The following is a 143,831-nucleotide window of genomic DNA, read 5'->3' as shown; positions in this document are numbered from 1 at the left end:
AGTGAAACCCAGAACTACATGTCAGTGAAAACAATAGCTGCATTATCTTATGCAGATGGAATGCATCTGGAAACTTGCTGTGATGGTTTATGAAGCTTCTACTGGACAAAGAAACTGAGTTATACATAAAGCTTACAACATGGGTGAACTTAATTTTTCATGAATATTGGAAGAACGCATTCCAGCCTGAAGGCTGTTCCTGGGCCAAATCTCAGATCCTTAGCCTTATGTGTGAGTACTGAAATGTTTCACATCTTGGCAACCTTTCTCCTCTTAGTAAAGCTTTTCCAGGGAATGAGTCTAGAAGAAAAGACACAGATTTATTCTGTGCTGAATTATTCAGAAAAATCTATCATGAGGCAAGTATGCGTTCATTTGCAGCTCAAATACATGGTGGTGTTTCTACAATGGGATGTGTCAAGTTGCCTCTGTAGTAGTATAGTCACTATCTTTGCCTACTTTGAAAGAAAAACATTGACTGGGGTGTGGAGATGTTTAGTTCTCAACTCTGAACTAAACTTCTTTGTTTAGATCATGTATAGGCGCTAACCAGCCATCATTTTATTGTGAATCCTAACTGACTTATTTACCTCTTTGGGAGTCTAAACCTCATTAGGTGAACTTTGTAAGTGTCCTTTCTATTACCCTCCTTCTAACACAGAGGTGTCTGGGGAAGTTTTTAGTTGTGCCAGAGTTGTCAAAATGGCATGTAGTGCTCTGATTCCAGTATATACAGTAGCATACATGGAGATGGCATGGAGAACTTCTGTAATGATACAATACTTAGTGGAGTCATTGAAGCCCATCCCATCATCTCAAAAGTACTGGTGGCCTGTGTAGCTGGGACATTAATGCATCATCCAGCAGCCATTTTCCATTGCGGTAGAGTTGCAATGGTTGAGGTGGGCACACAGGTCTGGCTGGACTGGGGGGCTTCACAGGAGCAGCCCTGAAAGTCTCTGTCATCAAAGAAAGTGATCTGCAATAAAACAAAAGTAACTCTGTCACACTGGAAAGTATTTGAAAGCTGGGTTTTTTTGCATAGATTGTACATCCAAAGAGCTGAAAGATCCATAGGGACACTTGTACCAGGCCCAAAGACTAGCAAAGCCTTTATGTTCATTTTCTATAGGATAAACATTCAGTGGTGTTTTCATTTGTCTGTTACTACAAATGACAGGTGGATATCCCTTTGGGACTCTGGGCAGTGGGGGGCATCTCTCATCATGATGATATCATGCTGGAAATAGCCTGTCAGCAGTTTCATGACAAGTTTTTGAAGCATTTGGAGAAAATGAAACCCAAATTCCTCTTTGACTGAAAGCTTCATGGATGACTTCTGTGTATCACACAGTCATTTGACTTTTGCCCATCTCCTGCACCCTGTCCTGGGCTCCTAGAAATCTTCTGTAATGTAGAATGCAGACAAAGGAAGAAATAATTTTACCACAGCTGAATTACGCTGAAACTTTCACCTCTCTTAATGATACAGGAACAAAACAAGACTGTTATGCATAACCCGAGTTAATCATTGAGCACTCTGTGTCCTGTTGGGCAGCTGTATCTTAACAACAATAAAACTGAGTAAGAAATACTTAAATTCAGTGGCATTGTTTGGTGATATTTGTTATATTTTGGGGGATAGAGTACTTAAAACTTATTTTCCTGTACATCTTAGTCTAAGATTATATGAATTTTAGGTCTCTTTCAGCAGCTGACAAACTCAAAGAAACTAGAAAGACAGAAAAATAAAACCAAAATATTTCTTATGTGTAAATGTTTTGGCATTTGAAAGTTTCCAAGTACAATATAGGCTTTCTTTAGGAAACTTATCAAAGACCTAGATAATAAAACCACCACTTGAGGTTTCCCCACTGCTAATTTGTTGGTAGATCACCAAGCTATGTTTGCAAACATACTTGCCTATAAGGAACTATGCAGGTGCTAGGTTGATTGCCCTTGCTTAATGAGGTGTAGTGCAATTCTCATTCAATCAAAACACTGTAGTTGTCTTTAGAAGCCTGGGCAATAGGTAGCCTCAAAGTCAGAGCTGGTCTGAAATTATTCGAAGGGCAGGCTGAAGCTGATGTACTCTGGGGCTATGTAGGTAAAATTATTCTGCTGATGGCCATCTTTGTGTTCTAGCAGGAACTTTTTTCTCTGTCTCATTTGAGTAATGGGAGGTAACCCAAGTAAAAGTGTGTTTTCATATTTCCTGTTCATACTGCATGGAGCAACAGTAGATCTTTTTGTCTCACTGGCTTCTTGTTCAAACAAAAAGCAACATGGTTGTACCTTCTTGCCTGAGTCTTTCATGATGAGTCTTGTATGGTGATTTCATGAAGCTACAAAACTTTAGAGGTGAATCTTTAACTGGTTTGGTTTTGCACAGCTCTAGTTGTGCTCCTAATGGGTGTTGTAAATGGTATCACTCCTGCCAGCCTCTCTCTTGGAGGTGCTTCCTCAGCCAGGAAATTGTAGCCTTTAACACTGGAAGCAGAATGAGGGAAGAGTGTGAATTAAAGTCTGACAGTTGCTTTTGAATACCTCCGTGCTTTCTTTGGAGCAAAAATAACTTCTTCCTGATGGTTAATGCTAAGCAAATTGAATTAACTTACAGGAACAACTATGTGCAGGCCTGTGCTTGCATTTCTCACAGGTCTTTGACAGGCTCAGAAGTGTTAGGTTCTTTTGGTTCTTTCTATGGTCATGCCTGCTTTGTGGAGTCAGTTTCCTTTTGGGTCCTGAATGGTCCTTCATAGTTAATACAGTGGGCACAGGGCTTGGTGATGAAGTCTGGAGTTTGAGAGACCAGAGTAGGGCAGTGATACATGAATTCCTTATTATAGCTACAAATGTAGAGCAGCCATCATGAGTCAGATCAGTGGTTCAGCTAATCAAATAACTTGGCAGCAACTGTGACCATGAGTAGGCATCGTGGGAAGGGTAGATATAAAGCAAATACATATGATACTTTTTTCAAACTTCAAGACCACAGTAATTTTAGCTCAAGAGGTTTCCTGGTCATGAGGTTACTTCTTTCTGGTTAATAATCCTCAGTGGATTTGTCTTACAAGTACTCATCTAGCTTCTCCATGAATCCTGTAGACTTTTGCCTTCCAGGACCCTATGACACAGATGGGCTGGACACTGCAGGAAGGGCTGCTGATTGATTTTAAACTCTAGAGCCAAAATATCTTGTTAGCCAAATGGTATCCATGATCTGAGGGGTCAGGTTATTCACACCTGTTTCAACTGCTCTCAACTAGGATGCTGCTAGAACAGCTGCTTTTACATGGAGATTGCCTGATTTTGCATCTCAGAAAAGCTCAAGAGATTGCCTGATTTTGCAGCACCTCAGAAAAGCTCAAGCATAGGGATACTCTGTAAATAGCAGTGAGTATGTAGAGAAACCTACCCTGCATGTCAGCAACTGGAGTGCCTGCTACCAACCATAAAACCATCCACAGAAACCTGGAAGACATGTTAGCAGAAACTTGGATGCTCTCTGTGGATTTCCAGTGTTCCTCTCCTCTGGCACCCTTGTGCTTACTATATGTTTGAGGTTCCCTGGGCATTTGCAAGCAAAAGCAACTAAAACATTCTGGTGTTCCTTGAAAACTAGGAATTCCCAACATTCCTGTCTCAGGTGGAGAAATTTGGAGAGGTTTGGCCATTCCCAAACTCTGATGCAGCAGGGACAAGAATCCAGACATCCTAAATATTGCTCTGATCACTGTAGTATACTTCTGTTCATTCTTGCCTTTGACCAAAGGAATGCCAGCATATAACCTACACATCAGTACTCAATTGCACTAATTGAACTAGCTACTTTGTTGAAGTACATGTGCATATGTTAATTGCTGTCTGGGGACTGGTCTGTTTTTTCTTGCTGAAGGCAAATGAAATATTTTGGTTCCCTGTTCTAAGCAGGCAAGTAGATACTGCACTTGAAGTGCTGTGTTATTTTGCAAACTTGGGTTAGCACCCTAACCTAAGCATACTAACACACATATTACTTATACTATGCAGTTCCTATAAATGCAAATATTAAGCATTTGTGAACAAGAGGAAACATGCTTTTTCACACCTCTCCCTTGAGAGCTGAATTGTTCATGCTCCATTTCTCTCTGGCTGAAGCATGGTGTTCTTATGCACACCAGACATTTGCAGCAGTTCAACAACCTACTTTGTGCAGTAAAGCAGAGGCAGGAGGGCACAGAGTGTCCCATGTACAAAAGAAAGGATAAGAAGGCCAAAGAAGGGTTCTATTTTCCTCTCCAGTGTTGTCAGGGAAAGGCTGGAGAGGATCACTAATAGGCTATTATTGATGGGTCATGTGAGCACGAAATAATGGCTAAATGAGGTCTCTGATATTAGCAAGTAGAGATGTTGAATTTTAAGAAGTCTAGCTCACTGCCACAGAAGTTGCTGGGTTTCATTCTAGGACTCCATTATCAGGATGTTTACTAGGCAAAACCAAATCACAGCCTAACATTTAAAGCTCAGATGGAAGGACTTAAAATTAAACATACACTAGATAAGGTTGCAGAGTGTTTAGTATTTCTATGCTCTCTGTACTGCTTTCTCTTTCCAAGAGTCTCCAGCACCTTGCTGAAGAGCAGTAGTAAATTTGCCTAACTATGCCTGGGAAAAAAATTCTAGACTCCACTACCTAAATGAGATCTATGTTAAGATGTGAGATCCTTTAACTGTTTTGTATTTTATTACGGTTCTCATTCATTATTGCACAGAGTGCCTGCTGGCACAGGATTCAGTGATGATTAGTAGGCATATACATAATTACTTCAATGATAATTAATGCTGCAATAGGCTTTTTTGAGCACAAGATGTTGTCCTGTTTCTAATCCGCACTGGTGTGCATTAATTCCTTTTGCATGCAGAATAGCCTGGCAATTGAGGGATTTGGTTCAATCTCCTGCTGCAGCAATTCAGTGCAGCTCTGAAGTTAGTAGGGGCAGGGCGACTGACACCGGCTAAACATTTAGTTCATGAAGTAGAGATTCACTAAAACATGCTATATAAAGGTGGTGTGACTTAAGGATCTGGAAAAAGTATTTCTGGAGGAATCAGCTGGGATAAGACTGGAAAGTTTTGCTGGAACGGTAGTAGCATGGAGCAGCTTATTTGCATGAAGAATTTGATGCCAAATGCAGCATTCACCTTGTTCTGAATTCCTCTGCATCTTTCTGTCCTTTTCCTCCTCAGTCAGTACTTTGCTGGATATAACTACTAATGGAACTTATTTTCCTATTCCACAGTACATGATAATTTAAATAACTGTTAAAGGTCCAACTGCATATTGTTAACCTGATAAGTGCAGAACTGTAATTTATTCCTAGATCAAAACCTGTAAAACCGGAGAAAACTTTGATGAAAGGATCAGACCTCCTCCTACACTTTCCAGGATTAGAAATATGCAGCTGGACCTTTAACAGTTATTTAAATTATCATGTAACTGTGCAACAGCTGGATAAATGTGAATATTTTTTTAAAGTATATCCTGTCTCCCCCTAAAGTGTGAGAGAAATTGGATTTATCTCTGGACTGCACAGCTTTAATTTGTAGAACTGAAGGAAGATTCATTTGAACAAGGATTTTGGAATGAGTTTACTATTTGTTTAGTGTGGGAGCAAAAACTCACTGCAAGTCAGCCAGCCTCTGCAAAGAGACAATTTTGGTGTTTACTGCACCCTGGTCAAGCAATCTTTTGTATTCCCTGGGCTTCAGTAAACACTATTGGCTCGTGAGGTTGGGCATTTCATACAAGATCCAAGAACCACCTAAAATATTGAGAGCAGATCTGCCTGGGACTGATGGGCAATCATCAGTGAGCTCCAACTTTTGGCCTTGCAGCTTCTCTCTTTCATAGAGCTGAATCCTGTAGGAAACAGACTTCTGCAGTGCCAAGCACAGTAAAAATATAGGAAAGACAGAAACTTAACTGATTCTGACATTACTGAAGAAGACATACATTAAGAGCTGCTAGGAGCATTTCTGAGAAATTGTGTTCTGGAGATGGGATTGTGAAGAGGTTCACTCTTTCGAAGCTCTCACCCACGTGGAGGAGCTCAGGTGTGCCAGCAAATAGGTATGATCACATGTGTGGTAGGAAGTAAATGGAGGATGCTTTATGATATATAGATTTTATAAGGACCCTATTTTGTGGCAATAGGAGCAAATGTATCCAGGTGACTTTGAGATGATCTGTGGTGCTTACTCATGACCAGTCTTGAATATTGTGGCCTTTTCAGAATTATGCTATTAAAAAGCATTTACCATGTTATTCCATATGCTCTGATTATACACTGGTGCACAGGCAATTGCCATGTGGCAAACTGCTAAGCAGTGTGAAGCATGGGAGTGTTTCTGCTGCTATGGCTTACACAGTCTGGTATACCTTACTAACCAGAGAAGTATTTCAGCAAGTATTAGTTCTCTGCCTGACTTTAACCAACACAGCTTTTGTGTCAGGAAAGCTGTATCCATTGCAAACCTGATTTAATATGTTCTTGTGTCACTGAATCGTAACATAGTATGGTCATGAGCAAGTTGCATACATCAGTTTACAGCAGAACTTTATCAGCTGGCCCTGCTAGACCTTCCCTGTGTAATGTCAAAACCTTCTCTACCTAGAAATAGTCACTCAGCTTTCTTTTAGCATCTCCAAGTTATAAACAGGCCCTGGAAATATCACTGATATTAAATAGATTATTTCCTTCATTTCCAGTGAAACTTTGTATTGCCTTGCCGAACTTTGCCTGTTTCTCAAGTTATTTGAAGAGACACTATACCTATATTCTTAAAGGATAAATTATACTAAACTTCTTAAACTGTGATACACTGTAAAAAAAGAAATTTGTAGGATTACATGGCAAGACCTGATGGAGTCATAGATAATGAACCACTTATCGAAGTTAGTACAGTCATTCCTTTTTAGACAGTACTGGTGTTCTCAGTAATTGGGGTTCTCAGAAATCATTCAACTGCCTTTTTGTACCTGAATGAAATTGTATTGTTTCACATAGGACCACAGATCAAGGTGGTCACTGCCACATTCATAGCAGTGACCCTAGAAGCTCTTGTCTTCATAATCTCCAATATAAACATTTGCAAAGATTCATAATCCATCCCAATGTCTGTGTCAGAACAGGGTACTGGCATACTGGGGCTTCTACTTACCCTTCCCATTTTTGGCAGTTTGCTGAGGTGAAAGCTGAGAGCTGTGAGCAAACACTGTAGTTGCTTTTATATACCATAGTCCTAATGCTGCACCTGCAAAAAGTAAGACAAAAAGGTACATTGTAAGCTGTGTGGAGATCTCATGTTTTGTCTTTGTTGTAGTTAAGGCATTATTTGCATTTAGCATGTGAGATTCTTATTTTTCTGGGGTTTGGGCTGCATTGCTGGTGCTATGTGCAGGTGAATTACTGTGCAGCTGTGGAGTGGACTATATTTTCAGCTGGTATCAGCAGTTCCATGTGGTGCACCTGACCCAGTGGTGGATATATGTGTAAGCACAGTTCTTTACACAACCTCCTTTGCCTGAAAGCTCTCAAACTCAGCAGACCTGGGCAGTTTCTGGCATAGGTCTCTTCCTCCCCCACTGTGTTGATCACCTCTTACCTAATTTTGCCCTATAGTAATATTTCGTTTTGTGAGAGCAGATGAACTTTGCTTTGGTTTCAACACTTTGTCACCAGCTTTATCCCGGAAACAGGAAAAATCTCCCTCTCATGTGGTATTGTTAGCTTTTGCTTACTAATCCTCTCTATTTTAACACAGACATGATAGGGGAGGAAACAGTGATTTAAAGTTTGTCTTTTCCTGGTGTGTGGTTAACTATTGCATTCCTGAAGGCTAAAAATATCGCAATCAAGTGATTCTTTATTAGATGTTTATCAGTGTATCCAAATTACTGGCTAACATTGTGAATCAGTCAACTGATTTTAAACCAACTGACATTGGTTTAATTCTCTCTTTGAAAGTTTATTTTAAAAAGTCAAAGGGACCAAGCAGAACTTAACTTAATTTACTCTCTATCTGAAGCAGGGAAGGATTGGTTTTTAGTAAAGTAGAGTACTTTAATACTAAAGCCCAGCTAGCAGGTTATGGAAAACTGTGTTCCTCTGTTTTGGAACTTTTCGTCTGTTATTTTTCCCTTTTTTGGTGCAGGACTGGAACAAACTGTGACTTGTTCTATTCTGATTATAATTTTCTCACACCTAAATCTTAGGCTTTTAAAAACAAAGTGCTTCATGGAATTTGCAAAGCTGGTTATACAAACATCTTATATTGCCAGTAGGTGAGGCTTCAGATCAAAAGAAATTACGGCACTCCAAAACAGATTTATAATCTTCTGTATTTGGGGAAACTCTTTCAAGCATGTAAAGACCTTGTCAATATGATTCATCAGTTAACTTGGCATGCAGCTGAACACCTTTGCAGATCTAATTTATTTCAAAGTTCTCTATTTGCGTCTACACAGACTCCACCTTCAGTGGAACAAATGAGTGTTTGTGACATAAGAAGGGAGAGCAGAGCAAGGTTTGGGAGACTTAGTGAAGCACAGCTTTGTTTACAAGATTTCTGGCCAAAGAAAAGGGCTTTCAGTGCTGTAGCAGGAAAGTAAAGACAAGAGTGTCTTTCAGGGAAATGGATAGGGAGAATATGAAACCTCTGCCTTCATGTCCTTCCACCACAAGCCACTTCACTAATGCTGTTTCTAACCGTATGCTTATTAGATGACAGAGGCTAATGTGTGCTCACCATTTCCAAACAGATACTCTCCTCTTTATATTCAGCCCCTTTCTTCCAGGCTTTCTTGGTTACCTCAGACCACTTGCGTTCATCCCGATGGATTTGCTTTTCATGATGTTTGCTTAACTGTTGTACTTGATTTATTTTTGCTGTTACTGTAAGTACACTCCTCAGGGCTTTAGTTTTGTTTGCTGGATGGGTTGCTGAGCTGGACTTGGTGGAACTGGCAACAAGCAGTGTGAGCATGCAAGAAATACCTAATACTGAAAATTAGTGCAAAGTTGTCACAGTGCTCTAGTGTCACATCTGCCTCTACTTCAAAGTGTAAACCCTCGTGTATAGAATAATCTAGGTTGGAAAAGACCCTTATGATTGAGTCCAGCCATATGACAAACTGATGGTGGATCTTTGGGATATTGAATGGTCTAGAGAAATGGTTATGTGCTGCATAGATTGCACACGAGTTCTTTGAACAACAGATGTTAATGCAAATCCCCATGAAAGGCCATGAAGTCTAGCCCTGGATGTCTTTGGCAACACCACCACATACTTGCTTCACATAAATGGACTATGTGTTTGGCTCTGGCAGTGCAAATACCTGTGTGCAAGAACCTGGCAGATCACTTCCATAACAGCACCCAACTTGGTGACAGTCTGTGCAAGATTTGGCAGTTGGTGCTCTCTCTGACTCAGCCTTGCTGCAAACAAACTCCTTTTTGGAGCCAGCCTGGGCTAGTTCCTGCTCTGAGCACCTGAAACCATTCTAAGTTGTAGAAAATGCAGCAGAGATGCTTGATCTTTGTCCTGGGTTCAGCAGTAGCAGTCATTTTTTTTTCCTCCTTCTTAGTAGCTGGTGCAGTGCTGTGTTTTTGACTTTTGGCCGGGGAACAGTGCTGATAACACCGATGTTTTTAGTTACTGCTCAAATGTTTAGTCTGACCAAGGACTTTCTGACTCTCATGCTCTGCCAGAGAGGAGGGGAAGCTGGGAAGAAGCACAGACAGGACACCTGACCCAAACTAACCAAAGAGGTATTCCATACCACAGCACATCATGCCTGGGATGTAACTGGGAGTTACCCGGAAGGTAACTGGAAGGTTCACTGCTCAGTTGGGCTGGTTTTCGACGGGTGGTATTGTATTCTCTTCCCTTGTTATTTCCCTTATCATTATTATTATTGGTGGCAGCAGTAGTGATTTGTGTTATACCTTAGTTACTGGACTGTTCTTATCTCAATCCGCAGGAGTTACATTCTTCCGATTTTCCTCCCTGTCCCTCTGGGGTGGGGGTGGGGGGGGAGGAAGAAAGGGTGGTGGTGGGGGGTAGACTGTGTGGTTTGGATTTACAGCCTGGGCTTAAACCACGACAATCTTAAATCAGAACACCCCTCATGGAGCCAGCATCCTTTACATTGTTTTAGAGAGACTGAGTAAAAGTGAATTTCTCATTTTGTTGACTGGTATTTGCGCTTGCTGCTGGCTGCCTCTTGAAGATATATAGTCCAATGAACTTAATAAATTAAGTCTTATGACAATTAGATTCCATCCTGACAAAATTGATTATTTTCCTAACAGTTTGGTTATATTTTTGTCCTACAGATAAACTGATCTCTTGCACACAAGGGGTGTTTTGCCATTCCAAGATGGATGCTAAATGTTTCCACCTGACATTTGCCTAGGAAGAAGCTCTTCACCAAAATGAGTGAGAATTTCAGGAATAGCTAGAGAATCAGTAGTGATGTGTATAAAGTCAGGATTACTGTAGCAGAAATAGGGGAAATTGGGGCTTGCTTGTATCACAGTGCTCTAATAACTCTAGCTAAGGTCTAGAAACTGAATCATAAGCTTGTGTGGGGCAGTTTAAGAAGTTAGCACCTCTGGTCCTTCAGGCAGCACATCTGTGCCTCAGCTACTGTGTTGCTCACAGTCGAGAGCATTAGCTGAAACTCTCTGATTTCAGTGTCATAAACTGGGCTGCAAATTGCAGCACCAAGTTGCCACCATGAGTTCTGCTACTGGAGTCAGTCTCTGGGGTACAATGGGCAGCTCTTAAATTGCCAGGGAAAGTGGATGATATGATGCCCTGTTCAGTTCCCCACTTGATGCACAAGACCTCAGTACCATGATTTTAGGCACTTGGAAAGAATAGACCCAAAATGATCTCCTTTCTTTCCTACTGTGGATAGTATTACAGTGCAGTGGTGGGCACCAACTGTATGCATGTGACAGCTGATAAGTGTGCACATATAATCAGAGGTCTCTTCTGGGTCCTGTAGAACAAATTAATGACTCGGCATCTCATCTGAGCTCTGAACTACGTACACTGCTTTTTTGCATAGCTGAGAAGAGAGTCTGAAGTGTCCTGGCTAATTGGGCTGGTCACAGCAAAGCCTTTCCTCAGGAAAGGAGGAAACTTCAGACAAGGTGACAGAAGGCTATCAATCTCACTGTGCACGCATCTGAAGCACCTTTCAGGTCCCTGATTTTGGCTGTCTGAAAATGTGAACAGCAAACTACCTGATTTGCTGGGCTTGACACAAGCCAGCCAGCAGGAGAGAGAGTAGCAAAAGGGGAGGTATATGCACCCTGAAAACTAAACACTGTTTTTGTGCTTATTAGCACAGCAACATTTCAGTTGCTTACTTGTCTTAACTCTACCAGCCTTATCTAAAATCCAGGAAGTATTAGCCAATGAAAAGTGAAGACCATGGCAGCACTGTAATAGCAAAGGCAGCATTGGAGTAACACGGCTAATCACCTATTTGTTAGAGTCTTACGGTTTATTTTATTGCCGGTCAGTGAACAAAAAGCAGTCATGAGATGTTAATCTCTCTAGCTGTTTAATCTTAACCACCCCCTCACCATTGTTCTCCTCATGTGCTTAGCAGCAATAACACCTCTTCCCCTCTTGTAATGACCTCCTTTCAAAGTACAGTTTCTCTCTGCTTTGGCTTTTAAGAGGTCAGACTGATGCTGTTTGAGTTGGAATTAAATTTGGTCAAGTCCTGCCACTGTTTTACTGAATTTGTTTGCAAGAAGAGAAGACTGTTTAAAACTGATGGATGGTCTAAGCTCTAGGAATGAGCCTGTGCTGACTGTGACACAGGCCCTGGAAGGAGAGGTAAGAGCTGCTAAATGGGATTTGATAGTGTGTTGCAGCAATCCTGCTCCTGCAAAGTGAACTAACCAGGGCAAAACAGGTGATCCTGAAGAAATCCATGGCTAAAAAGTTCCTGTGTAAGAGTGATGTTGCTGTTGATCTTAAGATCCCTCTAGCCTTCTCATCTGACACCCTTGAGCCTTCAACTTTGGCTCACATGGCTTGAAAGGCAAGTGGTGGATGCACTGTATGGCCAAGAAGCCCCATCAATATCAGCACAAAGACTCACCAGTTAATCTATAATTTTTGGAATGTACCAATATGTGGATTCCAATTAGTTTGGAATGTACCAATAATAGGTCTTTCCCCATAGGGAGCTCAGAATTGAAAGGCCAAGTGTTTACAGCAACTACATTTTATTTTAGACTGATTCTAAACAGGAAATGTGTGATATGTTAAAATAAATAGCTGTGAATATGGTAAGCTGAAAACAAGCTTTGAGTCCATGATGACTCCTAAAAGACCCTTTGAATCACTAACCATAACCATTCCTAGGCTTTCTTGTGTAGTGCTGTCTTTTGGCATCTCCATATATAGGCTCAGTGACTGACTAAGAATCAACAGGCAGAAAAAGAAAAATAGTATTGCTTCACAAGTGTTTATTGTCTTTTTTTTCTCTTAAGCAGATATTTTGCATTAGAGTACAGGACCATCTTCAAGGCATGGGTTAATGCAGCTGTACAATGAGATAGTACTTTGGATGGATATCTATTCCATGGCTAGAAGTAGCTGGGAATCTTAATTTCTATCATTTTCATACGTAAAGATATCTAATAGAGTTAAACACAGTTCTCAGCAGTGAACACTTCTACTACCCCACTGAGCCCTGAAACTTGTATGGAATTAAGTAGAAAGAATCCTATAGAAACATTCCATGCTGTGTGCCTAAGCTTCCAGGCAGAGGAAGGGAGGGATGTGGAAGCAGAACTGCATGCACCCAACTCGTAACCCAAGGTAGGATTAGTACAAGGATGAGGGTTGTGACAGCCCATCTAGGAAACTGGGAGTGTTCTTGGGCAACACAGCATGAGCATGGCAGAGGTAAACTCTTAGAGACCAGCAAGCAAGGAATGGAAGACAGGCTTCAGTGGTACACTGGCACTACAGGGAGAGGCTTTTTCTTTAGCTGAGGCCTCTAAGAGAATAAGAAAGGGTGATTAGAGAACAGCTGAAGAAAATGGGATCATCCTGAGAGGCACAACTCCTGTGTCACATGCAGGGAAGCTCATTCCTGCCTCACTCTGGATCATACGTGGGAGCTGCACAGCACTGTGGACAAGGGGAAGTGTGTACTCCCTGTCTCTGAAGAGCTGTATCCTTTCTTTGGCTCCATAAAGGTAGCATGGATACATAAAGGAAGCAGTAGGGATGTATTGGGAAAATGTAAGCTCTCAACACACTGGCAGGGAAGCAGAAAAGAGGTGGCTAAGGGAAGAGGAGTGAATGTCAGTCTTGGATATAAGAGGTGGGAAGGAAGGAATGACTGTTAAAATTTAAATACAAAACAAAACGAGTTGCAAATGTATTACCAAAGCTAAGGCAGCAGACATCCATTAGCTCACCTACAGCTAAGTGAGGTACATGAAATCTGGGTCTTTATGTCTTTGCTTCCTTTGCATTCCTTGCTTTTGAATCAGTTCCAGGCTTCTCCAGAGGGATTCCTTGTTTTGCTTCTGTAACTCCCTTCTGGATGCCAATGTTAATAAATGCAAGCACAACGTGCATGGCTGAATCCATCAGGAGAGATGAGGACTGCATGTCAGATCAGCTTCCCCCCTGCTGTGCAACATGTGATGCACATTGAACTCAGGGTTGTGGGGGAGCCCCTTTACTTGGTAAAATCCAGCCCTGCTGCTGGAATGTTTTCTTAGCATTCTAGCTCAGGGAAAACTGCAGCAAACAATAGACTTTAGCAGATCATGGACAAAGGGAAAGGCAGAGCCCAATTCATGTACATGTTAGGCTCATCTGACATTATTTGCTTCTTTATGGAATCGTTTTTTGTTATTTAAAGAAAATATAGTTTCAACTTTTTGTTTGTGTGGGTTTTTTGTTGTTGTTGTTGTGGGTTTTTTTTGTTGTTGTTGTTTTTGTTTTTGTTTTTTCTTTTAAACCTTAAACTGATAGCAGTGAATGTGTTTTGCAGGGACATAAGCCAGAAGAGTGGCTTCCATGTCTTTTTTTAATATTACTGGAATTGACTTTCCTGCTCATGAGTGACACCTCCTGACAAGTTGTTACACAGTTGCCATTAAAGTCCAATTTAGGATTAACAGTTACAAATTAGTACTAGTATGAAATGGCTGCACTTCTCAGCATGTTTTAGCATGAGACAAAAAAGGTTTTGTGAGCTCTGGGTGGCCTGAGGTGTGCTCTAGCTGTGACAGTCAGCGCTAGCATTGCAAAAATAGTTTCACTTGCTTGCGTGAATTCTTCAGACCTGCTTTGCCGACCTGTTATTTTCCTTTGGTCAGTGAGTCCAGTTGCTTGCTGTCCTTTTTAGCTCTCCTTGAACCAGGGTTGGTCTTTTGATACGCTGCTGCTGTCTGGAACTTGGTGCCTTGGGGGAGAGAGAGAGAGTCTTGCATCACCTTCAGCTTATACAATACCACCAGACTGGTTTACAAACCTACTGTATGGGATCAGTTGCAATATATGGTTGGAGGTAAGAGGTACCAGCTTCAAGTTCTCTAATGCTCCTGAAGTTATTCTCATTTTTGCTGCACTTGGAAATGAAGCAGGGAAGGGGAAGGTGACTCTTTCACTGGCCAGTAACATAACTGACCTTTGCAAAAGTCTTGCTATTAATTGAAGCTTAAGAATAAACAAGTGACTGTCAGACATAAAGGCTGACTCTACTAGAAACATATAATCTTACTGTTTACCTCAACTTGAGGAAAATGCTCCCTCTGCAACTGTCATAAACTTGAGAGGCCTGAGCTAGACACTATTTCTAGGCTATAATGAGTACCTCCCCTCCTTGCAAGAGAATAAGCACAGACCAAGGTTTATGCTATCCTTTCCACATGCAGCTGTTGGAGTTCAGCAGGCTGTGACTTGGTGGCTCTGCTGGGCCAGGCACTGCTGCCCCACATCCCCCTGACCTGGCCTTCTGGGAGTTGGGGTAAAATGTGCTCACTTTGCTTGCAGGCATACTGCGCAGCTTCAGGGGCAGTCAGCATGGCAAATGGATGCAGGGAGAGCTTGAAAGGTTGAATCCAGTGTTTCTGGAAGGACAAGAGTTCATGGATTAGTATGTCTGCAGAAACTATGTGCCTAGCCAAATGGGCAGTCTCTGTTGTGGTCAGCAGAAAGCAAAATAACTGCTTAAGAGGTCCTGGTAGATAAATAAGGACAGTTTTGCCAACAGTTTGTGTCCTGACTGCTTGATCCACCCAGCTTCTTTAAGTGCCCATCCTCTCTGGCCAGGCATTTCAGTTATACACATAGTAGCTGAACTGCTGCATTTTATAGCCGTGTGTGTACTGGTGCAGCCTGAGGATTGTGGTCTACCATAGCACCCTGGCAGCAGCCTGCAGCTCCTGAGCTGTTCATATGGCAGCTCCTGAAATAGCCAGACAACAGAGTAGGAAATTGAGAAGTGGCAGTCAGTCAGGATAGCAACCATTACATCCATCTCAGGCCAGGATGTCCCTTCTTATGAATCAGAATCCCACTAGAATGTGACTTAGCTCCCTAAGTATCTATATATCTTTGTGTAGCTAGTGCTTCATTTTCAAGGAGAGCTAAGCCAAGGCTTCAGAATTGGTGGAGGATAACAAGATTCTCCACCAATTTACTTTGGTGGGAAACAGGGAACCAAAAAAAGATAACCAGAGGTTCACAGAAACTGAATTTTGAGATGGGCTGTATTACAGCTCTTTGAGTCTAGGACTCTAAGAGTCACAAACTGTGCTCCAAGAGTTACAGTTAATGAAAACAGTAGATTTAACCTCTTAAACTAATTAAGGCTTTGCAAAATAAATTACCCCCAGTTCCCAAATTCAGCAAAGCATTTCCGTTCCTTTCCCAAAGTGGAAATGATCTTATGCCCATGATTAAAACTAAGCAGGGCTGTTGTCTGAAACAGAAACTGGAGATCCTGATAGCAATGGTTTATCTTCCTCTTTAGAAAATTTTGTAAATCTGCTATTGTCATGGTTTAAGTCCAGCTGGTAGCAAAGTACCCCAGAGCTGTTCACTCACTCCCTTCCTTTTCCCCTGCTTCAGGCGCGATGGGGAGAACCAAAAGAATGCAAATACCATGGGTTGGGATAAGAACAGTCCAATAACTAAAGCACAATATAATACTACTACCACCTATAATGATAAGGGAAATAACAAGAGGAGAGAATACAAGTGCTCACCACCTGCCGACTGATACCTAGCTGGATCTGAGCAGCAATCTGGGCCTTCCCTGTAACTCCCTCCAGTGTATATTGTTGGCATGATGTGCTGTGGTATGGAATACCCCTTTGGCTAGGCTGGGTCAGGTGTCTTGTCTCTGCTTTCTCCCAGCTTCCCATGCCTCACTGGCAGAGCATGAGACTGAAAAGTCCTTGATCAGAGTAAGCACTTTTTAGCAACAACTAAAACATCGGTGTGTTATCAGCATTGTTCTCAGGCTAAAGCTGAAACACAGCACTGCACCAGCTGCTATAGGAAGCAGGAAAAAACCTGCTACAGCTGAACCCAGGACAGCTATCTCCTGAACAGCAAGGAAGTATCCACAAGTCCAACGGGATCTAGGCAAGTGCACAGTAATACGAGATGAACAGAAAGACTGTTTCTCTACTTCCTTTGTCTCTGACTGTATAACATCAAAATATAAATGAAAGGTAAACACCCCACTACCTCCTGCCCCCCCAAAATAAAATTGAAAACCTCAAGCAACAACAAAAAAACACAAGAAACCCCACACAAAATCCCCCCAAAACCAAACCAAAACCACAAAAAACCCAAACCAACCCCACAAACCACCATGGGAAGCAGCATGTGTAGGTGGATGACTTTCAAGAGAACACCACTCCTCTCTACTGTATGCCGTGCACTCAACATGGAGGTTTCAAAAAATATCCTGGGTTGGGAATTCCTAGAGAAAAGGATTCTTGCCCATAAGAAGCGTGACAATAAAAATGCACAATGTAATGTCCACAGCAAAAGAGGGAGAGCTCATCCACCCACTTATCTCCGGAGCAGAGTGGAAGATTCCTCCTTCAACCTAACATGAAATGCCCCTACATGGCATCTAGTGGCATTTCTAATTCTTGACATGGGAAAATTCAGCTAAGAGGTTACGGCCAAGGCTGTTCTGATGCATGTAACTGTGAGCTGGAGTGAGCTCTAGCCCTTTCTGGACATTGGATGGCAGTCTGTCATTAATATTATGGCTAAACATGACTAAGGTAAACAAAAAATAAACTAAGCACACCAGAACCACTGTGAATTACATGTGAATAATCTTTTGTACTCTGATTACAATTCCACAGCAACTTTTAATGGTTGCTTGGGAAACATCAATAAAGTCTGTGTTACTGAAAATGAAATCTATATATTCTGGCTACAAATGCTCTTTCATTAAATAGCTGGGCCATATAGAATACTTTCTTTTGATCTGAGTCATGAATTAAAGAGTATAATACCTCCCCTGTTTTTTTTGAAGGGCAATTACACTCACATGACTAAAGATCTTCTGCTAGAGAAACTTGATCTGAACACACGCAAAGTCATTGTGAAGCAGGCTATATCTCCTTGAATCTGCATAGCCTCTTCCTCCATTCCACATTAGTGGTAATCACAGCATGCTAGTGGGAATGCTGCTCTGTAAAGCACTATGCCAAAGGCCCAGGAGCTGGGTTACATCTTAGTGTGTTTGTGAGTAATTAGGCTGCCCTTTTCTTGCCTGGCACACTGTGACGTAGAGGAGGAGGTTAATAGTTCAGCTTTTTGCTCTGTTCAAAGAGAGAAATCTGGAGCCTAGTTTGTTTTTACTAATAGGGCAAAAGGGGCAAATGACTTAAAATGTAACATTTTTTAAAAGGCACAAGATATGATAGGATCCAAATGCATTATGCCTTTATGCAGCAGGAGATTCCTTCCACTTCATTGCTTGCAGCGCACCAGTCTAGGCAGTAGGCTGGTGGGAAAAGAAACCAAAAGCGTATCATTGCTATGGCCAAAGCTAAGAGTCACTAGTATCACCGAATGTGTGGACCTAAAGGGCAGAAGATGTCAAAAAGCGTGGGATAGATTCTGCAATGTGTTTGACACTAGCAATGATGAAAGCCTTTTAAGTATGTCTGGGAATGGGATACCACTTGAAGGCTGGGGCTAAGTTAAGAATTGGTTCCAGGGCAGGGTAGAATTGAAAAGTTTTAACTGGTGAAATTTCTGCAGGGCTAAGATGAGACCTGATTAGTAAGGCTGGACAAAGTATCTCCTTTTTGTCTACTGAAGGCCTTTTTTTGTATCCATCTGATTGCTCAGTTACATTTTTCTGCTGTATCCAGTTTTACATGGACCAAATACAGTTTCTTTTTCTGGTAGCCTGGGGATAATTTCCAGCAGAGGTCCAAAAGTGGAACAGTAAAACAGCCTCTGCTCTTTGAAAAACATCTCCCTGAAGGTCAGCTACCAAAGACAAAGCTTTTATGTGCCTGCCTTCCCTGCACTACCACTTTGTTTGCTTGGGCTGGCAAAGTCCCATATCAGTGTGCAGGCCAGAAAAGAACCAAGAAGTGTCGGCAGTCAGCCAGGCATTTAAGCCAAAAGAAGCATGCCAATAAAAAGTCTTCATAAACCTCTAAAGCCAGAAGGACATCATTCAAATATTCTAGCATGCAAGGTGTGACTTTTAGACTAATGATGAAGCTGGGATTTTAGAAGTAGCCCTTATGCTGCTAGAGATTTCTGATCCTAGTGGTGGTGTAAAGAAGAAAGCATCAAGAGGTCAAACTCCAGAAGTTAAAACATAGTAAGCACCTTTCCTTCCCTGCCTAGTTTCAACTTCCCTTTTTTTCATGGTTACATTCAGCCTGACCCAATTCCTTCTGTGAAGTGATGAGTGGCAAAGGAGGATGGGCTTGTGACTGTTTTCTGTCTGGTGTTTCTCTGTACTTCTTACTTTTCCTATGCGCTTTTTTCCCTGCAGGCCTTGGCATGGAGCGGATGCCTCCTTCCAAGAGCATGTGTCTCTTAATAGTCACCCCACACGTCTCCTTACGCGTGTCCTCATATCTCCTTCCCTAGCAGCTGCTACTCTTTCTTAAATGTTTGCATAGAGGTGCCATGTGCTCCTCTGGCTAAAGTTCTGGCTCATGCCTGGCACAGACAAAGTACATCTTTGGCAGCCAGATGACAATCCCAAAGGAAAGCGCAAACTTCAGGTAAAGTTCACACTGTCATACCTAGATTGTGGTCTTGAATGCTACCTGAATTCTTGTATTCTGCTGTAACAAGGAGATGTGTGAGTATTGTACTGATGTTGCCAGCTATCATGCACATATCCTCAACCACTGCTGGTCTAACAATAGTGATTGTTTTTCACAGAATGAAGTCCCTTGCTTTATTAGTATGGGAGAGCTGGAATAAACAGGAGCTATAATACACTCACACACAATAAGATCTGCAAGCAATTAAGAAGTGTGGTGCACTCCGCAGCTTTGACACACACTCTCAAGACTAGCAGCAGGAATGAAGTACTCCATGGATAACTACAACTGCACATGTAGGCTTTATACCTTGTTATGATGCTAAAAGACCACCCACAAGGCTCTAAGCTATTGTGACATGTGAGAAGGAAATAATAGTTCAACCATGTTTACTCTAAATGAGATGAAATAATCCATATGTGGATCACATTCTCAGAATGCCAGCCTAATGCATTACATATTGGACCAGTCCACACAGGTAAGAGAGATCTTCACTCAAATCCATCTTAGAGATGAGGAAAAACTGATAAATCACTCACCTTTGCAGAGCTTTGACAGTGTGTTGCTGAGGGCCTGTAAATCTCAAAGATCTCTTCAACAGGAATGCTGTTCTGTGAAGGCAGGTAAGGAGGCTCAGCTCTTAGAAGTAGCATTCTTTAAAGTGAATGTATGAAATCCAGCTCATATCCCTTTCATTTCATCTCCTTCATGTGAGCTCCTAGTATTGTTTCATGCTGCTAGTACAAACCTATTGAGATCTGGTTCTGAATCTTGCTCACTGTTTTGCACTTGGGTGAGACAAGGTAAATAGCCTATATGCACACATAGATCACCTACCAAAACTGCCTATTTCTTCTTTTTTCTAAGGCTGAGCAAAACTTCATGACTACCTGATAAAAATGAGACAGATTTGTAATATTTGCACTGTCTGTATACTGTGCTTTCAATGAACTCAGTCATTCAGGATACAAAGAGTGTTCCTAAAGAGATGGCATACAGCAAAAGGTATTTATATCTTTCTTGCCTTCTTACCATTAATATTCCAGCATATGAAGATAATATCATAGCTTCTCTCTCAATTCGGTTAGGATATGCATATCGGTTGTGAGCTGCAAAATTCCTGTATGGTGTTTTAAACAAGAAGATTATTAGCCTGGTGTTATACATGCAAAAAATAGTTCTGAGCCTGATTCACTGCTGCTTTTACTCCATTTTCACACTGGTGTCACCCACTGCAACAGCGGGACCTTAGCTTTGCAATACTCACATATTCTCTCTTGTCAGTGCAGTCTGAACACCCAAGTCACGTAGCCACAGCAAAGCAATGCTGAGGGCTAAGTTGTAATGGACCTGGAAAGACAGAATAACCTTATGTGTTTTGTTTTACTGGAATTGCTTAACTGAGGGATGACAGAAAGACCAGAGAAATGCAGGGAAATGTGAGCTGGAGCCCAGTGTCGTCTCAACTACACTGTACACCTCACCAGTTGTAAGACACTAGCTGAAGTTTGAGGGGTTTTAAACATACCAGAAAGGCTTTCTCAGCTTAGCTGAAAGACATTTGGTTATACATAGACAGCTTTAGTTTAAGAATTCCCTTTGGTTAGTTGACTTGAATGAGGATAAGCTTAGCCTTGCTGAAAAATCAGCAAAAGCTTGTATTGGATACATTACACCTGGATGCTATTCACAGCCAGTCTCTTTTGATACTCATTTCAGTGACAGGCTTTTACTGATGATTGTAGGAACAGATTATTTAGCTGTACCAAACAGCCATCCTTCAGAGTTCTCAGTAGCCATGCAGTTAAAAAGGACAGGAAGTAAGAAGTCTGGTGATTACCATGTCATCTAGAAAAGTGCGCTGCCTTTGTCCTCTTGGATCAAATTCATTTTCTTGTAGTCTGATGCCAACATAATCTCCCCTTAAAGCAAGAAAATAACTCCAAATTACAACTGGTTCTAAGCAATCCAGTGCATAAGAAATGCAATAGATTAAAGCTAGTGCAAGAATGGGGCTAAATTTGCTATGATTCAGGGCTAGGAATCTGCTGCAGGATTTCTCACAGACACCTCCCAAGTAGGAAAGCTGTTAATTTTCTGCATCACTGCTAATATTAACTTCACTCAACCACACTGCTGTCTTCCAAAAGGCTCCAAAGTACAGGAATAAGTACAAATATGAATTAAGTATTTAAAGTCTGGGGACTCACAGAAGGACTTCACTATATGGCAAAGAGACTGAAAGAGATGCTTCACTGGTGCTTGTTTTTCTCATTCAGCGGAGGTCTGATTCTTAATCTCAATTAATCTCAATTTTTCCTCAGACTAAATACTACTCATCCATCCAATCAGTCCTAGAGAAGATGGGCACAGGACTTGTATGGAATAATGGGACATTGCTTTCATCCTCTAGGAGTTGTCTGCTGGATGCTTCTGAATTGAGAGCATGAGATCCTGATGCGTGAACTAGGAGACACCTTACAGCAGCTGCACTGGCTGCATGGCAAGGAAGGAACTCTGCACCTCCCTCGTCACTCCCACTGACACAGAGCAAGTTCTAGGCTGTGACATCTCTACTGTCACGTATGCAGCCGTCACACTGCAGACTGCATTTGAGAAAATGAAAAACATCTCAAAGGAAGTCTGTTCCTACCTCCCAGCAAGAAAAGACTAAGGTTTTAGAGTTGTCATCCAGCTAGGTCATGCAACACTTTGAAACAAAAACAAGTCCATCTCAAATGCAATGAAGGCAGTTGCGGGCAGTTGCTACTTACAGGAGTTTCTCGACCTCTTTCTTGAGGCGTTTTCTTTCCATATTCTAGCTCCTGTAACAGATGCTCAATGGGATCTAGGAGAGAGAAAAGTGTATCCTACCAAAATACTTCTGTCAGTAAGCAAACAGGAATCATAGATAAAGAGTATGGGACACTTGGAGACCCCCTACAAAAATCCAGTTAAACCCATTTCCCAGGTTGGATTACAACAGAGGCTGAGAAAAATCTAGTCAAGAAAGAGAAGACAACATGCAAAACACTGAAACTAAGGGTAAGGAATTTGGTAATGGGAAATGGGCAGAGTGAGCCCCTTTAAAATAAGCATTGATCCGAGTGTCAGTGTGCAGGTTGCTTGCATCCCCATGACAGTCATATATATTCTCACATATAATGCAGTCTATTAATCTGCTGCTGCTTCTGAGTTTCTTAGCACATGGCTTGCTCTTGATGATTTATGTGTATTAATGAGATCTATGTGGTAAAAAGAAGGGATGAACCAGGAAGAGGGAAGAGTGGAAGAGATAACAGTCGGCCTGACAGGACACAGCAAAGAGAGAAGCCGTCACCTGACCCATCAATTTATTGTAGTATTAAAATGCAGGCTTCACCCCTTTGCTCCATTATGCACAAAGTAATAACATGTCTAGTAAGATCTCTGTGTTACTGGATATTGTCCCCCTATTTTCTCTCTCATACATGTATACAAGAAATCACACACTACCTGTGTCAACTCTTGGAAAAGGCCTCAGGATTTGGGTTTGGAGCCTCTGACTTCAGGTATCTACGAGGAGGAATTCCCTCTTGATGTTGCTGTTCCTTTCTTGCCTCTGCCACTCAGTTTGCATGCCAGGGTAATTACACTATGGCTTCACACCGTACTGTAGATTTCTCCTGTTGCTTAGAAACAATGCTGCTGAGCTGAGCCAAATTAAAAGAGAAACAAAAACCAACAAACAAACAACAACACAGAAAAGGTTAAACCTGCACTGGATTATTGTTTCAAGCTAAATGATCCTTTTATGCTGCTAGGCATTGAGTTTCACTGCTGAGTGGCTAGCTGGAAACAGAAGACTTGCTAACAGGGGAGGCAGAGACTATTCACTGTGCTTTCTGATGGATCTAATTGCTTGTAAAAGACACTGTCACCTTTCACTGTTCTAGCATTCCACTGTACAGAACAAAAAAAATAGACCTGATACCTCCCAAGACCCCATATGGGGTTTCATTTGCAGTGTTTATATAATTTCACAAGGATCCTGCTACTTTTTCTTTCATCAATGTTATGTTTTTGCTTACAGCATTAGAAGAAATTCTAACAGGCAAGAAATTCCAACATGACTTATTAAATCCTGCTGTTGGCCTTCCAATGGATGTGGGGCACATTTTGCACAGGACTGCTGGTAGCCAATGCATCATGATGCCTAACAAGTTGGTGAGAAGCAATTGGATCTTGTAGATCAGGAAGGTGTGCAGACTGTACTTCTGAATGGAAAGAGGTGTCCACCTCCTTGGGAATGTACTTCTCATGTTATTAACTGATTACCTAATAAACAATAGAAATGGGTTTATGAGACATTATCATAATATTGCCTTTGTGATGGTTTAAGAAAACAAAAGTAAATGCACTATCGTAAGACACAAGATGTTTTCCAGGAAAAAGCCTCATTGGTATTTACAGAATCTGTACTGTGCTTTCCCAGCTCAGATTTACAGAGTTAGTGTTGTGCATGTGCCTAGGAAGGTGCAAGAGGTAAAGGTGGCAGACATGGTTCTGCCACCTACTGTGTCTTTGCCATAGCAGTGGAAAGCCTGGTGGGTGGCCACTGAGGGAGAGCTGGAATTTGGGAATTACCCCTCCTTGTGGCATTTGATGCTTATGGTCATTCTCATTAATTCTATGGCAAAATGAGCACCAAGTTTAGCACTACTCCCCCCTTTCATTCCAGCTGCAGGGTTTATAATAAAGTTGGATTTGATTTCTTAGGGCACCTGCTTGGCAAGCTTCATAGCAACCCTGCGGCTCCGGTAGAGCTAATGCTTGTTTGCGATGAGAAATGCAGATCTACTGCCTGCCTTTCCTCCAGTTACACCTGCTCAGGGCTTACCTGCTGGTATGGCCAGGTGAGTATGAAAAGTGATCTTCACAAAGCGAACACAGCCATGCCAGGACTCCCCCAAAGTCCTGCTAACAGAACCCCTCTCCTATTATGTGGCAAGGGTGATACCCTGATGAAGACAGGGACTTTCCTGTCCAGAGCCCTGGGTGTGAACTGCCCTCTGCTATTTCCCACAAAGCAAGAAATGCTTCTATATCATCGCATGGCAAGGAGCAGGGTGGTGGCGCTGTGTTTGCGCTTTTCCGACGGCGGGGAATAGCAGCCACTAGTGGATACCTGCGGAAGAGATGAAGAGCTGCGCCAGTAGGCATCAAACTTTCAGTCCTTCCCCATTCTCCACTGATTTGCAGCTCAGGACCTTCTTAAGCAAAAAGTATTGTTCTTGGCAGTCAACAGCCCTTCATTGGTTTTTACTTCCACAAACCTGCCCAATCACTTTTTAAAACCCGAGTAATTGACATCTGCAAAGATCTCCAGTGCCAAAAGGACTGTGTGGGAAAGTCCCTGGTTTTAAGAAGTTCACTGTTAATTTAATTTGCTGGCCATTGTGTTTCATAAACTTAGTAAACTTAGCAAGCTTAGGCCCCTCAAACTGTGGAATTTGTCATTCACAGAGCACAGAATACATATTAGAGAAGGATATTAAGTCTTTCCCCCACACCATAGCACATTTAATGAGTCACAGGTTCCCAGAGAAGAAATAAAGCAACACACATGCATGTCTGCTGCGTTGTTATCCACTGCAGGGCCAATCTTCAGGGCTGGTATAGGGGGTGTTTTGTCAACCTGCTATTAAATTGGAAGGAATACATTTAATTATTTGCATTATTTAATGCTCATCACCAAATGTATCAATAAATACCACATAAAATAGGATTATAACTTAAGACTCCTGCAAAAGGCTACCATCCACATGCCTGTGGCAGCAGGTAGAAGTGCTTTTACCACCCTTATTTGTACTGCAAAATCCCTCTGCACCTCTATTGTAAATTACTGTTCTTCAAACTATTTGGCTTTTTCCTTACATGTAATTTCCTTAACACGGTTAACATCATCACATCTGCACATACAATGTCAACTTCCTGAGGACAAATTCAAAGGTGTCTGGAAAGCAAAGCATTAACTTGAGCTGAAATGTAAATTACTTAAGAAAAATAATCCTTTTAATAGACTGTAAAATGCCACCTTCTCACAGGTGAAAGCTGCAAGCCAGCTGCTGAATCCTGCTAGCGAGCAAACTGTAACTTTTGGGTGAGATTTGTCCATCTCAACAACCTTAGGGCTTTCCGGAGGCGTTTCAGCTCCGCTCGCCCGGTCTAAGGTGGCGGCAGCAGCGCCTCACGAGCACGGCCTCGAAGTCAGGCGCTTCCAGCCAGACCGCAGCTGGGCGCTGTTTGCGCAGGCGGCATTTCGCGACCCCTCTGGCAGGGCGGAGAGCTCCCCCTCAGCGGCCGCGGCCCGGCCCAAAATGGCGGCAGGGCCTTGCCGGGAAGCGCGAGCGCCACGAGCTCTCCGCACACGCCGGCCACCCCGCGCCTCGAGGGACGGGGGTTAGCATCGTTCCGCCCCCCGCCGCAACCGGCTCTAGGGATGGAGAGTGTGTGCGCGGCAGGTCCCGTCCCTCCTTTCCGCGGCGGGACAGCTGGCAGACATAAACACCCGCGACCCCGCCGCCATGCCGCAGGGCGGGGCGAAGCGAGGGGCGGGCCGTCGGCCATAGCGGTTGCATTCAAAAATCGCTTGGCGGGGAGATTGGCTTCTTCCCTCTTTCTCCTGTTCCGACCGCGTGAGGGGCAGGCGCCCGCCGCTCGGCGGGGCTCGCCGCGCCAGCCCGCAGGTGAGTCGGGGAGTCCGCTTGCACCGCTTCGCTCCCTGCCAGTGCTGAGGGGACGGTCGGCGAAGGGGGCTGCTGCCGTGCCCAGCAACGGCTGGTTTGGGGCGAGGTGCGGCGCGGCGCCGTGTGGCTGCGGCCTCAGTCCGCCCTGCAGCGGGAGGTGGGCCGAGGCCGTAGGTGTTTCTCAGGGACAGTGTGAGTCGTGGCCGGCAAGTGCTTGCTGAAGGGGCGAATGCGGGTGCTAACCTTGTTCGGTGTCGCTCTCTGCAGCTATGGCATCTCGAGAGGCTTCCGAAACATTCTTCAGCCTGAGTGGTGTAAGAGAGCGCATGCGGGAGAAGAAAAAGGGTGCCTTGAAGACGGCGAAATTGAACGCCTCGATTGCATCAAAAATAAAAACCAAAATCATTAGTGAGTGTATTTTACCTTGCTGGCAGCTATGTCAGTTTATAACTATGCCTTTGGCTGTAGCTTTTATCCAGGGTTTAACAGCTGCTTCTTTGCCTGTGGGTTTCTAGTGAATTGGGTACCCTGCAAATGAGTGTCAAGTACCACCTGAGGTGCCCAAAGGTGTCTGAAGTATTTCTGACTGATATGTTTAACACAAAACCTTTGGAGAAGCAGTTGGGGCCATTGCCGGCTGCTTGGCAGCATCTCAGATGGCATTGGGCAGCTGTGCTTGGGTAACTGAGTCCTCAGGATCCAAACAGCAGAAATAAGAAGTGTGGAAAGTATTTTAGAGTGTCTGCAATCCTGTGCAGAGCCCAGGCCAACTTTGATTTGGTTTTAGGGGGGAAACAATGCAATGATATTGAATGAGATAATTTGGACTACCTTGAAAAAGCTAGGCATTTCTGTTACTTATTTTGAAATTAGGAAGTATGGGTCTAAATCTGCTTAAGGGCTACTGTGAAGGAAAGTGGGGATTTTTTTATCCCTCTTTTTGGATGGAGATGAGGACTCAGAACTACAGGGACTTGTTCAAAGTCAAAAGCACATGAACCACACCATCTTTTATTAAGAATTGAAGCAGTAGCTTGCTGAGCATGACCCACTCAAGATGGAGTGTCTGTCTGAAGTGTTGCAGGTTATTATTAAGCTTTTACTGCTGTTATCTGGGGACTTCTGTTGCTGGAAGGAATTATAATGCTGACTTTGTGTGCGGCTGTTGAGTTGTAGGGATCTAAGCCTGACAGAAGCTATTCTGGGAAGGGGAAGAAGTATGATAACGGAGGAGGCAGGGATGAGACCTTGGATGCTGATTCTGTGTGATACTTCTCTGTCCCTCACAGACAACTCCTCCACTATTAAAGTCTCCTTAAAGCACAACAATAAAGCACTGGCCCTAGCCCTCAATGGGATGAAAGCCAATGTACAACAGCTCACCCAGGAGAAGACCATCTTACAGAAGGAGGTGGAGGAGTGCCACTTCCAGAATGCGGTCCTGCGGCACAAGCTCTCCTTCATGGTATGGCACTAACAGTGTGGTTGGCATTGGGAGGGGTGGTAAGCAAAGTATGCAGTACTATCATCTCAACCTTGGGAGGAGGAGTGAGCTGTCCCTGATTGTTCTTGCTCTGCGTATGAAAAATGTCACCATTTATTTGCTTACTTTTCTTCTCTCTCCAGAACATGGCTTGCTCTGGTTGCCAGCATCCTTGTTGTAACAGATGTTTTGATTTAATGTCTTTGGTTGGTTTTTTTTTTCACTCTTTATTACCTCAACATAGGATAATGCCATGAAAGAACTTGAAAGCATTATGGCTGCAGTTAAGACTGCCCGGCTGTCTGAGGTAAACCATGGGAAATGTGAGCACTCTGCTCTGGGAAGGGATCTGGGTTTGTCTCTGGCTTTTGCTTTATCTTGCCTGCTTCTTCAGTGTTTGATGCTTCAACTGTTTTCTCGGCTTGCTTGAATTGTGCTGGTTACATCCTTGTTTTTAGCTTGGTGTTAATGGTTTCCAGCGTAACTTTTGTAGGAAAGACTACAGCACATTCCTATCCCAAGTTGTCTTCCTTGAGGTCATTGGCTGTATTTGGCTAGTAGGCTCTTCTGCTATGACAGGTTGTGATTTCTATTTATTTTTTTTAAGTGTTGCCATGGCAACTCAGGATAGGGCATAGGACACTTTCCATATGTCCTGTCTCATGGGTGGGTGGGAGGGAAAATATTCCTGCTTCCTATTCTCGGATTATCTGACCTAGTTTAACTTCATCCTTAAGCCTGCAGAGAGAGAATCTGACTCTGCTGCAATTTTTTCTGTAATTTGTGCCATTTAAGATGGGAGAGGGTCCCCAGCAATATTTGACATGCTTTCCAGGGTGAAACTGAGCTTCTGCTGGTTCTGTGCAGGAACTTGCTGTGGAATTGCAAGAGCTTTAAACCATTTTTCTGTTTCTCATTTTTCAGTTCCATACAAGTTCTGCACCCCTGTGGAACGGCCAGAAGAGCAGCATAACTGAAGATAGCTGGGCCAATGATATGGCAGATGTTCAGCTTGTGAGGTGGGCCTTAAAATGATATCACCAAATTTGTCTTGAATTTCAAAATGCTAAACTTCCCATTTTGTTTTATGTGCCCAGTTGTCTGTTTTACATGAGAGGTCTTCTCTACCACCACTGCTTGATCTTTTCCCTTACTTTGTGCCTTTCTGTTGTCATTCTTTGTCTTATTTGTCCTAACGCCAGGTCTGAGCATAAACTGGTCCTTTTTCACTCCTTTTTTTGGAAGCACATTGCTTTTAGGCGGTTTTTACTTTGTACCTGGTAAGCAGTGCAAGATCTTGAGTGAGTGCCATAGCTGGCTGCTTTGGTCTGTGTTACATACAAAAGATTAATAGTCTTCTGCTTGTATGATGTAAACTTGCGTTTTGGAAAGAATGTCAGAGCAGGATGTCTTAAAATGTATTTGAAATTCCTCCTCTGTCTCATCCCCCTTCTGAACACTGGGGAGCCCTTGGAGCTGCCCACATACACGTATCTCCAAGCAGCCTTGTTGGTGTTCCGCAGTGAGGTGAACCTGTGGTTGCAACCTGTGCACTGAAAGGCCTTCCTTGTTGCCTCAGTGTACTTTTCTCCTGGTTCTGGGTCTGCAGCAGCGTGCCTTCCTTATGAGTTGTGCGTACACAAAAATGGGAAATCTGTCCTGGCTGGGCAGTGTGTGTTCTGCAGCACTTGAAGCCTTCAGAAATGTATTTCAGTAACTCTTGAAAGCTGTAGCTATTCTGCTGGATTCTGGGGTGTCATGGGAATGGAACATCTCTGTTACTGTTCTTCCTTCTCACCAGGGCTACAGGGATGCCAATGAGGGTGCCCCTTTCCACGCCATGTGATGGTTGCACTTCCACAGCAGTACTGACATCCTCACTAGATTTTCCGAGTCATGCTTCTAATGTGCCCCTCGAAGTTGTGCCTATTGCCTCCAAAGACACTTCGCCACCACAGCCTGCTGAGAAGCCTCAGTCCCCCCAGGAAATGAATGAGAAGATCACTAAAGCAGTGGAAGCACAGGAGGTTTTTCTTGGCTCTTGCATCTTTGGAGGTAAACCTGCATCTTCTGCTGTTCTTCTGATATGACTTTGTGTGTTCGTGTTTAGAAATGAACATGGTGCCATAGCTCCAGTTAACTCCTAACTATCACTCCAGCAGCTCCTAATGACTGTTAGGAACTACATACTTCAGTGATGCTGCTATCACTATAATTACATGTATCCCAGAATAGGATGTCTTGCTTGGTGGGGATATTTTGGCATATTTGCAGTTGCTCGAGATCGCTCATAGCCTAGCATCAGCTAGGTTGGAAAAGACCTTCAGGCCTATTTCTGAGTAATAGGCACTGAGCTTACATAAGATTTTCATAAATCTCTGAAGGTACAGTCTAACTAGACGCACATCTTCTGTTCCTTGTGGATTTGCCATATAAATAACTCTTGTGCAGATGATGAGCATTCCTAAATATCAGGACTGGTTCAGGGATCTTGCTTCCAGCTGCCTTTCTGTTCTGAGGGGAGCCAGCTGAGCAATTCTGTTGCACAGTAAGTTTGGGAAGTCCCTGTAGACACAGAATCATGCTTTTTCTATGCTCTGGGTTTGTGGCAGTGTATGGGGCATGGCATTTAGTGGTATGGGAAAGCTGGTATTTGCCTGCTGCATTACTTAGTTTTAGCAATGAATTTTGTCTTTCCAACAGAGGCCTTTTGCACCACCAAAAAAAATCCCAACAGTTTGCCAGCACTTCCCTTGGAAAGTCATTCTCTTTCACATGAGGGCAATGAGATAGCAAAACATTTGTTGGATCGTCTCTCACAAGGCTACGTTACTCAGAGAAGAAAGTATCACAGCCTGATTACAAGCAGCACTCCATCTTCTGGTGTGGATGTCTTCTCACCTGTCAGTTCCACTCAGGCAGCTGAATGCTGTATCACAAAGGATAGCAGCAGCTCCGGGAAGAGCAACACAGAGCCACAGCTGAAATCTCCGAGCTCTGTGTTTTCACCTACTCAAACCACTGTTACTCCTGATAGAATGTCTTTGAGCAAAGAGATTTTTTGTGATCAGCCACAGGATAAAGAAACTGGGTGTGGTGTTGAAATGGACCCCACATATAGCAGAGTCCCTGAGTTTGTTCCTGTGAAGGCTAAAAACAAAGGTAATTCTAAAACTGGTGAGAAAAAGCCTGGTAAGAAAGCAAGTATGGGAAAAACCAAAACAAATGCAATTAAAAAGAAGGGAGAAAGTAGTCCTGATAGACCTCAAGGTGAAGAGAGTGCTCGAAATACGAAGAAGCTTCTTCAGCCAAAAGTTGCAACATGTCCTAGTGAGTCTGAAGTTTCTGAGATGAGGCAAAAGGGTTGCATGGAGGCTTTTGACAGGAACAACACAGGCTGTGGTACAGAGCAACATTCCCGCTTTCCTGCTGAAGTCTTCCTTTCCAGAAGAACATATGTGGTGAATCCAGCACAGCTGCACAGTCCTGAAAGTAGTGACTTACTCCAACAGGTTAAGAAGGACACTACCTTTGAGATCCAGCATATGGAGAGCTTGCCAGGAAGCCCAGTTTGTACCTTCTCAAGTCTTCAAGTTTCCCCAGATGATTCCAGTCTACAAAATTCACTTTTCTTGAGGAAAGAGACCTCAAATGCCTGTGCTTTGCAAGAGGACTCAAGTGTGAGCACAAAGAGCACCCGACAGAAAACCAAGAGAAAAACTAGAATTATTAGGCAAAGGGGTGACTCTGAGGAAGAGAATCTGCCAAACAGTGTGAAAACAGCAGAGGCCAAAGCTGAAGAACAGCCTAAAAGAAGCCAAACAAGCAGGAGGAAGACTGTCAGGAAAGGCAGTTGTCATGATCAGGGAAATGAAGTCGATGTTTTTGGCCTGGGTATAGATGTTCAAGGAGTAACTGAGGAGAGCAAAAAGGATTTACAAGGTAATCTTAAACGTAGCAGGAAAACTTACATTGTCAGTCCTTTGGATCTTGCAGAAAACTTGGGTTGTGTCCAGACAGGTTTTGAAGACAGTGACATTGTACCTCCCAGATCTGTTCCTGGGAGCAAAGCTAGCAAAATCCCCAGAGCTCAGAGGATGGTAGCTGCTGAGAACAAGACAAAGGGCTTTCACAAAAAGGGGCGGGCTAAAGATGACAACAACATGAACACTTCAGAAGAAGGATCCTGTCCCAAATCAAAGCTTCAGAGGGAGAACACCGCCTATAGACCTCTAGAGACTGATTCCCTGGCCAGACGAAGTGGTGGTCCCAAAGTGCTCATTGGAAGTTCAGCAGAACTTGCATCCAAGCAAACTGTCTTGACAGGGCAGATTTCCTGCATTGCAGATCTGCCTGATCCAGATGCCTATCTGGAGGAGCAGATGGCAAATACGGACCTTTCACACAGTCTTAAATCCTCCCATATGACCTGTTCTGCAGCTTTGTCTGTCAGCTCCTGGCTTACAGATGCACCAGTTTCCAAGAGCTTAAGTACTGAGGGCAACAGAATGCCAGAGAAATCCTCTGTTTGGCTGGAAAGCTTCCTGATATCTAAAGAAAAGACTGCAGAGGAAATACCTGAGGAAAAAAGCCAGGTGAAGCCAAGTTCTCAGAACTCACCTTTACAGGAACCTGGTAGGTACCAGGCTCGGGAGGGGACCTGTGTTTGAGATGAGTGCCAAAAGTCTGTGCAGCAAGTGCTTGTATTTTTCTTCCCCTCCACTTTTTTGTGAGTTAAGGATCAGTGACCAATACACTTCCACTTGTGCTGACCAGTTATTTCTGTGGCTGCATTTGCCTCTAGTTTATCAGCATTCTGTAAGAATTTCTGGTAATTTATTCATGTGTGGATATTGGGGAAAAAACTAGGAGCACATGCTGCGAGTTGTTTCACCACTCTTGTTATCTACAGGGCATGTCTGTCAAGTTAGAAAATCAATTACTCAAGCAGTTGAAAAGTATAATTTGATACTCTCCCTGCCTACTAGAGTCTGTGTTACTGAGGCATGGAACATGATGAATATGGCAGGTTTTCCATCCAGAATGGTTAGTGCTGCAAAGTCTCAGTCTGAATACCTCTGGGTGGTATTTTTAAATAGAAATTCATTATCAGAAGTTACCTAAATTCTCTTGGTGTTGGGTTTTGTGTGTGTGTGTGTTGGTTTGGAGGTTGTTTTTTTGTTTTTCCCTTGTTTTGGTTTTGTGTTGTGTGGTTTGGTGGTTGTTTATTTAAAAAGAAAGGATTTGGAGGGTGTCCCCATTGGCTGGCAATACAGTAGTTAAGCTGAGCCTTTTTGGGAGATTGCTGTTATTGGATACTCTGTATAGAGTTGCTTTGTGAGGTTTTTCCTTCATGTAACTGTTGACAAACGGGCCTTTTATAGCTAGAGTGAGCTGCACTTTGTAGAGAGGGAGGAAGTTTATTCTTCTGCCCTCCCCCTTTTGGCAAACTTCACTTTGAAAGCTGAACACTTGCATGGCCCTGTGTCTTGATGGCAGTCTCATTGTTTGGGTGCCATAAGCTTGCTTTCTCCTCCAGGCTGTAAACTTCTGGGCATTAGAACTATCCTTTCTGTATATTTTTAAGACTATGCCAGGGCACAATGATACTATCAATATTAGTGACCTGTATTTCTACAGTGAGGAACCTAATCTGACTTTTGAGGAGCAGGTCTGGGATTTCTAGACAAAAATGGTCTCCTGGGTTTAGAGGGAACATGACCGGATTCAGGATTGCATAGTATTCAGAGAAGCGTTGTAATGCAGCACTTCTCTGTTTGGCAACTGTATTTCTTAGGATATCTGGAGATTATTTGGAAACATTTTGATCAACACCTGTGTGAATGTCTTCCTTTGCAGCGACCAGGCCACTGCAGGACTTGACCAATGCCGGCACTTTGTCTTCCCCTAGCTCGGGAGGAGTGACAGGGCGCTCATCTAAGAGGAAACGGGAACCAGGCTGCTACAAAGAGCCAAAACTGAACAGGTTGGGCTTTAAAGTATTTCTTCCCATGACTGTTCCCATACTACAACTCCTGCTCTGCTGTCATGTGCTTGCTATCTAGGGCTGGACCATCTGTCACTTTGTCTTTAAGTTCTTCTTACCTTTCATGTTTCTGTGATCCTCCTCTTCTACCACAGTGTGGTTAAGCCAAATACAACATTAGCACACATGCATGTGCAGGCTTCTGATATCAAGCTATCAAAGATGCTGTTTCCTTCACTGAAATAAGCACATGTTTTGGCATAATGCATCTGTGGTATTCCAGTAGTAATGAGGATAAAATACAGCCTAAATAAAGACAGCTAAACAAAAGCCCTGTTTCACTTGCCATTCTATGATATCTAATGTTTTAGACAACTAAGTAATATTTATATCTTAATGTTTGGATTGCATTTCAGTGAAGGAAATGCTAGGCTTTGAGGAAGATTTTCCCCTGTGAACAGGCTGTATCTCTATTTGCTTTTTCTGGCAGATACAAGTACCTAAACAAGTAGCTGCATCTCTTCCTTAAGAAACTGTAGATTCAGTACATCCAATGGCTACTGTACAGAACCATTTAACTCCTAAAATGATGACTTTGTTGTCATGCTACCGGGTAATACCATGTTTTTTCCCTGAAAAGTGGCACCGTTTGAACTTGCTATGAGGAGCTGGTTATACTGGGTCAGAAGATACTCTATACTGGTACAGCTGTTCCTGTACAGGACAGTGAACAAACTGTACTGCTCAGTCATCTTATAGTGGAAGCATTTCATTAAAATCAGAAGCCTTAGAGACCAAAATCATACACTTGTTCAAGAAATATGTTGATGGTTCATTCTAACCCTTTTGGTTCTGCAGCAAACTGAGGCAGGGTGACCCATTTACAAACACAGAGTTCCTCAACAACCTTTCCAGCAAAACCAAAAAGAAAAAAACTGCAAAAGCCAAGGAAATTACCAAGAAGATCAAAAAAGAAAAAGACTAGTTTCTTGAAGGAAGTGCCAAGGCAGCCAAGCTAATAACAATGGGAGGAGACATGGAGCCAGAAGTAAAAGTTTTGGTTGGACAGGCAGCCCTCAAGCTCCTAGGTGTGCTGCATGTCTTTGCTATTGTATAGCTTATTTTTTATTCTAATTAATACTACTAATAAAGTATAAATAAAGTGTCCTGTCCTATGGGGGTAGTATAAAAGCTTTGTGATGTTTATTCCCCATCTTCCACCTTTAAATGCTTGGATGCTTGTCAGCAAAGTCTTTGTGTGCCAAGTGCTTGTGCCACCACAGACAGCTAACAGGCTCTGCACAAACCTGGGGCGCATACATCTTGAAGGCCTGATCTTCTAGCATTGTGGATACCTACAAGGGCTTCTTAAAGGAGGGTATGAAAGGGTTGCAGCAGCCCAGGCTTGGATGGCCTAGGTTCCAGGTAGAGCAGTCCAGTGGAAAGTCAGGTTTAGGGTTGACTACTGAAGCCTTGGACAGCCCTGGATTAGTAGTAAAGAGAAAGGGAATGTGCCTCTTTGAAAGCAGGAAAGGTGTTCCTTCTTTCTCCATGGCAGAGAGAGGGGCGCTCTGTTCTTATGACTAACTACACTTACTGCTTCTCCCAGTACAGAGACAAGTGTTCCTTTCTCTCCTCTTACTTCAGAAACATCCATCAGTTCATCAGGATAAATTGGGTCTTGCTGTGCTCTGTAGGTAGAGTCCTCCAGAAGATGGAAACTTTGTTAGTACAGAGGGAAAATAGTGGCATCTGCAGTCAGGTAAATGCTACTACATTGTTTACACTTTAGCTGTATTGTTAAGTCATTAAAACAAACAAACAAAAAGTATAAATGTAAAAATACCCTCCTTTGTTTATTTATTCAGTTTCCTGAAACGTACTAAGCCTTCTCTAGTACTCTGTCACTCTGAAATGGTAAATAACAGAATTTGTCAGAGCTGCTGTTCTAGTATGATCTGCCTGAGTGTGGCACAAAAAGTAATAGCTCAGACCTTTGAACTACTGATGTCAGAAGCCAGAGAATGGGAGCACAGATCTCCACCTATTCCTGCTGATTGTTTCCACTGCTGTTATGGGTCAGCAATGGGACTTTTTTCAGCTGCTCTTCTTATACTCTTTTGTTAACAACAGAACAGCAAACTACTGTGCTCATTCATACCAAATAGCTGCTACTCTAAGAAGGGAAAAATGATTTTGTATTGATATTGCATCCCAACCATCTGTCCCAGCATGTGCTGGACTGTGCTGAAAGGTACTGGAATCTCTGAGGCAGAATTTTCCCATATCTGCTAATTGCACGAAGGAAGAAGAGACACAGAGTGTTAGCTGGCTTTTATTTTAGTCTCAACTAAAATACTCTTTAAAAAAAACCAAAACAAACCCCAGATAAAACCATGGATGGAATAGTCTTTCACAGTCATAATCTGACGTGCTGTATCACAACAGAAAGGATAATAGCTGGAGAAAAGTTTTGCACCTTTATGAGTTGTGGGGTGGGAGAAGAGGTAAAAATTCCTATGCTTCACATCCAGTCAGTTGGAGTATAACTAAATGCATGGCCTGCATTTAGACACTGCAGCATGGAGTTATTAGGCTTTTAGCCTATAGGGCTCTTTTCCAGCATGTTTAAGTGCTTCTTTCTCAAATGTTACAGTCCTGGCTGTAGCAATAGGAGGAAATCCCTTAGTATCAGGATACAATGTTCTAATTGGCACAAAAAGATAAGTAAAAGCGGGGCTGCAGTAGGCCTTGCAGAGCCCTGTGAGCTCACTTCATACTCAGCAGACAGTACTGGAGAGATCAGGATAGTTCTGATTTCTGAGGTCTATTGGACAGTAAGTCACCACTGGTTTGACCAGAGCTGTGACACAGACTGGCTTTCAGTCTGAGAGAATGAAGGAGAACAATAACATCACAGAGAGAAACCTCAGGTCTCCTATAAATGACACTAGGAATCCAGACCCACACTGACCTTGAATACTATCACATTCAGCTGCTTAGCAAAAGTAAGGCCTAGCCCAGCAGGTCCTCAAGGGGTTTAAGAAAACATGAACTTTTAAACATTTAAAAAATTGTACATGTTTCTTTTGTCTAGTATTTGAAATGTTACAGAACAGAGCATGATACACTGCCACTTACACTCTGGTATAAATGGGAGATGCTCTGTTAGAAGAGCTTGAGTAGAACCTGTGCCTTAAAGTTTAGGCAGAGAGGCCAGCTTTCCCTTCAGGTTTTCAGCAAGCTTGTCCATGAACTCAAAGGTGTTCAGGTAATCAGAGCGTGTGACACTGAGGGAGAGAAACAAAACAAAACCAAACCAGGCAGACATCAGTTATAAAGCCACTCAAATGCTCAAAGCACAAATCTTGCCTCTAAAAACAAGAGTCCTACACAACAGGCTGATGAGTTTTGGTTGTTGGTGAGGTTTTCCCCCAGAAGGCTCCAGAGAGAGGTAGCCAGGTGGTATTTTACAGTTAAGTAGGTCTCCATCCTAATAAATGGACAGGGCAGGATCTGGCAAGTATAACTGTCCTGTCATAACAGAAGTCTTTGCAGTTCTTTATTTCCTCTTCCCCCCATGCATTTGGTACAATAGCAAAGACAGAGCAACCAACACTGAGCTGCTTGGGGCAGGGAGTGTCTCATGTTCTGTTGTACAGCACTGGGCACAGACAAGCCCTGTTCTGTGACAAGACTTCAGCAATTCTTCACCATATTAAAATAATGTTCCAGTAAATGCTGTTCAGAAATACTACGTAAAACATCCTCTAAGCACAGCTGATTACTTCACACTTACTTAGGGAGGCCTTTGATACAGGCAGCAAGGTCCTTTGTCATGAAGCCAGATTCAATGGTCTCAATGCAGACTTCTTCCAAGGCAACTGCAAAGTTCTTGAGGCTAGTGTTGTTGTCCAGCTTAGCCCTGTGAGCGAGTCCTCTTGTCCATGCAAAGATGGAGGCTGAGAGAGAACACATTAGGTTACTTGGTCCGTCTAAAACTCCTTGGACATTGTTCTAAGTTGTCGTGTAGAGTGGTAGTAATTTTTTAATAATAAAACTGAAAACAGATATAAAATCTGGTATGGGAAGGAGAACACTTATCTTCCTCCAGGCATCCTTCGTATTGTACAGCAATAAAGAAAAGCAAACCCCAAAACCTACTCACTGCCTCAGCAATCTGTGTGTGTGCCATTTTACCTTAATTTTGTTCCTGCCCAAATCAGAAAGAATGATTGGTGGTAGGACTCCAGTTACACATAAAGTTGCCCTTATGAAAGGAGGGTGCAGTCTTCTTCTTTTGAAGAATCATGAAGGGGAGTAAAATAAAAAAAAACCAACCTAAACCTTAAGGCTGTTGTGGCTACAAACCCATCATTTGCTGAAAAGTGAGAGTACATCTCAAAGGCTAGGTTAGGTCTAGCTTATTGCTCATACTCCATTCCAGCCTGGTTTTGCTCCAGGCTGCAGATGTCTTCACAGAAGAAAAGCATGTTATGAACTACCAGTTCCACCACTCAGTAGTGCAATTCTCTGCAGAAAAGACAGATGTGCATACTCCAAACCTGTTCTTTCAGGTGTGGAGATTGTGGAGGGGCAGTGAAAAGCAGCTCACCAATAGGGTTAGTGGAGGTTTCCTGGCCTTTCTGATGCATGCGGTAATGACGAGTAACTGTGCCATGAGCAGCTTCTGCTTCAACAGTCTTGCCATCAGGGCAGATCAGTACGCTGGTCATCATCCCCAGAGAGCCATAGCCTACAGAATACAAGTTTAAAAAGTTCAGTGTCTCCTTTGGATAGCCCCCTTAATTCTGCCATCCTACAATATTTTTACATCCTCCCAACCTTGATGTGAGTATTCCTGAACAGCAGTGATGCTGATGCTGCTGCAACTAACTGGCTAGTCCTGACACATCAAAATAGCATCTCATCGGAACAGAAAGTGCTGCTGAACCATGAAATACAGATATGCAAACATTTTGCACCATTTCAAGAAAGTTAATATTCTCACCTAACTTGCTGGACATATTTTTACTGTGAAGATATAGCATGAGAACAAAAAGTCCTAAATAACTAGTGTTGGGCTGCAAATCAGTATCTTCCCCACAGGATGATAGGGAACAAACCTGCTTCATATCAAGAGCTTCTGCTCTAGTGAAAGGAACCATAAGCTGGCAAAACTGGACATTCATATAAATTCTAACCCTGTATGTTTCAAAGATCTATGTCTTTGAAAGCTTCTTTGTTCAGCTGTCCAACACACATCCTTGTTCTGTGGGAGGCACTAGTTTAGAAAGAGCACATTACATAAAGTCATACATCTTGTCCTGCATCCATATTTGTTTTGGCACCATGCAGCATGGTTATGTAGGATTTTGATCAAGCACTACAAGTCTGTAAAATTAACCATATCAATCTTTCTCTTTACATCTGACAGGTAGCTTTAGGTCCTGGAGGTTTCCTTACTTAACTACAGGGCACCTGCCAATATGCTCACCACCAGCCAGCTTAACTCAAACTGTCTAGATAGGCTTTCCATTTTCATGGAAGATATCAGCTATGACATTGGTAGGAGCTGCCATCTGTTAAAGAACTACACAGTCTACATTCAATAGATTTATTGTAAAAGTGAAATCAGAAATTCTTTGCCTGCCTGATATCTCCATGACAGGTTTAAAATGTATGTTCTGAACCCTCCTGGGCCATTACATCGGATATGACACATGGTCACAAGAGACTGCTACTGAGCCTAGCAGTAGCAGTCGGTGTACAACAGGGAACATCTCATACCTTGTGCAACAGAGTCAGACTGCACGTCCCCATCATAGTTCTTGCAGGCCCAGACAAAGCCTCCTTCAGATTTCAGGGCCTGAGCAACCATGTCATCAATGAGCCTGTGCTCATACCAGATCTTTTTGGCTTCAAACTGGGACTTGTATTCTCTGGAAAACAAAAACCAGAACACCTTGTCATATAAACAGGGATTGCACAATTTGTGCAAGTAACTGTGCACAGTGAGATGAAGAATTCTGCATAGAGATAAGAGTAAAAAGAAAAAAAAACCCAAATAACTCCAAACAAAAGCTTTAAAAGAAATGTACTCATTTGTTTTTCCTTGCTTGCTTTGCTAGGCCACTCCAAGGCTGCTTCAGAAACACAGAGGAGCACATAGGGAATCTGTGGCTCTTTGTTAGGAGAGATATACACCTCAGACACATTTACCTGAGCTTTAAGCATTGAGTATACTGTGTCCTGCAGGACAAGGGAGACGGACACAGAAGGTGCACAGCCTATCCAAAGTGCTGCTGAGTGCCTGAAAATGCTGAATTAACTGTAGCAGCTCACAAAGCTGGGGAGGATGTTCCTGCTGCAGACTTGTACACTGCAGTAGGAAGTACAAAACTACCCTAGATACCTGTCATAGATCTCTTGGAAGATGTCTTTAAAGCGGCCATCGTATCTCTTCAAGATGGTGTTCTTGGTGCTCATGTAGAGCGGCCAGCCTTTAGACAGTGCCATTTGGAAGGAACTGTGGGCAAAATCCTTGATAGACTGGTCAAGATTGTACATTCCCATGGCTACGCCACCACAGCCTGTTAGTGGAGAAAGAAGATAGGAATCAACTAATTTGGTGTTGGTTAAGGATTTGACAGTCTCCCCATAGCATATTCTAGCAGGCAGGCTTGAGTTATCCCCAGCTGTCTTGATACAGTTCTCAGTTTAAGGCTGGTTCTTTCAGTTGACTCATTTTGCATGATCAGCTCAAAGCTCCAGCAGTCCTGTGGCACATGGACAGGAGGGTGGGATTTTTCACACCTAGGTGTATCTTAATACTGTGATACTACCCACAAGCAGCTTCTTCCTAATCCAGCTGTCAAAACTAGCACACCAGACTAAGCAGCAAAGCTATGATGAGTCAGTGTGCTTCAGCCCCTACTAGCCATAGGTAATAGAGAGTATTTTCTATCAAATCAGCAGATAGCAGTTTGGATCAGGAGTCTCAGTCAAGCTAGAAATGGGTTTGCTTCCATGTTAAAGTAGCTTGTACTTTCAGGCTTTGACTGCACCACAGAACTAACTCCAGCAGTCAGAGGCTGCTTTGCCTAGCTCAGATAAACAAGTCACCACGTGCATTCCTGCATTTTCTCAGCACATGTTTAGCCTACCCTACAGCATTGTTTCACCTGCTCAGGCTAACTTCCAGCAAGTTGTCGAAAGAATATGCCAGTCATCTGGGTGCAAGGGAAAGTCCTGAGAAGGCTCTGAGAAACTATCAACACTCACATGACTTGGACTGTGTAACACAGATGTGTTAGCAGCCTGAATGGAAGTGCCTTAAACTTACAGCCCAGCTCACAAAGAGCTTTGTCATCTTTAGAGCCCAGCTTCTTGGTTTTTGTGTGAAAAGTAGATACTGTGTACTTAATTTTAAGCACCTAATTACTGCCACCACCTCCTCTCTCTAGTTTATTGTACAGTGCCTTTATCATGGACCTGTGTTCTGGAAACACCCCAGATTTTTTAATTATTGTTATTTTCGAAGCACCCCTTCCTAATATCCATTTTTCCTGACCTCCAGATGTTGGTTGCGTGGACATACATGCAGAATGAAGTGGACAAGCCAGAGGAGGTTTATCTGCTTGCCAAGATAGCAAGGTCATTTAAAGTTGATGTTGGCAGGGAATGAAATTCCTGTTGTTACCAGTGAAAATAGGTGTTGTCCCCTCTGCCTCCATTATGAGTCAAGGACAGAACAGGTTCTGATCAGTTACAGAGACTGTGCCATCTGAAGCCATGATTTCATTGTTACTGGATGACAACTATTACATTTTATTCAAATACTTATTCGCATATAGGTAAAAAACCCCAAAACAATCCTCATGGCAATCATATAATCCTACTGCCTACTAAAATATCTTGATTCAGTGTCAAGACTGAACATATTAATACAGCAATAGGACAAGCTTCCCTTATGCATGGTGGAGATAACTGTTGTGCCAGTATATCTATGGGGAGGGGAGTTCCCCCAGAACAGCAGCAGTAATCTGCCATCTTTGCACTTCCATGCTTTCTTCTCACTGATGCAATGCAGAGCAGTGAATCAGACAGGCAGCTGGAACTGCCAGACATCTCCACTACAGGTTCACCAGTCACCTATCAAATGAAAACAGATTAAGACTGGCAGTGAAGCAGGTAAACTCCAGATGAAAGGCTGTGCAACGACAGACAGTAGAGATTTAGGCTTCTGTGAGCAAGAGTGCCAGTGAAATCCAAGTATTACAGAAGAGAGGGTCATATGACAGTCTCTGTACTTGTTTGCCAAGCCAACTGCATTCAAACAAGGATTCTGTGGTTTATATAGTTTTATAACTAGAAACAAAACTTTGCACACTCACGTAGGTCACCAGACAGGTTCAAATCCTGAACCCTTTTGACAGACAAGGGAGAGGACTTGTATGATGTTTTCCTGAATCCTGCCCTTAGAGAAATACCCTGGGTTCTAGCAATGTGTGTGTAATTGTTTCCATACAACAAAGCCCAGCAATGTCAGGACTCTTCCTCCTGGGCCTAGCAATATCTACAACCAGCACAGCAGTATTGCTAGGAGGGACACCAATACCTTTGGGACTGCATCTGTTTAAAAAGCTAGAGCCTACAAAGTCAGGAGCATCCTTGTTGTAGCTCCTTTCAGCCTTGCACAGTAAGTGTCAGTTCTCATTTCTATTGAAATTAAAAACTGTTTAATAAAGAAGGCTACAAGCTGCAAAGATATATAAAGCCCATAAGACAAACTAAACCCAGAAAGTTTCAAGTGTATCTCCCCTTAGGTCAAGCCCTGTATATATAGCCAGTCCCCCTCTGATCAGAGAGAAAAACTTACATATCTCTACCAGAGTCATCATACAAGAAGCAGTACAGGTGGCCAGTTTAGTACAATTGTGTGGTTGATATACCTCTTCAACCCCAAGAAGATCTCAAGTAACTTTCAGTACTTCCCAGATGAATTAAGAAGTCCCAGACCTTCTCCTCCACTCTACCTCAAAGTCATATTTTACCAATCAAACAGATCTGATTTGAATTAAACCAAAAATACCAGTTTTAATCACAACTTAGAGATAATACCTACTTTCAAAGTTGTGGACCAGATATGTGACTGGTTTGCCTCCACCTTCTGGAGTGTAGACCATCTCTACTTTTCCAGGCCCAGGTACCACAAAATCAGTTGCTCTGTACTGTTAAAACCAAAAGTAGCCATGATGATTTTATCTATCAGAAGTACAGAAGCATAAAAAACAACCCGCATTTGGAAGGACACAAGCGATTGTACCAAACCCTCCCCACTGAACAGGCTCTCTTTACTCAGCCATGTGGTCATCAGATTATTTTATCTGATATTAGAAGGACAAGTCTGCCTGCTTCAGAAACAATCTTCCTCTTTAAGGGAAAAAGCTTACAGATTCTTGGGACCCATCGATTGGCAGGGTGTATGTGTCCTACCAGATGTACTAGGTGTACAAGTTTTAGAATGAAAAGTATCCAGTGTTGTGTGGTCTGTGAGTAGAATGGCTTCCCTCCCTGCCTCAAAAAAAGCCATTCATATCACAACTGCTGATCTTATGAATACAGTGGCATCATACAGCACCATACTAAATGCCATTATTTCTATCCATCATATGATATTTGACAGGCCAGTATGTAGTAAGAGTTCTTTGAATTCTTTAAATGATACACATTTTTCTCTTCTGAGCTACAGACTCAGAAGAGCCAACATGTACTTTTGGTTTTTTAAATGATGTTTCTTGAAGTTTACATGTTGCCTCATCTTCATAGCTGTTTAAACAGTACTATTTAAGGTTACATTTCCTTTAAATTCATCTCCTTCACAGTTTCCCTCCTATTGATGGAATTGGTTCCCTGAGCTGTTCTGAAGTTACAGAAGAATCTTGCTTATATGTCCTTCACATGCTCTTATATTATTCCTTTCACTTTAATCTCATACTTTGGCAGGGTTTCAATCCTACCTCCTTAATCCACTGTTTCCTAGTATTATTTTAACCTTCTTGATTATTCAGTACTGTTAAGGATGTTGAACCCCATTCTCTTCTACCGTCAGGGCACTGCAATTATTTACTCTTGGAAATTATTTTATCTTCCCATCCTGGCCAGTCTTATGACTTACCTTCAGTTTGTGGGTTTACCCATCTACTTAAGCACTTGGCCATTACCCATGGAGAACATTACAGTTGATTCTTGTCCTCTGGGCTGCTCGAAGACCACTACACTAAGTCCCATGCTAAGGCTTTTCATGGTCTTGTACTAATTCTCTCAGGAGAGCTCTGATAAAAGATGTTTCCCTACTTTGGATGTGCCCAGTATGAATACCAACCCTGCAGGAGTGCTGTGCAAGTTTAAGCCTATCACATTTAAAAACAAAACCAAGAAAAGAATACAGGCAACCAAAAAACCACAATGAAACCACAACCACATGGCAACTCTTGACTACTTCTAAAAATCACACAGATCCACTTTTGCTGTGAGCAATATTTGCCACCAGAAAGTCCCTCTGAGAAGTAAGATGAACAGTGTAAAGGGTATTTTCTAAAGACATTGATATATAGGGAGGAGGGTTCTGCAGAGGCAAAGGATAACATAGAGGAGTTATATCATGTGTATACAGCAACACTGCCTAAGGAAGATGTAGGAATCAGGCTCTCCCACACTTTACCAGGTGCTGTACAAATTGCTAGCAATGACCCGCTCCTGAGTGGAGTGCAAGGGATAAAGCAGCAGCATAGCAATGTCTAAGTCTTTGTAGCTCTACATCAATCAGGACTAAGCCTAACTTACGTAAAATAAGGAGTAAGTAAGCACTGAAGTGACTCACTTGATCCCCGTAAGCATGACGGCCAATGACAATGGGTTTCACCCATCCAGACACCAGCCGGGGAATGTTCTTGCAGATAATAGCCTCCCTGAAGACAGTGCCTCCTAGAATGTTTCTAATTGTCCCATTGGGAGACTTCCACATCTGCTTCAAATTGAACTCCTCCACTCTCTTCTCATCAGGAGTGATGGTTGCACACTTTATGCCAACGTTGTATTTCTTTATGGCTTCAGCAGCTTCCACAGTTACTTTATCATTTGTAGCATCACGATGTTCAATGCCCAAATCATAGCTGTAATAAACACACAAAGATGGTCAGAACTGCACAGGACATTCATCTGTATCCAAGAGGAAAGAAACCAGACTGTGTATCTGTGTTTGAGTGTAGTTCCAGCACTGCCATAACTGAAGTTATCCCTCTTCCAGTGTAAATGTTGCTGTACTGAAAGAAAACATAGGCTCACATACTGATACTTCTGCAGATGTTGGGAGGTTGGAAAAAGGACAGTTTCAGGTTATGGCTGAGGCTCTTTGCCAGCATGGGACATAGCCAGTATCTCCTTTGCCTTTCCTTCTAAGCTTCCTGCAATGGAAGCTTTTGGTCTGGGATTCTAACTGTATGGAGCAGCACAATCCTCAGATGATCATGGGCCTTTATTTCAAGCCTCTTGCGCTGAAGAGTTCTGATTTCCTTCATGTACTGAGCAAATCAAGCTACACTAGGCTTAAATATTGCTTTGACAATGGACCCACAATCCTGCTCTGGCAGCAAAACTGCCAGTATTGCCCTCAAACAGTCAGAGGAAGCACATTTCCCACATTTACTGTTTTAATAGTTTTGGAGAACAACGGCTACCCAGTGTGGGATAGCCCTGAAGCACAGCCAACTGTACATGAATCTAGCTATTGTGCTGCCCCAGCCAGGGGTCCACTTTCCCTCCTCCCACCCTTATTTGAAAAGGGATGTTCTCCAGACTCCATGCATGTATTATGCTGCTGGGTTCCTGTTTGCTTGGTTCTCAACACCAGCAAGAAACAAGCCTGATGTAGGTGGCATACAAATGACTCCACAAGCAGGGGAAGAGGTCAGACTTGTGGATTTAGTAACGGCAAATACCACTGAAAGCCTCTGTCTACATGGCTAGGAGCAATGCAACTGGATACTTCTCTAATAATTACAGGTCAGTGGCTAGCAACGGAAGAGATTATTTGCTCTCTTTGACCAGATGCTGTAGACAGCATGTCCCTTTTGCCTTACCAGCTGTCAGTATTGGTTTGGTGGGGGTTTTTTTTGTTTGTTTGTTTGGTTTTTTGTTTGTTTGTTTGTTTTTCTCCTCAGAAAGGAGTATAGGAGCACAGCCTAGGCTCAGGGAATAATTGCAACACTTAGCTCTTACCATCAGCAGCAAAGCTCAAGCCTACAGACATGAGGGCAGAGTCTATGTCCTGTTGTCACCCTTTTGCCCTCTGGGCAGATCTTCAAATAGATATGGTAGATATGGCAAGAAGCCATAAATCTACTCGGAGTCCACAGATGCTAGGCTTTAAGTCAGGGAGTAGCTAAACCACCCCATGTTTCTAATTGTTTAGGCTGCAGAAAGCCACACAGGCTGCTCAGGTGCTGGAAAGCTAAGACATAGGAGATAAAAACATAGACCATATCTGTGAGAGACCTTCTTAGAGGCACAGTATAGAGAAAAAGCTAACTCACAATTAAACATTGACTGCCTACTATTGTGAGGAACTCCAAAGGGGCTGCCAGACTGACAAAATACCTTCACCATGAGCCCATGCTTTCCAGAGTACTTACTGAGGTTGGCCCTTAAGTTAACCAGAGGACTCTGCTGGGAACTTCACCAGTATCAAAAGGGCTAATTAGTCTCTCTGCACTAATGCAGGAGGAGCTATAAGGCTCTCAGTGCTAAGTGGAACACAATTAATGCCTAATGACACATGCAAATTGCAGTACAAAGCGGCTGTGTGTCATTAAAAGCCATTACCTGTGCAAATCCAGATCTACATAAGGAAAAATCAGCTTTTCTTTAATCAGTTCCCAGATGACCCGCGTCATCTCATCTCCTTGCATCTCCACAACAGAGCCTCCATGGATTTTTTTAGACATCTTGAACTGTAATAGACAAAGAAAACCAACTTAAGTTAAAAACTGACAACACTCATGAGTGATTTACACATATTCTGCATTTTTACAACACAACTAGGAGAGGTACCAACATAGCATACAGGATCTCTCCTAGAAGTCTTGAAAATAAGTACAGTTTATCCTTAGTTTCATGCTAACTGGTATTTTTCTGAAAGCCCCAGCTCCTAGGGAGATCTACCTGAAGGTAAAAATAAAGATTAATATCTGAAATTTAAGGGTATGTGTTCAAAGGGCACGAGCTTTAATTACGGTTGTACAAAGGAACTTGAAAGCATGACTAAACTCTTTCTCCAAATTCCACAGAATTAACAAGCACTGTTTATTTTTAGAGTTCCTTAGTTCTAGTTCAGTTGCCTGTTTCTGCCCCTTTTTCTGAAAAAGATGGGTTAATGGACATGATTTTAATGAAGGCTCATATTGCTGGCACTACTAAGATTAATACATTGTCAGCTTCTTCATTAGCTTCCTTCTCCAGGAAATCCAAGGGCCACATCAAGAGCACTTTCTAATAGCAAAGCTTTATTTCTGCTGTTAAAATAAATACTGAACAAACTTGTTTTCTGTATGGAAAAGAGATTTCCCCAAGATATTTGTTCACAAAGCCTCAAAAAATAAACCTGAACTCTGCCTGTGTGTTTGTACTCTGTTCCTTGACAAAATCCAGCCTCACAAGCCACTGAACTGCTGTAACACAGTGCCCCGCTTTGTAACAGCCACTGTTCCTCACTTCTCAGCTCTGATTATGCAAGAGCTGTGATTTGGCAAGTTCCTCCTTCAAGGCAGTCCCATTCTTGCATGCAGCTGTTAGGGATACTACCATGAAATACCAAGCCTTTGTGCCTGAGGTTGCAGCCTCACAGATACCAAAGTCCATGAATGGCTTTATCCAAAATCAGGGGTCCTACTGTACAGTCTATTCATTGAGATGAAGTTATTCAGAGGTGTGAGGTTTGCAATGCAAAGCCCTGAGGTCACCAGCATATGTGGAGATTGCTTCTGATTCATTAAAAACCCCTGACTTTTGCTGTGTTTCCAAAATCCAATCCATTAAACATTTTTAGCCTGTGAAGACAGCAAACTTCCCAAGCTATGTTCTAGCTACTGCATCAAGCTTTTCCAAAGCTTTTAAAGTGCAAAATTAAAACCAAAACAAAATAAAAAAAGGCAAAATGAGATTGTGAGTAACTGAGCCTCTATTTACTATGAGCACATAAATTTGAAAAAATACCTACTCCAAGACATTCCTATCTCAAAGAAAGATAACATCTTGGCTTATATTAGGCTTCTCTAGTCCTCATGGAAAACTTTAACTTCATACAACCATACTCTGATCTCAATTTATTTATGCAAGTATTTTGGGCCAATTTTCAATTGTGACTATCTAAATAAGACTGTATCACGTTCCCACGGCCTAGGCACAGGATTACTACTCAGGAGACTTCAGGTTTGCTTTTGAAACTTGCACAGACTGAGAAACAAATTATTCATTTAAGCCAAAATGTACACAGACACCCACCCACTATCGTTTGTTTTGTTGTTTGGCCCCTACTTCAATAAGTAAAATCAGACTGTCAGTCACAGCAACAGGTTTCGAAAAGCTGTTTCAGATTTGTACAGTGCTGCTATCACAAGGAAAACACAGAGGTACACAAGACACACCTCTACTGACACACATCTCCACCAATATGTGGAAACAGCAGCTTCTTAAACAACTTTGACAATCCTACATGTTTACCCAATCAAGGCCCCTGTACCTCCCCCCTTAAACATTGATATCCCCAGTTTCTTTACGTACAAGGGCAGCACTGCAGCAGCATCACTCTTCTGCACAGAGCGCACACATTCCCTAGAGTTCAACTCTTCCTGTTGATTTTATACTCTCCAGAACTGCCAGATGTCAGCAAGTCTTTCTCTCACAGCAACCCTTCTTCAAGTACACTTAACCCAGGGATTGAGCCAAGGCAGCTTAGCAGAAAACTCGTGAATTTCCAAATACTCCTCAGCCCTCAGGGCCTAGTCAATAATTAACTATCGCAACAACTCACTAGCTCAGGTTTACAAACTATCCTCTTCAGATCAGGCATGATCGCAGGTAGCAGTGCAGATCCTTGTCGCTCACCGGGATCTTGCCCACGTTAGCTTTATAGCTGCACTGCCCTCCATTTACCGCGGGCAGGCTAGCTCGCTCTTCGGGCACTGCACTACCAGGCCGCGAGCGGCAGCTTGTGTTACAACCGACACCGAAACCCATGCACCAGCACCACCCGAACAAGGTGCTGCCAGGCCCGGCCAACGCGGCGGTGACCGGGGACGCTCCCCTACGATACGCGCGGAGCGCTAAACACAACCGGCAGTAGGTGACACCATCGACCATCGAGAGATACCAGGATTGCGAGGGGAGAAAGCCCAGGCCCGAGCTAGGGAGGCCGAGCACCCCTCAGCGCCCAGGGCGCCTCTCAGCGACGACCGCCGCGGGAGATGGTGTTGGGCGGACAGCCCACCGCGGAGCTCCCAAAAGAAAAACCCCCTTGAAACACAGCACCACCGCTGCGGCCCCTCTGCGGGGCGGGGACCGCTGAGCCCAGCAGAAAGAGAAGGACAAAGGGCGCTGTACGGGGCGCCCAGGCCCGCTACCTGAGCGCTGCGTCCGCCTGTCCGTCCGTCCGTCCCTCAGAGGCGATGCAGGGCCAAGCCGCGCTCGGGGCCTTTTATGGGGCCGCGCCCCCGCCACCGCCCAGCCCCTCAGCCGCGGCACTCCCTGCCGGCCCCGCCCCTCCTCCCGGTGGTGGGGCTGGGTGGCGGCTGTTTGGTCCAGACCTGCGGGCCCGGTCCTGCCTTTGCTCTGCTCGGGCCCCTGGGTTTGCGTGCCCATGCCTCCTCCTGAGGAGGCCGCGGCAGCACATAACGCGCCGTGGCGCTTTCGCCGGGCCAGGCACCCCGCAGCGCGGCAGCCGGCCCGCCGAGCCGAGCCTTTTCCGCGCTCTCCCGAGACAGCCGCAGTAAGTGGCCTGCGTCTCCACAGGGAAGCTGAAGGCACTGGCGAGCACGGAGGCCTGGGCGCCGAGGGGCCGCGGGCGTGCCCTGGCTGCTGGAGCGGGCCCCTGGGAGAGCGCGGGAGGCCAGGCTGCCCTTAGCGCTGTACTGGCAGGCCTCGGCGGAACCGCCTCACGGTGCAGCCCGGGGGATACGCGTACACACGGGCGGGCACGGACACGTTTATCGGCCCGGAGCTGGCCGTGCCGGCACTATAGCCCCCCTGAACAGTGGGGCGAGGCCGGGAGTGAGAACTGGGAGGAAGCCCAGCGGGAAACACCCGCCTCACCGTGTCTCCCGCTGTGGCAGCCCGGAACTGCCCCGCTCGGGAGGAGCCTCTCCGCAGCACCGAGCAGGGGAAGCGCCCCAGAGCGCTGGGGCGGAGAGGCGAGATGGGGCGATGCGGCCGCAGGGCGGGCTGTGCGGGGGACACCGCCCCAGCGGCACCACCCCAACGGCTGCCGCCGGCGGGTGGATTGGCGCGGAGCCTCGATTGGCCATGCCTCGGCAAGGAGCGGCGCCGTAGGCGGGCGATTAGGCAGGGCTGGCGGCAGCGCGGCGCGTTGCTAGGGGCGGGGCGGGGCAGCGGGCCTGCCCGGAGCTGCGCGGGAGGGGGTGAAAAGAGGCGGTGCTGCGCTGGGCCTAAGCGCCAGCACCCTGCACCGGTCCCGTAAGAGCAGGTGAGCACAGCCTCCGGGGTCCGGCGGTCCTGCCTGGTCTCGCGGTGGTGGTTGTTGCGGTGTGTGAGCTCTTTGTGTGGGGCCCGGCCTGGTCCCTGATAGCGGCGGGTGGCAGCGCTCCTAGGTTGGTGTGGGGGTCCCTGCGTGGCAGCTGCGTGTGGACAGTAGTCCGCCGCTTCTTTCCCTCCCGGTCGCAGGTCATCTTCCGGTCTGCCGTTCGTGGTGGGTGGCACTGCGTGTGCGTGGCGGGGGGTGTGTCCCCTTTGCACGGTGGGAAGCGAGGCAGTCAGCGTGGCTCCGGCGCGGAGGTTGGCAGTAAAATGTGTGCGTGTGTGTAACATAGTTATGTTTAAGTTACGATAGTTTAGCTTTTATATCCGGGGTGTGTTAAGCAGGTGCCTGGGGATTAGATGCAGGTAACAAGGAGTGCATGGACCCTTGTGTCTCTGAGCAGTTGTTGTCAGTTTTGTGGGGTGCAGGGTGTCATGGAGCCACTCTGGATGTAGCTGAGGAAGATGTAATCTGGTTTTGTGCCTGTTGGTTGATATGTGCACTTTCTGATTTCCATTAACATATAAGGAAGTGACTCTTTCCCTGTTTCCTTGAGGGAGGAGGGAAGAAGTGTTTTCCTTTTAGTGGGAGAACTAAAGCACTTTAAGAAAGGATGGTGCATGTCATAGCTTATGTGTTGTATGGCACAGAAAATCCAAGTATTTGTGGAGCTAATGCCAAGTACAGTGGTTTTTTTTTCAATGTGTTTTAATTAGACTAGTATTGCTGTCACAGAAGTAATTACTGTGTGTTTTTTTCCCTTGAAGCCCAAGTTTATTTTTCCAGAATCCTGTGTCCGATATATGCAAGTTCAGAGACTTCCTTGATTCTTTTTATCTTGCCAGGTTATAGCTGGTTGCTGAGAGATGAACACAATTTCCTATAAGACTTTTGGTTGACTTCATAAAGGCATTTTAAATGTGGTAGTGTGTGTGTGAGCATAACCCTGTTGTACATTAAACATTGTCTCAAGTATTAAGGAAACAAGTCCAAATTTACCTGAAGATAAGATTTGAAGGCATTTTCCATGCACTGTGGTGCCTAAGCATGTTCAAATCATCTGTTGTTTGAATAATACAGCTGAAATGAAGAACAGCAAAAAATGTGATGAATTGTGGAAAATGGGGTAAAAGGGATGTGGGGAAAGGGATGTGGAAACATTCCAGACTAAGACTCAAGAACCTGATTGAAGTTTCTCTTGAAATGATTGATGCCTTTTTTGCTTTCTTTCTTGAAGATATGTGAATGTCAGGAGAAACTCAGAGCTGAAGGTGCTTACTATAGAGAGCAACAAGCAGAAGTCCACTGACAAGTCATATGATAGACGTGCAGATACCATCTTTTGCCCATTTGTCATGGGAGTGGTCAAACTTTGCTGCATACAGCTTGTTAGCACTTCCAGTATCACTTGTCAACCATGTGGATTTTCTCTGGACTTCATAGATTTTTAGCATGGCTTCTTAAGACTTGGAAGAAAGTATTTTAGTCAGTAAAATATTCCTGTAGATTCTAGGGAGCAGTTGTGAAAACTGGGAATTAGTATTTCATGAAGGAGCATGTATCAGCTACTAGGCAGGAAGTAGATTTCATACAGGATTTTGATGCTTGGCATGGGTAAAAGTCAGTTGTCATCATAGGTTCCATTGCTCCCCGTGTTCCAGCTCTGTCAAACATTTCACTAAGTCTTGCTTAAACAAAGGTGATGGTAGTAAGCACCTTAGCAGGCCAGAAGTGCAGGCTTAGTGAGGTGGAGTGGAAGAAATCAGGTGCGTATTGAGGTTAAAGAATATGGGCTGTAGGGATATATGACTGTTGCCCATATGAAAGTTTTGGTACACAGCAAATACGCTTAACAAGTATGGCTTCCTCTAATGTAGAATGTTTTTTGACTTTGTTTTTCTTTATGTAGCTACTCTTGAAAACAAGGAAGTTTAGAGGTGTAAGATATGACAACAAAAAAAACCACAGTTTGGGTTGCCTCCCTGCTAACTTACACAAGGCCCTGTATTGTAGTGCAGTGGGAAAGGAAGGGGAAGGAAACAGTGTGCCATAAAACTTAATCTTTAAGTCCTGCTTTTGTTTGCAGTTCGTTCTTTCTCATTCTGGAGTTAACCTGGCCAAACAATGAGTGTGTCTTGTGCTTGCTCAGGCCTGTCTTCAGTTGTCTTATTACAAGGGCTGCAGAAGTCACAGCATTGACAGGAGATTAAAGATGAAAAGATTTTTATTAAAAGATTTTTTATTAAAAAGATGAAAAGAATTTTATTAAAAATCTATTAAAGAGAAAACTTCCTTGTGATTGGGATGCAGAGTCTCCATTTGAAAACTTCAGGTTTCCGTAAAACAGCAACCAGAGTGTGTTGGCAGACAGTGTAGTGGCTGTTTACTTTGATTGCTCTGGATGTTTAACTAGGAGCTCTGAATTGCTTGCTGCAGAAATGCTGATCTCTTTCCAATGAGTAAGGCAGGGGACATAGGCTTCTAACTGGCACTCTTGGCATGTGCTAATAACAGATATCTGGGGTAGGTGGGATGAGTGCCCCCCCTTCCCCTTGCACCTAATGAGACACCTCCTCTTCCGTTCACTGAAGATATTCCATTTCGCCACCCTGTGTATAATGCATGTTGCTGAACTCTTTCCAGGGCACGTGAAATGGCCGCAGATGACAAACGATCTCCAACATTGGACTCTTCCAGTGATCTACCTCACACTCCTAGTAGTCCGTCTCATCTCACTCACTTCAAACCCCTGACTCCTGACCAGGATGAGCCTCCTTTTAAATCAGCTTACAGCTCTTTTGTAAATCTCTTCCGTTTCAGTAAAGGTAAGTTGGGAATGTATGTGCGTGGCTTGTGTGTGCTGTCTGTTTTATTGATGTCCTCTGCTGCCACATAAACTTGTAAAAATGCTTCTGAATATTAGAGCATAATGTCAGATGGCTGGCCAGATGGATTGTGAGTCAGTCCTTTTGTGAGGGGTGTTGCATCTTGCTTTTTGGGTGACATTAGTAGAGCTTTGCTGTGGGAGAAGATAGCCAGCATGTTGCAGCTAGAAATCCGTGTCTGCTCATAAAGGTCACAGACAAGCCAGTTAACAGTTAGTATTGTATAGCTTCTTAGCTGGGCATCTGGATTTCCTTTGCCTTTATGAAGTTTTTGAGGCTAAAAGCAGGATTAACCTTCTGCCAGCCTATATAAGCAAAATGCGTGCTTGTCCTTCCAATGTAAGTTCTTACTACAGACTTCTTCCATTCCTCACCTTCCTGTGCATCTTGTACCTTCAGGTGGGTGGCAGCTGAGCTGCAATAAAGCAGTGCATATACAGTAAGTCTACCCTTAATTTGCATGGCTTAAGTATCAAGAGGCCTGAAGTGTTGTGAAAGTTTTGTGTATTAAAAGTACTACTTGATTTTGGCCTTTGTGCTGCATGTATTATGAAACACTTAAAGTCTCAGTAGGCAAGCTCTTAGACAGCTATGAGTTTTTTGTCTCAAAGAAATATACTGCAAAGAGTGGTGAATGTGTGCACCTTGGTTGTGTACAAAAACTGTATCTGTTTGCTGGAGATGGCAAACTGTTCAGCTGCTTTTATTTAGTCTGTTCATTATCCAGCTCTGCTAAGCATACTTCTGCAATGTTTTGCCTAGGGAAAAAGGGTCAAGGTAGCTTTTTGTGTAAGCAGACTGATCTGTGTAGCTTCCTCTTGTGCAGAATGAAAAATAATTACTTGGTATGACTGCTATTAATTTGCATAGTGCAATATCACTTGTCATTATTAATTCATTGAAAGCATCATAAGATACGGTCAATATTGGCTTCACTTGTTTGTTTCTGAAAAATGTAGCTGGGATCAGCTAAGTGTTGTGTTGAAAGAATGGGAAAATAACTTTGAAACAGCCCATCAAATGGGCATGTTAATCAATGATAACCTGTCCATACTTGATCCTCTGATGGAAAAGTGTGGTGTATGAAAGGCTGCGGTAACTTTAATTACCTCAGTGCTGTCTTTTAACAAACCTGAAAAACTTTTCAGGGCAGAAGCTGATAATCAAGCATAGCTATTCAATATAGCAAGAATAATTCATGCTTGCCTGTTTGTTTCTTGTACACTTTTCATGTTAGGGGTATTTCTGAAATAGCCTGAGCCTTGACAGACAAGTTCTAATGTATAAACATGATCCAAATAAGCTATTTATGGGAGTTGTTTGCTTGTAGTTTTGCATGCACTACTGGTTTTCTTAATCGTGTTTGAGTAGTTGGTTTTTTTCTTTTTGCCAACTCCAGATGATGGCAGACCTTCATCCACAGCAGAGAGAGCAGAAGCAGGACAGAGTGATCCACAAGCATTGAGTGGTGGCTGGTCCAGACCTCAGCATCCCAGGACTCACTCTCAGAGCTCACCAGTTCCTTACAAAAAACAGCTGACTGGTGAGCTGCAAAGAAGATCTTCTACAACTCTGGGTAATTTCAGATCTTATTCTACAAGGAAATGTTGTACTAGCCAGTCTAGGATGCTTCAGAGTGAGGTGGAAGGAGGTGAAGAAAGGTTTGTCAACTGTCTAGGTTGAAAGCAGAATTTGATATCAGGCTGCTTGATATATTTGATATCACACTGCTTTTGTTGGTGAGGTTGCACTTTGACCTCAGAAGCATGTTCCCTCCACCCTTCTAATGTTCTAGCAAGACACTGTTGCTGGGGCTCTGCTATTTCAATTACAAAGCAGTCTGGAAAAAGAGGCTGCCAAAACACAGCCAGTGTCTTAAAGTTACTTGAACCTTGATCCTGAAAATTTCTGCTTTGTCGTGAGAGACTTTAGTTTCCTAGCTTCAGTTTCTTAACAGCCACATACAAGCTGTAACTTCAGGGCTCAGTTTGGATGGGGTTTTGATGTGTGTGTTTTCAAGGCAGTTATAAATGCAGGGTTTTTGCTTGTAGCTGTTTTGAGAAGAATTGAATAGAAACTTGTGTCTAAACCTTTTTTATTCTTAACCTTGGAACTGTTGCCAGATGCCATACTGAATCTCTCTTAGCTGCAATGAGAACTGAATGTGATTTCAAAGCTGCTACTGTGTAATGGCTTTATGAAGATGTGGAAGAGCTAGTAAGTAGGTTGCAGGGGTCCCTCTTGAGATCTGCCTGGTTAATATTGGCTGCTTGTGATAGCCTTGATCAAACTGCTAAGCTGAGTAAAAATCCTATGCAAGATAGTATTTCCAAGAATATAGTATCTAGTGTAAACAAATTGGATCTTAAATGCTGCGTATGTGTATGGGAGTTTTAGAAAGATGTGTAGTTTTGATAACTAGGCAAAAGTCCAGAACAGATAACTAGCATTTGCATCTCTGTGAGTCATTTGCATGCTGCTTTAGTGGAACACATTCATTGTCTTCCTTCTTGCCGTCTAGTACTGTTTGTGCTCTTCAGTTTTACCTGTCACAACAAACCAGTTAAGTTTTGTTGTTTGTTTTGTTTTGCTTTTTAAAGGTTTTTCTCAAATGCTCAAAGTACAGCAGTGTGCTCTTGGCTGACTTGTCAATTTACTTCCTTCTTAGTTACCACTTGGAAATTATCTGGGGATTACAGGTTAGAAACCTTTAAGTGAGGTAGGTTGATTGGTGCTCAGGATGCAGAAGTAATCTTGCTGTTTGACTTCCACTGGGATTAGGCAGCCAGAGAAATAAGACTTGATGTACTGAATAGGTAATCACAGCTGGAATAGTATTGCAGGTTCCTTCTCAGTGATCAGAGTTCAGGTGGGGAGAGTAGGAAAAAGAGGAGAAAAACATATAGTATTTCAGAGGATATGCAGGTTTTTCCAAGGATCAGCAGCCATAAATACATATAGGAAGGATGAGGGTTACTGTTGAGATATGAGAACTTTTTTCTTTAGCTGCAGGAGTTAATTTTTAGCGTAAGAAGGATAAATAGGTTAAACTGGGAAATCTAGATGGGGCTCCTTTGGTACATTGAGGTTTGGTTTAGTGAACATATAGACTGGAAAGTAATGCATAGGAAAACCACAGTTACTGTATAAACTGGTAGTCCTGAAAAGATAAAGGGCTGAGATCTGGCTGGCTTTTGTTTGTTAAATGCAAGATGGTATCAAGTAAAAAATAACTGTGTTGTATGAGTGTTTGGCTAGGGAAGAAGAGTAAATGGATGAAGATACAGTGGAGTTGTGGACTGAGGAAGTATAAGGACTCTGTATATCAAAATTATGAGGAAGCTGTCTTCACTTCCTGCAGGTGTTTTTTGTCCTGGGTGGAGAATGTCAAACAGAAGTTTGTGGAGCTAATCTGGTTGCCAAACAGATGAAATAACACTTAAATAAAATTTAATTTTATTTTAAAAACGTAATTTATTGTGTGAAATTTTAATTGTGTCTGTTGGGGTGTGGGTTGTGGGGTGTTTTTTTGGGGTGTGTGACTTTGTGTGGTTTTTGTTTTGGGTTGGTTTGTTTTGGTAGCATATAATGAGTCTGACACTTCAGGAACAGTTAAAAAACCTGACCACTCCTTAAATGTGTAAGTGTGGTCAAATAAAAAGATATGAAAACTCTTCAGAAGTGCAACTAGTAGCAATTGGGATGATACTGTGGCAAAGCAAGAAAAATATGCTTACAGTTTCTGTGTTTGTGGAAGGGAACATGAGTTTTGCAGGTTTAATGGTGAAATAAGGAAGTATAGTTACTATGCTGAAAGCATACTTCTGGAAATCGTGTGTGCATTGATTGAGAAAGTGACTGGTATTTATAGTAACAGAATTTGGATTGAGAGTAAGAGTTAACCAAAGATTGATACATGTGAATTCTTTTATAGGGACGGAGTGTTAGACACAGTGTGCCCTGTACTGCAGGAATGATAATTTCTTACATTCTTGCTATACAATGTATTTTCTCCCAGAAAGGGAGAAATGACATGATTGCAACGGGCAAAAGCCAACTGAATTTTAATGTGAGAATCAGTCAGCTTTTCTAGTATAAAGAGGTTAGCCATGTGCTCCAACTGCTGATGGCATGCTTTTCCTAATGTATATCACATCCTTTTGACTTTGTTGTTTTTTTTTTTTTTTTTCTTTTCCTTATGTAACACACAAAGGGGCATTTAACTAGCAAGAGAACCAGTGTGGAGTTATCTGTGGCATTTCCTCAGTGCTATGTATGTTCATACTTTGGGCATCACTTGCCTCAGACTTGTAGCTAGTTAGGCAGGAGGCCTGGTAGTGGGTTTTTTTGGGGGGGGTGTGTTTGGTTTTTTTGGGGTTTTTTTTTGGTTGGAAGCAACATTCCTGGAAAGAAGATATTCTGGAATTTGAAAGTTGCAGCAGGAAAGTCCAGGCAGTAAACTCAACATAAATCTTTTGATAGAAGTAAGGAGAAGCCATAGTTTTCCATAGTATTATCAATGTTTTCTTGAGACGTTACAATGCTGAAAGCGCACATCTGTAAATCATGTTGGGGATTGGAGCTAAATGATCTTAAGGTCCTTTCCAACCATAACTATTCTATGATTCTATGTGTGCATTGACTGAGAAAATGACTGATATTTATAGTAATGGAATTTGGATTAGGAGTAAGAGTTAACCTAAGACTGATAAATGTGGTTTGCTTTTTTTTTTTTTTTTTTTTTTTTAATAGGGATGGTGTCTTTAATCACCCTAAAATACTCAGCCTGATGCTGTCCAAGAGTATTTTTGTTGCTGTTTTTCGTTCTGTTTTAATAAATAAATTCCAAGTGGCTGGCCACTTAACTGGGTTTAAGCACCCCAGAATCTCTTTAAAAAGATCTGTTGTGGCTTCTTTGTTGTATACAAGTTATTAAGCAGCTATATGTGGGCTGATTAAAAATATCTACTAAGATATCTACTGAAGAAGAGGCATGGAATCCCACAGTTTTAATCTCTTTACTCTAAGGGTTTTGATCTGCACACAAAGGAATAGCCTACCTATTACTGCATGCCAATAGTTAACATGCTTGTGCTGGTGCTGTCAGCGTTCCCGCTGACATCAGTGGTATCTAAAGCAGTAAACAGAAAGCAGCCATGACTGTTCTTTTTGTGCTAGGGGGAATCAAAATAAAATGCTAGTCAGATGGAAAGCAACGGAGCTGGTAAGAAACTTTAAACTATTCAGAAAACTTTTTATGTAGAAAAGTGACTCTGAAAATGTTTAAATATTCAGGTAAATACAGCACTGGGTTTGCAGATCCTTCTGGAGAGAAAGATCCTATTTGTAACTTGTTCAGCAATGCTTCAAAGTAATCTAGCATTTCATAGGAAAGAAATTAACTGCATTACATTTTTATAGAGGAGTGTCTTTGCTATAGTTAATCAAGAATGACTGTACAAGTTCTCAACAACTTGGCTTTTAACTTTTAAAAAAAAATTACAAATCAAAAAACCCCCAAAAATGTGAACTTCTGGATGCATTTTATTCTGAATTACTGTTTTTAATAGAAACTGAGCAATTAAGTCCTGAGACTTGCTGTAGCAATTTATAAATAAGTTTGGGTTAAGACATTGGCTTACACTAGTCCTAGAATGAGTGTAAATATTGTTGTAATTATTTTGTACATATTAATATCCTAAAGGGCATTCTAAAATGAGACTTCAGTGCTTCCTAAAAGACTATTATTACAAGGTTTGTGTGGTAAGTTGAAAATAGCTTTATTTCTTTAAAAGATGCTTTCATTCTCAGACAATTAAATCGGTTCTTGTAAAGGCAGGGGATGGTATTTAAAATGTCAGTCAAAATAGGCTATCTGGCATCAGAAGCTCCTTTTGGGGAAGAAAAGTCCAAGGGCTAGAAGTGATACAGGCTGTGACTTTGTAAAGTGTATAATACATATGTGAACATTTTTCCCTCTAGTGGGGTTTTGTGTAGTGATGTGAATGTTGATGTATCACAGGAGAAATGAATACTACTCTCCCTTCCCTTCCAGACAATCGAAGGAAAGTAGAGCCACCTCTTGGAGGTCATGATCCTCGAACAGCAGTTCAGTTAAGAAGCCTCAGCACTGTTTTAAAGCGCCTCAAAGAAATCATGGAGGGGAAGAGCCAGGTACTACTTCTTAGGGATTTGTAGGTCAAACTGTATAGAAACTGAATTTTTTACTGGGCTTCTCTGAGCTTCGTATTTTAGCTACATCACAGGGATTTTTCAGAAGTTTGAAGGATGAGTGAATAAAAATTGTGAGTGCAGAGGAAACAGTGATGTTTACTTGTGGCATGTCAAACATCTGTCATATTGTAGAAGTGAAATATTGCCCTCAGCTTTCTGAACTTGAATAAGGTGCTTTCATTTTAAACTCCTTCCCACTTCTGTGTTACCTAATCTAGTATTACCTGATGGTTTTTATAGTCAAAGGTTAACCATGGGCATTTGAAACACATTGACTGTCACAAATAACAACGATAATTCTGAGGATGATTAAATCTGTTTGCTGTGGTAATGATTGGTGAGCAATATTTGCTTGAAAGGCTTGTTCTGGTAATCTGTTTTGATTCAGCTGGTTAAGGATCTGGTGGTTGCTACTGACTTGCTGATTTCACCTCCTTCTGCTGTGTTGAGCCATGCCTTTAAGAGGAGGGTCCAGTTGAGAAAAGCCACAACTATTTATAAATGATGATATAAATAGCTGTGTCTGGGAGCAAGGCATGAACAGGCAGAAGTACATTTAATTAAACTGAATGAAGAAAAAAAGAGTTTTGGCTTGGTAGCTTTTACAGGTAGACTTTGAGCAAACTCACTTAGCTTCCAGTGCTATTCTGCTTGTAAGAGTAACTTTGCTGTGGTAGAAAGGATTATATTTTTGAGGTTAAAGCAAAAACCTTTCATTGCAGTAAGCAGGGCACTGAGTGTGGCTCCTACTAATGTTTCAGTTTGTGGCAGCTTCTGAAGGCCCTGGAGACTTTCAGACATCTTTGAAGCTATTGGAGAAGTGCTCAGTTAGGATGCAGCAGTAAATGTGTATGTCTAGATCTTTCTCTGAAACTGTTATGTTAGTTGTCAGCATGCTGACTTCTGTAGAGATAGTAATGCATCACTGCCCTTGACTGCAGCCATGTCTTGCTTGAGTCACTCCAGGCAGCAATTTCTTTCTACTGTCTGACTCTACAGGAGACCACTTTACTGTTGTAGATAGCATGACAGATCCTGGTAGGTGCCCCTCTAATCAACCTGTACTGCTAATGGGGGCCAGGCTTCTGTTCTAAACCTTTCTTTGCAGTCTGTTCTTGTCATGCGTGTTGGCTCTGACTTGAAAAAGGAAGAGATCTGGAAGGTGTCAGCAGCAGTGGTTATGTTTCTAAAAATCCAGCTATGTGCAAGTGGTGCAGAGGCAAAGAGGGAGAGATGATGAACAAAGGCACTGCTGCTTGAAACAGCCACTCATGTGGCAGAACCAGAGACTTGGCTTATCCTGCAGAGCTGCAGCAAAACCTGGTAATTGGCGTCCCCTGCAGCTTTGCAACAGTTTCTTGGGAAGTTCTTCATTGTATCTTTCCCTGCTTGAAGCTTAGTGTTCATCTTGAGGATTTCAAGGCTCTTTTGAACACTGGACTGCCTTGAGCGGTCTTTGACCTCTTTCTGTACAAGCTTTCTTGGGTGAGTACAGCATGAATTTGTTGTCTTGTTGATCATAGCTCGTTTGGTCTCAAAATTGGTCTAGCAACTATGTCAAACTTCACTTTGTAAACATCAAAAAAGCGCCCCAATTCAGCTATGCTTTTCTTGTATTTTGTAATGTGAAAATTGGAGGATGGATCACTTTTCTCTGCAGTTACTCTCTTCCTGGGTTGCTTTGAGAAAATTCTTGCAGTAGTTTCTCTTCCAAAGAAAATCCCAGAGTATTCAGTCCCTCTGAAAAGGCTTATTGCTAGAACTGAACTCTAGCAAAGAGTGTTTTCACAGTCAGAGCTGTCATGTGGCCATTAGTGGTTGTCTCCATCCACTGTAATTGTAGCTCGTGTGCTCAGAATCATAATTGAGATTTGTCTTCCTCTGTTTATAGCTACAACACCAAACAGAAGTTTTAACTCTTTGTTGTCAAGTCTTAAGACACAAATTCCTGTGGCTTCACCCATGCTGTACATCAGTATATGTTGTTGTCTGCTAAGTGTGTACTCCACAGTTGTCTTCATGTAGTAGTTAACCTGGAGTTTTGGAGCAATGTCAATCTGGGCTAGAGGCTTTTACAACTGTTTATTGAAGAATTTGATTATTTATTTTATTTTTATTTTATTATTATTTATTTTTGAAGAATTTGATCACATAACAAAATTTTTACATGTATGTATAAATCCTTTCAAAGTACATCCCAGTATTACGTGTTAAAATGGTCTTTTGAAATAGTTGGGTTTTTTTGTTGTTTTTTTTTTTTTTTTTTAACTGTGCTAGTTGAGGGCCTGTCATGTGCTAGGTGTAAATGAGAGGGAACTGCAAACAGTACTTCATGTTTCTTCTTGACCTTTATCTACAGCTCATGATAACTTTTATCTGCTTTGCCTCCATCTTGGATCAAGAAGGCAAAGGCTTGCTAGATTTATTCTCACAGTTAAGAGCTCTCTCAGTCTTCTGACTCACTACAAAACCATGTGAAAAATCTTTTCTGTGCTTATACACAAGAGTGTGCACACACACGAATATATGAAATTGCCCTTTTCATGTGCACAGTCTACAAAGCAATCATAGGTCCGAACGTGCTTTTTTGTTTGCATAAAAAATTTTCTCTGCTGCCTTCCCTTGTAGGACAGTGACTTGAAGCAGTACTGGATGCCTGACAGCCAGTGCAAGGAATGCTATGACTGCAGTGAGAAATTCACCACCTTCCGACGGAGGCACCACTGTCGACTCTGTGGGCAGATCTTCTGTAGTCGATGCTGCAATCAGGAAATCCCTGGAAAATTCATGGGCTATACAGGTAGGGTTTATCTGTTGAAAAGCAGAACATTCTCTGTGTGCTCAGCTCATGACTACTGTGTTTTAGATTCTGGCACCTGCTAGGAAATGCTGTACAGGTCTCTAGTGGGCTTAGAAATATGCAAAAGGAATCACAGGACTTAATTCTACCAGTTTCTTCATGCACAATGTCAGATTACGCCTGCTTGTTTTTACCATTACTATGTCCATGATGACAAAACAAATATAGCTATTTTACTATACACTATTTAACAAGGATGTTCACTACAAAAAGTGTGCTCAAGTAGAAGCTGCTCCTTGTAATGGTAATTTTAAAATATAGTGAGCCACATGGTCTAATTGAAGGTGAGGGAAACTCTTTCAAATACCACTTACCAAACTGAAGGCATCTGATGGAGGTGATGATTCCCAGACATCAGCTGATGTGTCATATCGGACTGGCTGTTGTTGTACCTTCATTTCCGTGTGCCTATGTGCTATCTTCCTCTCCCCACAACCTATCTCTCTCTTACTGATAATGTTATGCATCATTTGACTTGGAGAAATTCACTGAGTGTATAATTATCTGGCGTTTTGCTTTTTAAGGAAATAAGAGAAGTAGACTTAAACACACAAAGAGGATTTGAAACAGCAAATCCTTTTTCCACCACTGTATACCTCTGATCCTGTAGAAACAGAGTAGTATTTGTTCCTGTTCACTTACACGCTCTGATTCCCCTTTCCATAGGGGATCTCCGAGCCTGCACTTACTGCCGCAAAATAGCCTTAAGCTACGCGCACTCCACAGACAGCAATTCTATTGGAGAAGACTTAAATGCTCTGTCAGATTCTGCATGTTCTGTATCAGTGCTGGATCCTGGTGAGCCACGCACACCAGTTGGGAGCCGTAAAGCTAGCCGCAACATCTTCCTGGAGGAGGATCTAACCTGGCAAAGGTAAAGTGAATGGTTTTGTGCTGAGATGCAGAATCTTAATTGTGTTTTCAGGCTCACACCTGCCTAGATGAAAGCTGGTGGTTTCCATCTAGGAAACTTAGAAGTATGTCTCATGTAAAAAGAATCTAATCCTGTGCTTGCTTCTAATATTCTTCTCTTTGTGTTGAAATTTAGAAACTTGTCTATTGGAGCTTTAAATTATTTGCAGTCCTTCCTTTAACCTAGTGAATCAGTGATTCTATACCAGTGGCAGAGCAGGTTTTTAGACAAATCAAAAAAACATCCCTTTTAACCACCAATGTATCAAGAAACAAATCTGGTGCTTTACTTGTCAGGTTTTGGGTTGGGCAAGAGAATATAAGAGATGCTGTCTGTGGAAATAGGAGAGAAATGGTGGAAGTAACCATCTGTTTTAATGGAAGTGGGATTTAAAGGACAGCTATAAATGTTCTCTTATACTTTTTTCAAAGTATATTTCTTCCAGTGCTCTTCAATAAGGGGGTCTTTATTTTTGGAAGATGAATAAAAGAACACTGTACTCCTTCTCAAGTGGTGTGCAAGTTGATTTCTGAGGACTGTGATTTAACTCAGTGGGGGGAGAGGAAGAAAAAAACAGATGTGGTGCTTGTTTTCCTAAAAACAGAAGTACAGGCAGGTATGAAACTACCGAGGAATTCTTGAGTCAGAGCGTGTCTTTTCAGTATGTTCTTTAAAAGTAAAGGAGTAGGGTACTCTCTGCAAGTACAGCCACTCAGACAAGGTTGTACTGCAAACATTTTCTCACAAAGAGCATCTGTCACACTAGTAACAAGTCTATATCCCAGAGCATAGACAGTACAGCTGTATCAGTTGGTCTGCAGTGGCTTATCTCTCATGTTTTATCCAGTAGGGATTTACACTGGTGCTGTATGAACATCTACTGTCTGTCCTTCCTTCTGGACTGGAAGGAAAAGGAATGCAAAGTTAATAGTGATCAGGTTAAACAATTACAGAAGGTTGTCAGGCTATCTGAGTAAAAGCTGTCTAACAATATCAATAGATAGCACTGTTTTGATTGCAAAAATGGTATGTTGGCGATACAGGGGCAATGCCTCTGCCTCCAAAGCAAGGAATAGCAGCCTGTAAGGAAGGAGATGTGTAAACAAAAAGGGACAGAGGGAAAGCGGGCAGGAAGGCAGGATAATGCAAGAAGTGGCAAGAGGCTGTGTTATTTAAGACTTGAGTCTAAAGTGAGAAGACTTGAGCACTATCCTCCAGATATCATTTATCTACATATGAGGAAAGATTTCTCTGTTCCCTTGTTGATTTAACGATCATGGGTGTGAATGAGAGGTAACATTGGAATTAACTGTATTTTAATTCCAGCTGTTTTGACACTGCTGCATGAGGCAAATCTCAAACATCTGTAATGTGCTCCTTTTCCTTGCAGCTTGATTCACCCAGACTCTTCAACTCCCACGCTGTCTGCACGCCTTGGGACTGTCCAGGAGGATGCAGGGAAGTCACCAGCTAGGAATAGGTAAACTAATCACATATGAGTACTTTCTGTTCTGGATGCACTCCTAGCATACATTTCACTGTAAAGCCTGTATTTTGGGGCTTGTTTCTAAAGAGCATGCTGTTTCATGTTCAAAATGGAGCACCCTATTACCCATATGTAGTGGTAAGGAAAGGCCATTTTTCTAATTAATATACTACTTTTGAGGAACCTGTAGTTTGCTGCTGGATCAGTCAAATAAAGGTGGTGGTGAAGAGGACAGAAAGGGAAAGAAGTGTCTAAGACAGGTAGAGTTATGAGGAAGCCAAGAAAAAGGACTAACAGATGCTTGTTAATGAGAGGTAAAGACTGAGATCATGGAGGAGCTTTTGTTTGATTTTGTTTAGTGTAGCTTTTGTTGGTTTTGTGTGTTGTTACTCCCTTTTTCTCCCTCTTCCCCCTTCCCAGTCTGCTCCTTCTGCTCTTTTATTAAATATAATCTTGTTTGAGGTTGTCAGGCTTCCTTAGGCTAAAATCCTATCATAGGCCTTTATGCAAGAGTGCTGGAATGAACTTGGAAATGTTCAGCAGAGCTTTAGTACAAGTTGTGAATGCTTGAGCCTAATCCCACTAAATAGGGTGACATTAGAAGAAGAAGTAATTTCCGCTTCACAGTGCTTCTGCTATGGTTCTGGTTACATACTTTCATTATGGTTAAATTGGGAAATAAAGGTGAGGCAAGGGTATAAGGAACAGATTGAAGGTAATCCAGATTTCAGTGTTGGAGTCAGGAGACATTCAGAGACTTCTTTGCACTGGTATTACAGGCATGCAGAATGTTAAGCAATTTGGAGGGATCTGGCAGGACCAGCAAAGACAAGGGAACTTCTGTTGAGAAGGATGCTGGGTGTGCCTTTCAGGGAGCACACTGCTTCGAGTCTTTATCTTCTCTGTGATGGGAACGGTTAGGAGGAGATCCATACTGACTGTACAGCTGAGAAATAAAGATCTCGCCTGGGGGGGGTAAACCACTGAATAAACTAGAACCAAAAATCAATTCTGGGCAAATATGGCAAGGAGTCCAGAGTTGAAAGTTCAATGCTAAATAACTGCAGTGATGTCAGGAAATGTCTGAAACCTTGAGGATGCTCTCCTTCTGTTTGAATGGATGTTTTCTGTTTTAAAAGGCCTTTGCTGTTTGCTGACACATGCAGTAATAGAAAGGTTCTAAGCTGGACCTGGCAAGCCCAAACTGCTCATTCAAGTTAGAATTCATGGCCTCCCTGCAGTAACTTACCTGCCTGGACTCATGTTTGAGAAGCAATGATGAGAAATAATCAAATTCTGAACCTGTGGAAACAACTATTTGTTTTGGGTTAAGCAATGCTACCATTTAGATTGTCTCAGCCACTGTAGATGTTTCTTTGAGAGAAGCTAGACCATTTCTCTTTCTAGATGAGATGAAGCAAAAAAAGATGCAGATTGAGTGCATTTAGTTGCAGGTAGCAGAAGTTAATTAGTATTATTTGTTTTCCATGTGCATTGGGTATCTGTGTTGAGTTTGTCTTGTTTTTCTCAGACTATTTATGGGGGGAAAAAACCCAGCACAACAGTCAAATGTTGCAAGTGCAGACATTTGAATTCCTCCTTTGCAGGTCTTCTGAAGGGTAAGGATTTTTTTCATTGCAAAACCTCCCCTCTGCTTTTAGAAAAGATAAATACTATGAAGTAATGGATGTAGCTGGTGATGATAAAGACACAGATATGAAATCTGACTGTTCTAAGTCTTGCTTAATGGCCTTTTACACAAATATCCCTGCTGCTTACAGGTAGGTGGCATAGTTAAAGTGGTTGTTGTGAAACAACCGGGAGGAGTGCTTGATGATGGACTTTGATGTCAGTCTCATGTTCTGCATCAATAATGCTTTTTGTTAAGCTGCAAAACTCTGCCCATTCTAACTTTATCTTGAGGGCATCTGAACAGTAGAAAACTGGCAGAGTTTCAGCCTGCCTTGAATGCCTGACTAGGACAGAAAGTTTTTGCTTATCACTCCTAGATATATATGGATGTAGTACCAATAATTTCCTTTGATTCTGCATAGATTACTAAAAAGGACCTAACTAAACCCCTTTGTCAGCCCTGTATTCTTGTGAAGAGACAGAGGAGGAAAAAGCTGTGATTTTTGAGACTATTGTACCATTAGTGCCTACTTCCTTGTAGAAAAAAGAATTTGAAAGAAGGTCTCAGTGCTTTTTCATGCCTAGGCTCATCGACATCATCTGTTGTGAATTCTTCGGAATAATTAGTGTCTGTTTGCCAATTATCAAGTTCTGTGAAGTTGTCCAAGTTTCATTCCAGAGACTGGAGACTGGCAACAGGTCTCATCACTCAAACTGCTGCAAGCTTCTGGAGGCAGTTCAGCACTGGCATTTTAAGCTTCCTTTTTGCTGTATGCAGAAGTGTTTTCCATTCTCACTCCTCAGGGTGCTGTTAGCATTAATAGCTTGCACTGCATGCTTTTTGCTGCTGGGTTGCAGAAGTTGCACTCTGGTTCTTGAGAGGCTTAGTCTAATTGTGGGATACTGAAGCAGTGGGTATCTGGAACTTCATTTGCATTTTTAGCTTTGCAATGATAATTGCAAAATGGTGTGTTTGTAGTGGAGTGCATAGCCAAGATTTCCCAGCGGCTGTGCTGATGTCAGGTGGGTGCTCCATATTGGAAGATTGCCAGCTGGAGTAACCTCCATCTTCAGCAGACAGTTTAGCCACCCTAGAGAGCAAGTCCTCAAATTCCTAGACTCTGTAAGCTGTCAGCCATTTTGGAGAGCTGAGAAGGAGGAATTTTAATGGGTTAAGGAGAGGGGGAATCTCGTTGGCCTCTTACAGGTATCCTGGGTGTTGGCTGCCCTTGCCGGGATCTGTCTTGCCTCCAAGCTGCTGGAGTTTCTAATTACCCAGCGTCCCATCTCTTCCCCAGTCTTGTCAAATGTAGACATGTATGAATTGCTGTGGCTAAACTTAGTTCTAACTCCTTCCTACAAAGAGCTTTACAAAAGCTTAGGTTTAACTTTGATGTTCCAAAGCAATACACTTGATTCCTAGGAATTCTTTTTCCTATTTTGATGGGGGACAAGGCTTTAAGCAGTAAGTCTGCTCTAAGGAGAATGAACAGTGTCATGAGTTTAAGTTCCTTTTTAGCATGATACAAGATCAATGCCTGCTCTGTTGGAGCACTGCACAATGAACTTTAATCCTCTTCCACTACAGGTCAGCCAGCATCACTAACCTGTCACTGGATCGATCAGGTTCACCGATGGTGCCTGCCTATGAGACATCTGTCAGCCCCCAGGCCAGTCGCACACATACGAAGGCAGAGACCAATGAGGATGAGCGCAAGATCCTTCTGGTACCTTAACCAGGCTTCCGTTTGTCCTGCTCTGTGAAGGCGATGAAGTTTGCCTTTCTTGTATTGTGCAGCAGGAGTATCTTGCTACATATAAATGCTCTTGTCTGAGCACTCTTACTTGTACCACTCCTCCAGGTAGTGTAGGGATGGGTAATATTGGTGCTGCTTTGGGCAGTTCCATCTTCCTGAAACAAATTGTAGTTTCATATGGTGTTTGCATAAAAAGTGTTTACAGTTTTTGTTAGGAAAGTGTGTTATGTGGCATGGAGTTGGTGTATGGTGGCTCCTTGTGGGTTAAACTTGTAGCACAATGACCTGATTTTGTATTTCTTTACGTTTAGATTTTCCCTTTCATAAGGCATATGATTGAAAACTTTAAATGGCTGTGTCAAAACGGTTACACCAAAATGAATAAGTTAAAGCTGTTACAGTTTATTGGGGCAAAACCTAACTTGGTCCTTCCCTCTGTTTGCAGAATAAATACCACAATTTGTGGAAGGTTGTAGTGACGCACTTCTTAAAAAAAAAAAAAAAAAATCAACGTGCAGCAGTGTTCTGCATAATCTTGTTATCACCTCCCCACAGAGGCAGTGTTGTAGGTGGCAGTTACTGTACAATCTTCAGTAGAAAACAGTGTTTCTTTGAGGGAGAGGAAGTGTTTCCAACAGAGGGGGCAAAAAAGATGCAGAAAAGGGAAGGGAGTGTCTTTCATGCATTAAAAGATTCAAGATTGCTCCATGTTGCCATTTTGAGATCAGGAAGGCTCATTTCTGTGTTTTCAGGTGTTTGCCTGCTGTCAGCAGAATGCATACAAGCATTCCTGAGGGTGTAGAAACACTAGTTCCTGTTCAGTTGCATAACTCTTTTCATGGGCGCTCTGTAAATAGATAACCACGTGAGGGAGGAACATTAAGACATGTCTGTACACCGTCCTGCCTGTGCATGTATGTTAATGCAGGAAAAATGAAATATAAAGTGCTATGAACACAACTTGGACCAAGATGATCAAGTCCCAGTGCACTTCAGCTTCACATTGTTTAATTTTTGTCTCTTTCCTTTCTTGGGGGAGAAAAGGATTAGTAGTATTGCTTCTGTTCGTGTAAGATCAGAAGATGCAGTGTCAAGTAATGTAAGATTTTCTGTGAATTCCCACTGTTTGTTTAATGCACTTAGCACATGGAGCTGACTCTATATCAGAAGGTAATTTAAAGCTTAATGTAGTCCATTCAGAAGACTCATGAACTTTGCTCATCAAATAAAAGCTAGGGGATGATGTAAATACACTGGGATAAGCAAATTTGATGTCAAGCAGAGGTCAAAATCCTGGAGTTGAAAGGATTTGCTGTGTTCTGCCAGTTTGTGCAGTTTAATGAATTCAACATGTGAGTTAAGGGTAAACTATAAAGCAGCTGAACCATGGAAACAGTGATTGCATCGAATCTTGTGATCCTATGATGTGTTTCATTACTGATCGTTTGACTCTATACCTGGTATGGAAGGGGAGCTGATGACATGGATTTTAGGATAACAACCAGGACAGCCACTGCTGGAAATAAAAGCAGAAAGCCAGTCCAGTAACAGAAGTGGAGGAAAACTCTTGGATCTCAGGGCATTCTTGGGAAAGTGCAATAATGTGGGTCTAGCAGTTAACTGGAGAGCTGAAACCAGTTAAAATTTAAGCTTGCCCCTCTCCTCTCTCCACCCTTACACAATACACTTGAGCCATTTGAGAAAGTGAGGTGCAGTGTCTCTTTTCCACCTCTTGGGGTGCTCTCTTGCTCTCAAAATAATCCCAAATCCCAGTTTCCACTCTGCAACAATGGGACTGTGCTGTGCCAAGCCAGGGCATATGCTGGAAAGCAAAAAGGCCCAGGTGCAGAGAGACAGCTCAGTTTGGATGGAGCATAGCCTAAGCAGGAGTTGGTGTATGGTACGTGCTTAACAGGCCTGAAAATGAGTTTTCAGCTGAAGTATACCAAGTGGTGAAGGGTACTGATCCACAGAGTCAAAAATGGTTAATTGAGTTGGGAGAGATAAACACCTCTTTTGCTTAGTGGCCATGCCAACAGTGTCTAAAAGAAGACTTGTTACTGAACAATATAAAAAGGGATCCCCAATAAGAAATGGTGTCCTAGAACTTGAACATAGCAGTGTGCATTGCTGTGTCAATTGCTCTGTATCTGAGGCTTGCTAATGGACTTGTATGCTTCACAAAGCCTAGGTTAAGAATAGTGTATATAGAAAAACTCTCTTCCAGATGATGTTTTTGTCTCACACTTCATTTACACACACCACCTGAGACTGAGAATAGGGTGCAAAAGGGGAGTAATAAGGACATAAGTATCTTCTAGGCAGTACAAAATCTTGCCACATTAAAAAAAAACACCAAACAAACTTAACTCTGAGGGTATCCTCTTTATGTCTTCCTTGTTCTCAACTTTATATAAGAGTAAGGATACAAGGAGCTGGTCTCATGTATGTTTGCTGTTTCTGTTTGTACCTTTGTACCTTCACATAAGTGTGCAGAATGGTGTAGATTTTGTCTATGGAGGGCTCTTGATCTAGAAGCTGATCTGAGAGCCCAGGCTAACGCCCTTGAAACCAGTGCTAAGGTCAGACTAGTAAGTAACTTGCACATTTCCTTGTCCAGGACTCAGTCCAACTGAAAGATCTGTGGAAGAAAATCTGCCATCACAACAGTGGGATGGAGTTTCAAGACCATCGCTACTGGCTGCGGACACATCCCAACTGCATTGTGGGAAAAGAGCTGGTCAACTGGCTCATCAGAAATGGGCACATAACGACAAGGTAACCCTGATGCTTTAGGACAGCAGGTGTCATCTGTCTCTGTCACAGCAGGTTCTGAGTTTTAGCTGAGATAGGTGTCTTAGACTGCAGAGGTAGACCCCTTTGCAGGGAGATGAGAAAGAAAGAAAATGCGGATCTCTTCTTTGCTGCCTACCAGCACAGGTAGGGTTCTCGCTCTGTGTGGTCCAAACCAACAGGGTTCAGGAGGCTGTCTGGTTTGGGAGTCGGTGGGGGAGGTAGCTTATTGGACAAGTATCACTCAAACAGTTGGAGAACAGTGAATGTGTTACAAAGACTGTCCAAAAATGTTTGCTTATACTCAAAAGGCCAAGTCTGCCCCTAGGTTCAGAGATCACTAATAGTGTTCGATAGCTAAATTTTTGCTGGTGCTGGCAGGCTCTTAACCTTGTGAGTATAAAGAATCTGGTGTATTTAGCTGTGCGAGAGGGGGATAAAACTGAGATGGTTCTTAAGCATAGAGCAAGTCCTCACTCAGAGATGCTTAGTGTATGTATAACTCAAGCTGCCAATATTGAAGGAGCACAAACAATGTCTTGAACATCTTTTGGACACCTCAGCCGAGTTGAGAGTACTAGCAGTCTCCTCATCCAGCTCCATACTTGAATCAGTACATTCCACTCCCTTTCCACTGTATTTTAAATAGCGTCTGGTTAATGACATACTGATGAGTCAAATAGTGCATAGCAAATGACTCTTCCCTTTTGTAGCATGCCTGTAATATAAACTATGTGTGTTTAGAACTAGACTTGGAAAACCATCTCTATTTTTATACTTCCAGGGTCCAAGCCATCGCAATAGGACAAGCGTTGGTTGATGGACGCTGGCTAGAATGTGTCAGTCATCATGATCAGCTCTTCAGAGATGAGTATGCTCTCTACAGACCATTGCAGGTAAAAGCAGTAGAAAAACTATGGTTTTTGATTGGTTTGGCTGTGGGCTAGAATCTTTTCTAATCCTGTTCTCAACAGGCATATCTATGAATCAGCTCTCCAGATAATTGGCCTTTTTCCTTAGTGATTTAAAGCCTAAGGAAGCTGCATTTGCCAAGGAAACTTTGGGACTGTCCTCTGTAGAGGAGGATTGTTATTACAGACAGTGCACTACAAAAAGTGCAGGAAAGGGTCTCCTTTCCAGGCCACTGCCTCTCACTGTGCATGTTTTCCGTGGAGGCCTTGAAATAGCATAGTCTGTGCTTGTGGCATCTGTGCTGTCATGCAGAATCTAGAATCTGTGTGCAATTACTGGTGATGGAGACAATGGTGGTTCTGTTCTGTTTCAGAATTACTTCTTTAAAAATTGTCAAAGAATGGATATTTTAGATATGCAGTATTGAATCTTCTATATTATATTGGTAACCTCTTCGTGATCTCCAGTTATGGCAGTAATAAAGAATTTGGTACCACACCACGATACAAGATTGGGAGGGGGTATTTGTCATGCCTCCCAGATAAGACTAGCTATCTGAGGGGAAGGCAGGGAACCAGTGACCAGAGGTGCTATCCTACCGTATTTCATTGCAATCAAACTTACTGAGGGGTAAGAGCAGTCACTGGCCTAAGCGACTGGATTTTTTTTTTTTTTTTTAACTGGAACAAGGTATCTCTGTAGCCTCTCTGTTACCTGAAAGCATTTGATTGAGACCCTTAACGTGTTCTGCAGCTTCTTACAGTAAAGAATGGCTCAGCTGTCTGATGCGGCTCAGTCAGAAAGCTTGCAGCCATTAGCATCTTGTCTTCCTTATGAATTTCAGCTCTTGGCCACAGTCATGTGGTGTTCCTTTGAGATTGCCTTGGGCTTCATCTGGCATCTCAGCTAGTCAACTGCACTGTCTCAGTTTGCTGGTAAAAGCTTGCCCTTAACTAGCAAGTGCTTGTGGATCCCTGTTTCTAACTGTTTGTAAGGGGCTTATGTTATTAATGGTTTAAAGCCAATCCTTGTTCTCATCAGCTGAAAGCACTGTCTGATCTCATTTCTTCTGGACAAGAGTCAGGAGACTCTTGTTGACTCGCTTGCTTGCTGACTCAGTTGCTTGCTGCACTCACTGTATTCAAAGGAATGATAGTGAGGTCTTCTTGAGATCACGATGGCTGATAGAAATCATTTAAATATTCTCCAGTTTCTCTGGCACTCTAGGCAGGCTTTGCTTGGACGCAGTAGCCCCTGCTGGAGTCTGACTTGTGAGTGAAACTCTTAGAGCTACTTTGGTCAGTCACAGAATTGCTTCAGTAACTTTGAATTAGCCTCCCTTAAAAGCTGTGTGTGCTGGTTTCTGGGCAAAGGACACAGTCATCACCCAAATTAGCTGAGGGGATAGCAAGCATTCAAAACTGCCTAGCTGGATGTGGTGACAGAAAATGTGCAGCAGAAGAAACTTGTCCTTTAGTGCCACTTAGTCGCAGCTTGTGTGGAAGTGGGAAGGAGGCAGAGACAGAGCACGTGGGAAGTGTAAAGAAGTACTTGGTTCCTGTTCCAGAGAGTTCCTAATTCATGCTAAGTGGGGTGGCTGTATGACTAACTCAGCTCAGCCCACTAAGAGTATCCTCTGACTTTAAAAGGATCTGTGTTTGTAGCAGGCTGCTTTTTAAGGCAGCTTAATATTTCAGCAGAGCTGCACTTTTAATACCTTTTTTATTTTCTTCCTTGTCTTCTAGAGCACGGAGTTCTCGGAAACCCCATCTCCAGACAGTGACTCTGTGAACTCTGTAGAGGGGCACTCTGAGCCATCCTGGTTCAAAGACATCAAGTTTGATGACAGTGACACAGAGCAGATTGCTGATGAAGGAGAAGATAACTTAGCCAGTGAGTTTCAGCTGAGTCTTGTGCTCACTCTGCCTTCTCCAGTTATCCTCAGTCCTCAGAACATAGTAGTTTAACCATGTCTTGCTTTATGTGTGTGTTTGTGTGTGCACGCATGGGGCTGTAAGGATTAAAGCAAACTGTAACCTAACTAGTCCTTGCGTTTCTTATGATGGATACAGTATTTTATATTTAGTTGCAACTGGCAAAACTTTTAATGGAGAAGCAGCATGTAAATTGCAGCCTTCTGTTTCTCAAGCAGACTTCTGCTTGATTTGGGCCCTATAGCAATGCACTAAAGAATGCCCACTATATTAGCATGCACACCTGAAGATAAGATTAGAACTATAAAAATACTGTATTCCTGTAGTATTGCACACTGGTCTTTATGTAGTAAAGACAATTTTTCTCCTCTCCGATACCCTCATGATTCCCATTTGAACCCTTCTCCTCCCTATATCTTCCCCTTACCCAACACTAAAAGACTCCGCCAGCCCTAGCAAGCGCACTTCAGTCAGCAGCTTCCAGTCCACAATGGATAGTGATTCAGCCGCCTCCATCAGCCTGAACGTGGAGCTGGACAACGTGAACTTCCATATCAAGAAGCACTCCAAGTACCCACATGTGCCCCCTCACCCTGCCGACCAAAAAGGTATGAGGTAGTCACCAGCTGGAGTTGCACATGATGGAGAGCTGGGCCCTAATAATACTGACCTATTTGGACACTACTTTTGTAGCTGTCTTACAGAGGGGGAAATATGGTTAATTGGCACTCGCTTGCAGTTTTGATGTGCTCACCTCTGAGGAGGCTCAGTAGACCTCTTGAAACACCTTCTCTTCAGAGTGTGTAACTTCCCCTGGGACTTTCTCTTTGCAGTTGAAACAAAGTCTTCTGTCTGTACATACAATAAGGCAGATCCACATACACTGTTTCTGGCTAATGGGGGTTGAAAAGTAGTCTGTGCATAAACAGTTTGCTATGTGTTAACTTGCTTGAGATTAAACTGGAAAAGCAAGCAAGAAATGAAACTCCAAACAAAACCTGGAAAAAATTAACTTGGAAGAGGTCTGTGCTGACTTCTAATTGTAGAACACTTGTTCAAAAGAGAACATCCACTTAAGCGAAGTAGGAAGAAATGAGGTACTTGGTGTTCAAAACTTCTTTGGAAAGAAATAAGTACCAAATTGAAAGACTAAGCAAAATCCTTATGGAAAAAATAATGTACTTGCCTGTTGACAACTTCATTCTCTAAATTGGACAAGGGCTGACTGAAACTAGGGCTTGCCTCTGGCTTGGGTCTGATATATTCTAGTTGCTTTACATGCTGGGGAGCAACTGATGTCTTTGCTCTGCTTCCTCACCTAAGGTTACATCAGCTTTGTAGACTTCTATCTTTGGCTGCTCATAAAGAATCTCTTATTATTAATTATTCTTTCACCCTTACCCCTTCAGTATTTCTAACTTTAAAAGATGATCCAGTGTTAAATAATGAATTGGTCACAGCTGACTTTGAAAGCATTTTAGACATGGGTGAGAGGCAAATTAGAGGGGGCATTTATTAGTGCCTATCATAGTAACCTCTTGTTATTTACTGAAATATGTCTAGAAGAAGGGAAATCTAACTGCTTATTTCCTCCCCACCTCCCCCTGAGAAAGGAGCAGAGTAGGGTAAAAATCTAAGTTGATGTCGAGTGTCTCAACAGTAGGGCTCTATTGTCAGCATTACTGACACCAAGTCATTGTTGGTTCCGTTCAACTTGTTTCTATTTCATGCCCTAATCAAATGAAAACTTAATGCATCTGCAGGGAAGGAAAGGTTGGAGAGGGTGAATATGCTGATAAATTCCTTTTAGGAAGCAGGGGTGCTGGATTAGATGAGTTAGAAATAGGCCCAGGTGTGCTGCAGTATCCTATGAGTTCACAGCTGTGGCAGGTTTCTCTTCATCAGTGTGTGTTAGGAGTAAAGCGGGTAGTAGTTAGTTTGGCTTGGCCAGTGTTAAAGGACTGGTAGAATGCTAGTTTTAGACATAGCTCAGTCTTTATCTCCATATACAAAAAGCAGAACACAATGAAGGGGAAATGTAAAAGAACCTAATTCTCTTGGAAACTGATGACCAAATCAACGTTTTTCATAGCCACAGCTGAAGCTTTTCTGAGAAAGACTTTGATGGAGAGCTTGGAGAAAATCAGTGGAAAAGGCAAGGGGCGAGGAAACTGAGAGGAGAGAGATTTGTCTTTGAATTACGTATATTGGTAGCACTCTCCTATCTTTGCTCAATCTCTGCTGACTGGTGTTTGTTTCTGTTCCTGAAGTGTGTGGTCTTTTAACTAGGTTATGCTGTAGGAGTGTAATTGGTAGTGAAAACTGGAAGCAATTTATTTTAAGAAAATGGATTTCCCTTGAAGAGGAAGTATCAGTAATATGTCCAGAATTGGCATAGGGTAGAGGTGTGAGTCACTAAAATACACCCTGAAGAGGTAGATATTATCCTGCAGCTTTTGGAAAAATCTGTCCCCTGTGCAAATACAGAGAGTCTCTACAGGAATGACCTAACCAGGAAGCAACAAGTTAAAATGAATTGATAGTATCTTGAATAGCAAGAAACACATGGCAATAGGGAGACTGTAATTTCACAGGTACTGAGATATTCATTATTCGAGGCCTTCAAAATTAGGTGGGACAATATCCTACAGTGCGTACTGCAGAGCCTAGAGTAGTGAAATGCATGACTGTTAAAACTTTATTCTGGAAATATTAAAGTCTGAGTGCAAAGACTTCCATTTTGTTTTCCTGATTTATCCTGGCTATATTTGACAAAAGATGCCATCCAGGATGTTAGAGAATATCACAATGATTAGACAGTCAAGACTAGATAGTTATGTTTCTATGTAAAATAGGACATGATTATTTTAAAAACAGAGTACTGTAGTTAATCAGTGACATGGTGTGTTTGCTGCTGTCAGGGATCAGTAACTTCCCTATGACTGTTACGGACATGTGTATTTGGCTTGATTTCATTTAAGTAGTCTTTTTTCATTAGACTGGATGGCAGTGACTTAATTTCCTTTGAAATAACACAGTAAAACTGAAGATCACATCCACCTTTTGAGGCTAGTAACTCAATTTCCTCACAACTGGTAAATTACAGTCACTGGGGGAGGACTCATAGGGCAAAACACCAGTTCTAGAAGTGCAGGTCAACTTTGATCTAAGTGGTTAGTGGGTTTCTTGAAATGATTAAAGTGTATGCAATTTTCACCAGTCACAGAAGTCAGCTGCTTTGAAGCAATTGCCTGTGATGTACCAGCTGTGTTTTACAACAGTGTGGTTTGTATATAGTTTGAGTCTAATGGCAGGACTTCTTGTGATGTGTCCTGGTTTAGCAGTAGCAGTCATTTTTTCTACTGGTGCAGTGCTGTGTTTTGACTTTCGACCTGGGAATAATACTGATAAAGCCGATGTTTTCAGTTGTGGGTCAGAATGTTTACCCTGACCAAGGACTTTGTGAGTCTCATGCTCTGCCAGGGAGGAGGAGAAGCCAGGAGGAAGCAGGGACAGGACACCTGACCCAAACTAGCCAAAGAGGTATTCCATACCACAGCACATCATGCCCAGGATGTAGAATGGAGAGTTCCCGGAAGGGCTGGATCACTGCAGGGTGGGGGGGGAGGTACTGGTTGGTGAGCGGTTGTATTCTCTTCCTTGTTATTTCCTTTATCATTATTACTATTAGTGGTAGCAGTAGTGATTTGTGTTATACCTTAGTTATTAAACTGTTCTTATCTCAACCCATGGGAGCTGCATTCTTTTGATTCTCCTCCCCGTCCCTCCAGAAGCAGAGGGAAGAAAGGTGTGGGGGGGGGGGAAGTGGACTTCGTGGTTCTGATTTACGGCCTGGGCTTAAACCACGACATGATGTTACAGGCTGACTAATGTCTGATGTGTTTTCATGAAATTCTAGTGACTCCAAGTTAGTTGGTTTGTAGTATCTTACAAGTGGGTGTAGTGACTCATTTATAGTATCACTGTCTAAAGACAATGGTACTTTATTGTGTCTTATCAAAATAAGAAACAAAGTTCGATTGCTTTCTGCATTTAAATTTGGGAAAGAGAGAAGTGATTTATTTTGAAGTTGCTGTTTTTAAAAAGTAATCAATATGGGAAGTCTTGTTTTCTAAATGTCTTTGCGGCCAGATATCCTTGAGGTATTTTGGGTGTAGCTAGTTAGGAGGGGGAAAGAGAAGAGCATCTGAATAGCGATGACACAGTTCCTTACCACCATTGCTTTCCAAGCCTTAGTATGCTGTTATCAGGAGCCCTCCTGGTGCACCTTTTGGGAAGGTGCACCTTGGTTTTCAGTGAGCACTTCTGGATGCATGCATGCTTGTTTGTGTACCTAGAAAAAAAGCTGAGATTTCAGGCCAGTCCATTTTGATGTTTAACCAGAGCAATCTGTAAGGTGTATAAAAAATGTACTTGCTGGTTTTCATTGGAGACCTGTGAATTTCTGTGTGCATTTTAGTATTTGCTTTCAGTGATGCCCTTGAATCGGACCTAGGAATTTGTGTTCTGGGGTGGGTTGTTTTGGTGGACCTCTTTAGAGGAGCTTGTAAGACAGTCACTTGATAGCTCACTGCTTACAGAAAAGGCTACAAAAACCACTACAGGAACTTCCTCCTCCCCCCTGCTGCTCCTTCTTTGGAGCATGATGCATCTAGGGATAATGTGTAAGAAATGTGCATTAGCCACTCTCACCATCTGAAACTCACACCTGTGTGTTATCTGTCCAGTCTATGAAGAGGTATGGTATCTTACCTTGTCAGGAATTTGTCAGGGCATAATTGGAAGCAAAGTTATAGGAGGTGAAGCTGTATTGAAGAGAAGTGTGGCTGGTTTAGAGGTGCTACCTTTGTCTTTGACTAGAGCATAACTAAGATTAGGTTTCAGCTAGGGATAACTCCTGTCTTTGCTGTGTCAGTCAGACATATATGTCAGACTTAATACGAGTGTGTTCACAGTAGAGGCTGCTGCCCTAAGGCTGTTGCAAGGTGGAAAGGGATGGATGTGCTAGTATACATGCTGATGTGAAGGTACAGCATGACATGACTTTCTCCAGATAGTGTGTGGGGTTGTGGGTGTATGAATGCTGAGGATGAGCCAGCTTTTATCAAGCAGTAGATTACTTGTAATGTTAAACTCTTAATCTAAGCATGAGGTGAAAAGAACCTGCAAATAACTACTAAGCTGCAAGGGGAGCTTGCAGCTTCTCTTTGGCACATTGATCATCTATTGAGTGTATGTTTTCAAACTGGGCAACTGTGAACAAGCTCAGGTTTTGAAAATGGTGGCATGGGAAGGGTCTATTGAGTGCTGCTGTTCAGAGACTTGTGATTGTTTGTGTCCTGTCAGCTCTCTGTTGCTTTCTGTTGGTGTGTGAAAGCTGCCTGGCTTGCTTTCTGTTTGTGGCAGTAGGTCTGGACCATTCTCAGGGAATGCGATATAGAGTTAGCTTCAGACTTGGGATTATTGCACTGTATAAGCACTTGGGCTATTGCAATTGTTTTCTCACTGCACAATCCCTTTGTACAGCAAAGGAACTAACTAAAGACACAACAATCTAATGGCCTGTAGAGAAAACAAGCTTTTTGTAGCCAGCCAGCCTGCATGAAAGATCAAGATCTAGCAAGCTAAACAAGGGTAGTAGATGGAGTTTCATCCTCTTTCCATATGTAAAGTGATATATCTCTTATTTTCCTTTGTTGCTGGGAGTACACCTCTGTCAGCATTGATTCCTCAAAACACTTTAAACTGTTCTAGACTTCAGACTTCTAGGTTTTGAAAGGCAGGCTCTTTTGTTTCCTTCACCATGTAAGATAAATCTTACGGCTGAGAACTTCAGTCTAAGAACTTCATTGGAGTGTGAGAGCAAGACGGCTTTTGAAGCTGTGTTTTTAGACCAAAGTGAGGAGGCCATTCCCTCTATTGGCATTCCTATGGTGTCTGCTTGCAGCTTAGCACATTTGTATTCGGATTGAGAGAAGTGTGGTCTGGGTCAATTGGAAAAGCAAACTTTTAACTCTTAGTTCAGTCTTTGCTCGTGTCTCCTTTGTTTGTTTTGTTTCTTCACAGTAAGAAGTACAATTTTCTTATTGTCTTAGGACTTTTTGATAGAACAAGAATGAGAGGATATTCTTGTCTTTACCACCCATCAAGCTGTTGCTAAATTGGTGACTAAACACTTAGATGAGTAATGCTGCTGCTTCTGGTGTGGGCGTGTACATCCTAATTATATGGGCACACCAGTGTAACCTGTCATTTTCTTTGTCTCCGCCTATCTCCCTCTTCTCTCTTCTTTCAGAGTATTTGAATCCTGAGAACGGAGGGCAGCAGATGTTCTCCATAAGTGATGCTTTTATTAAAGGTAAGGAGAAGCTTAAAATGTTGCTGTTGTGCAGTTTTAATATAATGATGGAAGCTCCTCAATCCTCCTTTAATAGGGTGTTGACCCTTTAGAAATATTTGCTTGACAGTAAATCTGAACTTATTTGTGGCAAAACTGATAGATAAGCTGTACTGTAACTTTTTTGAATGCACTTTCAAGGTTAAGGTTCTTTCACTTCTCGGATTTCTCCATTCAAATGCACTTAAAGAAAAGCTTTTACTTGTTTGGTTTTTTTTTTTTTTTTTAAGTCTAAGTGCCAGGTCTGTTCACAACTTTGCCACCCACAAACTTATGTAACCGATCTTTAACTTTCTGTGCAAGCAAATGAAGATGTGATTATGATTAGTTGCTGTGCTTCCACGGAATAGCTTAAAGCTTCATCTCTTAAATCTGTCTGGGTTTTTTGTCATCAGTACCACCACCACCATTGCTACTTGTGAAATGTACTTCTGAAATTGCCAATAGATGCAGTTGTGAGTTTTAAAACCCATGTGCCCTCTAGTATTTGTGACCAGGTGAACTTACGGGATTTTTTTTGTCTGAGCTAATGGTATTGATTTTGGTAAGTTTGTAAGAGGAGGAAATAAGGGGAAAACCCCAGTGTCTGTGCAGCCAGAAAATAAAGTCTTTGCTTAGGTTTTAACTGAGCTTTTGAAGGAGAAAGGAAAGGGGATGTAATTTCCATTAATCTTCTGCACAGCTAATTTTGGGTATGGAACATCTGGAAGAAGTTAACTGTTGTTCTTTAAGTCCTTTTTTTTTTGCATTCATCCTTCTCAGATTACTATTGTATGAAGATTTTGCAGTTGGATCATGCACTCTGAGAAGTTTTAAGCGTGAACTCTGAAGGCTTACTACTTGCTGATGAAAATTTTTACACTACTAGTGTATGTGACTTATAATCAGCCATTATGAGAATGGGGAAGGTTATAACTTCCCTCTATAATATCATAATACCTGTATGGGAAACAATCTAGTAATTCTTTCAAAGCACGTAAATCTCTGTTGAAAGAGCCTCCAGTCTTGGTACTGCAAACCAGAGAAGTTTTTAGAAGTTACTACAGAAGATAGTGATTGGAAGTGGAAGGCCTACTCTAAGTGAGGACTGTTTTATGCTGTTGAAACCCACTTTCTGTTTCCAAAGTAGAAATAGCTGTAGTTCGTGCTGACATGTAAGATTCATAAATAAATGTGTTCAGTGGATATAGCCTTCTTTGGCATCCTGTTTTTTGTAGCAGAGATACACCTACATACGTGATGGTTATGTGGATGGACATGAGAAAATGTGCTGAGGTCTTTTGAAAAGCTTGTGCCACTTTCTTGACAGAAGATCCTTGAGAATTCTTTAATATTAAATACTGTGACATAGCTGCCAACAGGCTTGTTCATCTAAGCTCTGTCTGCACCTGAGCAGCGAGGAGGTGGTGTGTGGGGTCAGGGTTGCAAGTCACCTGAAGGTTCAGAAGTGTGACATATGAATTAGAAGCATAGCATTTCTTTAAGATCTGTCTGGGAGATGTGTTAAGCAAGGCCTCTACAAAGATATTTTTGATAACTGTGTTGCAGCCTGAATAACTAGATTTTTTTTAATGCCACTTATATGTAGATGTCTTCAAATCAGCTGCTTTTTGTCAATCAAATCAGTGCCTTGGACCAATGTTATAAGTTTGAAAGGTATTATGGTTATGTATTATGAATGTACATAATATTTTGAATTTGTTGCTTATTGGCAAAACTGGGATATAAGATTTAGCTTTTAAAATCTTGTCTTAAACTTGGTAACAGTTCAGTTCTGGAAAACTGGTCTATACTGGCAGTACAAGAATTCTAGTAGTTCACTTTGCCTTTGTAAACTCACCACTTCTATACTCAATACTGTTTGCATCATCATATTACCATGACATCTAGCTCAAACTCAGTAATTCAAGAGGCTTACTTAGGCTTATGTCTTAGTAAAGTCTTCCCATTTCAGACTAGCCTTTCAGAAAGATATAGGCATTCACTTGTGACCTTATGTTAATAAGGTTTGTTTGTCTCTTGCAGAGTCGTTGTTCAACAGGAGGGTGGAGGAGAAGTCCAAAGAACTCTTTTTCACACCCCTAGGCTGGCATCACAGCAATCTGGATCTGCTGAGGGAAGAGAATGGGGAGAAACAAGCTATGGAAAGGCTGCTGTAAGAAATATGTAGAAAAAGGAGTTTGCATATATTGACTAACAATTCCTGAAGCCACTCTGTTCCACCAGCTTTCAGTGGGACTTAATTTACAGTGGACAAAACAAGGATTTAATTTGAATTGTAAAAACCACATTTTTCTAGTGTATTTTGATTGCTTGTTTCCCTGTGATTTTTATATATTGAAGTGCAGGACCAGAGTTGACTGTAGAATATTCTAAGCAACTCTTCCTTCAGAGGCTTCCTGCACTCTAAATGTTAAGAAATGTACCTCTGAAATGCAACTTCAACTATTCACTGTTACCTGTATTTTTCTCATGAGACATCTATTTGTTTTCAGGTCTGCTAATCACAATCACATGATGGCACTGCTTCAGCAGCTTCTGTACAACGAGTCCCTGTCACTGTCCTGGAGGGATATCATTGTACCTGTGGTCTGCCAGGTAGTTCAAACTGTACGGCCTGATGTCAAGAACAGAGATGATGACATGGATATCCGCCAGTTTGTTCATATCAAAAAAGTAAGTATCAAACAGTGGATGTAGGGAAATGAAAGGATGCAGCTGCTGGCAGCACCCCTTGTTTGAAGATTCCCCTTCATTCTACCCCCAGCATGTTTAGTGGTGTAATTGGCCAATGTAGCCTTTCAGTATATGTACTGAGTGCTGGATAAGTAGCTTGCAGAACTCTGTGTATCAATCTGTTGCTCTATAACTATCCATTATGAAGGATTACACTCCTCCGATGTGAAGTACAATGACTTTCCTCAAGAGGAAAACTTAATTGCTGTGGGATAGTGCATCCGGTTCTGCCAGATGTCGCAGTGTTGACATTGGTGAACGGTAAAGCTGGAGTTGTGGCATGCAGAGTTTCTTCTGAGAGGCTGATATGAAACTGACATCCAAGGAGCTAGTATGACTGAGGATCAAAGGCTCAGACTTGTTTTTCTTTGACAAAATTCACCTCTGGAAGCTTTTTGTATTTGGAAGCCGTGTAAGATATAAGGAGAACCTCATAGTCCTGGTGGCATCTCCTCAGGCAGCATCAGTAGTTGCTTTCTCTTCTGAACCTCCAGTTCAAAGAGCAGATGTTCAGAGGTGAAAGCTCTTTGTAGCTGTCTGCTGTTTTCACATGCTGATAACAGAAATGTACTCTGAAACATGTTATTCAGAAACCTGTTTCATGTTGGTCATTACTCCTGTGGTTGGTTGTAACTGTAGGCACACTAGTCAAGTGTCTGATGTGTTCAGATAGTAGGTAGAAGTGTGTTTTTTCTCACCTTTGTGTTTTCCTTTCCTTCTTTCCTTTGCTTACAACTTGTTTGATTGTCAGTGGAAATGGCATGTGCAAAGGGATATGCTCCTGATGGCCTATAGAAGTTAGGTTCCATTATCTTCCAGAATATACCCGGTTTAACAAATATGCATTTGTTGGGAGGGGCATAGAGATCCTGGAACTTAATACATGTTTTCATGTTGTCCTTAGTTTGCCAGACTTTTAAAGAAAAGATTTGTGTGTCCAGCATGACTGTATCTGATGTTTCATCTGATGGCTAAGGGTGTAGTTAAAGTTTGCATATCAGCTACAATAGGTATTCTCTGTATTAGGTTTACTGCATTAGAAGTTATGGGAGTGTGTGACACTTGTAAAATGTTCTTTGCTTTATTAGATTCCTGGTGGAAAGAAATTTGACTCCATGGTGGTGAATGGATTCGTTTGCACTAAGAATGTTGCACACAAAAAGGTAACGCAGGCTTGACTAATCAAGTGCTGGCTAATAGTTCATGCTGAGGAAGCAAATGTGCTGTGACTTCCTTTTTGTGTCATGTTTTTTTCTGTCACCAGTCAGGAGGATTGCAAGCTCTCTCTAGTTTGAGTCCCTAAACAAGAATGGCTTTTAAAGCATTTCTTTTCCAAGCTGTTTTCTTTTAGCCCAGAGATTTGGGTTGGGGGGAAGATTTTCTCATGCACATATGGAAAAGCATCCTTTCTACTCCTACAGCCTCAGAAGGTGTCTAATAATTACCCTAAATTTTAGCCAGAAAAAGGCTTTTGTAGTTCTAGCTTATGACAATATAGTAAAGCGAGCCTTTAAATAAAGCAGGAGGTCAAGATAGAAGTGATCTGGATGGAGGCTCCAAAGTGTATCAAAACTTCGGGTTTCTTGGAGATGACTGTAGAAACCTCTAATATTGCACTCTTACTGGACAGTAGCTGTGAAATACCGAAACTGGGTGTAATATCTTCATAAGAAGGAAGAATGTATAGTTGGGGGGATAGCTGAGACACTTTTGGGAGATTGGGTTTATCATGAGAAGTCTATCTTCTTGTGTACACTTTATCTTCCAGATGATTGTAGTTTTCTTGTAACAATTTTTATGTCTTCTTTTCAGATGAACTCTTGCTTAAAAAATCCCAAAATTCTTCTGCTGAAGTGCTCAATTGAGTACCTGTATCGGGAAGAAACAAAGTTTACCTGCATAGACCCTATAGTACTTCAGGTGAGAGCATGCTTTTGTTCTTGGTTAAAACAAAATATGATGATCAGTGCACATCTAATTGGGTTTTTTCCAGTGTGTAAGGTGGAGTTGAGTGAGATTGTATAGGAAAGAGAAAAATAGCATCTAGCAGCTAGCTAAGAAAACTGCTGCAGTAAATACAGTACAAGCTGGTGGTCTTGTAACTTTACAACAAAAGCCGTCAGCACATGTACTGAGAGTGATCTTCTGATGCTCACAATTAAATGCAGCATTTTAAAAAATATGAGGTTTTTTTAATGATACCCTGTATAAGGAACACACAGTTCCTTGTTACAGAAGGTCAGAGCTAGGTATAGTTTTGTGTGTGAAGAAATAGTAGAAAAGTTAGTGTAGCTGAGGGTTAAGTTGCACCCATGTTATTTCTTGTCAGGCTTGAAAAAAATAGAACAACCACCAACCTAAAAAAGTGACGAACTACAAAGAGTCACTTTAAAACAGGTGCCCTGCACCTGTGAGCAGGGAGGTGCTTCAAATATGAAAACACTGAAATGGATAGACCTTTTCTTTAACACACTGCATTCCTATCTGAGAGTTGATCTTCAGGTGTTTGTCAGGATACTCATAACAAGTGTATTGGGTATCCTTCTGGGCTTGAGCCATGAAGTTTGTTTCTGTATTTGATTATTTCTTTAGCATGCATTTAAACCCACTTTTGTTTGTTGATTAATGGAGAGGATTACAGGTATGAAAGCTTCAGCAATAGAACTTATCTCTGCTCTCTGCCTAGTGAGCTGCTTTTCTAGTGAAAGCTTCAGCTGAGACCTGTCCTTTGTCTGGATGGGATTGAAGTACTTCTAAGTATCTTCTAAATATTGGTCTCTGATTATTTCAGCATCTGCTTTAGAATGTGATTTGCATTAAACTCTTACAGGACAGAAAATACTACAGAAATACTACTTAAATTGAAAAGATTAGCTTCTAGCAAAAGCTGTATCTTTGCAACATTAACATGAATGCTTGTGTTCTGAGGAGCTGACAAACTGCTTTTGTGGTATCTCTTGTACAGAGCTTCTAAAACCTGACTGACATGAGCTGCCTTAACAAAATAGAGGCTTGGGAAGTTGTATCCTCCTCAGTATAGGCTTTTAATTTCAGATGGAGTTAAAGCTCTGCTTTCCCTTTCTGTGTATAGAAATAGAAGTGTGGAGGGGATAGTGAGGTGAAGCCAGAAGGTGGGCCTGATTAGAAGAGCAATTTTTCAATGCACAGCATTTTGGATCCCACTCCAGGAGCACTGTCTCCAAATACAGATCTAGGGACTGAAGGTCTGTGTGTAGACTAGTAGAGGTGTAGAACACTGGCATACTCTTAGTGAATGGTTGTGGCAGAGTGCCAGCACTCAACATTAGCATGTATCTAAAGATGGAAAGCATAATACTGCAAAAGCTTTGGTTTAGGATGCTCTAATTCTAGTAGCTTTCAAACATGAAGACTTCTTCCGTGTAAGGATATAAGGTTCGTGTATCTATGTTTGGATTCTGCTGCAAGTCTGTTACTTCAGACTGTCATCGGGCTACATCCTTATGTGCAATTAGTGCATATAATAAATTACTGATAAACTGAGTATTGTGCTGTGGGGATGATGAAATGTGCACAATGGGCAACTGATGGTGGTTTCTGGATAGCTGGTTTCCCTGTTTTTATAGGAAAGGTCTGTGTATAAATGAGAGAGAAAGTAATATTAAGATGGGTTTGTTGTAGCTAATTGTTCTTAACGTTGTTCCTGTCTGCAGGAAAGGGAGTTCTTGAAGAACTATGTACAGCGGATAGTTGATGTCAGGCCTAATTTGGTCCTTGTTGAGAAGACTGTGTCCCGAATTGCTCAGGACATGCTCTTAGAGCATGGTATTACTCTGGTCATCAATGTCAAGCCGGTGAGTGTTTCCTGTCAAAGTCAGACTGGGTCTTGTGGTAGATGTCTTTGCTTTCTCCAGGGAGCTTGCTACAAGGAGAAGTTAAAGAGTTGTCTTATTTCTGACTCTAACCAAACCTGAGCTCTCTTTTAATGGTACTTCTCTTCCAAAAAAAACAGGACAGGCAAACCCTGGCTTGGTTCTAGGTAACTATAGCACCTATTTGTAGCAAAACCTGCATGGGTCCACAGTGATCGGCAGAGAGCCTCTCTGTCCTTGTGGGACAGCGTACAGATAGCCAAACAGAGCAGCTGTGGGAGTTGGCTGAGCTTCTGATAGCCAGCACTGTGGTGACTACACTATACCTCCTGGAACTCTTTTCACTTGAATAGATCCAGGTATCTCCAAGGAAAGGCACAATCTTACCTCTCACCAGAAATATTTACTGCTTTTCTAAGATTCTTGTATACTGTGGGTGTGTGTTTGTGTGACTGGATTTAACCCAGAGTTTGCTCCTCAGTGAGAGATTTCCTTTGTCACACTGGCTTGCTTGTTTGTTTTTTTAAGAGCAACCTAAAGGTGCCAGTGCCCTCTTTGCACTGCAGATTCTTACTGTTCTTTCAATATTTTACAGCAAGTGTTAGACCGGGTGAGTCGAATGACCCAGGGAGACTTAGTGATGTCAATGGATCAACTGTTGACCAAACCACGTTTGGGAACCTGTCATAAATTTTATATGCAAGTTTTCCAGTTACCCAATGGTGAGTAAACTTGACGTGTCTTAGCTTGTGTTTGTGAAAGGATAAATGTTTTGCTTCCCTTAACTGGATCTAAAGTGTTGGTTGTTGTTGTGTGATCAAGTATTATCCTTCCTACTCATCTTTCTTTATTATATCTTGGAACTACAGTGAACTGGCTGTGGACATAAAAGCATCATCTAACTAAGATGAGACACGCTAGGTTTTAATTAGGCTGAAAATACTGCAGAATAGAGAATTCAGTCTGTCTGGGCACCTGTTCAGTTGCTTAACCATCCTCACCATAAGGAATTTTTCCACATAGAAACAGAGCCAGTACAGCCTGGGTTGGAAGGGACCTCGAAAGATCACCTTATCCTGCTTTAACATTATCCAATCAAAATTTGCCTCATTGCAATTTGTGCACACTGCCCCAAGTCCAATCATTGTGAACCTTTGAGAAATCATGTTCCTTTTCCTCTGTAACTTCTTTTTGGCAGTGGAAGTCTGTGAAGGAAGAAATGCTGCTTGACATGTTCCCAGTGGTGCTAGCACACATAGATGCTGTTCATGCAAGTCTTTGTGGAGGTGCAGTCTTTGCATCTCTTCTCCTTCCACTTCCCCATGCCACCTTCCAGCCTTTAAATTGCACTGAAAATCATGTAGGCTTTTGACTTGTAATGATGAGCAAATGTGCCTGGGAGGATAGTGGTTTTTTGCTTCACTGCTGCAGAGTCTACAGTGATCTTAGAATAGGCTGTTTAGGCCAACATGTTCCACATGGCCTTCACTTGGACATTTTGATGATTTGTTTTACAAAACAGGAGAAGTTCTATAGCAAATGCTTGTTTTGCTTGCAAAAAAAAAAAGTTATTTTAGCACAGAGATGTGAATTTCTGCAGCTGGATTGTGCTACCAAGGTTACTTGCTCTTAGTGTGTTAGTCTTTTCAGTGTGTGAGATAGCTAAGAGCAGGTTAACTGTAGTTCTCATCCTAACTCCTATGTTGGTTTTGTTTTCTTCTAGATCAGACAAAAACCCTGATGTTCTTTGAAGGGTGTCCCCAGCACCTGGGTTGCACTATCAAGTTGTGTGGTGCTGCAGAGTACGAGCTGGCCCGTGTGAAGGAGATTCTGATTTTCATGGTCTGTGTGGCTTATCATTCCCAGCTGGAAATTTCTTTCCTTATGGATGAGTTTGCCATGCCCCCTACTCTGACCAGAAACATCTCCTTTCACTCCCTTATTGAGGAGCCAGGAGATGAAAATGAACAACAAAACCTCTTCAATGGCGAGGATTTCAGCACAGCAGTCAGAGACATTGAACTATCCTCTGAAAAATTGACTGTAATCTCTGAGTCTGTGTCCTCTGATGAAGTCAGCTTGCTTGAACAAAGAGGTTTATTTGAGAGAGATGACCAAGAGAACAGTCAACTGGAAATGGTGTCTTCAAAACAGCAAGGGCACCACAAATTGGAGTCACAATTTCCAGTGTTCAACTCTGTACCTCCTGCAATACCTGAAACATCCCTGTTGCCCCTCCATGGCATGGACCAGCACTTGGTCACTCTGGATGGCCAGACACTAGAGTCTTTTCCACAGGCAGATGACCTGCAGGAGTCCAAGAGTCAGATGAGAGTTTTCAGAGATCCTCTCCAGGATGATACTGGTTTATATGTCACGGAGGAAGTAACTTCTTCTGAAGATCGTCTCAAGACTTACTCTGCAGCATTTAAGCAGGAGTTGAAAGAAGTAATTCTCTGTATTTCTCCTGTACTGATGTTCCGTGAACCATTTCTTTTGACTGAAAAAGGCATGAGGTGCCCTGCCCGGGATTACTTCCCTGAGCAAGTTTATTGGTCTCCGCTTCTTAATAAGGAATACAAAGAGTTGGAGAGCAGAAGAAAGAGACAGTTGTTGCGGGATCTGTCTGGACTACAAGGGATGAACGGGAGTATTCAAGCCAAGGCTATCCAAGTCTTACCTTCTCATGAGTTGGTCAATACTAGAATAGCAGAACATCTAGGTGATAGCCAGAGCTTGGCCAGAATGCTGGCTGACTATCGGGCCAGAGGAGGAAGGATACTACAGAAAGATGGAGATCCCTTTGCCCAAAGTAGGGAGGTGTCTAATGTCCCTACTGGAAAAACTGGCTGCAGAAATGAAGAGGATGAAAAGGGACTGGCTCAGAGTGAATCCTCATGGTCTCATAAGGTAAGATTCAAAGCTATGCTACTGAAAAATCCAGGTTACATCAGTTTTGCGTGGTATTACAGAAGGCATTAAACGTTAAACCAAAATTGGGGTTGGTGATTAGGTTTGGGGGTTTTTTTTATTTGTGTGGGTGTTTTTGGCTTTATTTTTGTTTGTTTGTATGTTGCTTTTGTTTTTTTGACTGGGTTGAAACTGCATTTTAGATGTAGCACTCTGGGCACTTAAACAAGCCTGTATGACCAGGGAGTGTAGGGATATAAGAAAGCAGAACAAGAGACTGACTGCAGAATTTCTCTGAAAAGGGAAGAGGTTGTGAGACTGTACTTCCTGAGAAATGCACAAAGTCAGCCCAGAATCAATGTATGACATGGCCTGTTCAGCTCAGCTGTACATGAAAATGAGTTCATGAAGGGGGGGCAAACGTAAAGTAGTTTCTGAAACTGAGCTTTCTTGCTGCTTGTATTGGTGATTTCTAAAAGCATAATACTTCCATATTCAGAGGGCTTAATGTCATGGAAAATGCAGTAAGCTGTAATTACAGTGAAGTATTTGATTGTAAAAAGTTTGAGTGATCTGAGGAAATGGGAGAATCTTGTAATGGAGGGGAGGAATCTTTGAAAATTCAAAGGAAGGGAACATGTGATTGTAATCAAAATATTTAAAGTTTTGAGGAAACTGCTATTGAAAGTAACCAACTTATATCTGAAGAAAAGAGTCTTGGGACTTTCCTGAACTGGAAGCTGTTCAGGAAAATAGGCTATGAACAACAGTAGCAGAACTGATATATGAAATAGTCAAACATCTGCTCCCTGAGCCAGTCAGCCCTCAAGCTCATGAGCGGAAGTCGCTATTTAATGATATTTAAACGTAAATCTGTGTAGCTTCACAGGCCATAATATTACAAACTAGCCCTTGCTCTGGATCAGACTGGTTGATGCTGTTTTAAATTTATTCAGTGATCAAAGAAAAGTATTTGGTAACTTCATAGTTCTGTAGGGTGTGGAAGGGGGAACAGCTTCATTCCATCAGCAATGGTAAATCTCTTCACAGAGGACTGTAAGTTGGAAGTCTTTCTATAGTCTGAATGAGTAATTGAGGCAGAGTTTTGACTGCAAGGTGTCCAGACTGTACAGTGCTTCGGAGACTCTGGATGTTTGTCTTGGGGCTTTTGTTGTTTTACATTTCTCTTGGCTTCTTTTCCACAGAAACACATATGTGCATTGCTTTCATTAGGCATATTAGTTATGCTGTTTTAAAACTGCAGTTAGCAATTATACATGGTACAAGTCTGCCTAAAGCTCAGAGATAATGCAAGGTTAATCAGTACAAAAGGAGCAAGCAGAGATTAATCTTTAAATAAAATTACTGGAATAGATTTTTGTCATCAGGAGTTGTGTGTGGATGGAGGTGTCTGTAACCAGTAAATGAGTTTTTGTGTCTCTACCAGGTGGATTGCCTGAGTCCAGTAAATCATCAGAGGCTCTGTGTTCTCTTCAGTAGCTCTTCTGCTCAGTCCAGCAATGCTCCAAGTGCTTGCGTTAGCCCCTGGTATGAAAACTACTTCTCTACAGCCTGTACAGTTGCTATGTTTTTTTTTATCTAAGTCAAGGTCAATGCTTACTTCATAGCAGTATTTCTTTGAGGACTTCTTGGTAGATTGTGCCCATCCTGCAACGGGAACTGTTGCCAGGAGAATTTGGTTTTATCTGGCCAGGTGGATCCAGAGCATGGATCCTTTGTAATCCCTAAGGCATGAATGATAAAGCCAAGCCTACAACCTAATAGTTTAGTTGATCCTTTCACTGCAGAGTAATGTATGTGTGGCGAGGGCACTGCATGCAGTTTTGTGGGGAAGTGTTGGTGTATATAAACACAGAAGAATGTCCAAGCCCAAAAGTAAGCCCTAAGAGAATCTCAGAATACTTCTAGGTTGTATTATTTGAGAGTGCCATTTGAATATATTGCTATATTTCTCATTTTATTGTCAGCAGCATGAGGAACTTTAACTGTTTCTAGCTTAGGGGGCTGTAATTTGTTGTGTGCAACTTATGACACGCTTCTAGCTCTACTAGACAGGACAAGTCTTAAGTGTTTCATCATCTAGCTCACCTGAAAATACAGAGATGGTGCTCTCACAGGGAAAGGTCTAGAGTTACTGTAAAAGCTTAGGAATTAACCAAAGAATGTGGTGATAAGCTCACTAAACAGCAACAATAAGAGGATGTAAATTACTGTTATTAGAGATGTCTGAATTGTGACACCTAAACTGATAGACATTTTAAGTAGCTTGGTCACCTCGGTTCTAAGACAATAGAAATTGCTATTACATCTTCTAGAAGAATAAGGCTTTCTTAAGGCTGTTTTTATCTTCTTGTAGTGTTTGAGGCTTCAAGCTGTCTGGGTTTCTGTGCCTAGATATTCTTAAGCATGATCTTAAAAAGTGCAGTTGAATGCTATTTGACTTTCAAATGTCAAGTTGAAAGTTGTTCTAGTAGCACTCCTGGTTTCCTTATTAGCAAACCTAACAGCAGGGATCTAGGAAGGGTAGTCAGGAGGGGGAGGAAAAAAGAGTCCCTGAATATATACAGGGCTGAAAACATGCTAGCAGTGGGTATTGATCTGTGTACCGAATGGCTGTTGCACAGCTAAGAGTGACAGCATCCATCCTCTAAAGCATTCTCTTCTCTGCTTTAGGATTGTGACCATGGAGTTCTATGGGAAAAATGACCTGACACTAGGGATTTTTCTGGAGCGCTACTGTTTCAGGTGAGGAGGAACTTACTCTAAATCTCATTCCAAACAAAAAAAAGCCTTTGGTAGCTCTGTATAGCTGACCTACCTCTCTCTTCATAGATTGTACTTCCTGTGCACTTAGGATAATAGTAGAGCTGGTTGTGTCCTAGTAAAGCTTACCACTTAAATCTGTTGTTCCCTTTGCTTTATTATCATGCTGTAGTGAAATAGGAACTGTATTTAAGAATTCATTTACTCTCTGCTCAAAGTAGATTACATCTACTGCTTTCCCACTTGGGCTCTGTCCCTCTTATTTACTCTAATGAGAAGTGGAACAGATTATGAAAGAAGACTTAAAAGTTCATAAAGACAGATTTGTTCATTTAACACATTCTTGTAGCGATCAGGACTCTTAAAGGCCTAGTTAAGAGTTTGAGCGTGTATTCCAAACAGCTATTTATCAAGACAAGCAACTTTACTGATGACTGTCTTCTGAGGTTCCTATTTGAGCTTTCATACGAGTTCTGGAAAAGACCCTACTCCTTTAGAGTTATCTGAACATCTCAGAGTAAGGCTTTGTCATATCTGCAAGGTGGCTAGTATAAATGCTTCAGAACACTTTTAGCCCTGGCGAAGTACTGTGTAATTTAGTTCATCTGACAGAGGTGCAAGTTGTTACTTTTCAGTAATAATTAGTACTGCCAGAACCCTCTACAGAGTCTCAGCAGGCTGTGAAGCTGGATAGGCAACCTATGGCTTCTCAGAAGACAAGGTTATTCTCTTCTCTCCATTGGCCACTTGCTGTTGCAAAATGCTCGTAATGTTCAGCCTTCTCTGGAGGAACAAATATTTCTCCTTGTGTTGATCAGTGAGGAGGAGTGGCTCAGCTGCCACTTTTAAATTCTTATTTCCCTCTGCTGACTAGCAGTGTGCTAACACGAATGCTTCTCAATTGCCATAGTTTTGGGTAATTAAATTTTATTTATTTCCTATGAGCAAGGAGGCTCTGGTTTGTTTGGTTTTTTTTTTTTCAGGCTTTTTCTGGTTTTGAAGAATTCCCTGTTTCACTTTGGTACCTGAACAATTAAGCTTTTATTTTTCTGTTGTAACACTCTCTTCCCTGACTTAAAAGAAACCCATTCAAAGAAAGGTCACAAATTTTTTTTGTTGAAAGAGGTTATCTGGCATTATTTTGCTGACCTCTTCCTTCAGGAAGCTGAAGCATTACTAGCTTGAAAGCTCTTTGGCACATCTTTGATCTCAGTAGCCTTTGCTGTGGTAAACTGCCAAAGTTATCTTCTAATTTGGTGCCAAGCCCTTCTAGGTTATTGATCCATACTTTGTGGACTATAGGAAATATGTTGGTAGAAAGTGATTCATTATACAATGATTGTGATGGCAACTGGTATCCAGCCACTGCTTTTAGGACCTATAGGGCCGTTGTTGACAAGGGAATTTCTCTACATGCTGTTTCTAGATGAGCACAATTCACTGTAGAAACAGCCCTCACTAAGGCTGAGCAAACTACTACACTAAAGGTAAACAGTACTGTGATACTGAAAGGCATATTGGATATGTTGAATCTGTTATATAGCAGTGCCTAGCATGTGTTTATTCTTTCCATTTACCTCTATAAGGCCTTCTTACCAATGCCCCAGCATGTTCTGTGAAACACCAATGGTGCACCACATTCGTCGCTTTGTTCACGGGCAAGGCTGTGTGCAAATTGTGTTAAAGGAGCTGGACTCCCCAGTCCCTGGATACCAGCACACCATTCTTACTTACTCCTGGTGCAGACTGTGTAAACAGGTAAGGATGTGGACTTAAGAATCATTGCTATTCCAGTTTAGTATTCCTGTTGTGTCTGGCTTTGTATGTAAAGGCAGTATTTTTAAGAAAGTGCTCATCCCTGAAACTATTGCTAAACTAGCACAAAACCTGTTGCTGATACAGGTGTTCTCGTGTATCTAAAAGTTCCTCTTGTAGAGCGGGCTGTTGAGGGTAAAATGTCTTGTGTGAGGTAGTCGTGTGGGAAAGCATCAAACCTGGCTCTAAGAGGATAGGTTTAAATGGAGTTGATGTGTTGCTAGAAACCAATTTCTGACACATGCAGAAAATGGAGTTGTCCTCTTAGAGGTGGGGAGTGTGGTCTCTTTCCCTGCAGTGAATCAGCGTAAGCATCAAAAGAATCGGGAAGGGCAGACACTGAAGACCTACTGGCTTAGTAATTGACTAAACCCACTTAGTATTCTTTGGTCTGGTATGGACTGGACAGTCTTGCATTGTGTCAATGTGATGTCTGGACTTCCTTTAGTAGTCATTAGAAAGCAAGTAAAATCTTCATTAGAGGAATGAAGTTGCTTTAAAAAACCACAAGATAGTAAGATGGTGTATTATCTGAAACTTGTTCTATAATTTAGCTAAGAAAACATTGCTAACTGGATACTCATCTCTGGCCAAACATTCTAAAACTTAAGAGCCTTCAAAGAGAGAATAATAAGACTTAATGAAAAAGATTCATATAGTGTCTGAAATGCTCTCAATTATCCTTGTGGATGACTCAATTCACCTACTTATGCTGTCTTAAACATAGGTGTTGGATTTAAAGATACCTGCAGGAAGTTCATGTAATTACTGCAGGCAAGCCCTACACTGCTGTGTATACACCTGTTCTATAACCTTTTATTTCTGTGTGCTCATGTAAACACTAATATGTTTGTGGCTATTAAGTATGTATAAAGCAGTGGCTACTCTAAGCTTGCAAGCACTGCTGAAGTTGAAATAAACTGCAGAGTAATACCAATGTGTTTGTAGCTGAAGAATCACGAGGGAAAAAGCATATGTTGAAACCACTACTGCTGACTGGATTGCTGGAAATTGTCTCTATGTGGAGAAACAGCATATCAGATATAAGCTGTCAAGGATAAGTTTAGACTCCCCCAGCTTAATACCTGTCCTTATCAACCAGCAGTTGTAGTTTGTTTGATTTATTTTAACTATGTATATGCCTTAGTTTTGCATACATGCTCTCTTTTGTTGTTTAGTATGTTTCAGGGTTCCAGGTGCTTCTGGTAGTAGGAATACTAGATTGCTGCCTATGTTAGCTTGTCCTTAATCTTGGTTGAAGGATGAAATTAAGACACTTGGCTTTCAATTTTTCAGGTGACACCAGTTGTTCCTCTTTCCAACGATTCTTGGTCTATGTCATTTGCAAAATACCTTGAGCTGAGATTCTATGGGCACCAGTACACTCGAAGGGCCAATGCAGAGCCTTGTGGTCATTCCATTCACCATGACTATCACCAGTATTTTTCCTATAATCAGATGGTGGCATCTTTCAGGTGAGGTCCACTGTTAAAAAGTCCTTCTCTCTCTCTCTCTCTTTCTCTAATACTATGTGAAACATGTAGCTCTAGTAAGGATTCACGAAGTCTGTCCTTCACTGTGAATATGGCATGGGAGAGCATAACTGCAGTATAACCACAAGTGCAGGGTTGAGTGCTGGCTTCCAGAGGGCATTCTGGGTCCATCACTGTCCTGGATGGGGTGGGCAGTGTTCCTAACTTCATGGTACAGGAGGAAAACACTTTTTCTGTGTCTACTCTCAAACTTTCAGAATTTTGTTTTTTCAATTTGATCTGTTATACTTTTTGCCTAGGAGATAAATGAACAGGGTGTTACTGCTACCAAAAGCAACGAAAACTCTGGCCATTGACAGTGCCCCTCTTCATATAAGGGCCACAAACTGCAGTATGGTATAGAATTTGTACTACGTGGGGAGTGTCTTCTTAATAGGCATTGTATTGTCTTCTCAGCTACTCTGCAATCCGGTTGCTTGAAGTGTGTGTCCCACTCCCCAAGATCTACATCAAACGGCAAGCTCCGTTAAAGGTTACAATTTTGCAGGATCTCAAAGATTTCTCTCAAAAGTAAGCTTTGTTTTTAATGCCTTCCTCAGCTTATTTGTATTTTAAGCATTTTATAAGTAGAACACAAAGCTGGTTTTGCTAGTATAGATAAAACTTGATAAATATTCATAATGTAATGGACAAGTGAAGGTTTAAAACACATTTATATGTGTTTATACTTTTAAGGGAGGGTGGTATTGGAATTTTATTTATTACCTTTACCTGCTATGCTAATGTATTTTTTCAGACTTTTTCTGTGAATTCAGGGTGACAACCTGCAGTGCAGACAGGCATATATTGTCTTTTTGTATTCTTAAATGCTAACCTTAAAAACATTTTGACTTTCATTAAAGAATGTTGAAGGTATTTCAAGTAGTCACAGCTTAATGCTTTGCATTGCTGTTGACAGGGTGTCACAAGTATATCTTGCTGTTGATGATCGCCTTGCTTCTCTGAAAACGGATACTTTCAGCAAAACGAGGGAAGAGAAGATGGAAGACCTCTTTGCCCAAAAGGAGGTAATAAACTACTTCTGTGTTGGCAGATCATAGGCTGCAAAGTATGTGGAGAAGCCACTCAGATCTAGTGTTAACTCTGGGAACAGAACACTGATGGTTTTTCTTATGGCAGATGGAAGAGGGGGAGTTTCGAAACTGGACTGAGAAAATCCAAGCAAGGCTGCTTTCATCATCATTAGACACACCTCAACAGCTGCAGTCTGTTTTTGAGTCTCTGATAGCTAAAAAACAAGGACTTTGTGAGATGCTACAAGCCTGGAATAATAGGTAAGAGGGCATGGAATCATGAGCAACACTGATACTGTGTTGGTTGTAGGAGGGAAGAGGTTCTTTTGTACTTTCTTTCCCTGTAGTGCAGTTGCTGTCATTACACATTCTGTGTTGCTTGTGCTGAATGTTCTCTGCCGGTTAAGACTAGACAGCTGGTTAATTGGAACAGAAAATCATTTGAGGCTAGATAAAAGTATTGTGTTGTAGAGCTCGATCTGAGAGGAGAAAATGTCCTTTGAATAAAGGAGGAAGAAGGGAGTGTGGGAAAGCAATTGATTGGGTGAAATTATTCCAGAGGTGAAGAAAATATTCTGTCTTTAGCCATTTGATACATAGCTTTGGCATATGTTAGTGACCATCTGAATTTGCAATACAGACTTGTGAAGGCATGCTTGGCTGTGTTCTAGTATGGGGAAACTTCATAACTTTTGCCTTTCATCGCTAATACCCTGTAACCTGTCTTTTGATTACCTTCTTGGTTTGTCTTTTGTGGTGGTTGTTTTTTGTTGGTTTTTTTTTTTTTTGGTTGTTGCTGTTTTTTTGGGGGGGAGTGTTTGGTTTTGTGTATTTTATTTTATTTATTTATTTATTTATTTAGATTGCAGGATCTCTTCCAACAAGAGAAAGGGAGAAAGCGTCCATCAGTACCACCCAGCCCTGGGAGACTGAGGCAAGGTGAAGAAAGCAAGGTATGAGTTAGCAGACTGGAAACTATTTAAACTTTTGTTTTTTGAGGCAACGGCATAGTCTTAAGACTGGCTTCAGTTCACTTTAATAGTTAGTAAACTTGTTTTGGTACATCATGTAGTTTTCATCTGTAAAAACTTGAATTGCGTGTTGGTATATCTATCTCTTCCTGAAGATGTGAACCAAGAGCTATATTATACAGAGGATGTCTAAGTACAAATAGGATTTGATAATTTTATATGGCGTTTGTGTAGTCTTAATATGAATACTGGCAGTGGAGAGCTGCACTCATTGTCAAGCATATTCCTAGATAGCAATAAGGTCACCTCTAGAGACTGTAGCAGTTGCCCATCAGGCTTATCCTTTGTGAAAAAGAAAAGGCATAAGTACCAGGCAAGGCAGAGCAAAGAACACAGGAAGGACTGATAATGAATCTGCGGGTTCATATCTGTTCTGTGATGTGTCCCACGGGAATTGGTTGTGGTGATGTATAAATTATTTTGGACTGCTGCTTCAAGAGCTCTAAGGGTACAGCTGCCAATATGCTGAGTGTCCACCCTTTGAGGTGCTGCTCTTCTGAGGAAAATGTCCAGAATGCAAGGCAGTAAAATATAAGCATCAGAAAGACTGAACTTCCAATAGTTCTAATATTAGCAAGGTGCACTAAGAAACCCCATGAGGCCCTGGACTTGCTCTGCTGCATGCGTACGTGTCCTTTCCACTTAATACTTTTTTGTTAGATGCTAAAACACACTTAACATCGATTGAGCAACAGGTAGGTTTATATAGAGGAGGAATGTAATCTTTAAAGCAGCATATAGAGATGGTAGCAGTGATAAACATCTTGGTGTCCTGTTGCCATTTTGTGCTGACATAGTGACAGTGCAGAGGCTGAGAAAGGTGGGTGGGAGTGCGCTGTTGTGGTATATCTGCTTTTGCAAGTGTTCCACAGAGAAAGGGATACAGCTGTAAAGAGCCTGGCATCAACTGGTATTTTGTTATTCTGCCTAGATCAGTAGCATGGATGCTTCTCCACGCAATGCTTCTCCAGCACTGCAAAATGGAGAGAAAGGTATGTTGTTTGTTTGTTTGTCTGTTCTTAAACTACCAGAAGAAGTTTGGTGTAACCCTTTCCCTGACATAACATGGGAGACTTTATCAAATTTGGTAATTTATCAAGAAACAGTGAATCCCCATTGTCTCAGATGAGAATAAGCCAATTTCTATCTTACTGTTATGAACAGTGAAGTCTGCTTCTAATACGAAGTTGAATGACTAATGAAACTGAATCAACCAGCAAGGGTTTTCCTTTGAACTTGAGTTTAATAACTTTCAGAGGCTTTCTAAATAACTTAGTATCTACATGGAATTTGGGAAATGCCTCTTGCCTCTTCTGTGAAGTGGTTATGGATGCTGAGATCTCTTACCTGTGAGGCATACTGAAAGTTTGTGGGAGCTGAAGGTGGCAGGTATAAGCATATGTGTCTTCTGGAGGTTATGTGTGACATTAATCAGCTTGCCCACCCCTTTGCTCTGGGTGGCCTTACTCGCTTTCTAAGTAAAAACTTCCTAAAACTAGACACTGGTGATGTCTTGGCCTGGGAACAAGAAATAAAACTTCTGACAGCCATGTAAAATGCTTTTTTTCTGTCCTTATACTCTCAGAGGATCGTTTCCTGAGTACTTTATCAAGTCAGAGCTCCACAGGCTCCACTCATCTTCAGCTGCCCACCTCTCCAGAGGTTGTATCGGAGCATGCGACTGGTTCCAGCACACTATCTGAACAGGATACAACAAGCAGCTCGGAAGGTATAGTTCAGTTGTGGTCTTGTATTCTTTCTCTTGCTTTTCTGCCACAGGTGTGTGAGATCTGTTTAAGAAATGTTGAATCTGGAAACTCTCTGATCTGCAGCCTTCCTCCTGAGTTTACAGCTGGGAGTTTGATATTGTGATGCAGACTTAACTTATCTCTGTTCCAGATGTGTTTGATGGATACTCACTGGGATCTACAGACAGCCAAGTGAAGGAGAAGTCTACTATGAAAGCTATTTTGGCTAACTTTTTACCGGGAAACAGCTATAACCCTATTCCATTTCCCTTGTAAGTACTGCATCATATATAAGATGTACAAAATTAGCAGTCTGGTCAAATTGCAGACAGAGCTGTGCATGCTTCCTTTGCTCAGTATGTAATTTAAGTCATTACTTGGATTTGCATCTGAAATAAGCTATAGAACTTCTTGAAGGTAAGAGGTTTTCTGTGTCCCTTCTTGTATCCCTAGGTATTTGTAGGTTACTTGCTTTTCTTATTAATGATCCACCCTTGTGCAGATACATTATTAGTTTCTCTTCCTCCTAGCAGGCATGCCTTCTCAGAACTCTTACAGGAGGGGAAGAGGGAGAAAGGTGCCTTCTAACTTCATTGCTGCAGGGAGGGAGCAGAAATGTCCTTCCTTAGGAAACACTTAGTAAAGCCACATGTCTGCCTCTTGGTTTTGCTTCCAGACCTCTTCCAAGATGCCAATTGGCATATTCTGTGTGTAGGTCAGGTTCAATGGCTACTGTGTTTGCCCTCAAGTCTCCCTACCATATGAAAATAACAGGCTGGAAAATATTTCAGCTACTTGGTCTGCACACTTCGTAGTGTTTCTTGTTTGACATGAGCCTAACATTTGGCAGCCTGAGTTTAACTTCTGAATCGTAGCCCCAGGGTATTAGTGGAGGTCACAGGCTAATGAGGTAAAAGTTTAATGATGGGACCCTACACATAAGTAAAAGAAAATCTAACAGAAACCCAGGCAGCTTTGGGGAATTTTCTGTGCTAAACTGCTTCTTTAGAAAAGAGTCCAGGTTTGTCCCCTAACTTCAGTCTGCAGGCTATGCTGCAGGGCAGTCAGAATAAACTTGGGCTGGATTTGGTGCCATTGGAAACAATGGCCGCTAAACAGAAATAGACTCTTAATCTAACTTGGAGCTACTCTTCTGGTATAAGCAACTTGCTTGAAGTGCTTATTGCCCTAACACACTACCATTTAGATTTAACCACATAGCTATGGATGTGCTGTGGAAAGCTGATTTGAGGAGCCTTGGTTCTGTGCTGAGACCTGCAGCTTGGGCCTGGGAGTGCAGTGATGAGACCTGGTTTTTGATCAAAACTTAACTTTTTCTTTCCACAAACTTCTGTGATTTACTGACAGTCTCCCTATGTCATTTTCATTTAGTGACCCAGATAAGCACTACCTAATGTATGAACATGAACGTGTACCTATTGCAGTCTGTGAGAAAGAACCAAGCTCCATCATAGCTTTTGCTCTCAGGTACTGGTGTGATTTTTCTGTTCATCTGACACATGTGGTACTTTTGTACAGGAAAGCTGCAAGGAATATTTAAATCCTAATGCTAGGAAACAGACATGACAGAATTTCTTCACTTAGCTGTGTTGAGAGTTTTGTCCACAGCTGGAGTTCTCTCCTTTTACTACTTAGATATGGAAAGCAGGTTTTCCAACTTGCAACTGGATTTTAGGCTTTTCTTGCCAAACTCTAGTACACAAAAATGAATTAGTTGTGTAGTGTTCCCTGTAATGTGATATTGTTAGAGAACGAAGTGCAACTCAATTTTGCTTGGCTTTTCTGCCTGGAGTAAGTGCAATTAAGCTAGGAAGCAACAGTTAAGTATTCATACTGCAGTCTATACCTTGTCTGTCTTTGGTCATAGCAGCTCTTACTACTACTGCTCAGTTGTCTGAACCAGCTACTTCAGTAAATCTTAGGTTTTGTGTGCCACAAAGCAGCAGACCTTTAAAAAAGCACATTCTTAAATTGTGGGAGAGGGAGAAAGAAAGGGGATTTTTTTTGTGCAGTATAATCTAAAGCAGCTTCTGTTCTAAGGGAACAAATTTCCAACTGTAAGAAAAAATTGAGAGGGTTTTTCTGCTATGGTTTTTTTATTTCCTGTGGTTGACTCTGAATCTTTGAGCTGGTGTTACAGAGTTTTCCAGAAAACAGCTGAGGGAGGTGGTGGTATTATTTATTGCTAGTAATTATTATTTGTTTTATTATTAATTTTTATTTCCCTTTCCCCTTCAGTTGCAAGGAGTACAGAAATGCCCTGGATGAGTTGTCCAAAGCATCTCTGAAGAACAGTACTGAAGAAGGACTACAATCAAACAGGTTTCATGCAGGAATTACAGTACCTAGGGAGAAGACACAGTGATTGTATTGAATAAGCCAAACCCAGGATGGGGAAGGGCCTTCAAAATATGCCTATGTTAGGATCTTTGCTTTCTGATGGAATCTGACGCATTACATGTAACTAACATGTACTTGCAGTATCTGGGTTTCCATTTCATGTCAGGGACTGTGTTGGCTCCATCACCTGATTCCTTGACTGTGTGCATGGTAGGGATTACCTGACCTGCTTACCTTTCCTTTGGTGATGGGTGCTTTTGCTATGGATCGGTGAGAGGTTTTCCCTCAGGGAGGTGGAGGAGGACAACTTTGGGAGTTGGAATTACAACTTTAAATTCCTTCAGCAGTATTTAGTGTTAGGCATGGAGGAGAAATAAATGTACTGGAGTAAAGCAATAGTGTCTCAGTTGGAAGTATTTGTTGGGCTGATGACTTGTTATTTTCTTTCTCCTTTCAGCGTGTCAGACAGCAAACCAAAGAGCAGTAGCCCTGTCCGCCTGCCTGAGGCTAACATGGGTCCTTCAAATCGCAATGCAGAAACAGAACAGCGTAAGACCATTTTGCCAAAATCACATCTATGACACTAATATCAGCTTAGACTTGAGTCTGCTTAACCTGGGGTCTAGCTCTTAGAACCCAGAAAGTTGTTAAAGAAGATATGTTCTGAGTTGAAATTGTGACTAGCGTTAGAGTTGACTTGATGTAGAACATAGAATCATAGAATATTTAGGGTTGGAAAGGACCTTGAGATCATCTAGTTCCAACCCCCCTGTCATGGGCAGGGACACCTCACACTAAACCATGCCACCCAAGGCCTCATCCAACCTGGCCTTGAACACCACCAAGGATGGAGCATTCACAACCTCCCTGGGCAACCCATTCCAGTGCCTCACCACCCTCTCAGTAAAGAATTTCTTCCTTATATCCAATCTAAACTTCCCCTGTTTAAGTTTGAACCCGTTACCCCTTGTCCTGTCACTACAGTCCCTGATGAATAGTCCATCCCCAGCATCCTTGTAGGCCCCCTTCAGATACTGGAAGGCTGCTCTGAGGTCTCCACGCAGCCTTCTCTTCTCCAGGCTGAACAGCCCCAACTTTCTCAGCCTGTCTCCATACGGGAGGTGCTCCAGTCCCCTGATCATCCTCGTGGCCCTCCTCTGGACTTGTTCCAACAGTTCCATGTCCTTTTTGTGTTGAGGACACCAGAACTGCACACAATACTCCAAGTGAGGTCTCACGAGAGCAGAGTAGAGGGGCAGGATCACCTCCTTCGACCTGCTGGTCACGCTCCTCTTGATGCAGCCCAGGATACGGTTGGCTTTCTGGGCTGCTTTTCATGGGGGTGTGTGTGTTTTTTGAAGCCTGTGCCCATAATGGCTTTCTCTGATACTTATGAGATCCAGCTATCATTCCCTGATTTGATATGTTATGACCATGGTTTGTTCTTGAGTTGAGCCTGTTCAGTGGGATATGATACTCATTATATGTTCTGACCACTTTTGGCACTGCCTTTCTTTAAAAAGACGGCAGTTAAAACATTTTGAAATGGAGAAGTGAAGTTCTTAACATGTTAAAGCCACTCACACTTGGTCTGTGTTTTCAAATGGCTCAGTGTTCCAGAATGCTACTTGGAACACTAAATCACCTAAGCTGGTGGACCTTGACTGGATGAAGACTATCAAATGAGCTACAGTGGAACGACATAGTGTCTCCAGTTGGAACAATGAATGGAGAATGCTTGTATGAGTTACACTTTATTAAACTGCCTGTGGAAATGCCAAGGTCAACTTCTTTTATTCATTTTCACTGTAGCAAAGAAACCATCTAGTGTTTTGTCTTTCTTCCGTGGCACGGGAGGGAAGAGCCCAGATCTGTCTTCCCAGAAGAAGGAGACCTTACGTGGTGCTGACAGTGCCTACTACCAGGTTGGACAGATGGTCAAAGAGGGAGCAGAAAACCAAGGAGCAGAGCCTCAAGGTACAAGACTGTTGAGTCCGTTATCTGTCTTTGATTGTTACTTCTTCCAGACCTCATTCATGTTTGTAAGGCCCGGAATGCACCCTTGCTCATACTTTTTCAATACTCCAAGGTTACTCAACATTCATTGGAAATGAATGATTTGAGCATGAAATGTAGGTTTCTTCCAAACGCATTACTTTGCTTTATGAGAAGGGAAATAGGGTGTATCAAATCCGAGTAACTTTAGGGATGTTGAGTAGTCTGGACTTGTATGCCTTTGGATTGAGTTGATTCTAGTTAAGTAGCTCAGTCTCTCTTCCTTACTTCCTATTTAACTTTCATTGTTTCAGCTCATGGAAAATGAATCAAGAGAGAGAAAGTTTGTACTGATGTGTCCCGTGAACAGTACTGCCCTTCTAGCATACATGTTGTATCATACAATTATGGCTGTATCTCTAGTTCCCAATGTACTATTCCTTCTGTGTTCTTGATAAAAGAAAATTTTTTTCTTGTAATGCAAGTATTAATGAGCAACCCTGACTTGAATGGTCCCTTTATGCCTTCAGATGATGTAGATGGAGGAGATGGACAGAAGAAACAGCTAGTGAATCCCCATGTGGAACTCCGTGAGTAGCTGTAAATAATAACTGAAGCCTTAGCTGACAAACTCCCTTTTCTTCGTGCAAATGTAATGGAAATCTTAAAGTTTAATAATTATTTTTCCTTTTTATTGGGCACAAATATAAAACAAATCAAGAGCAGAGCAATGCAGTTTTTACTTGTTGTAATCAGTCTGTCTCTTGACACTTCTCTGTGGCATACACTGTGAGCTAACCTAAAGGGGATTGACTTTCCTGTAATTTTCATTTAAACTTCCAAAGTGCAATTAGACACAAGAGGGTGTTTAGCACAACAATATTATTCTAGATATAAGTAAAATCTCTAAGTGTGATCTCATGCAGTCAGTGAGTATTGCATGCTGTTATTGAGAGAGACCTTTTTTGCAGAGTTTTCGGATGCGAATGCCAAGTTTTACTGCCGGATTTATTATGCTGGCGAGTTTCACAAGATGCGTGAAGTGATACTGGGGAGCAGTGAAGAGGACTTCATCCGATCCCTCTCTCACTCTATGCCCTGGCAGGCACGAGGTGGCAAATCTGGGGCTGCGTTCTATGTCACTGAGGGTAAATGCAGTTTCTTCCCCCTTTGTAATTAGAGGATATTATCTGGGGATGGTGGTGCTTAGTGTGTTGTTTAATCCCTGATTATTTCTAGCCAGAAGGTTGCTGACTATGAAGTGGCCATTCAAAATGGAAAGTTCAATGGATAGTTCTGGGGTCTTTAATACCAGATTATTTGTCTCTTTGTATGGGCAGGAGAACAAAATGTAGTTCTGTTTTTAAGTAGTGGTAGCAACGGTCACCAGTTGAGCAGGAGGGTTGTACTCTTAGGCAGGCTTCAAAAAACAAAAACTTGAGTATAATTCAAGAAAAACTGGTTATTAAAGACAAAGACAGTGTTTTTCATAATCCAACATGCTATAGTTGGTTTATGGGATTTTATCTTTTAACTGTGGCTGATTGTAGGTCCTTACTTCAAACTCGTCTTGAATGGAAGGATCTGTAAGCTATTTCTGTTGTCAGTATAAGAAGCCCATATAACCAAGATAAAACTAATGTAGGCAGTCTTTTCTCCCTGATTTGCTAGAAGGCTGATATTCAGAGTATATGAAGTAAAAAAGCTTCTAGAAAGGAGCTTCTGTAGCTAAGGATTTAAGAGAATTGTAGTCTTAAATCTTTCAAAATGCTTCAGATGTGTGACAGCCCTAAAGGGTTTGCAGGTTTACATCACTTATTGCCTCTGTCTTATGTTAAAACAGATGATAGATTCATCTTGAAGCAGATGCCTCGTCTGGAAGTCCAGTCATTCCTTGACTTTGCTCCACACTACTTCACTTACATCATTAATGCAGTTCAGCAGAAGGTACTTAAAAATAAAAAGTGCCTTGTATATTCAGCAGTGTTCTGTGTTTTAGACTAGTAACATCTTCCATTAACCCCTTTCATGTAAGTAAAAGAAAATGTTGGTGGGTATGAGTTGTAATAATGCATTTTTAAGAGAGAAAGTGGGAATTTTGCTAGAGCTTCTAAGCTGTAATACAGTCAGAACAGTAGTGCTCTAGGATTTAATTGCTGACTGCCTGTGCACAGAGGTGTCACCCCATGTCTTCTCTTCATTAGAAGCCCACAGCACTGGCCAAAATCCTTGGGGTATATCGAATTGGATATAAGAACTCTCAAAACAACACTGAAAAGAAGCTGGATCTGCTTGTCATGGAAAACCTTTTCTATGGCAGGAAAATGGCTCAGGTGAGAACCAAGTGTTCTGTTGCCTTGCAGTGCAGTTCCAACTGGGAGCAAGAGAAGAGTTACCAGTAGCCATGTGGGTAATTTCTAACTTTGCATGTGTTGTCTGTAGCTAACGCTGCTCAAAGATGACTTTGAGTTTGTACCTGTTGCGTTATGTGAACCTCAGTAACTCAGTGCCTATATTAGCTAGTTCAGATAGCTGTCTTGCAGGCTTCAGTTTTTAGAAGTCTTATCTGTCCCTGTATCTCTGGTCTCAGAGAGAAAACATCACCAACCTAATTAGGAAAATGCAAAGCTTTTAGAAGAACTAATGGGGATTACAGACTAATTTGTTCAGCAGGAGAGTCTCACCAACAGATATGGTGAGCCACTGTGTAGTGGAGAGGAAACTAATAATGTTTTGAGCCTACTGCTTTCTCTTTAAACCACTTCATGTGTGGGGCAAGATTTCGAGTTCCATCTTGCACTTGGTAAAAGAAAAGTGATCTTTCTGGGGCAGCAGAATGAAGACCTTAAAACAACTTGGGGAAAATTCTCTTCAAACACAGTTGATGCTGAAAAGGAAGTTCAAACAATTGTCACTTCCCGAACTAGATCATGTCAATTCTTTCTAGCTTTCCTCCTGGTGCCTTATCTCAAACAGGGGATGCTTGTGGGAGGAAGTGAACTGAGGGAATTGTAGATAGATGTAAAGGATGTTGTTGTTGTGGGTTTTTTTTTTTTCTCTGTTTTAAATCATGAGCATGCTCGGGCCCTGGAACAGAGACCCAAAAAGAATGTGGACTCTAGCTCTGAAGTTAGTCAAATTGTGACCAGACAGAGCTTAAACAACCTTCTCTAACAGGACCTTCTTCAAGCAGGATATTTGACTGGAGACCTCCTGAGATCCTTTCCAATCTAATGGTGGTCTGTCTTTTGCCTTGCCAGCAGATGTTAAATGATGCTTCATGCAAGACTCACCTCCTTGTTTAGTGTCTTTACCTAAACCTAGTTTACTTGTAAAATATAAAAATAGGAACACCCTTTCCCCCTTAAATTAGGTTAAATATTAATAAAGTAACTTCACTGAAATTTGTAAATTGAGGTGGCAGAGCTTTCATGTGGGCTTACATGCTACTCTCCGCTCAGGAATCTTTAATTTTTACAGTATAAAATTGGTTTTTGTTAACAGTCTTCCTTCTGCAGAGAAGGAGAGTTGCTCTGCCAGGCTGTCTTTTCAAACGCTGCAGTGAAGTGTGTTGAGGTCTTGAACCTTGCAGAACACTGGAACAAAGTAGTGCTCTTATCTATTTGCAGGTTTTTGACCTGAAGGGCTCCCTCCGGAATAGAAACGTTAAAACAGACACAGGCAAGGAAAGCTGTGATGTAGTCCTGCTGGACGAGAACCTTCTGAAGATGGTCCGGGACAATCCTCTGTACATCCGTTCCCATTGCAAGGCTGTGCTTAGAGCTTCCATACACAGTGACTCCCAGTTCCTCTCCAGCCATCTCATCATTGACTATTCCCTGCTGGTGGGTCGTGATGATACCAACAATGAGCTGGTTGTTGGAATCATTGGTAGGTTGTCTTTTGTATTTTCTTGCTTTCAGCTGGTGAAACTTTCTTCTGGTTTTGATGTTTATAGTACTCATAGGACTGTACTGCCATCAGAGATGTGTGTCAGGAAAGCTTGTCTTTTTCCTGATGGAATACCACCCTCACCTCTCATGGGTATTCAAAGTGAAGGCAGGAAGCCTTCTCTCAAAGTTTTGTATAGGCTTGTGTTAGCATTTTCTTTACTAAGAATGTATGCAGGAGGAGACCTGTATGCACAGGTAGTGAAAAAGCAGTCAAGTTGGTGTTTAACTTGTACTTTGACTCTACTTGAAGTAAGGAAGGTTATTTGTGTGTTTCTGTGTTTAATCTTGCAAGTTAATTTGCGTAATGTTTACATAGCCATTTAAATTTTCACTCTGTTAAATACGTGTCTGGGGAGTCTGTTTTTTGTAGTGGCAGGAGGAGTTGATTTGTGATCTTGCTGGGCTTTTTGAGATGCTGTATTCATCCTACCCAAATATAATTTATACTCTGGAAAGTGAGGCAACTGGCAGGGGGAACGCTGAGGTTCTGGCTCTGGAAGCCTATTGCTTTCTTGCCCTTTCTGAGGGGAAATAGGTACATTTTTAGAACAGTGTTAATTGGGTTATAGCAGATATGACATGTTTGTGTATGGATTTTTGTTTTATTTTATTTTTAACTACAACAGACTATATTCGCACTTTTACCTGGGACAAAAAACTTGAAATGGTGGTGAAGTCAACTGGCATCTTGGGAGGACAAGGTAGGTCCAGAATGAAAGTAAAGCTTTTGATCATGTTTCGTTTTTACCTGGAAAGTTCCAATAGCTGTGCTAATAAAGCCATAACTTCCCCTCCATGCAGATTTACAACACTAGATTAAGGTGCCCAGAACAGGGGAAGGAATAACAAGTTTCAGCTAAATCAATACATTGATCTGCCTCCATGAGTGACCCTTTAAGTACTATAAAACTTATCAGACTGTTCTTTTCTTAGTTACCAACTACTTATCAGTTACCAACAACTTAGTTATCTATATATAGAGAGATACTAGCAAAAACCTTACTGCCTGGTTTCAGAAAGTGTTTTCCAAGTCCAGAAAATCAGATATACTCTGAGCTCTTAGTGTGAAGGAATCCTTATTGAATGACTGACTACTGCCCATGTTTTGGGGAGCTGAGGGGTTCCCTTTGTGGAAGTGAGTAGAGTACCTTTTGTGCATCATTGCCTAGTGTTGGCCACATGTTAGTTGGAGGGCTAGAAAGAGAAGGGGAGCACTGGATATACCACTGCTCAGGTGTCTGAAGGAGGTATGAGTATGTCCATAGGGTGAAATTCTTCATGGGAGAAATTTACATCTCTGGAAACCTTGTAAGTCCTGTAAACAGGAAAAGAGGAAAAGAAAACTGGTCTGGGCTGATGTAAAAAGCCTAAATGTTTCCTTCATCTTCAGGTATCTCAGTGTTGGGGTCCAGACCTTGATCTCTCTTCTCTTCTAAATGTTTAAAATAAAAAGAAAAAAAGGAGCGGGTAGGGACAGCTGTTAATGCTTGTTGGTTCCAAGAGCCTTTCATATACAGCATGCCTTCATGATTTATGCTGTCTGGTGTTGTAATCTGATGTGACATTTGTCTGTACTGCAGTATTTTCTTTGGCCCATTTCTAACTGCTCTTGACTCTTGCACATAGGTAAGATGCCAACTGTGGTCTCTCCAGAACTTTACCGGACCAGGTTTTGTGAAGCTATGGACAAGTATTTCCTGATGGTGCCAGACCATTGGACAGGACTGGGCTTGAATTGCTGAGCTAAAGCCCACGTTGGGAAAGCACAAAAAGACAATGACATTATAGGCCACTCCTTTCCTGTGGTCTGTCCAGCAGTAAGCAAGAGGATTGCAGTTCCATGTCTACACTGACCATATGCATCACATTGAGAAGTGTGAAATCTGCTTGTTGCACTTTAATCCTGTCTTGGAGGCTGATAAGTGAACCGGCCTCACTAAGGATCTAACCTGTAAGATACCACTGACCAGCACTGGTAAAAGACATTCCGTCTGTCAGGAGGGAAAATGGTGGTATCTCCATGTAAGAATACTGAAATGGGTACTATCCAGTTCATGACAGTGTAGAAATACATGATCTTTGTAAGTTTTGTACTCCCTAAATGGTGATGAATATGAGCAGGTCATGTTTCTGTAGTGGATGTGTGGTACTGGAAATGTGAAATAACCCCCACTCCATATGGGTGGGTGAGAAGAATGAAGTTAATTCCTGAGTTCTGCTATTGTTACAGTGGTTCATAGCTGACCTGTTTAGGATCCATGAATAACTTGTCCTGCTTATGCTCTGTAGCTTTGACTTTTTTTGTGGGTTTTATAAACAGTATTTTCTTTTTAAAAGGCAGCTCCATAGCTATAATGCCATATCATTATGTCTTTTAGGTTGTATTACTGCAGTACTGCTCTCTCCTAATTATGTGTCATAATTTCATATTAGCTGAATCCCATAAAAATGTCAGTCATCTGCATGCTGCAAAACCCAAAACATATCCTTTCAGTCCTAAACAGTACTCTGGTCTGAATGTTGCCCAAATCCCTGGAAACAGGCAACTAAAAAATATACTCTTTAATTTAAAAAACTTTATTAATTGTAGTTGAAGGTAATCCTTTCCTTAGCGGAAGGCACTAAGTTTCTAGACAAAATGAAGCATACTGCCTTAGAGTGACAGCTTTCTCCTTAATGAAACCATCATTCCTGGCAGATCACTTCAAATCCGTTTCAGTTTCCCAGGACTTTCAAACAATCCATTTACCTCATTGTGAACCTTTGCCAGGAGAATGTTTTCTTGCATTCCTGATATGCTGATGAGAATGAGCATCCAGATCTCATCACACTGTGTAGTCCCAATGGAAGAACTCTCTCTTCAGCAGTATTAGATGATTTTTTTTTTTCACAACTGAGATGAATGTAGTAATCTTCTTTTCTGTAAAAAGAAAAGCCTGAACTAACAGGTATCTTGTCTGATAGGTGAGATTTGCAGAGATCTGTGAATCTGTTTATGACAATAAGCATTTTTTTCTGTTTTTATTAATTTTTTACCTGGTTTTGTAGGTCATGAGTTTACTTTTTTAGCTTCATTATAACGTAGGCCAGTAAATAAGAGGGTTTTATGAGTTTGAGAGGCAAGAATACTGTCCTTTAACTTCTGGTCTCTGATGGAAGGACTTCAAATGAACATAGAGTCTAGGACAGTATATTCTTTATGGCCACTTGCTCATACTGACCAGTTGCTTGGTAATGCCATCTTCACTGTAGCTATGGATTGACATATGCATTTTGTTCACTCCTCCTGTGTTCAGTATTTTCTTCTGCGGCAGATGGTGGTGTCTCTATTCAGGAGTGACAGCTGGGCAGCACTGAGAAGGCAAAATGCCAGCAGTAGGAATTGAACTGTTGGCTCCAAAACCCACCAGCAACAGTCATTTGTGTTGGAAGAAGTCTTCCCCACCCCACTGCAAAACCCTACTGGAGGATGAGCAAAGACGACCTTGAAGCAGCAGAAATGACGGTGTTCTCACTTTCTCTGTACAGTGTAATCACTTTCTGGGTGTGCAGTGTTGAAGGCTGCAGTGATGTGTGCTGTGAGAAGATGACACAGTACTTCTTGATTCCTCTGACCCAGAATCCTTTAGTCCAACACAGTGCATCAGGTAGAGCTGACCACCTCCAAGACACGTCTTGCCTCCTGTGTTAAAATGTGGCCTGGATGGCTAGCTATATGTGGGGCCTTTTGTAATAAGAATCAACCAGTCCATCAGCTCAATGTTACCCTCACTTCTGTGATTTCTACTTTCTGTCTTGGTCCATTGATGTGAAAGAGCATGCCATGCAGCCTGTATCTGCTCCAGTCTCGAAGTTTACATGTGTTCTTCTCCCTCCTTCCCCCCCTAAAATTTACAGGGGAAAAACTTGACCAGTTAAGGTGACCCAGCAGCACCTGGTTATGTTACCTTCCACCTTTGTCAGTATGTGTATTAGTTGATGGAGCATGAGTATGGGCAGTGCCATGGCATCTGCATTAAGCTAATGTAGAGCTGTGATGTGCTAGCCCTGTCCTGTCTTCAGTAACCCTTACTCCAGTGATGTGTGGCTGCTTTGTACTGCTTGTCTTACAGTATCCCAAGCAGCTGGCTCTAAAGCCACATGATCATGTGACTGTAGCTATTGTTCCCCTGTACATGACAGCTTAAGGCCCTCAGAACTGAGAAGAAAGTGAGAGAACCTTCCACTGGCCAGCTGTTGTGCAGCCTGTGGACACAGAGCCCAGATGTGTGAATTGTGACCTTCTTGGGATGAAGTCAGAGCAGTTGGAGAGATTTGCAGGGTGATCTTGAGCTGGCATCAGCATCTAACTTTGGGTCAGGATGTGGCTGGCGGACTAGTCCTGATCAGACTGGAGTAAATAGCAAACTGCTACTCATAAGTAACATGGTAGCTGCACTATCAACTGGAATTGGTTCATCTTTGGATGATGTGATATAAAGCTGTAAGCATTTCTAGTTTAAATCCCAGCAGTTGAACAGCTCTCAAATGTTCCCTTTTCAGAATAAGAATTGTCCTGTCATTTCAGTTGCTACAAGCTGACTTTCTCAAAAGGAGAGCAATTACTTTGTGCAGAAGAGATCTTTGAGAGAGCTCCTTGCGTGGTTTAGATCTGTGTCCCTGCAGCATGCCTGAGAAAGTTCTAGGGGAACAGCTTGGGTATTACATGATCCCTTTGATTAGAGTTTTTTATTTCTTTATAACACAGGTATAGCATATAAGTGTGTAAGTGAATCCCAGTTGCAAATGTGAAGACAACATTTCTTCAGAGCTACACTAGCTCATTTTCTTCTGTTGTCTTGATCTGAGGCCTTGTGACAAATGTCTAAATCTTCACCTGATCAGAAGTGATGACTTGCTTTGAGTCATCATGCAGACAGCAGAATGCCTTGTAGTGGCCCAGCAATGCATTCTGTCCCCCAAAAGCACACAAGGGATGCTTTCTGGTTAAGTACCTCTGCTGGGCTCTGGGGAGTTACCTGTGGAGTGGACTCTCCTCTGTGAGAATGACCAAAACCAAATAAATCACTCACTAGCAGGTGGCCAGGATAATCGCTGTTCAAAGCACTTAATGTACCATAATGTATGTATTTCTAATCTACTTTGGTTCAGCTGTATTTTATAAAATTGATGTACTAAACTATTTGAGAATAACTGCCTTGACTATTTGGAGAATCAAAATGTAATGTATGTAGATACAAATAAAGTGACTAAAATATACTTGTGTCTATTCCATGTGGTGGAGCAGTTAGGTGTCATAGCATCCCATTTTCTTGATCAGCAGCTACGCCCTCTGTTTGCTTTGCAGTGATTGCACTGTTGAAGGTCACCAGCTTTGCGTGTGATGTAAGCATGCCTGCTTCTCTCTACCTTGCAACTCATCTCTTCTAATGGAGCAGGACCTCTGGACAGCTCTACAGGTCAACAGCAGTAGAATGTGCGAATAATGCGCTTCTCCCACAAATAATGCGCTTCTCTTTCATGCACTTCTCTCACCTTCTCCCCAGCTCCTTTACAGCACAGTGCTGTGTGAGACAGGAAGCCCATGTTGTCCAATAGACGGTGGTATTGCCATGGCCCAGTTCTTCCAAGAAGTAGAACACATTCCTCAGGACAAATCTCCAAGTATTTCCATAATCTATCTTAAGTAGACTAAATGAAGAAAAAAATCCAAGGGGGTCTGAAAATGAATGATGTATCTTGATTGTTTCATATTAATCTGGTACATAGTACCCTCTTATCTTAAAGCTGAAAAACATGTGGTTAGTTCTGGGAAGGGGACTTGCTGGTTCCTAGAATATAAACCCCAAAACCTAAGTTTTAAGGATTTCTTTTTTTATGTGCCATTACCACTTTTGCCAGGTGAGTTTTAGCTCTTTTATCTGCTGCGGTATGAAACTGTATCAGAAGCTGTCCCGCCATGGGCGTGTGAGCGAGACAAAAGGTGGGATTCTCATTTCAGGAGTAGTGTTGCCTTATGCTGGTGTATGGTTTAGTGGTGTAAAGCTGTAAAGCACAAATGCAGGGTTGGAGGTTAAACAAGTTCTGGAAACGAGAGCAACCTGTGAGGTACGCAGGACCTGTGGTGTGAGAAGTCCTGAGGAGAAAGAACAGAGCTTGGGTAGTGAACAGTCCATTGTGGTCAATACTCTTATGATGACAAAAACATGTAAATACGAATGATGAGTTGTAAAACCTTACTGCCATTCTGAAGGAGAGAAGTAATTGTAGCCTCACCTTTGAAGTGCTAAAGATGACTTGTGCGGGGAAAATAGCAGGCATGTAAAAAACTTTCTTACAAGTGAGAGATGAGCATAAAAGCTAATTTATGCCAATCATCATACTGGAAGATCATTCTTAAGAAGGGTGTGTTTTAGCTGCCAGAAACAGAAGAATCCTGCCCTCAGCTCTGGGAATTTTGTGGTGCTTCATTTATGAAACTGAGGAAGAGAAGGTGGGAGAAAGGCACAAAACAACACTGCTGAAGTTAGCAAGAAATGAAAGAACTGCCCAAACCAGGTAAGACTGTGCTTGTAGCTGAAGCAGTGAATTACTGGGAGATATTCCCTACCAGCTCCCAGAAACATTTAGCCTTTGGTCACCTGCACATGATCCTGTAATTTCAGTTCTGAGTGAAGTTTCCTGGACTTTGTCTTCAAAATGGAACTTTGTGTGGTACAGGGTCTCATACATTGTCATTTCTTGTGGCACAGGGACGAAATACATTTAAAGCTTACCGTACTAGAAGTTGTTTTCACTGACAAGGTCGCTGCGAAGCAAACCCAGCACAGTTACAGCAGCGGATTTACGTTATGTTGTTTTGCTTGTGAAATGTAAGCTGTGTGAGGGCCTGCGGCAGACCTGCTCCGGCCTCATCACTGCCGCCTGCTGGCACAAACCGGGCTTTCAGCTCATCTGAGGCGAGGGCTGGCTACGTTTGCTTGAATTAGAGCACAGGATGTAATCCTACAAGTATTGTAGGAGAAAATATCATCTTAGTGGCGTCTAAATGTGCTGTGAATCTATCTCTGAAGAGGTGGAGGACTGAAGTCCTGTCCTAGCTGCATATGTACTGCAGTGAGGGCAAATCCCTTTTCTGTTAGTGTCTATGGCAGATGAAAACATGGCAGCTGCATCCTGCTCATTGAAGAAGAAAGGCTGTTTGTGGTAAGTGTCCTGAACCTGTGAAATTTGCTTCCTAGTTTCCACCCAAGGTATCAGGAACAGAGGGGTGATCTCGGTATGTTTGCACAAACACATTGTACAGCTTTCTGTGATGTGAACAAAGTGTTATTTTTTTAAAGTTTTGTACAGAAAAAACAGTTTTCTAATCCCACATTATCTGCGAGTTAGATATAATGTGGTTTTACAGATGTATTCTATAACAAATAGTGGTTGCCTATAGTGTAGTATTTGAATAGCGATTACTCTCAACACAGAAATGCCAGTGTTCATGGCTACTATTACTTTTATGTACTTGTTCTGTTTTGGGGGGAACCCCCCTACTTTCTTCCAGTACCTCTCATCTGTATTTGGGTAGAGCTGTCTTGTGTGCCTGAGGTTGTCTGTCAAAACAGCAGCCAGCTCCGTGTTCCTGTCTCTGGACTCCTGATTTCAGAATCAAACCTGCGTTTCTCACTTGTCCGAAACTTTAAAGGCGTTTTGTTAACTGTTTATGTGCATGTTGCAGTATTTATTTATCCTTTAGCCTGTTAGATCCCTGTGCGCTACTGACTGTTCTGCAACAAGGTAACATTCTGAAGTGAAAGCACACAGCGCCTAAGGTCAAGACTCTTTCCTGCTGTTCAAGATTGTAACACAAATATGGGTACAAAGTCCTGCGGAAACCTGGTCTTTTTAGGGTAGTGCACATGCATACTGATGTACTGCAGCTCAGCCCTCGAACACCTTGAGAGCAGAAAAGTGAAAAGGTGACAAATTTGCTACCTCAGCTGAACTGGGTGCAGCTGTGTGTGTAACACCATGTCCTACAAGAGCTACCACATCTTGTGTGGTGCCTTAAGCACAAAGACCCATGTTACTACAGCTGTAATTCCACACATGGGCCTTATTCTGACAGCAGTGACTGTGGAACAGGGGAACCTTACAGCACAGGAGTGTGCTTATGCTAAAAAAGAACAAAGTAGAATAGGAGGTACAGGCAGAACATCAACTGGTACTTCCTGGCTCTACAGGCTGGCCAGGCATACAGGTACTTCTTGCATGCTGCTACAGCCTCAAGCCTCAACAGAGAAATTGTGCAATATAGACACAGTTTACTCACTTTAGTATATAATTAGAATAATGAAGTCATTCAAGACATAATGATCCAGTGATCAAAGGTAGGGTAATAAGGGGAACGTCACCAAAAGAGAGCACTGAAGTACAGTTGTAGGGGTGGTATGGGAATATAGTAACTTTCCCCCGTTGTTTACATAGGACCTTCTCCTAATATAGCCTTAACAAAAACAAAACACAGTATCCTGGGCGTGGGCTTCTGTTACTGAACTAGCTGAGATCTTCTGACATAATGAAAGTAAACTAGTTACTTGATGAAAAAGCTGTGTATCTAGGACAGCACAACTGGGATTGCTTAATGTACACAGGAGGAAGAAAACGTTCGCTTTTTCTACCAGGAAAATGATTTTCTGGAAACTCCAGGTCAGCCAAATGAATTTCTAATGGTTGAAAGGATCTGTAATCAATTCTGGTTAAAGTGCGTTCTTGTTAATGGATTTGGTACTTCATGAGCATGGAAAAGAGAGGAATAAGGTCATTCTTTATATGGCTCCATGGTAGCCTACGAAATGCAGAAATTAGCAGCCTTCCAGTATCTGAAGGGGGCCTACAAGGATGCTGGGGAGGGACTCTTCATCAGGGACTGTAGTGACAGGACAAGGGCTAACGGGTTCAAACTTAAACAGGGGAAGTTTAGATTGGATATAAGGAAGAAATTCTTTACTGAGAGGGTGGTGAGGCGCTGGAATGGGTTGCCCAGGGAGGTTGTGAATGCTCCATCCTTGGCGGTGTTCAAGGCCAGGTTGGATGAGGCCTTGGGTGGCATGGTTTAGTGTGAGGTGTCCCTGCCCATAGCAGGGGGGTTGGAACTGGATGATCTTAAGGTCCTTTCCAACCCTAACTATTCTATGATTCTATGTAAGTTTGAGCTGCTTTATGGAAAAACAATATATTGTGCTGCATTCTGCTGTGTGTCCCTTAAGCCCTAGAAAGCAGAGACCATTTCTCAGGCAGTATTTTCCATTCCAGCTCAGTTGTTCGGTAAGAATTTAGGAGAACAAACTTGTTTTTACTGTGTATCGCATTCTGAAAAAAAATCCCAACCCTTCCTTAATTCAGCTCCTGAATGTTTTTTAAAACACTGACATTTAAGTGAGGTAGATGTTTCCTTACAAGATGTGTGGGCTTGTGAAGAATACATGCCAAGAGTTAACAGACATGACTCCTGTAGCCTTAGCCAAGAAATAGGCTGCAGAATACACTGACTATATGCATTCATTTAGGAAACATTCTTCTTTATGCCCAACTAACTGTAATTAACTTCTCTTATCATCTGGTAACACAGAGAAATCTATTAGACCATAGAAAATAAGAAGTAGAAAAAGAAGTCTGTTTAATGTTGGGGGTAAGTACTTGATATGCTGATGCTTTACCTTTAGTTGTTTTTTATACAAAGTGTGGTGGCTTACATACAGATGGAAGTAAAAATTGGTATTGAATTGTAGCATAGCGAGAAAACCATGTTTGAAAGTATTTGGACTTAAAATGTCACTCTTTTCAGATGCCAAGTTTCAGTAAATGAAATTATCTTTCTTTAATGCAGTTCAGTTGAAGACTTTAAAAATACGTCAAGTTTTTTATAAGCTGATAAAAATATATGGAACAACTAATGAAACCTGAGGCATGACCACGAATGGAAAGACTGAAACGTGCCAGGTTTGATCACAACACGGTCTTTCCAACTGCAGATCATATAAACCCCCAGTATGTTGCTTGAAAGTTTTATCATACTGTCTTGGATCTGTTTTTATGCCTTTTAGCACCAGCAGAAGCTAAAGGAGCCAAATGTGTCTTGGGAACTTTGCTGGTTTAGTGTAAAGTTATGATAGCTGATCAGTTCAGTGACACTAAGCAGCCACAGCCATCCTTAATTAAAGCAAAATAGGATGCTAGAGATGAACTTAAAAGCCATTAGGCTTCCGCATGTTCTATGCCAACTGTTGTACAGCATTACATGTATTTTGTGTTTTATGCGTTTCCCTTTCCTTGTGCATGTGTAGTTACATGAGAAGGAAAAAGTGTAAGGTCAGGCTCACAGTTTGCTGCTTGTAATTTGAGAGATTTGGCAAAGCTGCCAATGTTTGCTTAATAGTGCAGCAAGTCCTAAGCCAACAGCAACCCTTGGAGAGTGCATGTGCCCTGCTTTGACTTGAGAAGTTTCGTGGCATTCAGTCAAAACCCGCATGTCATCACACTTGCCCTCCCACTTGAACAGCACCTCTAGAGTGTTTCTAGGAAAAGACTGAAGGGGTAATAAGCACTATCTGCAGGTAGCTGAAGGGAGAAATGGCACGATCTTGGTGATACAATGAGAGTAAAATTGACATTTACTCACAGGAGGAAAGTGGGGCCTAACGAATGTTGCAACACTATTTAAAACTGAAGTACTCACGTACTGGTTCAGGTTCATCTTCTACTTGGTTTATAGCTTGGATGTGTGAATTTGAAAGTTCTCCTTTTCAAATATGGAATGCACCTTAATTATCAACAGTTACTAGAATAGGAGTGATTTGTTTATATTTGGCATCAGAGGTGGGGGAGTATATTCAAAAATATTTGTTAACCAATCCAATTTTGAGTAGATTTTATTACTCTGGGTGGTTCTTGTGGTATGGTGGGGGTGGTTTTCTTTTTTCTAATGACTGCTGAAGAACGAGGCAATGCTGACACCTCCAAGATTCTACAGGATAAAACTGAGGGACTTGGCTACTTGAACATTATTCTTATTTAAAAAATAGTACTGCTCCAGATGTGTCATGAATAACCCATCTAAACTCTTGACCAGCAAGAATTGCATGATTACATTCCTTAGAGAAGGCTAGAATAAAACTACATACAAAAGGTTTTATTTATTTGTACAGCTAGGAATAAAGGCAAGATCTGATCACTCACCGCATCTCCCTCAGGCTGCTTAGTGAAAGGTGACAGAAAGGGCAGCTGGCAAAGAAACCCATGAAAAGTTGGAAAAAACACTTGTACTTCAGCTTTTTGATGTGGTTTTCTAACAGAGCCATAGTAAAGCCAGTTACCATCATCTTAAGAGAGGAGCCTCCTGTGGAAGCAGTTTGGGTTTTTTTGGTCTATTTTTCATCTTGCTCGTTTGTTCCTGTTAACAGGAATAAAGAAGAGGCTGTTCAAATGCCCATATTTTGTTTTATCAGATTAACAGTAGGATCCTAGAGTATGTAACTATGACCTCATTCTCCAGGAAGGATGTGGGAACTGAAGTTACAATTAAACATACAAGCAAAACCTGACCAAAATAACTTGTATGACAGTCACAAAATACCAAAATTGTCTTTTTTTGACTGTGATAGAGATTGATGTTTGATTTGGAGGGGGGGGAAAGGTCTAATTTATTAAAAACTAGATGCAACAGATTTTCTTGTTTTTCAGATTAATATACTGCAAAACCGCAAAGCAATAGAGGCAACCCTGAATATAGGGGAAGAAGTATTTGAATATCTGCCTTTTACTTCTCACTTTCTTGATAAAGTAAATTATTTGTTGATAACCTATTTACAAATTTATAATACACTACAGTGTCTTGTCCTGCCAAATCTACACCCAGGGAGAGCAGGGAGTAAAGTCCATATGACAAGTTCTCAGCATCCTTTTATTGAAAACATGAAACATTTCAATCTTGAACTCTTAATGCAGCAGACATTGTGTTGTCTTGTGTATTTTTTCTTGTCTATTGAGAAGCTATGGAAAGCATTACACTAAAGAGTGGGAATTCTATTAGGATGGAGGAGATATTGCAATGTACAGTGTTCATTATTAAATTAAAAAAAAGGCACTTGCTATGCTGCTTGCCTAAATTTATATAAAAAAACCCCAACAAAACAACAAAACAACAAACCCAAAACATGTCTCCAGAGAAGAGTGGTAATACCAAAAGACGTTAAACATGTTCACAAAATACATTCATATGTAAAAAGACAGTAATAAAGTTATCACCTAATAACTTAAGCAGTTACTTTTATGGCATAACTTTAACATTTGAAAGTCAATGAAACAGAGTTTGGAGTCCTTCGTAATTTTTTTCCTTATTTAAAAAAACAAGCAAACAAAGAAAAACTCACACTCCTAAATCAAACAGCAAAGGATGCTCTTCGGGGTTCCATTCAGCCACTGCCACAACACAGTAATCTGCTCAAGGGCAGGGAACCAATCCTGCTACCAGTTTTTTATTTTATTTCTTAACAATTGATTAGACAACAATGCAACCCCAAAGCAGAATAATCACCAGGTAAAACTGTTTGTCTTCAAATAGACAACCCCTCATTGTGTTTCTGCATTGCAGAGTGGTTTGAGTGCATATCCAGCCACAGGCTGAGTGCCACATTCAGAAAGTGTTTGGAAAGAGACAAAAAAATATAAGGAACTAGTAAATGGGTAGGCAAAAGTCCACATTTCTGGTCAACCCTAATGTTTGACAAGGAAGAAGGTAGTTGGTACATCAGAAGAGGGACATGCAGAATTCATTTGCAGAAACACTGAATGCCTCCACCAAAATCAAAATGCTTTCATCTCCCCACAGTTTAACAGAAGTCGTAGTCATATACATCCATGAACTCTAACTAGCTTTCATTTCTTTAGTCCTGTCATGAATGTAACCAGCCTTCTATTTTCCTCATGGTGTCTTCTATATTCACAGCTTCAGCATATTTTGAATCATATCTACCTCCAGTACCACTTAGAGCTCATCCTAGTGACAAGAAAACAAACAAGTCAATCTGAAAGTACAAATAAAATCAAGATTTTTTTTTCCTATGATTTTATATTTCTCTGTGTTTCTTAAATAGAATTCAGGATACTTCTTAACAGCTGTGTATTTACTATCTTCTGAGTTAAAGTGTCAATCCCAATCTTACACTAATCAGCCTCTATAGTTTAGAGCGTAATCTTCAGATTTCATAAGCAGGCACAAGATACAGTGCAGCTCAACCATTTATCAGTAATGCAGCCATCCCATGGACATCTATAAATTCTGTAAATCTTGCCGTAACTGATGCTGCAACTGCAGTATTCTCTGTGACATATGTGGACATGGAAAACTGAGTTTAAAATAGATAACAGTAACCAAAACAAGACTAAAAGCAAAATATACCTTGTACTATTTGAAGATATGGAATTTAATACTTCCCAGACAAAGAGCAAACACATAACTTTAAATGGCTATTCTTCACAATGACTGCTTTGCAAAAGGCCCCACAATAAGTATTCTTACCTTATTTCTAGACTTTTTTCTTTTTCCTTTATCTTGAATTGCTTCTAATTTTTCATTCAAGAGGTTAGCGATACCTTTTGCGTCCCTGCTGTCTATGTATTCCCCAAGAACACTTTTCTTAAAAAAGGAAAAGAAATACTTGTGAAACACATTATCCATGCTCTACACTGAATAGAAATTCTCCTTACATTCAGAGAGAATTCAAGAGGCAAACAGGGAGGAAGCCAATGGCTCTGGTAGGTTGATTTATGATTCATAGTTATATTTTTGTCTCTGTTTAAACAATGTGAATTGTCTTTATAGTAAGAACAACTCCCAAAACTATAGAAATTTTGTCTTGAGCCTTACAGAAACCTGAAATACTTATTCAGCTTAAATATTTAATGTAGACAGCCATTACAGAGTCTGTAATTGTCAGTTCCCATCTCCTGCCATGGGCAGGGACACCTCACACTAGACCATGTCGTTCAAGACCCTGTCCACCCTGGCCTTGAACACTGCCAGGGATGGAGCATTTGTCACTTCTTTGGGCAACCTGTTCCCCACCCTCACAGTAAAGAACTTCTTCCTTATATCTAACCTGAACTTCCCCTGTTTCAGTTTTAACCCATTAGCCCTTGTCCTTGTGCCTCACACTAGACCATGTTGTCATTGATACTGAAGTGGTCTCATAAGGTTTTTTGAGCCAGAACACAACTCAATATTTTTAATCTTCTTTTCCATCTTAAAATGTGTTATTTAAGTCAAAACTATAATTAAATGTTGTGATTAGATTGAAAGAGTATTTCTTCTTAGCCAAACTGAAGCTGTCCACATTTCAAGAGAGGCTTTGCTTGCTTTTGGGTAGCAGGTGGTGGAATTGATAAAAGTTGAAAAACATTTTGTTACATGAGACCCCTGCAAAATTACACCCTGGTTCTAGTTAAGCCCACATTTTAGTTACTGTTCTATTAACTTACAGTTCCTTATTTTCAATAACACATTATTACTGTATCACTGTCCTACTATTTTAAGTGTTACCAATATTGATTATTAATAAATCTCCAGAATATCTAACTAATGCACTTTAATATGTTACAGAAATAGCCTCTTAAATGTGAAATGAAATACATCTACTAAAAGAACTCACTCACCAGCATACATAAAGGAGACACTTCACTTTACCTTTGTTCCTTGGTAGGGGTAAAACTTGACAGTAGGGTAGGCTCTGATATCAGCAGTCTGACAGGTCTGACCATATGCCTGACAGTCAACTTTTCCAGCTTTTACTTTTCCTTTTACAGCCTAAAAAGAAGTGTTTATTAGAATCAAACTCAAGTTTCAGTGGGTGACTGTAAGCAAATAACTTGAAGAAGCCAGGAGCACAGCTAAATATCTCGGAGTAGTTGCTTGTTTGCTTGTCAGTTTGTTAACCTTGTATTAGAAGTCACAACATGTTCAGTGGAACACTTCTACTCAATTTGGGGCAAAGCACATGACAGTTCCAAAGCCCACCCAATCATAAGCTGGGATCTGTCTCAGAACAGGGCCTGTGTGTGTCTCTGCAAGAGATAACTCTCACTGGCAAGTGGGAGGTAAAAGTGTGGACTTTCAATTAGAAGGGGGTTCATTAGGGATATGCAATTTTTGGATGATCGGTAAGAAAAAGGTGCTGATGAATTGCATTTTATCCATTATAAAAATCTGCTAATACAGTTAAAAACCTACCCTTGCAAGGATCTCAAATTCAGGAGCAAAATTTTGGCATGGTCCACACCAAGGAGCATAAAAGTCAATGACCCAGTGATCCTTTCCATTCAGAACTTTTTCTGTGAAACTCTGAGGAGTCAGGTCTACAGACACTTGTGGTAAGTATCTGTGGAAAGGAAGAACAACAGTCCTAAACCATTCAAAACTTTGAGCATATCCAAGTTCCATTTAAGTACAAGAAAAAACTCTGAAATTAAGAATAGTAGTAGTCTGCAAATCCCTGTGTTACACTTTGTACTGCAAGAGAGTCACTTCCTAAAAGTGGTAGGCAAGATAAATAACATGGTCTTCAGGAAATGGGTGGGCAGTAGGGAGTATGCAATTTCTTGAGTTAAAAGATACGTAAATCTTAATAATACATGTACCTAAGTGTTTCTAATTCCTGATTCACATAGCATTTAAACATTCATTTCTCCTAGCAAGCAAATTATATAAGTGGTTTGTGAACAAAGTTTAATGCAGCAACTTACCCCAATGCCCAGCCTCTCAGTGAATATGAGTCTCTGTGCCATCCATTGTAGCTACTGTAAAATGATTGAAAAGAAAATAAAATTCCAGTTGCAGAGTGGTTTGAATTATGTTGGGAAAACAAACAAACCCCTAAAAAACCCAAACACAACAACAAACTCAAACATCTCTGTAGAGTGGAGATAATGAAATAATAAACTTAAATGCATGCGGTTTAGGATATATTTCTACATTGCTTTTAAATCTGAATAAATAAAAGTTACTACAACTGAAAGATGCAGAATTAAGGACTAGAAAAGAAGAAAATTCTGTCAGGAGAGTAAAACTTGGTTTGGAGCATGTAAGCTTTGAGAGCTAGAGCTATTTTTGATTAAGAATCTTTTTTTAACAAGTCCAGATACAATTGCAAACTTTAAGAAACATGAGAATTAAACTGAAATATCTTCATACATTTTCTATTTGATTTTCAAGCATTACAATAAAACAATTATTTGATAACAGAAAAGCCAGGCAAACTGATTACTTGGACAAGGATTTACTATTTGGAATTCCAGGGCACTGCTTAGTTTTGAAATTCCAGTGACAGGTTAGAAAAAAGATTAATTCTAGATTCATATAACAAAGTATTTTGCAGTAGAGTTAACCTGGTCAAAATCTGACCTGATAGTTTTTGGTGATTTGAGAGACAAATTTCCGTATTTTCACAGGAAATAGCTCACTCATGATTAGAAGTTTGGCGTCTTAACACATTCACCAACTTTGTTGTTTTCAATAAGAAAGAGATTTCTGCTTTTAAGAGAAACTTTGTCTAGAACTGAATAAAAGCAAGCAGCTCCATGATGAAAGCTACTGAAGTCTGCTATTACGCACTATGATGAAGAGGCATTACAATTCATTATCTGCCAGCATTTAATAGAACTTTCCAATTTGGAAAACAACGAAGCAGCACATCTGCTATTTCAGATGATATCTATCTTGAAATATGTGCTTGCTTCCTGAAATCCCTGGATCTTCAAACAGTACTGTGGAATGGAGGGGACAGGCTGTTTGGCTTAACCAGATTTTGTTACCCACTGAGTTTTTGTTTTGCCATGTTGATGATTAATGTTTCCATACTAGTGATACAATGAATGGGATGACTAGATATAGAGTGGACAACTTTTGCAATGGTGCTAACAGACTGTTAGCAGGAAGGATGATCAGATGGCTACATCCCTCTGTTCTCTAAAGATGAAGCTGCAAGCAATTAGGCCTAATATTTTTATATCCTATAATTTAACAGGCAATTAAAGTTAGAAAAGTGGCAATCGCTAAAGAACAAGAAATAAAAATTAAGATTCCTGAAGCAGTCTCAGTTCAAATTACTGAAATGAAATGGCAAAATAAAATAACACCAGTTTCAAGTAACAAAGTGACTACCATCTAGGACAGTAATATCATAACAGCATATTTTAACAGCTGTGATGAATCTTTTCTATACAGCAGATCATGTATATCCACACTGTTTCTTATCACCTAATATTTCCCAAATGAAAATAGGCTACTTACTAATATTGATGAGCTGTGTTTGATTTTTGAGGAAAGAGTCTTATTTCAGGATATCCTCGAACACTTTCTTGGTGACAGAAAGAATAGTATTTTTGGCAATCCACACTGCCTACACTGATTAATCCATTTAACATCTGAAAAAAAAGAAGAAAACCTACAATCAAATGTGCTAATCAATACTACTATAATACTTCAGAATTAAAGCCTCAATCACTTAGTTGGGGAAAAAACCCCAACAAAACAAACCAAGATTATCACAAGGTTTTCTTTTTTCCTATAAATGAGTCACTGGTATCTAATTAGAGCCAGCAATCCAGGTGCATTCCCATCATGCACATACCTATTTTTAGTATCAGCTGCATGCACATGGCTCGTGGGATACTTGCTTTGCCTTGAAGGCGAGTGTCATTATTTAGAATAAGGACTACCGTATTACCATGTTTCACATCAAAGGCTCAAGAATTATGACAGAATCTGGTGCAGTGCAGATGGGCTACCAGTTGCACAGCTGGCCTGTGCCTTAAAAACACTGTATTTGTTGCAAAGGCGCAAACCACCTGCCATAGGCAGTGAAGCTTATGATTACTAAACATGTGCTATAGAGCTAGCTACCAATACTTCACAGACATTTGACCAGAACAGAGGATCCTAGCTAGAACTCCTAGCCTAGGTGAGCTCTAAACGCCTGAAAGTCATGGACTAAACATGCCCTATTTCCCCACCCCCCAGAGTTTCAAGTTCATATTCCCGGAAACACATCCAGGAAAACCCAGATGGTTGTCCATAAAGTAATATACTTTTGCAAATGAGAGAACACTATATTGATCTTGCAAACAAATTCTTATCTTATTTATGGACAAATCTTGTTTTCCTACTTTGTTTTAAACAGATGCAGAGCTCTTTATCTAAAGCACTAAGCATCAAGAAAAGTTAGTTACTCTAAAGTTTCTTAGATCTTGGAAAACACACTTGTATCAACAACAAAAACTGGAGTACAGTATATACGCTGTACTGAACCTTAAAACAAACAAACAAACAAACAGACACTTTGTATTTGAAACAATATAAAACTATCAGTTAGGAATTCCCTGGTTCGTCCACAATATTAGTCACTGGACTTTGACAAACCCCTAAGACAGCAGTTGTACTGTCTCAATAATTCCACAGAAAAGTACACAAAAGCAGAAAAATGTTTGAATGTCATTTACCCTGGCCATTTTTTTCCATTCTGGCATTAAAACCTGACAAGGTCCACACCACGGAGCATAGAAGTCAACCATCCAGATTTCCTCTCTTTTTCTTCTCTGAACTAATTCAGCAAATGTCTCTGGCGTTAGGGACACCACTGACGGATTCCGAAGATCCTAAAGTAAAGACAGCTTGTAGACATACACTTTGCAACAGTAAATTACGCCATATCTAGCACCATCACGTACAAACAGAATGTACAAAATTCTGAGAATGTCCCTCTTTTAGTGAACTATGCTTGTTGGTATGGTTGGGAAGACTCCACACCACTGAAAGGCATGGAGGCATTAAAAGTCATCCCTTCAACCTAACAATCATATGCCAGATTTGCTGAGAAAAGCTATCCAAAACAGTAGAGTCTGGCTGCAAAAGGGAGGTTTTCTGTCTCTCTTCCATCAAGAGAGGAAAAAGGGAAGAAATTCAGCTTACCTGGCAAGCGCAGGCATTACGAGACTCAGCCATGCTTGTTAGGCTGGCATGTAGAAGGGTGCACTAGGGGCCTTTGAATAGCATCTGAAAAAGATTGATCTCTACCTGGTCTTGCATGAGCGCTCTTAAACCTGCTTTTTCTGGGCTACCTAGAGAGAATTAAAAGCCTCTTGAAAGAGCGGAAAACAGCCTCTGGATCTAGCAGTGAGAGAACCTGAATGCTGGAGGAAAAGATGCCAGAATTCTGGCAGGAACAATGATGAGTAGCAATGATTTGCAGTTCTGTGAGTTAAGAAACTTCAAGAAAAAGCCGAGAAGCACGGAAGGCAGCAAGCTAATTCACACAAATGTGAACCTCCTCTTATTTCAAGCTGTGCACGTGAGACGTTTTCACCTTCGTATTACAGCATTCCATAATTTTAATTCATTTATCCTCTCTATGAGATAGAAATCATTACTATTACTTTGCAGATTGGAAGGGATCTTAAATTATTTGCTATGATCTCAAAGAAACTACTTGTCAGAGAAGGAAAATTAGGTGTTAAGTCTATGACTGACAGTTGCTGGATCACTTTTCTTGCCGAAGTTTTTTTCACTCTTTATCTTACTTTTCTAATTAGTAATAAACCCCCACTAAATCTTAGAATCTTCCAAATAAAGAACATGTTTGTGGATGAGCACGACTGCAACAAGGATTATAATTTACATACCTCTATAAACTCCAAGATCTGCTCAGCAGAGTGATGTCCTTCATATTCATGAACATCAGACTGATTGAACACAACTGTTGTTGGATAAGCTCGAATGTTATGCTAACAAAACAGACAACAAGAATTGTAAGGAATGATTAGGCTTCTTGTACTTTAACTGCCATTGGTATTTGTGGCTCACACTTACTGATCTGTTGCAGTTTGTACAGTGCAACTGCTCAGACTTATGTGCAGATGGGAATTTGAAACCATTACAAATCAGTACAGAGAAGATGCCACATGTATTCAGAGATGGCATAGTTTGTTCTTGATTTAAAAAGCAGTCAGTAGCTCTTTTGCCATTCTGCACAAATACAGGAATTAATCCACGGGTCTACTTAGCCTTAACGTTAAAGCTATTCCCAGTCCTTAGGTGGAAACACTTGTACTGCATGAATAACTGTACCGTTTACTATCAAACACAGATGCTTCCATGATTTGAATTCTTCAGAGTGTAAACACACGTAAGACTTTAAAAAGATTGCCCTTTTTTGCTTGTTTTTATGTATTTCAAGAGATTCACATTTTAAAGGTAAGTACAAACATTCCAACATAAAAAGTTGCAGGAAAACTGTCACAATGCAGTATTTTCTGGAATTCAGGATAAGCATCAATAATTCCTACCACAATAAATTAATTGAAGCAAAAGTTAAGCAAATTTAAACATGGTAAATTGGTCAAGATTTAAAAAAAATAATAATGATTTCATTCCACTACTGTATCTTTAAATAAGTGTAAACTGGTAAGTATAAACTTTCTTTAATTTGAAATTGATCCTGGACTACTTAAGGCACTACAAAACCAAAAGCCAAGTCAGTCAGGGTGAAGTGAATTAAAGCTGTTTTGCAGATATTGTCAAAATGTATTATTTCAATTAAAAACGTGCATTTTTAAATGTTTTAAAATGTTTTAAAATTTTTAAATGTTTTACTGTTTTTAAACCTCCTATGTGAAGAGTATTTATAGATACATGAAAAGACTTTCTGGGCCTGCTTTAGGTTTTATTTTTCCTGCTTTAGGAATGAGTAGATTTTGACACTTTCAGAGTCTTCCAACAACATGAAATCAGAGCAAAACTGACTTGTATTTTGCATTAATTTTTATCTGCAGTGGTTACATAGTTTGTTCCTTTGAAACTAAAAAAAAAAGGATACAGGTGTCCTGTTTTGCTGACTACCCTTTAAGAAAGTAACATTAAATAAGCAAGCATTGTCCGCCCCTACCTCCAACTAGAAGAAAACAATACTCTTTAAAAAGGATTGTATTTTCTTATTTGCTGCACCTTACCATGTTGCAAAGCCCTTCATGGACAGTACAGTCCAGTGTTCCAAATTTAAGCTGACCATAAAGATGTTTGGATGCTTTTCTCAGCTCTGGTAACAAAGCTCGACAAGGAGGGCACCACTGGAAAACAAAATGCAAGTAAGCGCAGTTGATTTTCCTGCAGCTGACTCTCAGGAGAATGTTTGAGATGAGTAACACCCTGCTTTGACAACAGACTCCACTAAACAGAAACCCCACACAGTCTAGGAACTAGTGCTGCCAAGGAATGAGAAATTACAATACTGTCTCATGATGGGGAAGGACACTTTCAAGATACTGCTAATGTTGGGTTACACAGTTATACAACAGATGCTAGAAGGGAAAGAAGTAGATATGAAATACTTACCGGTGCAAAGAAATCTACAAGCCAGGGCTCCTTCTCTTTGTCAGGAAAGTTCTGAGGTCCCAGAGTGATAACATGAGAATTGACACTATCCTTGGCAAATGCCACAATGTCATATAAGATCTTCTTTCCTTCAAAGAACAATGTAGAAAGGAAACTTCATTTTTCCGTATGCCAGATCACATTAAAAAACCTCAGTGATAGTGACAGGAACCCTTCAGTTCCCTTGACTGATCTTTAAATATGGCCTGCTAAAATAAACTAAAGAGGTAGTGACTTCCTTTTACTGAGGAAGACAATGTTAAACTGTCCAAGCCTACATAGGTAAGAAAACTCTAGGTGATATTTGATATTTGGCTAAATATTAACCTGGGTATTTACCCAATATTAGCCAAATAAATGTTTTATCCAAGACAAAACCATGTTTTTGGTAAATAAAATGACTGGGATTTTTTTGTGACTGGACTATTGGCTGTTTTACCATTTTCCCAGTATTCGCTGGAATTAAAAAGCTATTATTCTAGGTACACCTGCCTTGGCAAAGATATTGACACATTAAAGACTTGAAGCAAAATAAATTATACTGGCAAGTCACTGTATTTATGTGTAAATGAAGGTCTTGGTGACACAGCTCCAGTGGGCAAAGATCAAGTCTTTTCAAACCCTTCATGTATGTATTTGTCAACTGAAATGAGAGTTTCTGTCTTGAAACAAACAAAGAATAAGAACCTCAGGGTAATTAAATCTCAGGTCACTGCACAATTCCTTACTAAGTTTTATTACTGTTGTTAGATTTTAAACTATTGAAGCCTTTCAACATAGCATATAAAAAAAGCCTGATTCCTTTGAGTATCACACCGTTCTAAATAGTGAAGTAATACTGCTATTGGTAAACATTCTAGGTGCTATCAATTTTGTAAATAGTAAACCAAATCATGCAGAAAAGAATATATGTACTGCAGTTTGATGCATTTCTCATACCCTATTTGTAAATATTTTGTTTTGTTTCACCATTATAAAAATATCTAAAAAATGCTGTATGTATATGACCCTTCCTTGGCTTCCCTGCTGGAGTGAAAATTGCAAAGAGTTATAAAGTTTTTCCCTTCTATCATTAGATGTATGGGATTATCTTTCCCCCTTAGACACGCCTAATCTTTTCTAAGTGGTCAAAAGGCTATCTCCTGTCTTTATTACAGTACTGAGGCTCTGACTTCATTCTAGCAAGCTGTTGCTAGTAGTTGAGAGGCTGAAAAATTAGAACTTCATCTTACATAATTGCATTGTGCCACATTCTGGACAAAGCTACGCCTATTGCTGCAAGCTACAGTTTTGCTTCAGGCTTCATTCTTCTTCAACTAACATATTTGAATCCTTTCAGCAGTACAGAGTAACATAGTTCCAACCTTTCCTGGAAGGAAACCGCTACATTGGAAATGAAGTGGTAAAAGTCTCAGCGTAGGTTTTCTTGGATGAAAGACAACAAAGCATGGAATTAGTTTTAGTGCCGTGACACATGAAGTCTAATCCAAGTTTCTCAAGTCGGAAGCACTGTACAACTAGCATGTTCAGCCTCTATGAAGGGCGTGCCTTACAGCATTCTTTGGTTATCCCACCCAAAGCAGAAGCTGTCCTGTCAGCTTCAGAGATTTCATTCGTAGGTAAGTACGTAAATTATGTTGAAATAGACAGGATAGTAAAGACAAAATACATCTCTTGGCATCTGATGACTGCTTATCCAGGAAGAAAAGAAAAAACAAACCCAAAGTAAAACACCCCCAAAGGAGATGAGAAGTTTGTGCAAAGCTACAGTAAGCTCAGAGGAAAAATAGCAAAGACGAAAACTACAAAACCGTTCTTTGGAAAAAAAGTTTGCTAAAGACAGTGTCATCTCAGAGTGATTATGTAATGATTTAAACTTGCCAAAGTTTCCCTTACCATGGTGAATTTCATAATCTCCAGTTCCTTTTCCTTTGAAGACTGCTAAACAAGGCTGATGGACATACAGTTTGTTGCAGATGGCTGGTGAGGAAAGACAGTCAAACTTGCCAACCTATTTAACAGAAATTCCTATTTTAATTAAGGTATTCTAATCTATATGAATTAATGTATTTTGAACGGCAGTAGGAGTTAGGGAAAAAAGGTAAAAATACAGAAAAGTAGTGTCTTTTTGATCTGAAGAGAAACTATGATGTTCGAGGAAAACTATCAGCACGGCTACATTAAGTTGCTTTTTTAAATTAAAAGCCAAAATAGAGAATAAAACCTTAAGAAATCCTCCTTTTTTCTTCTCCAGATAAAGCAGCAAGGAAGCAAAAAGACAGCTAAAATAAATGTGACATTAAAATTCTTCTAGTCAATGCAACAAATTTTTTTGAAAATACATACTTTATAGAATTAACACAATCCATATGTCTTGAATTTTCAAGATAATTATAGGGTTTTCTGAGTGGTTAAAATACAGTTTCACATACATCAATTTGATGCTGAAGTGTTAACTTTTAATTGTTAACTGAGTGGGATCTGAAGCACCATGGGAGAGCAGATCTAAAAGATAATCTTTTCTAACTACTTTTAAATTATTCAAACCATATGGGAAACTTCATTGCTTTCTTTAAATTAAAACCTTTCCTACAGATCTACGACGTGTATCTCAGCACCAGAAGTGGCAACTGGCAGTAACAGGTAAAAATAATGAAAAACATACCGACTTATTCTCTGAATTCAGCGCTTGCTGAGTGAGAAGTCTTACCTGAATGTGTTCATCTTTAAGCAAAAATTTAAGTTTCTTAAATTCCTGTGTATTTGATTTGTCATCCTCTCCAAACTGGAAGAAAAGCAGCCATCGGTGATGAGCCAGACGGTCCTTTCAACGAAGAAAAAAAAACCAAACCCTCAAAACACAATAAACACACAGATAAAAACACCCCAACAAAACCCAACTTACACCAACCTGTAAATTCCCTTTATGTTTTATAAAGGCAAAGGCCTAATTATTCATCTGATCTCTGAGTGACCTCCTCCACTCAACGAATTCTTTCATGTGGTCCTTCCACTAAACTTCATTTTACTACATTATAAGCAGGAAAGAGGAAAAATTCTGAACCATGCTACCCTCTATACCTGTTGTTTCCATGTGCATTGTAGGTCAAGCTGCTAAGTGCTACTACAAGTGTGAAGAGAGGTTTCCTCTTCTTTTTTCCTCCAAGAAATGAGTAACTTTTGTGACTTCTGATTTCAGTTCATACATAATTTATCATGGACTAACAAGTATTTTGTTTTTCTTTCTTACGTTACTGAAAAAATACATTTAAAGCAAGATTCTCTACGATGTAGTCGACATAAAAATAACCAGAAAGTTACAGCTGCAGAGTGACTTACAATGGCAATTTCTGTGTTTTTCTATTTTCCTATTAAATACACCCCACTCTTACTTTTGTTGTTTTGCTAAACCACCGAAATAAACGTAGACAAACAATGTTAAATAATTTTGGCTACAGAGGAAAAAAATGTCACTTTCAGTTAAATAAATACTGGTTTGTGTCAACAGAATTTGAAAAATGAAAAAAAAACCCGATAAAAACCCCAAACAATGATTATTTAAAGAAATCTTAACATATTTTTAAAAATTTACCTCTAATGATGCTGCAGGGATCATTTCAAAGTCTGGCAGATGCTTCATTACTTCCTGATATATTTCTCTGGCATCCAAGGAGTTAAGAAACTAGGAAGGAAAGGTAACTGTGTTTATTATAAGGAATTACAAATATCAACTTGATTGTTGATGATTAGTACTCAAAGTGTCAGGGAAATTATTCTGATTTGTTTCTTTCCATCAACTGAAGGGTACAGTTAATAGCATGTTACTTGATTACCTTTTTCATATACATAATTTCACAAACATCCCGCTTGGAATACTGCTTTTTAGCTTGTTTTCCTACAATATTAAACTTACAATACTGTATTTTGCCAAATAGCAGCTAAAAGTCTCAAATCCACATTTCAGGCCAAATTCGACAATCAAGATTACCAGATTTCCGATCTAGTCTTTACAGCCCTCCTACAGGCACTGAAGTTTCAGTAACCTTTAAAATTTCGGAAGCAATATGAATCAGTAACTCAGAGGTGGCAAGGTACAGAGTTGAAAGCAGGCGGGTTTAATTTAATTTCCTCCTTTTAAAGATATAGATAACAGTAGTGACAATAAAGGAACAAGCCATTCTTCAAACTGTGACATGTCTCCATCAATTAAGGAAGTTAAAACTACCATACAAACGTAGGAGGAGGTTGCAATATTAGAATAGAGTCTAACAGCATAAACTGTTGCGACAGACATCGTAGGAGTGCTTTTATCACACATGTCAGTACTCAGTTCAACTGAGTAACATTCCTCAAACCCGTGATATTCTTTCTGGAATAAAAATTGGGGGCACATGGCAAATCATAGAATGATAGAATTATTTAGGTTGGAAAAGACCTTTAAAAGAGTATAGAGACCAACCCTTAGCTGCCAAGTCCATCACTGAACCATGTTCCTAAGTGCCATGTCTACATGTATTTTTAATACCTCCAGGGATGGTGATTTCACCACTTCCCTGGGCAGCCTGTTCCAACGCTTGACAATCCTTTTGGTAAAGAAGCTTTTCTTGATATCCAATCTAAACTTCCCATGGCACAACTTGAGGCTGTTTTCTCTTGTCCTGTTACTTGAGAAAAGAGACTGACAAGCTTGCCCGGGATAGCTGAGTAGCAGCTTTAGAACTAGCTCTTGGGCCTGTCACAGAGCAACATCCCACCCTGGATTCCCATACCTGCTCAGGGAGACTCCTGAGGAGCTGGATAAGCAGAGCTACAGGCTGCTGCTACTGCAGCATACTCATGTTCACTCTCCCAGCATAGCAACAAACTGGGGACCACCGCCAGGGATCACAGTTTTAGAAGCAAGGAGAGATATAAACTCATACCACAGAGTACAAGCTTAGAAGATAAAAAAGCATCTTTTCTGTTGTATGGAATCAATGTGGAAATTATTTATACATGCCTTTGTCATTGCCATCACCTTATTTTATCTAAATACAGAACAGTTGAGAAACAACTCATACCAAAACACCTCCTTTCTCTTTGTTATTTATGGTGGCTCCAGGTGGAAAGTATGCTGTAGTACTAGATGAGATATCTAAATTATCACAAAGCTCACCCTGGGTGCCACAGTCCATCCAGCCTACATTAACAAGACCTTCCTGTAAGAAAAAAACAAAACAAAACCAAACACAAAACAAAAAGAAGAGTACTTTTTAATTTAAAGTTCAGAAATGCTTTTCAAAATCCCCGCACAGGCAATTATATACATTTAGAAAATGGAAGAAAACCACATTATAATTCATTAGTTAATAATAATTCATATTTTATAAAATTTCTTAAAATTTTAGCGTTATTCCAACAGCTATTAAGTCACTCTTCTGAAAGTTAACGGGTGAAATCTCTGTTCTGCTGAACTCAGTGAAACAAAGCTACAACTTTCAGCTTTCACTTGATGTTTCAGCTACAACTTGATGCTTTCACTTCTGTTATTTTGCTTTAAATATAACAGTAATGCTTTCAAAAGTGAAATGTTGCTTACCAACATGCCAGCTAGCTTAAGGCGTGTTTGGTAACTCAAGCAATCTGCAAAATAAAAATCATTTATTTATAAACATGAAACTTCAAATTATAGATGCACTAAATGTACTCGTCTTTAGAATTACCCTTTTCCTCCCTACAAAGGTGACGATTTCAAAAGGCATGCTTCCTGGCTATTCATCCAGCATTTCAGTGACTTGAAGTTCTAACACCTAGTAATCAGCACTCAGTGGCTGTCTACTCAAAGTTACATAAACATGGATAACACTATCTTGCTTCATCAACATAAAATTCTCATTGTAAAGGTTTTAATATTTTATTTGCTATACTAAGACTGACCTTTAAAATTTCTTTTACTGTTTATAAAAAAGCAACCAAGAGATATCTACATACTGTCTTGGAATGAAATTTCAATGGAAATCTCAATTTCCTGTGATTCAAATAATACTTCACTATAATAAGTACATCATATGCTCTAATTATGTCATCATATGCTCTATGAAAAAGTCCAATCCAGATTTTTAATAGTTACCTTTTGATGCAGAAGTTTTTCTGAAACTAGATGCATCAACCTCACTTTAATTGGACCAAAGTTGAAAACTTACTAACAAAAGAACTGCAACTTGAAATCATGCTATTTACTAACATAAAATCAGGACTGCAGATCTGGTTATTCAGTTCACAGAACAAAGGTCTCTTTATAAGATCTAGAAATCTTTATTTGTCAAAGGTGTAGTGCATTTACTTAGCAATACCAGCTAACCAAGGCAGCTTTCTCATATACTGTATCCACCAGTGATCCCAAGAACACCAGTAACAAACAGCTACAAAAAATAACTCAAGTCTAAACTGTCATAACATCAGTGCTAAGTGCCAGTTACTATGTCCAAACCTAAGAGGAAATAGTCAGCTTATTTTTGTGTATTAAAGGTTTAAAGTGGAGATACATCCTTTCTTCCACTCAGCTGTCGCGACAAGCTGGCTTGCAGCTATCTGTCATTTGAGCTTGAGCTGGGAAGTGTTAGAGGCCTTTTCGCCACTCCCTTTGAGGGTTTACACTAGAGTGCTGCTTTAATAACTCACATGACATTACAGATGCACAATAGCATAATCTTGCTGTTAATATCCCTTTTGTCGAGCTGCCTCTAAAATGGAGCTTAAGTGACCTACAGTCCAAATACTGTGATCATCTAAGACGTTTTGTAACTTCTTATTAGAAGCAAAAGGGATTATGCCACTATGAACAGAAGTACTTTTTTCCTGTTTGCCTTATTTGAAAGGTATTTAATATACCTACCCCCACGTTCAGCACAGAAGGCGATCAGCCAGCCAACACCAGAAGCGAATGAAGTTTCAATGGCATTAACAAAGTTTCCTAAGAGCAAAACAATTTGCATCAGTTTGTGACTAGTTAAACATGACTGTGAAACAAGACAGATTTATATTAGCAAGTTACAGTAAAATATTTTTAACCTCAAAAATAAGCAAGAAACTATGTAATACAACTGAATTGCTGTATACATAGTTTCTGCCATATTGTATATTCTACAAGCAATTTGAAGACCACCACCCCAAACAAAACATGTGAACATTACCTGCCCATAACTCAGTGACTGTGCTTGTAACATATTGCATGGCAAAGTTCTTTAAGCTCTCTTTTGACCTGTCTCCATAATATTTCACTGGTTGCTACAGAAGAAAAAGAATATAAAATTAACCAAACCTACTTTTTTGAATAACAATACTTATGTAACTGCAGGACACTCCTACACCCCCCAGCCTTGGCTCTAATTGTCCTCTCCCTTCTGTACTGGAATGTTTGGAATTTAGCTTTTCTTTCTAAATCCAGCCACACAAGGATAATTCAGTCTTAGAAATACCAACTCCTAATGATTATTTCTATTTAAATAAAAAATTGCTTGTATCAGTCCGTTTTGTGCATGCACAATCTCTGCATTCAGCCCCTCAAATCTTACCATTGTCAAAATGTACCTAACTACTCAACTGTGATTTGTATTTCAGCCCTGGCACCACTACTTAACAAACAACTATAAAGCATGACGACCGTAATGCAGCTGGCATGGAGAAAATCTTGTGGAAGGAATTTCCAAGTTTCTTTAGGTACAGCATCATATTCTTTAGACTCAAAGCCACAGACTATTCTTTGTATTGAAAAGTCCATTACAATACTGTAACAGAAACCGTTCAAGTAGACTTCTTGCTTTGCTACAGCATAAATGCTGACAGTATCTTCCTAAATCAGGAGTTATATATTGCATGGTAAAATGATCAGAAAAAACCCACTGTGTAAACAAGATACCTATTTTTGAAGTAAACTTTCTAAATTAATTTAACTGAGGTAAAGGAAGAGAAAAAGTATTAAAAGGAAGTAACGTATTAAAAGGAAGATCCTTATATAAAGAACTATGATTGAACAAATATTAAAGAACTACCCTTGCAGATTTCTATCTTTATAAAAAATGCTGAAGTTTTATCACTCACCGTTCTAGTTTTGAAAACATACAGACTGGGATAACTATTAATCCCTTTAATTCGGCAAAGCATTCTATTATCTCCACAGTTGACAGCTCCAATGCGTATTACTCCATCCATCTCCTTAGCAAACTCCCTCCACTAGAAAAAAGGGGGGTAAAGGATATTTTCTTATAAAGATATAATGAAACATCAGCATGTTTTATTCCTATTCCTGGCATTCTCAATTGCTGAATTTGGCTTCAGCTTCAGTGTAAAATCCACTTCTGAAAGTTTTTATGCTGTTAAAACCAATGAATTTTCAGAGTTAATTTGCTTGTTATACATACCGTAGGTGCTAAGTCATGGCAGTGGGAGCATCGAGGAGAATAAAAATTCACAAACCACAATTCTCCTGAGTTAACAGCAGCATCTAGATGGAGGGCAGAAAATTGTATGTAAGTAATGCATATCACAATGTAGTTATATCTAGAATGTACATTTTTACTACACTGTTTTCCCCAAAAGCTGAATGAAGTATTTATATATCAGACACAGCAGCAGTAACTCTGATGGGATAAACATTGCACCTTACTTGCACATACCTACTGTTTTAAGCAAGTGCACAAAAATTGTATTTCAGAGGATATCAGCATCCTAACCAACATGTTAATTAATATTAAGAATAAGTGTACTCTCTGCAAATTAATGTAGCTGAAATGTGTGATACTGTGAGTCTTGCTACTTTAAAAACAAAATACAAGTTCTAAAAGATATTTTACCCACTAGAATTTTCAATTTCCTTCTATCACTTTAACTATTTTCTGGGTTCCACCAGGCAAACTTTTTATGTAGAATCCCTAGTAGGTGAAAATGCCATTTGAAAATACAGGTTAATTTAATTATTAGAAAAGTCAAGGGAAACGTTGCTTATAACAGAAAACAATAGCAAGGAAATATACACATGCAGAGGTTATCAGCTTGAATTACACTGCTTTCAATCTCTCTATTTTTGGACGTAATTTTTATAGTGAATTTCCCAACTTATATTTGCCTATATTAAAATACCCTCACAAACAAGACAGCTAAGGAGTGCGTAGATTATGCAAATTAATTAACCAAAGCAAGACCGTGTTGTCATGAGGAGCATCATGAGGTTCTGCTATTAAAACCCTTACCAAAACTGGCTCAGCATGGAGGTCCAGTCCATACAAAGGAAACAGCACTCAAAATGCAGACAAAAAAATTAAAACTACAACAAAATCAGTTTTTTTTCTCTATAGTTTCTTTTAGTTGTAAGCATTTTAGCTATAATAAAATCCCAAGAACAACTGGATGATATGCTCACTGAAAGCGTTACCTTTCCAGACTTTGTTTTATTTAGCTGTGGTTTTAGTATCTGGTATCACCTTCTAGACTTGAACCTGTCATGCAAGGCAAAATTGACTGGATTTCACAGAAAAAAAAATAATTGAACTATAATAAAAAAGTTCTGCAAAGTGCATTTTCAGACAAGAGACCAAAAAATAGTAATGATAAATTAGGAGAAACAAAATTTTAATTCAAATTCCTCTTGCAAGTCTCACAAAATATCTTTCATACTTAAATTAAACTGTATATTGATACTCATATATTTGCTAACTATTTACCATGAAGCATTAAGGGTTTAGGGTTTTTTGGTGTTTTCTCATGTAACAATGATTTTTTTATTAGGTACGTAATAGAAGTCTATAGAGATACATCTCAGAATGTATAAATTCTTACTTTGGGTTGCCATATTGTCAAATAGACAGCTATTTACTTCAAACTTACCAAATTCTCCTCTATCCAGTGTTATAATTTCAGGATCATCATCATAAATACCTATTAAGAAAACAAGCAATTGCTTTTTATTTTTGCCATCCTTAAAATGAAGACACAAACTATCACCTTATTCACAAGACAGAAGACAGTACACTTAAATTGAAATAGTAAGCTGGCAAAGATAGTTTTTACAACAAAGCTATATTTGTTTAGTAATATGTAAACTTAGTTTAATCTCTTGCTAACTCCCACACCGTCATGCTACAAAAGCTGCTATCAGAACAGAACAGTTATTTTGGTGTTTATTTGACAAGCCACCAAGTGAGCAGAGAACTTGAACTACCACTCTTACAGCAAGAGTATTAGAAAGAACATCAACCAGTTGTCAGATCAAAATGTCTGGAAGCTTTCACTTCTCTCAGCCTCTGGTTATCTAAGCTATTTAGATCACAAAGGCATTTCAGCCACAAGCTTTTCCACTAACAGAACGTGTGAATGCAGTGGAATAAAGTGGACAGAATAAAGGTAAGGAAGACAGCTTTTCTAAAAAGCTAACCAATCCTACCTAAAACATAGCTACAAAACAGTCTACTACTTCAAGTATGCAAGAAAGTGCAGAGGTACCAAAAATACTATTAGACAGCATTAAATTATGCTACTATGGCTACAGATCTTTTACAGTACCTAACACGGTGAGTGAGATGCCATTTCACCTGAGGTATACAAGGATTAAATGCAAATAGATAATGACAGAAATTAATTTCTACAGGTGACAAGGTACTTCTTATATTACTATCCATTTACATATCATGTAATATAATATATACACTCTTCCACACATACAAAACATCTGTATTTTCACATGTATATACACACAATATGAAAATTAGATACAGATACTCTCCAAACTGGTTACTTGACATTCAAGGATATTGTTTCTTAATCAAGCAGTGCAACTTCAGACAGATGTTTATCTAAAGAAAATTTAGGATAATTTCCATATTTTCCTGTGACAGTTGCACATCTGGCTTATTCAATTTCAATTTGCAGACATTAATTTTGTGGAGATTTGGTCATATTAAATCAAACTACACCAGAAGATAAAGTTTTTCCACGGTGGAGGTTTATTTCAGCTTTTTCTTTCATATCAATCAAACCATGTTCCTCAGCTCCCTATTTTAGCTCATTCCTGTTACAGCAGCCTTGAGAGTGGTTCATCCCAGCCTTTCCCTAAAACTACCTAAAATTTGTTGAGACAAACATTAACTTGTCTCAGGATCATTTCTGGTATGATTCTGTTGTTATTTTTTCATTTTCTACTACCTCTCTACTGATCTTTAACTGTATAATTGCATATAAAATAGGCTTGACAGTGCAAAAATCTCTCAAAATCCATTTAAGAATACCTTGCCTAGACAAAAAAGGTCTTCCTGCATTAAAGAATTAAAAAGAATACTGATGAAACATTAACACTGGAATTTATGTGAGAAAAAGGGAAAAAAAAAAAGGAAAAAAGCTTTGCATTAAAATAACCCCAAAAAACCAAGACAAAACCCAAGAAATTAGATGACCAATTGAAAGGTAACCAGCAGGAACAAAAGGCCAGGTAAACAGATTATTACATTTACCAATAAACATTAACAGGGTAAATAAAAGATTGGGTCAACAGAGAGAAAATGACAGCTACAGGAAAACAGAGAAGGCAGAAATCTGGAGAGGATAGATCTATATCAGATCTTTTTATGCATTTCTGATGTAAGTACTCTATTTACTTGTGACTTCAAGCAAATCACAAACATACATCGTAACTTACCAAAATCATAGCGATAATAGTGCCAGCTTTCATAACGACCTCCTTGCTGCTGATCTTCAAGACCCTTCTCTCCATATTTATCATACTTCTTCCGTAGATCTTCATCTTTAAGTACTTCATATGCTCTATTTATTTTCAAAAAATTTTCATGTGCATTTGGATCATTCTATGCAAGGCAAAGTATAATCAGTAAGCAATTAATAAACCATCTTGTACACATAATGCTGAGAAAGTAACTGGAAATATTTGTATATCCCTACTAAAGATGCCAGCTGTGATGGAAGCAGACTTTACATGGTGATCTCCAAACAAACTACAGTAAAGTTTTCCTTTCCTGAAGCCATATGTGTCTTCTCATCTCTTCATCCTCACTAAAGTACCAACTGAAATACAAAGGGAATGGGTAGGAGGCTATAACATTCTCCAGTGATGCTTCTTCTTTCAACTCTCTTTAATGGAAATAAAAGAAACTGCCTCAAGAATGACGACTTACCATTTACTCTATAATCTTTTCTACTCCCCTAGAATCCCCACTTCTCCAGTTTGAAAATCTCTGCTATAAACTCATCCTTTCTCATCTTCTGGTATAGACAGAGGCACCCTTTTTATTTAAAAAACATTCTGGTTCTAAGTACCTTGGAATTAGAACAGCGAAAAATCTGCAGACATATTTTGAATGCCAGTTTGGGTTCTCAGCTGGAGCTATATAATGGTGGTGAGCAGTATCTGCAGCACTCTCCCACCCTTTTAACTTCTGCTTACACATTTCATTCAAAAGACACTTTTTCTTAAAGAATCATGACTTCTTTACCTAGATACACAGGAAATTAATTAACATTACGGAATTTGTGTAATGGCTTCATCTTCTATAGGTCATTTTTAATGTTGAAAATAACCCATTGAAAAATCTTTAGTAGTATTCACATACTTGGGCACTACAGAACCTGACCCAAAATGTTATTATTTTGAAGGTATTAACATAGGTAAAACAAAATTTGCAGTCAATAGCCAAATCTCAACAAAACTAGAAATGCCAACTTGTAGCTTTCTCTTTGAGCTTTCCGTGGTAAAACATAAGCACCTCAGGGGCTTCAACGTACTCCGTGCAGGCAGGCCCTGAGCTCATAAGGAGCATCACTGTCTTCTTGGGCTCTGTGCAGGTGTGATTGCACATATGAGCATCCAAACCCTCACATTTCCTGTGAATTTCTGATCATTTCAGGAAATCTTAAGGAAAAATGTTTAAATTTTAAAGTGATTTCTTTGCACTTCAGAAAATATTGTAGCACAGACTGAGCCATTCCCAGTCTTCTCTTTCTAGTTATTCTAGAGTTCTTTATTACCCTCCCTCATTATGCCTTGGCAGTCCCAGAATTTCTGCTGTGTCCTATCTGATACTTGAAGATTGATGTCTCAGTACAGGCTGATGGTGGTTGCTGTTTAGATGATGCTTCATGCTAGGGAAATAGCAAGTTCCCCTAAGCTAAACAGAAACAGACAAACTCATCAGTTTACAACAAGGTAATATGGTACAGAAGTAAGTTTTCCTCTATTTGCAAAATAGAATTGAGAATTAAATTATCCTGACTCTTTCTTTTATTTTCTACTATAGCAATTTTATATGGCCCAAATTCAACACAATCATGTATGACCAGTCCTGTTTTGTAAATCTCTGCAGGAAATCTGAACATGTTATCAGGTGGTTACACTACTTCACAGGAACAGAGAAACATTTTCGATACACTGAAATCACTTTTTGTTTAAACATTAAGACCCATTAACCCAGCAGCTTTAACTTGTTAAAAGATGTAACTTACCTGATTTTTATCAGGGTGCAACTTCAGTGCCAGTTTTTTGAATGCTTGTCGTATTTCTCTACTACTTGCTTCTTTGGACACTCCAAGTAAACTATAGTAGTCCTGATCAGTGCACACAAGAACTATTACACATACTAAAAGCAGAAATAAAGATTTTTTGGAACATCTAACATAGTCTCTTTTGGATACCAAAAACTCCATTATGAAGGTTTTGGGAAGCTTCCAGGTTCCGATTTGAGCAAGCTTTGGGAAGATTCTCCAGCAAATGTGCGGACTTTCAGAGATACAGCTGTACTTATGACAGAGGTCTTCACAAGCTAGCAAAAGTTACAACCTATGAGAAGAGGGTAGAAAAAGCAATTAAGTACATTTACCTACTTATTCAAAAAACATATTTTAGTAAAGAACGCTATTGCCAGGCTGTGCAGACAACACACGAACATTGTTTGTTGATGCCCGATTTCCTGCTTTCCAAAGACCACACAAGTGACAGATCACCTCTTTTTTAGGTATACTGTGAATGAGGTAATCACGCAGAGCTTTACTGAATGACACTGAATGCTGGCACGCTACATTAGTAAAAGCGCGTTTAGTATGGCTCCCTTTTCCTTTGAACTTACTTTTAGTGCCGCGGGGGGACATTTCTCCGAAAGGCCCCAGTAGCTCTGCGCCAGCAGCCTCCCAGCCCTCGCTGCTCCTCAAGGAGGCAGCGGACACTCCCGGCAGGCGAAGCCGGGCAGACCGCAAGGGCCGCCCGCCCTCGACCCGGCTGGAGATGCGCCGCCGGGTACCGCTCGCCACGGCGAAGCCGGAGGTAAGAGCCCTGCGAGGCCGGGGGGCGTCCGAGCTGCGGCGAGAGAAAGGGTGTGCGGCGAGGGACCGCCGCCGGGGCGGGGTTGCCGTGCGGTCCCCTCCTCGCCGGGACGTCT

At 41.0% G+C, this 143,831-nt stretch overlaps 3 protein-coding genes across 8 annotated transcripts; 1 reads left to right on the top strand and 2 right to left on the bottom strand.

Annotated features, from left to right (window-relative positions):
- Positions 1-35,192: 35,192 nt before the first annotated feature.
- IDH1 (isocitrate dehydrogenase (NADP(+)) 1) lies at positions 35,193-49,376 on the bottom strand. Of its 2 annotated transcripts, XR_013957201.1 has the most exons (10): positions 49,248-49,376; positions 46,453-46,580; positions 44,453-44,744; positions 42,695-42,800; positions 39,983-40,160; positions 39,358-39,509; positions 38,183-38,323; positions 37,367-37,529; positions 36,709-36,857; positions 35,193-35,258 (listed from the first exon to the last, which is right to left on the bottom strand). XR_013957201.1 is itself a non-coding variant. In XM_080620994.1 (9 exons), exons 2-9 carry the CDS (start codon positions 46,572-46,574, stop codon positions 36,764-36,766), a joined length of 1,248 nt encoding a protein of 415 aa, XP_080477120.1. In that variant the 5' UTR covers positions 46,575-46,580; positions 49,248-49,376; the 3' UTR covers positions 35,887-36,763. The 2 variants fall into 2 exon arrangements, 1 of the variants encoding a protein (XP_080477120.1); XM_080620994.1 differs by lacking the exon at positions 35,193-35,258 and having other exon boundaries at positions 35,887-36,857.
- Positions 49,377-50,259: 883 nt separating this feature from the next.
- Positions 50,260-113,210, top strand: PIKFYVE (phosphoinositide kinase, FYVE-type zinc finger containing). Of its 5 annotated transcripts, none has more exons than XM_080620989.1 (42): positions 50,260-50,326; positions 53,021-53,202; positions 54,662-54,838; positions 59,318-59,436; positions 62,125-62,296; positions 63,023-63,230; positions 64,660-64,749; positions 67,976-68,114; positions 70,765-70,922; positions 71,722-71,833; positions 73,595-73,742; positions 74,224-74,391; positions 80,100-80,162; positions 82,227-82,356; positions 82,697-82,877; positions 84,026-84,100; positions 84,750-84,857; positions 86,630-86,770; positions 87,384-87,510; positions 88,512-89,698; positions 91,146-91,246; positions 92,393-92,464; positions 94,069-94,240; positions 95,594-95,772; positions 96,247-96,360; positions 96,749-96,857; positions 96,970-97,124; positions 97,726-97,816; positions 98,826-98,886; positions 99,480-99,623; positions 99,794-99,914; positions 101,035-101,130; positions 101,902-101,985; positions 102,461-102,552; positions 103,816-103,980; positions 104,529-104,588; positions 104,970-105,146; positions 105,842-105,945; positions 106,203-106,331; positions 107,628-107,889; positions 108,578-108,652; positions 109,578-113,210. In XM_080620989.1, exons 2-42 carry the CDS (start codon positions 53,031-53,033, stop codon positions 109,691-109,693), a joined length of 6,354 nt encoding a protein of 2,117 aa, XP_080477115.1. In that variant the 5' UTR covers positions 50,260-50,326; positions 53,021-53,030; the 3' UTR covers positions 109,694-113,210. The 5 variants fall into 5 exon arrangements, with proteins under 5 accessions (XP_080477115.1, XP_080477117.1, XP_080477116.1 ...); XM_080620990.1 differs by lacking the exon at positions 50,260-50,326 and adding an exon at positions 50,357-50,450; XM_080620991.1 differs by lacking the exon at positions 74,224-74,391.
- Positions 113,211-120,920: 7,710 nt separating this feature from the next.
- Positions 120,921-143,103, bottom strand: DNAJC10 (DnaJ heat shock protein family (Hsp40) member C10; the record flags this gene model as incomplete). The annotated part of the gene is made up of 22 exons (XM_080621101.1): positions 120,921-120,999; positions 121,522-121,638; positions 122,686-122,805; positions 123,229-123,376; positions 123,741-123,794; positions 125,287-125,420; positions 126,495-126,650; positions 127,674-127,775; positions 129,000-129,116; positions 129,382-129,509; positions 131,317-131,431; positions 132,131-132,244; positions 133,013-133,102; positions 134,481-134,618; positions 134,999-135,042; positions 136,295-136,372; positions 136,593-136,686; positions 137,500-137,631; positions 137,820-137,902; positions 139,282-139,332; positions 141,086-141,251; positions 142,903-143,103. The coding sequence occupies 22 exons, from the start codon at positions 143,101-143,103 to the stop codon at positions 120,988-120,990; spliced, it is 2,394 nt and encodes a 797-aa protein (XP_080477227.1). The 3' UTR covers positions 120,921-120,987.
- Positions 143,104-143,831: the final 728 nt, after the last annotated feature.

Source organism: Psittacula echo (genome assembly GCF_963264785.1).
Source record: "Psittacula echo genome assembly, chromosome: 6".
In the NCBI taxonomy this organism is placed as follows: Eukaryota; Metazoa; Chordata; class Aves; order Psittaciformes; family Psittacidae; genus Psittacula; species Psittacula echo.
Note: the sequence above shows the minus strand (reverse complement) of the source record. Positions and strands in the feature narration are given on the sequence as shown.

Coding starts and splice junctions, on each gene's coding strand:
- PIKFYVE (XM_080620989.1), top strand. CDS start 53,031: ATGGCCGCAGATGACAAACGATCTCCAACATTGGACTCTTCCAGTGAT. Junction 62,297..63,022: donor AAAATTCATGGGCTATACAG/GTAGGGTTTATC, acceptor CCCTTTCCATAG/GGGATCTCCGAGCCTGCACT. Junction 71,834..73,594: donor CTCTCTACAGACCATTGCAG/GTAAAAGCAGTA, acceptor CTTGTCTTCTAG/AGCACGGAGTTCTCGGAAAC.
- IDH1 (XM_080620994.1), bottom strand. CDS start 46,574: ATGTCTAAAAAAATCCATGGAGGCTCTGTTGTGGAGATGCAAGGAGAT. Junction 40,161..42,694: donor TCTGGTCCACAACTTTGAAA/GTAGGTATTATC, acceptor CTCCACTAACAG/GCTGTGGTGGCGTAGCCATG. Junction 38,324..39,357: donor GTCTGACTCTGTTGCACAAG/GTATGAGATGTT, acceptor TGTATTCTGTAG/GCTATGGCTCTCTGGGGATG.